We start from the raw sequence: 141686 nt of genomic DNA, 5'->3' as shown, positions 1-141686 counted from the left end.
CCACTGATCATCCTTGAAATGTTTCTACAACTTTATTGCAGTCCACCTGTGGTAAATTCAATTGATTGGACATGATTTGGAAAGGCACACAGTTGGCAGTGCATGTCAGAGCAAAAACCAAGATATGAGGTCTAAGGAATTGTTGTGTCGCGGCACAGATCTAGGGAAGGGTACCAAAAAATGTCTGCAGAATTGAAGGTCCCCTAGAACTGTGGCCTCCATCATTCTTAAAATTAAGAAGTTTGGAACCACCAAGACTCTTCCTAGAGCTGGCTGCCCGGTCAAACAGCAATCGGGGGAGAAGTGCCTTGGTCAGGGAGGTGACCAAGAACCCGATGGTCACTCTGACAAAGCTCCAGAGTTCTTCTGTGGAAATGGGAGAACCTTCCAGAAGAACAACCAACTCTGCAGCATTCCACAAATCAGGCCTTTATGGTAGAGTGGCCAGACGGAAGCAACACCTCAGTGAAAGGCACATAACAGCCCGCTTGGAGATTTGCCTATAGGCACCTATTGGACTCAGACCATGAGAAACAAGATTCTCTGATATGATGAAACCAAGATGCAACTCTTTGGCTTGAATGCCAAGCATCACATCTGGAGGAAACATTGCACCATCTCTACGGTGAAACATGGTGGTGGCAGCATCATGCTGTGGGGATGTTTTTCAGTGGCAGGGACTGGGAGACTAGTCAGGATTGAGGGAAAGATGAACGGCGCAAAGTACAGCGAGATCCTTGATAAAAACCTGCTCCAGAGCACTCAGGACCTCAGACTGGGGTGAAGGTTCACCTTCCAACAGAACAGCGACCCTAGGCACACAGTCTCTGAATGTCCTTGAGTGGCACAGCCAGAGCACGGAATTGAACCCGTATTGTGTGTAGATTGATGAGGAGAAAAAATTACTTAATTCATAATGCTGTAATGTAAAAAAAATTGAAAAAAGTCAAGGGGTCTGAATACTTTCCATATGTGCTGGTGATTTGAATTGATTGTGGTCTACTGCAGTTAAATGTATGTTGTAATGAACATGATTTCCTTTCTGTGCCGAACACCCGTTATACCCCTAGACTGCTAAACGTATGCCTAAACTTAAATTCAGGCTTATTTTAGTTTTCAGGGATTTTTACGGTATAACCAAACTACAGACTTATAGCCAGATATTTACTTTGTGGCTGTGCTATCTAGTGGAAACCCCTCAACAGTCGCCTCAGAATGGAAAGGGAATGTGATCTACGCTTGGAAAGGGAAACTCAAACTCCCGCTTCTTTCCAGTGATGTGTATCCCATCATACCCAGGTCCCATACCTACAGTGGGGCAAAAAAGTATTTAGTCAGCCACCAATTGTGCAAGTTCTCCCACTTAAAAAGATGAGAGAGGCCTGTAATTTTCATCATAGTTACACTTCAACTATGACAGACAAAATGAGAAAAAAAATCCAGAAAATCACATTGTAGGATTTTTTATGAATTTATTTGCACATTATGGTGGAAAATAAGTATTTGGTCAATAACAAAAGTTTATCAACATACTTTGTTGTATTCCCTTTGTTGGCAATGACAGAGGTCAAACGTTTTCACAAGGTTTTCACACACTGTTGCTGGAATTTTGGCCCATTCCTCCATGCAGATCTCCTCTAGCGCATTGATGTTTTGGGGCTGTTGCTGGGCAACACGGACTTTCAACTCCCTCCAAAGATTTTCTATGGGGTTGAGATCTGGAGACTGGCTAGGCCACCCCTGGATCTTGAAATGCTTCTTACGAAGCCACTCCTTCGTTGCCCGGGCGGTGTGTTTGGGATCATTGTCATGCTGAAAGACCTAGCTACGTTTCATCTTCAGTGCTCTTGCTGATGGAAGGAGGTTTTCACTCAAAATCTCACAATACATGGCCCCATTCATTCTTTCCTTTACACGGATCAGTCGTCCTGGTCCCTTTGCAGAAAAACAGCCCCAAAGCATGATGTTTCCACCCCCATGCTTCACAGTAGGTATGGTGTTCTTTGGATGCAACTCAGCATTCTTTGTCCTCCAAACATGACGAGTTGAGTGTTTTCCAAAAAGTTATATTTTGGTTTCATCTGACCATATGACATTCTCCCAATCTTTTCTGGATCAACCAAATGCTCTCTAGCAAACTTCAGACGGGCCTGGACATGTACTGGCTTAAGCAGGGGGACATGTCTGGCATTGCAGGATTTGAGTCCCTGGCGGCGTAGTGTGTTACTGATGGCAGGCTTTTTAAAACTTTGGTCCCAGCTCTCTGCAGGTCATTAACTAGGTCCCCCCGTGTGGTTCTGGGAGTTTTTCTCACCATTCTTGTGATCATTTTGACCCCACGAGGTGAGATCTTGCATGGAGCCCCAGATTGAGGGAGATTATCAGTGGTCTTGTATGTCTTCCATTTCCTAATAATTGCTCCCACAGTTGATTTCTTCAAACCAAGCTGCTTACCTATTGCAGATTCAGTCTTCCCAGCCTGGTGCAGGTCTACAATTTTGTTTCTGGTGTCCTTTGACAGCTCTTTGGTCTTGGCCATAGTGGAGTTTGGAGTGTGACTGTTTGAGGTTGTGGACAGGTGTCTTTTATACTGATAACAAGTTCAAACAGGTGCCATTAATACAAGTAACAAGTGGAGGACAGAGGAGCCTCTTAAAGAAGAAGTTACAGGTCTGTGAGAGCCAGAAATCTTGCTTGTTTGTAGGTGACCAAATACTTATTTTCCACCATAATTTTCAAATAAATTCATAAAAAATCCTACAATGTGATTTTCTGGATTTTTTCCCCTCATTTTGTCTGTCATAGTTGAAGTGTACCTATGATGAAAATGACAGGCCTCACTCATCTTTTTAAGTGGGAGAACTTGCACAATTGGTGGCTGACTAAATACTTTTTTGCCCCACTGTATCATTGATAGATTTATAAACACTGTGTCTTTCCCTTGGCCTTGACCCAAATGTGTGTGGGGGTGTGTTCCCTTGACTCAAATGTGTGGTTGATATTTTAAGGCTCCTGCTGTTATTTTCAATTTTATATTTATCTCAGCTTTTTCAGGGACCCCAAAAGCTCTCGAGGGCCTGCCCCGTTTGAGACTGTAATTATGCAATTATGTCAAATGGCCACACGATGTCATTACACTTCTTCAAGGTTTTTCCCACTACATTTGCTTTATCTTCGTTGTGATTCTGTTAATTGATTTATTATGTGTTTTTTTAATATGCTGTAATGGAAATTGTCATCAGTGTTAAAACCTTTATTAAAATTGGGTACCAGGGGGTATCTTGGCCCGTGGAGCTAACTGCCCCACCCCTTGTAATTCACATTAAGACCACAAGATGTCACCAAATTATTTTCCAAACACTTTCCTGGCTGCCGCTGCTCTTGCTCAACACATTGTTTTTATTTATTTTATTTAACTAGGCAAGTCCCTGTGTGATTCTCTCTGTGTCATCAAAACTTTGGGAGATATTTCAACAAAATTATTTTGTGGTAAGTTTATATATTATTTTTTAATTTAGAAAAAGTTGTAGATATATTCTAATGAAGTTAGAACTATACTTTTTTAAATATACAAATAGGAACGGCTTAAGATAAATAATACACTAGTTTAGAGAGAAAAATGTAGAATTTTTTTTGTAAAGTAGTAATATGTTGGATGAGTGTGGGTAACTGACCCCTGGGGGCTAGTTACTCCTTTATGGTTATGAATGGGTTTCTACCTGTCTTTTAGATAATGACTAGCCTAGTTAGCGCTAGTTTATTTTAACTTGCTAACCAGCAACTTCACTATCAGTAAATGCTAGCCAGCTAGTTAGTTAGCATTAGCTGCTAGGAGTGGTAGCGAGCAACCTCACTACCAATTTCGCATTGTTTGTCACTTATTTTGTACATGTTGCTGCTACTGTCTCTTATGATCGAAAAGAGCTTCTGGATATCAGAACAGCGATTACTCACCTCGATTACTCACCTCATGAGTCCGACACAAAGGATATGCTGTTTCTCCGAGACCAGGTTCAAATCATTTGCGTGAGGAAAAGACAGAGGTACGGTGATGGCCATTGGGGTGCCTTGTGAGAATTCGTCGGCAATTGGGTAACCAGTCTCTAAATCAAATCAAGTTTTATTTGTCACATGCGCCGAATACAACAGGTGTAGACCTTACAGTGAAATGCTGAATACAACAGGTGTAGACCTTACAGTGAAATGCTTACCTCCAAGCCCTTAACCAACAATGGGGTTAAGAAAAATACATAAAAAATAAGAAATAAAGTAACATAATTAATGAGCAGTAGTAAATAACAATAGCAGGGCTATATACAGGGGGTACCGGTAATGAGTAAATGTGCGGTGGCACCGGTGTCGAGGTAATATGTACATGTAGGTAGAGTTATTAAAGTGACTATGCATAGATAATAACAGAAAGTAGCAGCAGAGTAGAAAGGGGGGGGGGGCAATGCAAATAGTCTGGGTAGCCATTTGATTAGCTGTTCAGGAGTCTTACGGTTTCAGGGTAGAAGCTGTTTAGAAGCCTCTTGGACCTAGACTTGGCGCTCTGGTATAGCTTGCCATGTGGTAGCAGGGAGAACAGTCTATGACTAGGGCTGAAATCCGGGATTGATATGACAACAGCCAGTGAAAGTGTAGAGCGCCAAATTCAAACAGCAGAAATCTCATAATTAAAATTCCTCAAACATACAGTACATGTATCTTATACCATTTTAAAGGTAATCTTGTTGTTAATCCCACCAAAGTGTCCGATTTCAAATAGGCTTTACAGCGAAAGCACCACAAACGATTATGTTAGGTCACCGCCAAGTCACAGAAAAATTCAGCCATTTTTCCAGCCAAAGAGAGGAGTCACAAAAATCACAAATAGAGATAAAATGAATCATTAACCTTTGATGATCTTCATCAGAAGACACTCATAGGACTTCATGTTACACAATACATGTATGTTTTGTTCGATAAATTGCATATTTATATTTTAAAAATCTCAGTGTACATTGGCGCGTTATGTTCACTAGTTCCAAAAACATCCGGTGATATTGCAGAGAGCCACATCAGTTTACAGAAATACTCATTATAAATGTTGGTGAAAATACAAGTTTTAGTCATGGAAATATTGATATACTTCTCCTTAATGCAACCGCTGTGTCAGATTTCAAAAAAGCATTACAGAAAAAGCAAACCATGCAATAATCTGAGAACGGCGCTCAGAAAACAAATAGATATATCCGCCATGTTGGAGTCAACAGAAATCAGAAATAACATTATAAATATTCACTTACCTTTGATGATCTTCATCAGAAAGCACTCCCAGGAATCCCAGTTCCACGTGAAATGTTTGATTTGTTCGATAATGTCCATCATTTATGTCCAAATTGCAACTTTTGTTAGCGCATTTGGTAAACAAATCCGAAGTCACGAAGGGCGTTCACTAGGAGCAGACGAAATGTCAAAAAGTTCCGTTACTGTCCGTAGAAACATGTCAAACGATGTATGGAATCAATCTTTAGGAATCAATCTTTTTAACATAAAACTTCAATAATATTCCAACTGGAGAATTCCTTTGTCTTCAGAAAAACAAAGGAGCACGAGCTACCTCTCATGTGAAATGTGCATGACCAGCGCGGGACTGCTGGCAGACCTTTGACTCAATCTTCTCTCATTCTTTCCCCCTTCACAGACGGTTGACATCTAGTGGAAGGAAACCTTAGGAAGTGCAAAATAACCAATATCCCTATGTGCATTCAATAGGGGCTGAGATGAAAATCGACCAACCTCAGATTTCGCACTTCCTGTTTAGATTTCTTCTCAGGTTTTTGCCTGCCATATGAGTTATGTTATACTCACAGACATAATTCAAACCGTTTTAGAAACATCAGAGTGTTTTCTATCCAATACTAATAATAATATGCATATATTAGCAACTGGGACTGAGGAGCAGGCAGTTTACTCTGGGCACCTTTTCATCCAAGCTACTCAATACTGCCCCTGCAGCCATAAGAAGTTATTAACACCGCCCTGGATGGCAGGAAGCTTGGCCTGGTGATGTACTGGGCCGTACACACCTCTGTAGTGCCTTGCGGTCAGAGGCCGAGCAGTTTCCATACCAGGCAGTGACGCAACCTGTCGGGATGCTCTCGATGGTGGATCTGTTAAACCTTTTGAGGATCTGAGGACCCATGCCAAATCTTTTCAGTCTCTTGAAGGGGAATAGGTTTTGTCATGCCCTCTTCATGACTGTCTTCGTGTGCTTGGACCATGTTAGTTTGTTGGTGATGTGGACGCCAAGGAACTTGAAGCTCTCAACTTGCTCCACTACAGCCCTGTTGATGAGAATGGGGGCGTGCTCGGTCCTCCTTTTCCTGTAGTCCACGATCATCTCCTTTGTCTTATTCATGTTGAGGGAGAGGTTGTTGTCCTTGCACCACACGATCAGGTCTCTGACCTCCTCCCTATAGGCTGTCTCATCATTGTCAGTGATCAGGCCTACCACTGTTGTGAAAACTTAATGATGGTGTTGGAGTCGTGCCTGGCCGTGCAGTCATGAGTGAACAGGGATTACAGGAGGGGACTGAGCACGCACCACTGAGGGGCCCCCGTGTTGAGGATCAGCGTGGCAGAAATGTTGTTACCTGCCCTTACCACCTGGGAGCGGCCCGTCAGGAAGTCCTGGATCCAGTTTGAGAGGGAGGTGTTTAGTCCCAGGGTACTTAGTTTAGTGATGAGCTTTGAGGGCACTATGGTGTTGAACGCTGAGCTGTAGTCAATGAATAGCATTCTCACATAGGTGTTTATTTTGTCCAGGTGTGAAAGGGCAGTGTGGAGTGCAATACAGACTGCAAAATCTGTGGATCTGTTGGTGCAGAATGCAAATTGGAGTGTGTTACGGACTCCTCTTGGAGGAGGGAATGCAACACGCTGCTACATCTCAACTCCCTGTGGAGTGAAAAAGTATGTGATCGTAGGTGCGGGGAAAGACGACAGAGGCAGAGAAAAATACAGTTTACAGGGAATTTATTATTCCTTAACACAGTAATGTGGGGAAAAGGGGCTGGATGAAACCAAAGCACAGAAAGTACAAATTTAAAAGAATCCCCTCTCCTACCTTACCTGGCTTCCCACTTCTTACCTAACCTTTAGCACCACCTGGCGTGCTACCAAAATACAGGGAGTGGTCCGCCCATGTCTTACCTAGTGTGCATAGACAGATTAAATACTATGGGTTATGTATGCCCACAGGCCTCTTGCCTAAACAGGTGCATACATTAAACAGAATAATTTACCAATAATGTAAGTGAACAATTTCAATAACCAAAAACACTAAGTCCTATTGGCATACACATACCTCTGAAGGAGCGGCTACAAAATAATATCAACAAAAACTTTCACTGACCAACAACCAACACAGGACATAAAAAGAAGCTCTCCTTCCTGACAAAGGAACACTGGCTTTTATCAAGCTGGAGAAGGAGTTGGTAAGCCAGCGGTTTCCCCTGACAAGAGGGAGGGGTCAGCGCTCCAATCAGAGATGGGGCCGACCAATCAGCTGCTTTTGGAATACAGGAAGCCATTTCCTGAAATACACACACATACAATCCCACAACGACACAGAAACTGGGGAACATAACACGACCACCCCAAAACCTGCAAACACCCAGTTTGCAACGACAAAATCCAACACGCATCCCCAGTTACTAAACCCGTGGTAGAGCATCGTGGTAGAGCATCGGATCACGTTTGGCGAACCCTTCACATAGTGAATCTGTATATTGTATCCCTGTACAATCAGAGCCCACCGCCTAAGGCGGCGGTTCTGATTGTACATTTGCCTAAGAAACACTAAAGGATTATGGTCTGTGAAGACCAGAACAGGAAAGGCACTGGAGCCCACATATACCTCAAAAAACTGCCAGCAATAAAGCCAGCGTCTCTTGTTCAATGGTGGAGTACCTTGACTGACACGAGTTGAAATTACAGGAGAAGAAACTGACGGGCCGATCCACTCCCTCCTCCTCTTCCTGCACCAACCCCCACTATACTAGCATCTACCTCTAAATTAAAAGGTTTGTCAAAGTTGGGGGTGGCAAGGGGAGCTACTACCGTCAAAAAATTTGAACAGAGCGTACGATAGTACCCTACAATCCACAGGAATATGCGCAAGTGAAAAACAACTGAAAAAAAAGCTAGAAGCTTCCCACCTGCTTCCCTAAATAAGTCACAGTAGCCTTCCCAAACTCACACTTGGCCAAATTGAGGGTTAAAGAAGTATTCTCCAACTGCTGAAACACAATTTTCAGAGATGATCAGTCCAAGTAGACGAATGAATTACCACATTGTCAAGGCAAGTAGTACAATTTGGCACATCCGCGAACACAATGTTAACAAGGCAATGAAAAGTAGCAGGTGAATTACACATTCCAAAGGGCAACACAGTATATTGTACGAAGTTATCAGGCGTAACAAAAGCCGAGATGTCAGAAGCTCGAGAGGTCAGAGGCACCTGCCAATAACCTTTTAGCAAATCTAACTTACTAACGTAAGCAGCAGAATCAACTATCAATGCAATAATCTAAGCGAGGTAGGGGAAAATAATCAGATTTTGTAACGGAATTTACGTGACAATACATACATAAGCGGGACGTACATAAGCGGGACGTACCGTCAGGCTTAGGAACGAGAATACATTGGAAACTCCAGGAGCTGTTACTGGGTTTTGCCATGTCATTCTGTAATAAATAAGCTACCTCACTTTTCATTACCTCCCTTTTCTTAGCATTAACCCGGTACGGATGCTGACGAATAGGAGCAGCGTTCCCCAACATCCAGGTCATGTTCCAAGATGGACGTGTGACTTGGAACGTCCTGAAACACATTGAGAAAACTATATACCAAATCGGATAAGATCATTAGTTTGATCATTATCCAAATGTTCCCTTTGAGAGGGTAACTTCTTCAGCATCTCTGAAATACATAAGTGTTCACACAGCTGTAACGTATGGCGTAACTCCAACCCGTCCTCCTTATCCTCCTCTAGGTCCCAGCCAGGCTTCAGCACCACCGCAGCCACACTGGAGATGGCGGGCTGGACCGGCTTACCTGAGTAACTGTTGGGAGAATCACGCACATAATATGCTTTCAGCATGTTAACATGACACACAAGGGAAGAACGCCTTCGATCTGGGGTCTTTATCACATAATTGGTGTCACTTAGTTTCTTTTCCACAAAACATGCGTTTTTGAGACGAGGAGAGCGACTTTTGGGCTAACGCACAGGCGGCTTGCAGTCTCTTACTGCTGACATCTTACATCTTACTGACATAATCCAACACATTTTTAGGGGCGCTACTGGGTGTAGGAGATAAGATATGCTCCTTCAAAACTTTCAGCGGACCCCGTGGGGTGTGTCCAAACACAAGGTCAGCAGGGCTGAACCCTAAGGACTCTTGTATTGTTTCCCTTATAGCAAATTGGACAAAGGGCACCCACTCATCCCAATCGGTACTGGTATACATGCAATACTTGCGTAGCATCGCCTTTAGTGTCTGATGCCAGCGTCTGAGGGCCCCTTGACTCTCCAGATGATATGGACTGGAGACCTGATGGGAAATACACAGTGTCTTTAACACATTTTACATAAAGTTGGTTCCCTGATCAGTTTGGATTACTTTAGGGAGTCCAAATGTAGAGAAGAATTTGACTAGTACCTTCACCACAGTCTTAGCCGTTATAGTACGGAGAGGGATAGCTTCTGGGCATTGAGTAGCACGTCACATAATTGTTAGTAAGAACTGGTTACCTGACCTGGTTTTCGGCAACAGACCTACACAATCGATTATCACTCGTTCAAATGGTTCCTCCACCACAGGAATCGGCAGAGCGGCACACGAGGAACTGTTTGATTTGCTTTCCCAGTGAGTTGACAAACATGTTTTACAAAATTGGACAACGTCAGACATCAAACCTGGCCAGAAAAAATGTTGAAGGACTTGGTTATAAGTCTTCGTGATCCCTAAATGTCCAGACCACACCTGGTCATGGGTGACTGACAGCACCTGCTGTTTGAACGTGTAGGAACAACCACTGACTGTGTTATGAGCTGCGCATTTACGCATCAAAACTCCTGCTTCCATAAAGTTGCCGCTCTCCCTAGTTTTAGCTTCCTCAATGGAAATTACCGAAGCAAAACACTTGCGAAGACTGGTGTCTCCCTTTTGACATTCGATCACCTTCTCAGGGGTGACAGACAAAAGAATGTCATGTAGTTGGGGCGTGATTTCGCTTTCCCCTGCCTTAGTTTTTACGGGGGTAGAAACCATCGGCCTTGCAGAAGGAATACTCGGTGCATTGTCTTCTACCTCAATATGCTCAAAAATGGAACTAGACCAATCCACCACATCTCCCAGCTTGCGAGATTGTGTCCTCGTTAATACACAAGCAGGAAAAACATGAGGAAATGCTTGAACCAATTTATCATCTACAGTTTTGAGTTCTGGGTTGTCTACTACTTCTAACACAGGAGTCACATTACCACCAGCGATATTGTTCTCTAGTAGCAATGTGACTCCTTTTACTGGCAGTGTAGACATGACACCTACACGTCCTGATACCAAGTCTGACAGTAAGTGGACCCAGTGTAATGGTACAGGTATGTTTTTGTCTCTATACCCTGTAATATGACATGCGAACCACAATACGTTTCAGGGGACCAGGGTAAAGCATCAGTAACGATTACCGTGCGGCCCCGGTGTCTCGTAAGATTTGTATGGGCTTTTGATCAGCTCGTTCTCCAGTTAAGGAAACACAACTGGTAGAGATAAACGGAGCATAGATAGGATCCGGTTTCCCAAATGCTGAATCAATAAGTTGATCCGAGCCAAATCAATAACGGACGAGCCACGAACTGGACTAAACCCACAAGTTTTAATTTAGGGGATGGTGAACTGGGACTGTTTCGGTTTATTTTTCAAAACCAGGCAGTCCGAAATCACTTGACCCTTTTGGTGACAGTTAAAACATTCACAGATTTTGTGCGAAGGGTCGTCGTCGGAAGAACGACCCGAACGAGGCACTGATGACGTAATCGTTCGTCCTGCAAAACGAGGCGCACCAAACAGTCTTGTGTGTCAGAGCGTACACATCTGAAGATGCTGGTGGTGATGGAGGCAGACCAACAGTGGATAAAGTACAGGAGTTTTGTGGTATCTGGAAGGACGCCAGCCTTTTCACCCCTCCTGGCCCTGCTGTTTGCTTTGATGAGTCCCAGTCTGGAGTGCAACGCCCCTTGCCATTTTCATCTGAGGCAGAGTGCTTAAAGTGGTTTCTGACAGAGGAGCTGGTGGGAGACATAGTAAAGGAGAACAATTGCTATGCCTTGGAGCTACAATAGAAGAGAGCCAGGAGTGAGGGGGAAACTTGCTAAATGGGTGACAACCACAATTAGTGAAATGTATACCTTCCTGGTGACAGTCCTTCTCATGGGGATAGTAAAGAAGAACTCCCTAAGGGAATACTGGAGCACAAATCCTATGTTTGCAACTCTTCTTTGCCACCCTCTTTTCCCTAGACCGCTTCCTAGTTCTGCTGCAATGCCTGCATTTTGTCAACAATGCTACTGCCATCCTAAATGACCCGTTATACAAATAAGAAATGTTCTTACCAGCCTGACATCAGCATTTGGTCTGTTTTTTTGTGCCATAAAAGGACCTATGCATTGATGAGTACCTGATGTTAGGGAAAGATAGGCTGGCATTCTGTCAATATATTCCCTCCAAAAGACATGGGTTTTGGGTCAAGTTATTTGTCATGTGCGATGTGAAGACAGGATTTGTCAAGGACATTATGGTTTACACAAGGTCCACCACTGACATCCAACATTATGAGGGGCTTGGGGTGTCCGGCTCCGTGGTGATGACCATGCTGGCTCCTCATCTCAGCAAGGGACACACTTTGTATGTGGACAATTGTTACAGCAGTCTCACACTCTTCCAGCATCTGCGCTCCAACAGCACAGGGGCCTGTGACACAGTCAGGTTGAACAGGAAGGGGAGCCGGCATTCAGATGCAGGAAGATGCAAAGAGGGGAGGTGAAGTTCAAGGAGAACGGTCGACAGCTGGCGGTAAAGTGGCATGATAAACGAGACGTCCATGTCCTCTCCACTGTCCATACAGCAACCATGTCAGCCACAGGGAAGGTGGACCACCTTACGGAACAGAGAAAAATCAAACCAGACTGCGTGCTTGACTAGAACCTCAAAATGGGGGCAGTGGATAAGGCAGACATGGTAAACAGCTTTGTGGAATGCACTCGGAAAATGACTAAGTGGTATTAGAAGATATTTTTCCATTGGATCGTCGCTGCCCTCAATGACCACATAGTTCACCGCCAACTAACAGGTGAGATGATTACTGAACAAGGTATTTTTTGTAATTGGGTGTACAGTTCACATGCAAAATCACATCAAAACTATTAACGTAGTAAGGCACTTTGATTTTTGATTTATTTTATTTTATTTCACCTTTATTTAACCAGGTAGGCTAGTTGAGAACAAGTTCTCCTTTACAACTGCGACCTGGCCAAGATAAAGCATAGCAGTGTGAACAGACAACAACACAGTTACACATGGAGTAAACAATAAACAAGTCAATAACACAGTGGAAAAAAATAAAAAAGAGTCTATATACATTGTGTGCAAAAGGCATGAGGAGGTAGGCCAATAATTACAATTTTGCAGATTAACAATGGAGTGATAAATGATAAGATGGTCATGTGCAGGTAGAGATACTGGTGGGCAAAAGAGAAGAAAAGTAAATAAATAAAAACAGTATAGGGATGAGGTAGGTAAATTGGGTGAGCTATTTACCGATGGACTATGTACAGCTGCAGCGATCGGTTAGCTGCTCAGATAGCAGATGTTTAAAGTTGGTGAGGGAGATAAAAGTCTCCAACTTCAGCGATTTTTGCAATTCGTTCCAGTCACAGGCAGCAGAGAACTGGAAGGAAAGGCGGCCAAATGAGGTGTTGGCTTTAGAGATGATGAGTGAGATACACCTGCTGGAGCGCATGCTACGGGTGGGTGTTGCCATCGTGACCAGTGAACTGAAATAAGGCAGAGTTTTACCTAGCATGGACTTGTAGATGACCTGGAGCCAGTGGGTCTGGCGACGAATATGACTCTAGATTTTATTTTAAATCGGAGATGTTTGATATGAGTCTGGAAGGAGAGTTTACAGTCTAGCCAGACACCTAGGTACTTATAGATGTCCACATATTCTAGGTCGGAACCATCCAGGGTGGTGATGCTAGTCGGGCGTGCAGGTGCAGGCAGCGAACAGTTGAAAAGCATGCATTTGGTTTTACTAGTGTTTAAGAGCAGTTGGAGGCCACGGAAGGAGTGTTGTATGGCATTGAAGCTCGTTTGGAGGTTAGATAGCACAGTGTCCAAGGAAGGGCCAGAAGTAGGTCGATGAAGACGGCTGCACAGTACTGTCTTTTATCGATGGCGGTTATGATATCGTTTAGTACCTTGAGCGTGGCTGAGGTGCACCCGTGACCGGCTCGGAAACCAGATTGCACAGCGGAGAAGGTACGGTGGGATTCGAGATGGTCAGTGATCTGTTTGTTGACTTTGCTTTCAAAGACCTTAGATAGGCAGGGCAGGATGGATATAGGTCTGTAACAGTTTGGGTCCAGGGTGTCTCCCCCTTTGAAGAGGGGGATGACTGCGGAAGCTTTCCAATCCCTGGGGATCTCAGACGATATGAAAGAGAGGTTGAACAGGCTGGTAATAGGGGTTGCGACAATGGCGGCAGATAGTTTCAGAAATAGAGGGTCCAGATTGTCTAGCCCAGCTGATTTGTACGGGTCCAGGTTTTGCAGCTCTTTCAGAACATCTGCAATCTGGATTTGGGTAAATGAGAAGCTGGGGATGCTTGGGCGAGTAGCTGCGGGGAGGGGGGGGGCAGAGCTGTAGGCCGAGGTTGGAGTAGCCAGGAGGAAGGCATGGACAGCCGTTGAGAAATGCTTGTTGAAGTTTTCGATTATCATGGATTTATCGGTGGTGACCGTGTTACCTAGCCTCAATGCAGTGGGCAGCTGGGAGGAGGTGCTCTTGTTCTCCATGGACTTTACAGTGTCCCAGAACTTTTTGTAGTTAGAGCTACAGGATGCAAATTTCTGCTTGAAAAAGCTGGCCTTTGCTTTCCTGACTGATTGCGTGTATTGGTTCCTGACCTCCCTGAACAGTTGCATGTCGCGGGGACTATTCGATGCTATTGCAGTCCGCCACAGGATGTTTTTGTGCTGGTTGAGGGCAGTCAGGTCTGGAGTGAACCAAGGGCTATATCTGTTCTTAGTTCTGCATTTTTTGAACGGAGCATGCTTATCTAAGATGGTGAGGAAGTTACTTTTAAAGAGTGACCAGGCATCCTCAACTGACGGGACGAGGTCAATATCCTTCCAGGATACCCGGGCCAGGTCGATTAGAAAGGCCTGCTCGCAGAAGTGTTTTAGGGAGCGTTTGACAGTGATGAGGGTTTGTCGTTTGACTGCGGACCCGTAGCGGATACAGGCAATGAGGCAGTGATCGCTGAGATCCTGGTTGAAGACAGTGGAGGTGTATTTGGAGGACCAGTTGGTCAGGATAACGTCTATGAGGGTGCCCTTGTTTACAGATTTAGGGTTGTACCTGGTGGGTTCCTTGATGATTTGTGTAAGACTGAGGGCATCTAGCTTAGATTGTAGGCCTGCCGGGGTGTTAAGTATATCCCAGTTTAGGTCACCTAACAGAACAAACTCTGAAGCTAGATGGGGGGCGATCAATTCACAAATGGTGTCCAGGGCACAGCTGGGAGCTGAGGGGGGTCGGTACTAGGCGGCAACAGTGAGAGACTTATTTCTGGAGAGAGTAATTTTTAAAATTAGTAGTTCAAACTGTTTGGGTATGGACCTGGAAAGTATGACATTACTTTGCAGGATATCTCTGCAGTAGGCTGCAACTCCTCCCCCTTTGGCAGTTCTATCTTGACGGAAAATGTTATAGTTGGGTATGGAAATCTCAGAATTATTGGTGGCCTTCCTAAGCCAGGATTCAGACACGGCAAGGACATCAGGGTTGGCAGAGTGTGCTAAAGCAGTGAGTAAAACAAACTTAGGGAGGAGGCTTCTGATGTTGACATGCATGAAACCAAGGCTTTTTCAATCACAGAAGTCAACAAATGAGGGTGCCTGGGGACATGCAGGGCCTGGGTTTACCTCCACATCACCCGCGGAACAGAGGAGGAGTAGTATGAGGGTGCGGCTAAAGGCTATCAAAACTGGTCGCCTAGAGTGTTGGGGACAAAGAATAAAAGTAGCAGTTTTCTGGGCATGGTAGAATATATTCAGGCCATAATGCGCAGACAGGGGTATGGTGGGGTGCGGGTACAGCGGAGGTAAGCCCAGGCACTGGGTGATGATAAGAGAGGTTGAATCTCTGAACATGTTGGTTGTAATGGGTGAGGTCACCGCATGTGTGGGAGGTGGGACAAAGGAGGTATCAGAGGTATGAAGAGTGGAACTAGGGGCTCCATTGTAAACTAAAACAATGATAACTAACCTGAACAACAGTATACAAGGCATATTGACATTTGAGAGAGACATACAGCGAGGCATAAAGTAATCGCAGGTGTTGATTGGGAGAGCTAGCTAAAACAACAGGTGAGACAACAACAGCTAATCAGCTAACACAACAACAGCAGGTAAAATGGCGATGACTAGGCAGAGAGGGTCGGATTAACTACACACAGAGCCTGAGTTCGCGGCTGAGGCCGACAGATAAATAAATAAACAGAATGGAGTACCGTGATTAATGGACAGCCCAGCAGGCATCAGCTACTGTATGTAGCCAAGTGATCATAGTGTCCATGGGGCAGCAGTAGATGGAACAGGGAACCCGCCTCTACGTTAGCAGGCGACAAGGCGTTTAAAGTTAGTAGCCCTCCGACGGAGGCCGGTTGAAGGCACAGCGGATGGAGTATTCGTCAGACCAGTAGTGGTGGTGCGGCGGGGCGCCGTGTCGACAGAGAATCCAAGCCAGATGGCGAAAGAGGTATTGTAGAATTTTGTTTGCTGGCCGGGAGATGCGCCTGGCTCACGGCTAACTGGTGCTAGCTTCGTGGCAGTGGCGTTAGCCACTATAGCCAATCGGTAGCAGCGGTGATCCGGTGCCAAGGTCCAGAGTTTACAGCAAGGATCCGGTGCCAAGGTCCAGAGTTTACAGCAAGGATCCGGTGGAGTATTGGGCTCTAGCCGTGTATGAGTGGGGTTCGGGTGAACAGCTGAGTAGGCCGGGAGGTTGGCCTCAGGGATAGCTTCGGTACTGTGTGCCACGGTGAGCTAGCTAGCTGCAAGCTGTGAGCTAGCTAGCTGCAAGCTAGCTGTGAAGATCACAAGTAGTGGTCCAGGGATTACGGCAGGAATCCGGATTTGTTCATATCAAATCAAATCAAATGTATTTAAATAGCCCTTCGTACATCAGCTGATATCTCAAAAGTGCTGTACAGAAACGCTGCCTAAAACCCCAAACAGCAAGCAATGCAGGTGTAGAAGCACGGTGGCTAGGAAAAACTCCCTAGAAAGGCAAAACCTAGGAAGAAACCTAGAGAGGAACCATGCTATGTGGTTGGCCAGTCCTCTTCTGGCTGTGCCGGGTGGAGATTATAACAGAACATGGCCAAGATGTTCAAATGTTCATAAATGACCAGCATGGTGGAATAATAATAAGGCAGAACAGTTGAAACTGGAGCACCAGCACGGCCAGGTGGACTGGGGACAGCAAGGAGTCATCATGTCAGGTAGTCCTGGGGCATGGTCCTAGGGCTCAGGTCCTCCGAGAGAGAGAAAGAAAGAGAGAAGGAGAGAATTAGAGAACGCACACTTAGATTCACACAGGACACCGAATAGGACAGGAGAAGTACTCCAGATATAACAAACTGACCCTAGCCCCCCGACACATAAACTACTGCAGCATAAATACTGGAGGCTGAGACAGGAGGGGTCAGGAGACACTGTGGCCCCATCCGAGGACACCCCGGACAGGGCCAAACAGGAAGGATATAACCCCACCCACTTTGCCAAAGCACAGCCCCCACACCACTAGAGGGATATCTTCAACCACCAACTTACCATCCTGAGACAAGGCTGAGTATAGCCCACAAAGATCTCCACCATGGCACAACCCGAGGGGGGGAGCCAACCCAGACAGGATGACCACATCAGTGAATCAACCCACTCAGGTGACGCACCCCTTCCAGGGACGGCATGAGAGAGCCCCAGTAAGCCAGTGACTCAGCCCCTGTAATAGGGTTAGAGGCAGAGAATCCCAGTGGAAAGAGGGGAACCGGCCAGGCAGAGACAGCAAGGGCGGTTCGTTGCTCCAGAGCCTTTCCGTTCACCTTCCCACTCCTGGGCCAGACTACACTCAATCATATGACCCACTGAAGAGATAAGTCTTCGGTAAAGACTTAAAGGTTGAGACCGAGTTTGCGTCTCTGACATGGGTAGGCAGAAAATGGAGCTCTATAGGAGAAAGCCCTGCCTCCAGCTGTTTGCTTAGAAATTCTAGGGACAATTAGGAGGCCTGCGTCTTGTGACCGTAGCGTACGTGTAGGTATGTACGGCAGGACCAAATCAGAGAGATAGGTAGGAGCAAGCCCATGTAATGCTTTGTAGGTTAGCAGTAAAACCTTGAAATCAGCCCTTGCTTTGACAGGAAGCCAGTGTAGAGAGGCTAGCACTGGAGTAATATGATCACATTTTTTGGTTCTAGTCAGGATTCTAGCAGCCGTATTTAGCACCAACTGAAGTTTATTTAGTGCTTTATCCGGGTAGCCGGAAAGTAGAGCATTGCAGTAGTCTAACCTAGAAGTGACAAAAGCATGGATTAATTTTTCTGCATCATTTTTGGACAGAAAGTTTCTGATTTTTGCAATGTTACGTAGATGGAAAAAAGCTGTCCTTGAAATGGTCTTGATATGTTCTACAAAAGAGAGATCAGGGTCCAGAGTAAGGTCCTTCACAGTTTTATTTGATACGACTGTACAACCATTAAGATTAATTGTCAGATTCAACAGAAGATCTCTTTGTTTCTTGGGACCTAGAACAAGCATCTCTGTTTTGTCCGAGTTTAAAAGTAGAAAGTTTGCAGCCATCCACTTCCTTATGTCTGAAACACATGCTTCTAGCAAGGGCAATTTTGGGGCTTCACCATGTTTCATTGAAATGTACAGCTGTGTGTCATCCGCATAGCAGTGAAAGTTAACATTATGTTTTCGAATAACATCCCCAAGAGGTAAAATATATAGTGAAAACAATAGTGGTCCTAAAACGGAACCTTGAGGAACACCGAAATTTACAGTTGATTTGTCAGAGGACAAACCATTCACAGAGACAAACTGATATCTTTCCGACAGATAAGATCTAAACCAGGCCAGAACTTGTCCGTGTAGACCAATTTGGGTTTCCAATCTCTCCAAAAGAATGTGGTGATCGATGGTATCAAAAGCAGCACTAAGGTCTAGGAGCACGAGGACAGCTGCAGAGCCTCGGTCCGATGCCATTAAAATGTAATTTACCACCTTCACAAGTGCCGTCTCAGTGCTATGATGGGGTCTAAAACCAGACTGAAGCATTTCGTGTACATTGTTTGTCTTCAGGAAGGCAGTAAGTTGGTGCGCAACAGCCTTTTCTAAAATTTTTGAGAGGAATGGATGATTCGATATAGGCCGATAGTTTTTTATATTTTCTGGGTCAAGGTTTGGCTTTTTCAAGAGATGCTTTATTACTGCCACTTTTAGTGAGTTTGGTACACATCCGGTGGATAGAGAGCCGTTTATTATGTTCAACATAGGAGGGCCAAGCACAGGACGCAGCTCTTTCAGTAGTTTAGTTGGAATAGGGTCCAGTATGCAGCTTGAAGGTTTAGAGGCCATGATTATTTTCATCATTGTGTCAAGAGATATAGTACTAAAACACTTGAGCGTCTCTCTTGATCCTAGGTCCTGGGAGAGTTGTGCAGACTCAGGACAACTGAGCTTTGAAGGAATACGCAGATTTAAAGAGGAGTCCGTAATTTGCTTTCTAATAATCATAATCTTTTCCTCAAAGAAGTTCATGAATTTATCACTGCTAAAGTGAAAGTCATCCTCTCTTGGGGAATGCTGCTTTTTAGTTAGCTTTGCGACAGTATCAAAAAGGAATTTCAGATTGTTCTTATTTTCCTCAATTAAGTTAGCTAACCAAGGTTGCCAGGTGCACGGTGTACCCTCCGACACATTGGTGCGGCTGGCTTCCGGGTTGGATGCGCGCAGTACGGCTGGTTGGGTTGTGTATCGGAGGATGCATGACTTTCAACCTTTGTCTCTCCTGTACGGGAGTTGTAGCGATGAGACAAGATAGTAGCTACTACAACAATTGGATACCATGAAATTGGGGAGAAAAAGGGGTAAAAAAAAAAAAAGAAAAAAAAGAACAGGAGGTAAAAGCCACTAGCAGTGGCTAACAATGACTGAATAGCTAATTAGCTGGTTAGCTTCTGGAGGTTCTTGAATGTGTTCTAAAATTAAAAAATAATAGCGATACCGTATCACATTGGTTGAGGCAGGTTACCGGAAGGTATAATCAAATTAAAAATCGAAAAGAGATTGAAAATAAAATTGAAGTATATATACAAAAAATATGAAAAATACAGAAGTACACGAGACACGAACAAAACACGTCTTCACTGCTACGCCATCTTGGTCACCAGAAACATAGCCTGGATTTGAACCAGGGTGTCTATAGTGACACCTTTAACACTGAGATGTAGTGCCATAGACCGCTGCGCCACTTGGGAGCCATAAGGCCACGGTAGCTTCAAAATAATACACAAGCTAACACTTCTGAGGCAATTAACATTGTTTTACAGAACTAATAGAAGAATGTAGCTAGCTACATAAGCACGATTGAATATAACACCATAAAGGTTATGAAATGAGTAACGTTACCTCATATGTCCACAGTTATAAGGAATATACACAAATATATTATGCTTCATACATAGTGAGCTACAGTAGAAATGATGTCCAGAAACTATTATAACGTAATAAGGCACTTACATTGATAGAAACACACACATTTCCAAAGTAATTACTGGTAACAAAAACAATGACTGCGATGCAGGCAACAGACAGGATGTGAACACGTGTGTGCAGATCCTATTCTGACGAGACATGCGCAAATGTCTGCAGACTTGAACTGCACAAACAATTGTGAAGTGCTTGGGGAATTTTGTCCGGGTCAGAAATTTTTATAAAATGTATTGTAAAAAAGTAAAAATGACTACTTATGTGAATGAATGAGGCGGAACACACCTCAAGTCAAACTATTCTTAGAAATTAAAAACTTGTTAGAAAATCATTTGAAATGAACCTTTCTAGTGCAGGGGTTCCGCTAGCGGAACACCTCGACAACATTCCGCTGAAAAGGCAGTGCGCGAAATTCAAAAATACTTTTTAGAAATATGTAACTTTCACAAATGAACAAGTGCTACTTCCTGGGCCTTCCCAGACAATTTACATTGCAATAGGAGCGGCCAAACCCTGAGTGGCCAATGCAGAGCAGCGGCCACACGCTCAAACGCAGAGAAATAGGAATCAACTTCCGACTCCCGAAATGGAGGGGCTAAAGCAAAATTTGGAGCAGAAGTGACAGTACCCCTCCCTCTTGGGACGTCACCCGGTGTCCACCTGGGCAAACTGGATGAGACATGGGCGCTGGGCAAGCCGGTTGGGGCGTGAAAACCCGACGAACCGGCAGGAGCGTGAGAGCCTGGCGAGCCGGCCGAGGCATGGGAGCCTGCCGATCTGGCTGAGGCAAGACGCCTGTTGATCCCGCTGAAGAAGCCCTGAGATCCAGCTCAGCGTGGCGTGGGATGGAAACCTGCCGAGCCAACCGAGGCAACGAAACCTCTCGAGCCAGCCAGGGCGTGGAAGCCCGACGGGCTGGCTGAGGTACCCCTGAGTTACATCGGCGGCAGAATCCACCCTGACGTCACAAACAAAACGCTCCTGGACCGGTTGGGCGCACAAAAACTAACGATACGGCTGAGGCCCGATGTGGGATGGGCACCCTCCGAGCCAACCGGGGCAAGGAAACCTCTCGAACCAGCTAAGGCATGGAAGCCCGACGAGCTGGCTAGGCATCCCCGGGTCCATCGATGGCGACCCAGAGCCACTGCCACCATTCCAACCGGAACGCCAGTACTCCCCAATGCTTCATATGTTGGCTGCTGCATTCTGTCATGCGGAATGACGCTGGAGAGACGAAGCAGGTACGGGGAGTAATATTTAATAAATGACGGAATTATAACGAGACAGGCACAGCGTCAGCAAACAGAAACTAAGACAAGAAACAATCAATGCAGCAGCAGGGAACAGAGCAAGGGAACAGACAAATATAGGGGAGGAAATGAACATGTGATAAGTGAGTCCGGGTGAGGCCAATCACGCTGATGCTAGTGACATGGGAAGGCAGGTGTGCGTGATGGATGGCAGGAGTGCGTGATGCAGGGTAATCTGGCGCCCTCAAGCTCCAGGGGAAGGGAAGAGCTGGAGCAGACGTGACACTATTCACATTGACGGGGCTGTAGTGGAGTGGGTTGAGTTTCAAGTTTCTTGGTGTCAACATCACCAACAAACTAATCATGGTTCAAACACACCAAGAATGTCGTGAAGCCCGTTTCCCCCTCAGAAAACTGATAAGATTTGGCATGTGTCCCTAGATCCTCAAAAAGTTCTACAGCTGCACCATCGAGAGAATCCTGACCGGTTGCATCACCGCCTGGTATAGCAACTGCTCAGTATCTGACCGTAAGGCGCGACATAGGGTAATGCATAAAGCCCAGTATATCACTGGGGCCTACATGTACAAATTTCCTTGAATAACCTGTACCCCCGTACATTGACTCGGTACTGGTACCCCCCTGTATATAGCCTCATTATTGTTATTTTGTGTTACTTTTTTTTACATTTTTTTACTTTAGTTTATTTAGTAAATATTTTCTTAACTTTATTTCTGAACTGCATTTTTAGTTAGGGCTAGGCATCCTGCTAGTGGGACAACTTCCAGTGAAACTGGAGGGCGAACATTTAAAATAAATAATCATAAAAATTATGGATATTAAACATTTAGGTACATACCAGTGTCTTATATCGGTTGAAAGGTTAAATTGTTTTTAATCTAACTGTGCTGTCCGAGTTACAGTAGCCATTACAGCGAAAGCATGCCATGCAATTGTTTGAGGATGGCGCCCCACATCAAAATAATTTTCCACTGGCACAGGTTTCATAAATTCACAAATAGCGATTAAATATTCACTTACTTTTTGAAAATCTTCCTCTGATTTGTCATCCAAAGGGTCCCAGCTATAACATGTAGTGTCGGTTTGTTAGATAAAATCCTTCTTTATATGCCAAAAAGTCAGTTAAGTTGGCAACATCGATTTGAGTAATCCACTCGTTCAACATGCAGAGAAAGCAATCTGAAGTCATAATACGTTTCTATTTACTTCTCAGATAATCAAAATGTAATCAAACTGTAATATGTCTTACGGAATGAAGTATGTTCAATACATTCATTTCCAAGACTGTGTTCCTGTACTAAAACGGATCTTTCTTATTCGTTTTTGAAGTTACAAGCCTGAAAACTTGAACATAGACTGCTGACATCCTGTGGAAGCCATAGGAATTGCATCCTGGGAGCTAGGATTCAGTATGCCCCTATACTTTCCATTGTAAGAGCATGGGCTCTCAAAAACAAATCTGGTTGGCTTTTCTTTGGATTTTCTCCTACCATATCTATTGTATTATATTCTCCTACATTATTTTAAAAATGTCTACTAACTTCAAAGTGTTTTCTTTCCAATAGTACCAATTATATGCATATCCTGGCTTTAGGGCCTGAGCAACAGGCAGTTTACTTTGGGCACATCACATGTCAGGCGGAAATTGAGAAAAAAGGGCCTAGCCCTAAGAAGATTAAAGGATTTAAGTAAGCATTGCACGGTAAGGTTGTATACCTGTTGTATTCGGGACAAGTGAGAAATATGATTTGATTTGATATAGCCATATAGCTAGCTACGTTTTTAAGAGAGATCATTTCAATTGGCATCTCTCGCCCTGTTTTTTGTCACAGGTGGGCTTATGAGTTGTGTTCCACTTTTACTGGGGATAGTTTTATTTGTGACCTATGTACAAATTAGAATTGTGCAATAGCAGAGCATAAGAGATTTGCCACATCAATGTTACACTGAATGAATTAGTTAAGTTATGAGTTATTGTTATTGAATGTTATATTCCAATGTTATTACTTATATTCCATTCCAATATTATATTCCAATTATTATTATTTTTCTGAATTAAAAACTATTGAAACCCTTTTTATCCTGAATGTCATTTTAAAAACTGTTGTGATTTAAAATATTGTATTATTCAATTAATATGTAGTGTAATTGTACATAATGGATTGTATGGAAAAGGAACAACAGAGAAAATGTATGTGCAGGTGAATTAAAAATCTCCTCATACTACGGATAATAATGGTGACATGCAATGTCGTGCGAATGTTGCTGTTTTGAATCAGCAATTAGACATTGTTCTGAGGGGGGCTAGTTACCCCCCGAGTACCCTAACGGTCATAAACTCCATCATCTAGTGCAAACCCGCAGATCATGAGTGGGTGGAAACTGCGATATTAATCCGCTGATCCCTGTGCCATTGAAAAAACAATACCGGTAATCTCCCTAAATAGATCCATTATGAACTCATAAAGCAATATGGCAAAAATCGGAATTATTTGTCGTTGCTTTCTAGCTGCAATTTATGTATGCCGTTCATTGAATGCATCGACCTAATTTGAGTGGTTCTCAGAATCCACATCCAGAATTAAAAGACGTCCCGCCCCTTTTCCTGCTCATGTAACGTGCAAACCCACTGTCACTCAGTTTGGTTGCCTAGTACCCTCCTGGCATCCAACTAGAGTGTGCCATACCCACGGTTTTCAACAGAAACCCAACGATCTTCTAATAAATGGAACTGCTAGTTGCTAGCGAGGCCATCAATACGCATTTTGTTTTCTGTTTATTTAACTAGCGGCTGTGTTTTCATGGGAAATGTATTAGCAAGCTAACGTCAGATAGCGCGATAACTGCGCCAAAAATGATGCGAGATTCAATCGAATGCTGCACTGCTAGCTAGTCAGCCAAATCTGACTGGGGAATGGTCATTTCTCAGTTTGCCAGCATCACAGCTCTGACACATCACGAAGCCGTTCAGCTATCGAGACATAACGCTGGAAACTAGCTAGCGTTTAGTTGGATAGAAAAAGGAGGACGAGCATTTGCTGGGAAGTGGTGACTGTGCCATTGCAAGACTGGCCATATGGATGCGTTGCCTTTGTGTGCATTTTATTGACAATTGTGGCTTGTCTCTAGCTAGGGGGCGGACGGCGCTGAGAAGGCGGACAGTTGGCTACGTTAGCTAACTAGCTTGTTGGATGTCGCGACAGTGCAGTTAGCCCCGTTCGTTGTGTCAGGCCAAGGACCAGGGGACGCACGAACCCAAGTCAGTGAACAGGGGGTATCGCAATCAAGGCGGGTAATAGGGATAGTTAGCTAGCTAGCTAGTTGTCCAACTAGCTAGCTAACGTGAGAAATCTAAACAAGGCTTGAAGCGCGCATCAACGGAGAGAGGCCCTCAACACACCCCCTCGCACCGACACTGCCCCCTCTTCGCCGATCCTCCCGTGATTTGCTGAGATCTGTACACGGGTGAAGTCGGACAGTTCTCGGTTGGGGACAACTTGACAGCGAGGCCCCTAGCTCCCCTCCCCCATTCCCATCCAAGACCCCTCAGTCCACCTCCTCGCCAGACATTAGAAGCGAGGATCGGGATATTAGATACCTAGCTAAAGTTAACCCAACCAGCTAGTCCATTCTAACCCACGGGCTGCCAAAACCAGGAGGGATGACTTTGGAGTCGATGATGGCTTGCTGCCTGAGCGAAGAGGCGAAGGAATCGAAACGAATCAATGCGGAGATAGACAAACAACTCCGGCGAGACAAGCGGGACTCGAGGAGAGAACTGAAATTGCTCCTTCTCGGTAACGCAAACTGTCATCCATATTTTGGTGTTTCTTTGAACCATAGGTAGCTAGTTGCCGTTTTGTGAAATATCAATTTAGTTAACTAGATAGGTTAGCTAGCTAGCTTCAGGCCTCCATCCCCCCCCCAAGTGAACTAGCTAGATGTCTAATGTTAGCTAACCAGTCAATATGTATTAGTTAGTTCACGTTAGCTAGCTAGATATGTGTTTGGTTAGCAAACGAGTTTTTTAGCTAGTCAGATGGGTAGGTAGCTAGCTACCTTCTGTTGCTAGCTAAATCACCAAGCCACTTGGCCAACATCTTGTCACTTTAGCTGTTGGTGCTACTAGTGTTTGCTAACCAACTAGCTACTTAACGTTGGCATCTAGCTATTTGCTGTCATTGCTTGCTTGCTTGCTAACTAACTAACTGTATCTTGCTTACCATCCACTCACCCCTGGTTTAACTCGTCAATTAGTCTATGAACGGTTAGTTAGCTAAGTGCTAGGCTTCAATTTAATTCTTAGAACGGGGGAATGGTCCATAATCAAATCAAGTGGTTATGCTAACTATGTATTATTAGATGAGCAACGTTAGTGTCGCCATATTGTTATATCTGCTGACTAGTACTGAATCCAAGTTCTACTACCACTAATACTATTACTTCAAGGACTGGAGAGGTCCATTTCAGAATGAATCTGATGGTGAAAAGAATTTAAGCATATATGGTCATGTTAATGGTACTGTATTGCAGAAAACAGATCCCTCCCTGCTGTTTTTATGTTAACCCCAGCCCCAATAAATGATCCATTGGAAGGTAATAGATTGTAACAGTTGCACTGCTAAATAAAGAATACAGATGAGCTGAAAAGGATGTCTTGCACATCCTATAGCTTGATCTAGGCTCTATTTATTTTACTTTTATTTAACTAGTCAAGTCAGTTAAGAACACATTTTTATTTTCAACGACAGCCTAGGAACAGTGCAGGTTAACTGCCTGTTCAGGGACTGGTTAACTACCTGTTCAGGGGCAGAACAACAGATTTGTACCTTGTCAGCTCGGGGATATGAACTTGCAAGCTTTTGGTTACCAGTCCAACGCTCTAACCACTAGGCTACCCTGCCTAGGAAAGAGTTCTGGTGTGCTCTCTGAATTAAATGTATATATGAAACATTGGGTGCAGCTTCTCAACATCAGTCAGAATCATGTAGATACTTGTGTGTGTCTGTATATGTGTGTCTGTGCTTTTACAGACCACCACGAAGGAGACGCTCCTGGCAGTAGAAGTTGTCCTAAGACACAGGTCTCTAGGATCAGTTTGGCATTCCTAAATCCTAACCTTAGCCAAAGGAGAAAAATAACTGGCCTTAGATTGCCAGTGTCTACCAGTCTTTTAGACATAAAAAATAGCATTGTGTTTCTATTGGACAAGTTCATTTTGGGTAGTAGACTAGCTCTGTTTCAGAAACGTTTGCTCCCGTTTCACACTTACAAAACATATCCCAGGTTGTCTGACACGTGTGATTGCCCCTCTCTCCAGTCATTTCCCTGTGGACCCTGGCTCAGTTCTGAGAAGTAGGCCAAACCACACATAGACACACTATTCTATTGTAGGCTATTTAGACATTTTTAAAAATTGTATCACACTCTATCCTACTGTATTGTATTCTTGACTTGAACCTGTGGGGAGCATATTAGGCCTAGGTCACAGAGAAAAAAATTATATCTTTCACACGGAACAAAAAATATTAACACAACATGTAAAGTGTTTGTCCCATGTTTCATGAGCTGAAATAAAAGATCCCCGAAATGTTTCATACGCACAAAAAGCTTATTTCTCATTCTGTGCACAAATTTGTTTGCATCTCTGTTAGTGACTATTTCTCCTTTTGCCAAGATAATCCATCCACCTGACAGGTGTGGCATATCAAGAAGCTAATTAAACAGCATGATCATTACACAGGTGCACCTTGTGCTGGGGGCAATAAAAGGCCACTAAGATGTGCAGTTTTCTCACACAATGCCACAGATGTCTCAAGTTTTGAGGGAGTGTGCAGTTGGCATGCTGACTGAAGGAATGTCCACCAGAGCTATTGCTAGAGAATTTAATGTTAATTTCTATACCATAAGCCACCTTTAATGTCGTTTTGGAGAATTTGGCATTACATCCAACCAGCCTCACAACTGCAGACCATGTGTAACCATGCCGGTCGAGGACCTCCTCATCCGGCTTCTTCAGCCACCTGGACAGCTGATGAAACTGGGTTTGCACAACCGAAGAATTTCTGCACAAACTGTCAGAAACCATCTCAGGGAAGCTCATCTGGGTTCTCGTCATCCTCACCAGGGTCTTGACCTAACTGCGGTTCGGCATCGTAACTTACTTCAGTGGGCAAATGCTTACCTTTGATGGCCACTGATATGCTGGAGAAGTGTGCTCTTCATGGATGAATCCTGGTTTCAACTGTACCGGGCAGATGGCAGACAGTGGTATATGGTGTAGTGGGGAGAGCGGTTTTCTGATGTCAACGTTGTGATCAGAGTGCTCCATGGTAGCAGTGGGGTTATGGTATAGGCAGGCATAAGCTATGGACAACGAACACAATTGCATTTAAGCGATGGCAATTTGATTGCACAGAGATACCATGACGAGATCCTGAGACCCATTGCCGACCCATTCATCCGCCGCCATCACTTCATGTTTCAGCATGATAATGCACGTCCCCATGTTGCAAGGATCTATGCACAATTCCTGGAAGCTGAAAATGTCCCAGTTCTTCCATGGCCTGCGTACTCACCAGACATGTCACCCATTGAGCATGTTTGGTATGCTCTGGATCGGCGTGTACGACAGCGTGTTCCAGTTCCTGCCAATGTCCAACAACTTCACACAGCCATTGAAGAGGCCACAATCAACAGCCTGATCAACTCTGTGTGAAGGAGATGTCACGCTGCATGAGGCAAATGGTGCTGAAACCAGATACTGACTGGTTTTCTGACCCCCCTACTTTTTTAAAGGTATCTGTGACCAACAGATGCATATCTGTATTCACAGTCATGTGAATTCCATAGATTAGGGCCTCATTAATTTAATTCCATTGATTGATTTCCTTTGAACAGTAACTCAGTAAAATCTTTGAAATTCTTGCAATGTTGCGTTTTATATTTTTGTTGTGTGTGTGTATACACACACACACACACACACACTATCTGTTTGCAGTAGGCTCAGATGGATTACTGTTCCCCACTTCCATTTCTCAATTCTACTGCTTCAGAGTGGAGCACAGAGATGATGGATGTGTGGGTTGGGACTGTTCACTTCATCATCAATATATCTCTGTTTATACCTACTGACTATTCCTGCTCTTGTGTTGCAATGCTGTGTGAGTCTAGTACCAGGGCTGGAACTAAAACCAGTACTAGTTCTGCAGGATCAGCTAGCCCTGATCAGTGGAGAAGTCTACTTCCTGTATCAGATTTTCAGATTTTAGTCAGTCAGTGGGACTTCTGTGAGAGGCAGTGTGTGCCTGTGCCTCTATGTGACCAGTCGTGCAGTAAACAGACTATTCTAAGTGAGTTTAGGCTGTGTATTTGTGTCTGAGCAGGGATAAGGAGGTGTAAAGCAGGATTAGGCCAGGTCTATAATAGGCTTTGTTAAACATGGATAAAGCTTAGACTGATATGTCACTGACTCCTATTAGTCACACCAGGGCTATGCGTGGTTTTCCGGGTCAATTACCTTGTTTTTAAATGCTCCATAGTTCTACACTCGCCTGTTCAATGCATGATGTTACAAGTACCACAGTCCCAGGCAGTTGCATTTATCAGGAGTTGATTGTACATGCAAATACTGTGGTTTCCTATGGCTCGGTTGGTTGAAGTGCTTGTATGACCAAAGTGGAATTTTGATGCCCGAAGATGGGACAGGCCATGGAGACCTCACTCACTCTACCTCCCCCCATCTCCCCTATAACATGTGCTGCTGAGGGCCATATCAGGCCATGGGACCAGCCATGCTCCACAGCTCTGGTGGCGTTTTCCTCTACTTGGTCAAAACACAGAGAGGGCTCTAGGCTGGCTCGGCTGGGGGCTGCTGTAGCTTGACTAGGGACTGGCTGGCTCGGCTGGGGGCTGCTGTAGCTTGACTAGGGACTGGCTGGCTGGGCTGGGGGCTGCTGTAGCTTGACTAGGGACTGGCTGGCTCGGCTGGGGGCTGCTGTAGTTTGACTAGGGACTGGCTGGCTGGGCTGGGGGCTGCTGTAGCTTGACTAGGGACTGGCTGGCTCGACTGGGGGCTGCTGTAGCTTGACTAGGGACTGGCTGGCTGGGCTGGGGGCTGCTGTAGCTTGACTAGGGACTGGCTGGCTGGGCTGGGGGCTGCTGTAGCTTGACTAGGGACTGGCTGGCTGAGCTGGGGGCTGCTGTAGCTTGATTAGGGACTGGCTGGCTGGGCTGGGGGCTGCTGTAGCTTGACTAGGGACTGGCTGGCTGGGCTGGGGGCTGCTGTAGCTTGACTAGGGACTGGCTGGCTGGGCTGGGGGCTGCTGTAGCTTGACTAGGGATTGGCTGGCTGGGCTGGGGGCTGCTGTAGCTTGACTAGGGACTGGCTGGCTGGGCTGGGGGCTGCTGTAGCTTGACTAGGGACTGGCTGGCTGGGCTGGGGGCTGCTGTAGCTTGACTAGGGACTGGCTGGCTGGGCTGGGGGCTGCTGTAGCTTGACTAGGGACTGGCTGGCTGGGCTGCTGTAGCTTGACTAGGGACTGGCTGGCTGGGCTGCTGTAGCTTGACTAGGGACTGGCTGGCTGGGCTGGGGGCTGCTGTAGCTTGACTAGGGACTGGCTGGCTGGGCTGGGGGCTGCTGTAGCTTGACTAGGGACTGGCTGGGCTGGGGGCTGCTGTAGCTTGACTAGGGACTGGCTGGCTGGGCTGGGGGCTGCTGTTGCTTGACTTGGGACTGGCTGGCTGGGCTGGGGGCAGCTGTTGCTTGACTAGGGACTGGCTGGCTGGGCTGGGGGCTGCTGTAGCTTGACTAGGGACTGGCTGGCTGGGCTGGGGGCTGCTGTTGCTTGACTAGGGACTGGCTGGCTGGGCTGGGGGCTGCTGTTGCTTGACTTGGGACTGGCTGGCTGGGCTGGGGGCAGCTGTTGCCTGAATTGGGGCTGGGTTGGGGGCTGCTGCAGCATGACTTGGAGCTGTGTATCTGTGACCTGGGCTGTTGGCTAAGTGAACTGCTGCCTACTCAGTCACTTTCTTGCCCTGCTGCTTCGCTCCAAATGGGAGGGGTTTTCATGTTGGGCTAGCAGGGCTCAGACTCTCCGAATGGAGGAGAAACTAGCTCAGATTAAGTTCATTTTGGGTGGTCACTCACTAGCCAGGGGCAGGTTGAGGGGTTTAGTTCTAAACCCTGGTGACGGTCAGAGCAGAAATAGCCTGGAGGAGAGAGAACTCAGGTGTTCTCTCATTATTTTGGTCATATAAGGGAATGTTGTCATGCTTCTTGAGCTAGATTTGACAGCCTTGTGTGTGTGTGTGTGTGTGTGTGTGTGTGTTAAATCCCTCCATGCCAAGGGTCAGGTTTAGGGATAATTATCTGACTTGCATTACATAAATACTATTATTAAAAAAATGGCATAATTCTATATTCCATTTTTTTTTTGCCTCCTAGGCCATCAACATGGTGTTCAGGTTCACCAAACTTTTTCTATGATTCTGACCCACTGTGACTGACTGACTGGCTGGTTCACAGTCCGACACACCCACACACACACACTCAGAAGCCAGCCTATAAATACTTTCCCAGGTGCTCGCCTTGTTAATGAAGAGCATTTTAATCGAGTGTGTCCCACAGCCGCCAATCCTCATGGAACACCACGCACACACAGCCCAAACGGGGTCATGCATTCCTCTCTGGAGATGTAGGGGGGTTATGAGGTAGAGTTCTAGACTAACTTTTATTCTGGTGGTGCTGGTGCTCCCAACGTTTTCAGTTGATGGCACCAGCACCTGGTTTTACACCACTGCTCAGCGATAATGACCTGACCTGTGTCTCGTATTGTGCCTGCATTCCATACAGAACCTAATAATGACTAGCTGTCTTTTATATTCGCATGCCCTTGCAGAGCTTGACATTCAGGTACATTTGCCAATGGCACACAGGGCCAGTGCCAACTGGAAGCTACTGGCCCAAATTAAAATAATACTGACCAGGGAAAGAGGATGATGCATGCATCATTTCAATGTTATCTTTCGCTTGCGGGCTGAGCAAGTAGCCTATAGTCTATAATGACCTACCCTCCATACACAAAGAAATTACATTTTAACTTGACAATATCATTTATATTGATTGTTTGGAGGGAAAAAAATTGTGCAACGATTTTATTTGATCTCAAAAGGGTGTTAAAGATTTAAAGTCACTTTGTAGGGTTCTATAAAATCAGTTTTTATCTTTTGGTAAATTCAGTTCCCGCTGTTTTATTTTTCCAGGCTTCTGAGTTATCCCAGGTTTTTTTTCAGGTTTTCACTCTCAAAAGCACCTTTTTATAGAAAAGAACATTCCATTTCTGTATTTAAGTCCACGACAATGCTTAAACCACATCGGGAGAACAAAAGCAACGTTGGAGGGTGTGTAAACTAGCAAGAGACCATTGGTTGGCTAATTGTGTTTTTACTGTAGGCTACATCTGATGGCAGTTTGCTAAACAAATGTCCTGCGATTGATACAAATCATCATGAAATCATTCTGCCAGGTAGGCCTACTTTGCAGTTATTTAATTGGGAAGGTTCTTTGGGGAATGCCTTTAGAGATGTTCATTCAGCCTCCCAAGTGGCACTGCAGTGCAGTGTTGCGAAGTCACTACAGCCTGGGGTTCAATCCCAAACGGCAGTGACTGGGAGTTCCATAGGGCGGTGCATAATTTCCCAGCACCGTCCGGGTTTGGGCGGGTGGCTTTACTTGGCTCATCGTGCTCTAGCGACTCCTTTTGGTGGGCCGGGCGCCTGCAGGCTCACTTCAGTTGTCAGTTGAACGGTGTTTCCTCTGACACATTGCTGCTGGCTTCAGGGTTAAGAGAACAGGTGTTAAGAAGCGCAGTTTGGTGTGTCTTGTTTTGGAAGAGGCACGACTCGACCTTCGCCTCTCACTCTCGAGCCCATTGGGGAGTTTCAGGAATGAGACAAAATCGTAATCACAAAAATTGGGGAGAAAAAGGGGGTAAAAATTACAACAAAGTTAATTCAAAAAGTGCATGATGACTGAGTTGCGCGTCGCAAAGATTCAACCAAGACTTCGGACCAACATTTTTGGATACCTGGTTTACTTACCCATTGCTGTTTTGAAAAGCTAATTGTGAACCAAAGACTAACGTGACCAGCTACATTTTCTTTTTTCACTTGCATCCTAGCGACCAATAAAAAAATTCTGTCTTACTGCCAAGTCAAATGGTTGCAAATGCAAGTGTTTGTTTTTTTTGTTGCCGTTTTGAGCCTTGTGAGGGTAGAGGTGAAAGTGGTCACATTTACAACCCCCTTGTCAGTCCCAAGAGGCCACGGTTCCGTTCTAGAAGCACGGTTTTGACTGCTCCTACAGTTTTGCTTCGGTACTGCAGATTAACTGACACCCAGCCCAGAAAGATAATTGCCACATAGAGAAATCAGATTGGTAAATTCCTAAAAAGCAGCTCTAATTTCCCGGCGGCATCGACGGCCATGGCCTTATTGCCCCCGAAAAAAAATGAATGCCTTGCACCCAAAGTGGCCATTGTGCACTTGTGCCTAATACAATAATTATTCTTCCCTTCTCCCAGCTGCCAATCACCATGCTCCGAAGCACCTCTCGCTCACATGTCTTTCTCAGATAATTAAATTCTTATTAACCAATGCCTGTCACGTGATTGGGTCCTTCTCACTGGCATCGCAGCTCCAAAGGGAGGCAACAAGTGAAGACTGACTCATCAGGGATGTAACCACGGGCCATTCTTATCCGAATTCCGATGTGCATATAACCTGTTATCAGCAGTCTGCTTTACCACAATGCAAATGTCTACCTCTGGATTTGCATACACACACACACACACACAAATCACTAGTTAGGGCCCTATAAAAACGGAATCCAGACATAAAAGCAGAATAAAAAAACTAACCAATTTTAGTTCAATTATTCCGAGGCGCATCAACAAGATGAGTATGCCTAATGAACAGCAATAGCCTATGTCAATCTACTATGCTCCATAGTACAAAAGGTGAGACATTCTATTGTGCATTAAATAAATGTCACAAACACTCTGGGACAGTTGTGGGATGCGACGGAACCACTGTACATACTTTATTTTTTAAGCAATGAGGCTGATGCAATAGATCAGAAAGTTAAGCTGAAAATGTTGATAAACTATTAGGCTATTTCTTCACATTTATAAAGCACAGCAATGCGCACACGGCAGTAGGCTATAAGCATGAATGTTCCAAAATGCATTTAGCAGCAAAAGTGCACCACACATGCGAGTGGTTTCATATGACAGAGATGAAAATACCCTTCAGAAATGTATACCTCCATTACACCTAAATTGTCATTGTGCAAAATGGTACGCATCATCACCTCGATGTGTGCAACAAAAGTTCAACATTCACCTTCTGCTACCATTTCTGTCAGGCAGTTAACGCATACAGTTTGATGCCTACGTCGGATAAATCCAACCTATGAACCAAACAGAACGCACTGCAACTGCCTCTGCAACGTGATGCTGCAAGGCAAACGCAGCGTTCCATTGGAAATGAATGTACTGCCGGTGTACCAGAATGCAATGATGCTGTCGGTGTGATCGGGGAGTTAGCAAGAGGGAAAACATAAAGATGCATGGGTTGTTAATGACTAGAATTGTGTCTTTGGCTGCTGGACAACAAAAGTTGAGAACATGAGACACTGGTTTCAATGGCATATGAGGAAGTGTTTATAAAAGAATCCCCTTAACATTCCTATGGTCAGAACATGGTAAGACATGCCTCATAAAAGGATCAACTTCCAGGTTTTAACCTATTGCGTTTATGGTTAAGTAGTTTCAAAATGTTGACTGCCTCCATTCAGATTGCAAGGTGGGTGATGTTTAAGTGCACAGCAGACACTGGCCTTTCTTTCCTATCGGAACGAACAGTCCCTCAGGTATGTGGACAGAATCAAGCCTTTAGATAGTAGTAATGATCCTACTTTATACATATCAAACATGACTGGCGTTTAGCCTATATCTATGTAATTAAAAGTCTCATTTAAAGTTTGGCTACATTTTCAGGCGCCTCCCTCATGTCAGCATCGGCCTAGACATGATATGCTCTTGCCAATACGCGTAGGCTATCACCTGCACTTTGACATGTAGGCTAATTATTTCTGTACTACATAAATTATGTTACGAAAAACATGTGTTTCAGTTTTCAAATTGATTTAAATGGACTATTTTGGTTAATGGCCTTGGTGCCCTGGCAGATGGCCTTGGTGCCCTGGCACATTGGGCTCCTCTTGAAGGCCAAATGGCCTTGCCCCTAAGAAATTCCAGGCCTGCTAATAAGACCCTTTAGTCATCACATTTGTGCCAAAAAATGTTCAATTAATTAGTCAAATAATTGTAGCAGATGCCGAAAATTCCCCGAAAATAAACCTAACTTAATTTGTCACTCACAGCCAAATATATTAACATTTTTATATTCATCCGATGTCTGCCATATTATTGGATAAGGTGATGATGTTGTTGTGGCTTCCCCTGCTGCTCCCTGTGCGCACTGAGTGGTAGTGCACATGTGATGCTGGTCTGTATAAACCCGGGTGCAACCCTGATATAGACAGTCCATGAATTGGCGAACGTGAGTAGAGTACCTTGAAAACAATAGAGTGGTCATCTTGGACACAGTATCCAGTTCTTATACCCCAGTGGTCAGACCCCCCACGCCTCTTTCTCCCCTCTTTCTGTATCCCTATTTCTCTGCAACCCCCCATTCACTCCTTTTTTCCCTTCGCGCTGGTGATGTCAAAATGGAACTGATACACTGGTACATACGTTTGTTCCCCCTTCTTACACTAAGCTTGGGGATAAGGGGGGTGTGTGTGTGTGTTCTTTTTTTTTTAGGTAGGCCAACTAAGGGAAGTGGGGCTTCACAGCGTAGGTAACATTGACTGGCCTGGGGCTGACCACAGGATCTCTATAACCACAGTTAGTAGGCAGCTGGTGTGTGTTGTATGCCTTAGGGCTGCCTTGGCTGCTACTCGTGTGTGTGTGTGTGTGTGTTTGTCTCCTAAATGCTGCCAGAGAGATACGTATACTTTGAGTCGCCCAGCAGGCTCCTGTCTCTTCGCTCCAAATGTCTCCGTGTTAACTATGATTAGCTGAATAGTCCTTTTATTTCTTCTCTTTTCTAAAGTAGTACACACACATCTACGTTTCCACAACAGGTTCAGGGTACAACAAAACTATCATGGGGAAAAACAAATTGGAAAATACCCAGACGCTAAGTAGTAGTTGTGTTTTTTGTTAGGTGCGAGGCATTGCAGACGAAGCTTGGGCAGCATCGACACAGTCTATGATCACGTTCCCATCCCACAGTGGGGAAGTCCAGAAATGAACTACACAGATAATCAACCACAGCTCACCACTGGTTAACCTCACCTAACCTGTTATCAGCAGTCTGCTTTACCACAATGCAAATGTCTACCTCTGGATTTGCATACACACTTGTGTATATATACACACACATAAATCACTAGGTATGGCCCTATAAAAACGGAATCCAGACATAGAAACAGAATTTAAAAAATGATTGAACTTATTAGAAAAGTATTTAAATTGCACTGAACTGTCAGCAGAGGAAATCCATTCTGAGATATTACAGGTTGTGTCTGCATGTGCAGACTTTGGTCTGGTTGGTTGGGATTCGGGGTTTTTTATTTTTTTCTAAATCGGAAATCTACTATGTACAGTACCAGTCAAAGGTTTGGACACACCTACTCATTCAAGGGTTTTTCTTTGTTTTTACTATTTTCTGCATTGTAGAATAATAATGAAGACATCAAAACTATGAAATAACACATATGGAATCATGTAGTAACCAAAAGTTTTAAACAGATCAAAATATATTTTAGATTCTAGAAAGTAGCCACCCGTTGCCTTGATGACAGCTTTGCACACACTTGCCATTCTCTCAACCAGCTTCACCTGGAATGCTTTTCCAACAGTCTTGAAGGAGTTCCCACACATGCTGAGCTCTTGTTGGCTGCTTTTCCTTCACTCTGTGGTCCAACTCATCCCAAACCATCTCAACTGGGTTGAGGTCACATGGTTGTGGATACCAGGTCATCTGATGCAGCACTCCATCACTCTCCTTCTTGGTCAAATAGTTATTACACAGCCTATTGGTGTGTTGAGCCATTGTCCTGTCGAAAAACAAATGATAGTCCCACTAATCGCAAACCAGAAGGGATGGCGTATCGCTGCTGAATGCTGTGTGCCTTGATTTTTTAAATAAAACAGTGTCACCAGCAAAGCACCCCCACACCACCACCTCAATGCTTCACTGTGGGAACCTCACATGCAGAGATCATCCGTTCACCTACTCTGCGTCGCACAAAGACTAGGCGGTTGGAACCAAAAATCTCCAATTTGTACTGATCAGACCAAAGGACAGATTTCCACCGGTCTAATGTCCATTGCTTGTGTTTCTAGGCCCAAGCAAGTCTCTTCTTATTGGTGTCCTTTAATAATGGTTTCTTTGCAGCAATTTGACCATGAAGGACTGATTCATGCAGTCTCCTCTGAACAGATGATGTTGAGATGTGTCTGTTACTTGAACTCTGTGAAGCATTTATTTGGGCTGCAATCTGAGATGCAGTTAACTCTAATGAACTTATCCTCTGCAGCAGAGGTAACTCTGGGTCTTCCTTTCCTGTGGCGGTCCTCATGAGAGCCAGTTTCATCAAAGCGCTTGATGGGTTTTTGCGACTGCACCCTACCTGCACCCTATCTTGTCACAACACAACTAATTGTCTCAAACGCATTAAGAAGGAAAGAAATTCCACAAATGAACTTTTAACAAGACACCCGTTGAAATGCATTCCAGATGATTACCTTGTGAAATTGGTTGAGAGAATGGCAAGAGTGTGCAAAGCTGTCATCAAGGCAAATGGTGGCTACTTTGAAGAATCTCAAATATAAAATATATTTTGATTTGAACAACTTTTGGTTATTACATGATTCCTTATGTGTTATATCATAGTTTTGATTTCTTCAATTATTCTACAACGTAGAAAATAATTAAAATAAAGAAAAACCCTTGAATGCGTAGGTGTGTCCAAACTTTTGACTGGTGTGTGTACACACACACACTACTCAAGTTCAACACAACCTCCAGATTCTTTTTGCTGACCGGTTCCTCTATTACTCTGCTCTCTTGCCACCATCATATCTGATACCACATACACCCCTCTTTTTACCAGACGTGTGTGTGTGTGTGTGTGTGTGTGTGGGCTGTGTGTTTCGCCCTGCGCTGTAGCCTCGTGGGCGTTTTTCTAAGCGCTGCTGTCTTTCTCGCGCTGCTGCCTGGAAAGACCCAAGTAGTGTCAGCTAGTAAAAGGTGTGTGAGTGTATATGTAAGCGTTGCTCTGGTTCGCTCTCTCTCTCTGTCTATCTCTGTCTCTCTCTCTATCTCTCTCTGTCTCTCTCTCTCTTTGTCTCTCTCTGTCTCTCTCTCTCGCGCTCTCTCTCTGCCGACTGGGAAGGAAAGCGTTATCAAACCCAGTAGTGTGATCTATTAAAAGGTGACCTCTGTTTTTCTAGGTTGCCACCAAAAAAGAATGGACAGATCCTAGTTCTGAATATCCCAAATGCTTGACAGGGAGGTGGATGAGAGAGTGAGGGATGGGAGAGGCGAAGGGAAGAGAGGAAGGGGGAGGTGGATGAGAGAGTGAGGGATGGGAGAGGCGAAGGGAAGAGAGGAAGGGGGAGGTGGATGAGAGAGTGAGGGACTGGGAGAGGGAAGAGAGGGGGAGGTGGATGAGAGAGTGAGGGACGGGGGGAGGTGGATGAGGCGAAGGGGAGAGGCGAGGGGAGGAAGGGGGGGGAGGTGGATGGTGGAGATGGTTTCCAGCCTCAGGGAGGAAGACAACGATTAGGGGCATGATAGGAGAGATGGAGTAAGGGTGAGGCTGGGTGAAGAGAAGTGGGGGTGGGCTGGGGGAGTGGAGGGAGACAGAGGCTGGTAGTGTGCTCTAGAGGAGAGATGGAGTAAGGGTGAGGCTGGGTGAAGAGAAGGGGAGGTGGGGGTGGGCTGGGGGAGAGGAGGGAGACAGAGGCTGGTAGTGTGCTCTAGAGGAGAGATGGAGTAAGGGTGAGGCTGGGTGAAGAGAAGGGGAGGTGGGGGTGGGCTGGGGGAGAGGAGGGAGACAGAGGCTGGTAGTGTGCTCTAGAGGAGAGATGGAGTAAGGGTGAGGCTGGGTGAAGAGAAGGGGAGGTGGGGGTGGGCTGGGGGAGAGGAGGGAGACAGAGGCTGGTAGTGTGCTCTAGAGGAGAGGAAGCGACAGAACAGAAGCGAGATGGAGGGAGAGATCTTATGACAGGGTCACGAGAAATAAATCAGACCTCAGACTGATCTTTCACTGAGGACACGGGCCGTGTTCCAGTACTGTAACACAGCCTCTTCTCTCCTTGGGCAATGTCCCAATACTGTTACATCCTCTTCTCTCTTTGGGCTGCATCCCAATACTGTGAAGAGGAAATACAAAACTGACCTTACATCAGCAGCGTCTTTTATATATTATACTGGACCAGTCAAAAATTTGGACACACCTACTCATTCCAGGGGTTTTCTTTATTTTTACTATTTTCTACATTGTAGAATAATAGTGAAGACATCAAAACTCTGAAATAACACATGAAATCATATATGAGATTGTTCAAAGTAGCCACCCTTTGCCTTGACAGCTTTGCACACTCTTGGTATTCTCTCAACCTGCTTCATGAGGTAATCACCTGGAATGCAATTAGCAAGTGTGCCTTGTTAAAAGTTTGTTTGTGGAATTTCTTTCCTTAATGCGTTTGAGCCAATCAGTTGTGTTGTGGCAAGGTAGGGGTGGTATACAGAAGATATCCCTATTTGGTAAAAGACCAAGTCCATATTATGGCAAGAACAGCTCAAAAAAAGCAAAGAGAAACAACAGTCCATCATTACCTTAAGACATGTTCAATCGGGAACATTTCAAGAACTTTGAAAGTTTCTTTAAGTGCAGTCACAAAAACCATCAAGCTCTATGATGAAACTGGCTCTCATGAGGACCTTCACAGGAAAGGAAGACCCAAATTTACCTCTGCAGGAGAGGCTAAGTTCATTAACTGCACCTCAGATTGCAGCCCAAATAAATGCTTCACAGAGTTCAAGTAACAGACACATCTCAACATCAACTGTTCAGAGGAGACTGCATGAATCAGGCCTTCATGGTCAAATTGCTGCAAAGAAACCACTACTAAAGGACACCAATAAGTAGAAGAGACTTGAGTGGGCTAAGAAACACGAGCAATGGACATTACACCAGTGGAAATCTGTCCTTTGGTCTGATGAGTCCAAACTGTCTTTGAGACGCAGAGTAGGTGAACGGATGATCTCCGCATGTGTGGTTCCCACCATGGAGGAGAAGGTGTGATGGTGTGGGGGTGCTCTGCTGTTGACACGGTCTGTGACTTGTTTAGAATTCAAGGCACACTTAACCAGCATGGCAACCACAGCATTCTGCAGCGATCCGCCATCCCATCTGGTTTGCGTTTAGTGGGACTATCATTTGTTTTTCAACAGGACAATGACCCAAAACACACCTCCAGGCTGTGTAAGGGCTATTTGAACAAGAAGGAGAGTGATGGAGTGCTGCATCAGATGACCTGGCCTCCACAACCACCCGACCTCAACCCAGTTGAGATGGTTTGAGATGAGTAGGGCTGCAGAGTTAAGGAAAAGCAGCCAACAAGCTGAGCAGCTTATGTGGGAAATCCTTCAAGACTGTTGGAAAAGGAAAGAAATTCCACCGGTTAACTTTTAACAAGGCACACCTGTTAGATGAAATGCATTCCAGGTGACTACCTCATGAAGCTGGTTGAGAGAATGCCAAGAGTTTGCAAAGCTGACATCAAGGCAAAGGGTGGCTACTTTGAAGAATCTAAATTATATTTTGATTTTAACACTTTTTTTTGGTGACTACATGATTTCATATGTGTTATTTCATAGTTTTGATGTCTTCACTATTATTCTACAATGTAGAAAATATTAAAAATAAAGAAAACCCTTAAATGAGTAGGCGTATCCAAACTTTTGACTGGTAATGTATATATTTTTTATTTAACCTTTTATTTAAGTAGGCAAGTCATTTAAGAACAAATTCTTATTCCCAATGATGGCCTACCAAAAGGCCTCCCACGGGGGCGAGGGCTGGGATTAAAAACATAATACAAAGCACACATCACGACAAGAGACACCACAACGCTACATGAAGAGAGGCAAAAGACAACACCATAGCATGGCAGCAACAGACAACACTGCATGGTAGCGACACCACATGACAACAACATGGTAGCATCACAACATGGCAGCAGCACAATGGTTGTCCAGGAACAACTTCATCCTCCTCCTCAGTGTTGTATCAGACTGAAGAGAGGAGCAGGGCCCTTCTACATAGCAGCAGAGAGAGATGGAGAGAGAGCCTGAGGCACAGTTATATTTACTATCCGCTAGGAAAGAAAGAGGAACAACTGCAGGGGGAGAGAAGAGGGGGTTTCCATGGCAACCGAGATATGGCTGCTCTTCACAAACCTTGAATGTAGGTGTTGGTGTTTCTTTCTCCAGCTCTTTCAGTTTGCAGATATAGCAGATCTCTGTTTAGGGATTGACATGGCAGTAGCCTGGTGGTAGCCTGCCTCAGGGTATATGTGTATATGAGAAATATGGGTTACCAGCAGCCCCCTTGGCTAGTGAGGGTTTAGCCAGCTAGCTGAAGTAAATCTAGCTAAAACGGTTACTTTGCCAAATGTGTTTGTTGTGAATTTTCATAAAACCACTGCATCAGAAAGTGAATTTCTGATTTGGACAAGTTCGGATGGTACCTCGCCGTTTCTTTCCGTCTCATGCGTGCTAGACACGACCCAGGTGAGGACAGTTGGTGACATAAATCAATGAATTACCAGGGAGAACAGAGAAGCAGCGGTATTATGGACCTGTAGGCCTGGAGGGGAACACCACTCCTTTAAAAGACAAGCGGCTCAAGTTGTTTAATCTCACTCAATGATATGGCTGTTATTGTCTTCCATACCCCCCCCATCTCACTCACAGATGGATGTAGTATCGGGACAAAGAACCTTTGACATATCTGAGAGCATAAACAGTTTAGCGTAATCAATTAGATCTGTTCCCAGTACTGTTTTGTAAGGCATGGTGTCTGGCTGGGCCCTGGAGAGGCTTGTGTTTGCTGAAGGAGATGAGGGTATGGCTGGGTCCTGAGTTTCTGCTGGAAAGACAAGGGTCTACTTCTGGCAGTCAGGTCATGTGACAGTTTTGTTTGAACCAATCCCCTGCCTCCCCTGGATTATATACGGAACAAAAATAGAAACGCAACATGCAAAAATTTCATTGATTTTTACTGAGTTACAGTTTTAGGAATTCAGTCAATTAAAATAAATAAAAGAGACCTTAATCTATGGATTTCACGACTTGGAATACAGATGTGCATCTGTTGGTCACAGATACCTTAAAAAAGAATGGGACTCGCAGTGGTCCACAGGATCTCGTCACTGTATTTTTGTGCATTCAAATTGCCATCAATTTGAAATGCATTCTCTAAAACGATGTTTGTAGAGAAATCAACATTCAATTCTGGCAACAGCTCTGGTGGACATTCCTGCAGTCAGCATGCCAATTGCACGCTCCTCAACCTGAGACATCTGTGGCATTGTGTTGTGACAAAACTTCACGTTATAGATTGGCCTTTTTTTATTGTCCCCAGCACAAGGTGCACCTGTTTAATGTTTAATCAGCTTCTTGATATGCCGCACCTGTCAGGTGGATGGATTATTTTGGCAAAGGAAAAAAACTCTCTAACAGGGATGGAAACAAATTTGTGCACAAAATTTGAGCGAGAGTTTTTGTGAGTATGGAACATTTCTGGGATATTTCAGCCCATGAAATATGGGACCAACACTTTACATGTTGTGTTTTCTTTTGTTGTTCAGTGTTTGTCATTGGTTGGATGGAGCCTCATTTCAACCCATTCCTCTGTTTACGATTGTTACTCTTCTCACGGAAGTGCACTCATTCATTCCTCTTCATGGATTGGAAAGGAAAGGACTGGTGAAAGGACTGTGAAGTCAGTGGAAACTCCCTGTAGCCCATGCCTACACCAAGCCAATGATTTTACATTCATGAGGTGGGAGTGAGCAAGTACTATTTTATGGAAACTGTGAGGGGAGTCTTAACTAGTTGGTCGTACAGTAGTAGGATTTCATAGAAACCCTAAACCGTCCTATGCTTTGTAGTTGACCATGGGGGTGAAACGAGCCACTGTGCGAATGGATACTGCAGTGCAGGCTGGGTTGAATGGAGCTCTGGGTGGTTCTGGTGGGGGTGTCGGTCTGAGGAGGAGGACATGGCTGTGGCGATCTGACAATCATCTGGTTCCTTCTGGTGGAAGCTGTCTGCTGTTGTCGTAGCTGTTTGTGTTAAAGAACAACACTGTTGAAACGGATCTCACTGGATTCACCTTCACCCTGGCACTCACAACTCTCGCTCTCACTCGCTCCGTCTCGCCCGCTCGCTCTCTCTCACCCGCTCGCTCTCTCTCACCCGCTCGCTCTCTGGCTCGCCCGCTCGCTCTCTGGCTCACCCGCTTGCTCTCTGGCTCGCCCGCTCGCTCTCTCTCACCCGCTCGCTCTCTCTCACCCGCTCGCTCTCTGGCTCACCCGCTCGCTCTCTGGCTCGCCCACTCGCTCTCTGGCTCGCCCACTCGCTCTCTGGCTCGCCCACTCGCTCTCTGGCTCGCCCGCTCGCTCTCTCTCACCCGCTCGCTCTCTGGCCCGCTCGCCCGCTCGCTCTCTGGCTCACCCGCTCGCTCTCTGGCTCGCTCTGTCTCGCCCGCTCACTCTCTGTCTCGCTCTGTCTGGCTCGCTCGCTCTGTCTCGCTCTGTCTGGCTCGCTCGCTCTGTCTCGCTCTGTCTGGCTCGCTCGCTCTGTCTCGCTCTGTCTGGCTCGCTCGCTCTGTCTCGCTCTGTCTGGCTCGCTCGCTCTGTCTCGCTCACTCTGTCTCTCTCTCTGGCTCGCTCGCTGTCTCTGGCTCGCTCGCTGTCTCACTCTGTCTGGCTTTGTATACTATCCTCTCCAGTGATGTATTGAAGGTTTGATGTAATTTACACACTTTTAAAATGTAATTTTATGAATAGCATTTACACACCTATCCAGCTAAATTAGCGCACCTGTTGCACAGCACAGGGTGTCGGATGCATTTGCTGTTTTGTTTTGTTTGTGTTTCGGATTATTTTGTGCCAAATAGAAATGAATGGTACAAAATGTGTCATTTTAGAGTCACTATTTTAGAAAATAATGTTTCTTCTACATTAAATGTGGATGCTACCATGATTACTGATAGTCCTGAATTAATTGTGAATAATGATAAATTAGAGGCATAAATATCATACCCCCCCCTAAAACATGCTAATCTCTCACCATTCCAATAACAGGGGGGATTAGCATGTTTTAGGGGTATGATATTTATGCCTCTAACTTTCTCACTTATCATTATTCACAATTCATTCAGGACTATCAGTAATCATGGTAGCATCCACATTTAATGTAGAAGTGTAAGAAACATTATTTTCTAAAAAAGTGACTCTAAAATGACACATTATTTTGTGCCCAATAAAAATGAATGGTAAATAATCTGAAACACAACCAAAACAAACAACAAATGCATCAAACACATTTGTAGAGTCACAAGCTTCATGTGATCGTTGCATTCTAGGGTTATGGGACCAAATGCAAAAATGTTGACTACTTTAATACACAGGTGAATTTGTCCCACTACTTTTGTTCCCCTAAAATGGGGGGACTATGTACAAAAATAGTTGTAATTTCTAAACCGTTAATTAACACAATATGGATGAAAATACCCTCAAAGTTGACAGTCTGCACTTTAACGTAGTAGTCATTGTGTCATTTCAAATCCAAAGTGCTGAACTACAGAGTCAAAACAAGTACTTCTAGAGCTCAATGTAGGTGTGTGTGACCAGGTACAGGAGAGAGTGGTGCTAACAGTGGTTGTTCTATGTGTGTGTGACCAGGTACAGGAGAGAGTGGTGCTAACAGTGGTTGTTCTATGTGTGTGTGACCAGGTACAGGAGAGAGTGGTGCTAACAGTGGTTGTTCTATGTGTGTGTGACCAGGTACAGGAGAGAGTGGTGCTAACAGTGGTTGTTCTATGTGTGTGTGACCAGGTACAGGAGAGAGTGGTGCTAACAGTGGTTGTTCTATGTGTGTGTGACCAGGTACAGGAGAGAGTGGTGCTAACAGTGTGTGACCAGGTACAGGAGAGAGTGGTGCTAACAGTGTGTGACCAGGTACAGGAGAGAGTGGTGCTAACAGTGTGTGACCAGGTACAGGAGAGAGTGGTGCTAACAGTGGTTGTTCTATGTGTGTGTGACCAGGTACAGGAGAGAGTGGTGCTAACAGTGTGTGACCAGGTACAGGAGAGAGTGGTGCTAACAGTGTGTGACCAGGTACAGGAGAGAGTGGTGCTAACAGTGTGTGACCAGGTACAGGAGAGAGTGGTGCTAACAGTGTGTGACCAGGTACAGGAGAGAGTGGTGCTAACAGTGTGTGACCAGGTACAGGAGAGAGTGGTGCTAACAGTGGTTGTTCTATGTGTGTGTCCAGGTACAGGAGAGAGTGGTGCTAACAGTAGTTGTTCTGTGTGTGTGTCCAGGTACAGGAGAGAGTGGTGCTAACAGTGGTTGTTCTGTGTGTGTGACCAGGTACAGGAGAGAGTGGTGCTAACAGTGGTTGTTCTATGTGTGTGTCCAGGTACAGGAGAGAGTGGTGCTAACAGTGGTTGTTCTATGTGTGTGTCCAGGTACAGGAGAGAGTGGTGCTAACAGTGGTTGTTCTATGTGTGTGACCAGGTACAGGAGAGAGTGGTGCTAACAGTGGTTGTTCTATGTGTGTGACCAGGTATAGGAGAGAGTGGTGCTAACAGTGGGTGTTCTGTGTGTGTGACCAGGTACAGTAGAGAGTGGGGCTAACAGTGGTTGTTCAGGTACAGGAGAGAGTGATGCTAACAGTGGGTGTTCTGTGTGTGTGACCAGGTACAGTAGAGAGTGGGGCTAACAGTGGTTGTTCAGGTACAGGAGAGAGTGGTGCTAACAGTGGGTGTTCTGTGTGTGTGACCAGGTACAGGAGAGAGTGGTGCTAACAGTGTGTGTGTGTGACCAGGTACAGGAGAGAGTGATGCTAACAGTGGGTGTTCTGTGTGTGTGACCAGGTACAGTAGAGAGTGGGGCTAACAGTGGTTGTTCAGGTACAGGAGAGAGTGATGCTAACAGTGGGTGTTCTGTGTGTGTGACCAGGTACAGTAGAGAGTGGGGCTAACAGTGGTTGTTCAGGTACAGGAGAGAGTGGTGCTAACAGTGGGTGTTCTGTGTGTGTGACCAGGTACAGGAGAGAGTGGTGCTAACAGTGGTTGTTCTATGTGTGTGACCAGGTACAGGAGAGAGTGGTGCTAACAGTGGTTGTTCTATGTGTGTGTGACCAGGTACAGGAGAGAGTGGTGCTAACAGTGGTTGTTCTATGTGTGTGTGACCAGGTACAGGAGAGAGTGGTGCTAACAGTGGTTGTTCTATGTGTGTGTGACCAGGTACAGGAGAGAGTGGTGCTAACAGTGGTTGTTCTATGTGTGTGTGACCAGGTACAGGAGAGAGTGGTGCTAACAGTGTGTGACCAGGTACAGGAGAGAGTGGTGCTAACAGTGTGTGACCAGGTACAGGAGAGAGTGGTGCTAACAGTGTGTGACCAGGTACAGGAGAGAGTGGTGCTAACAGTGGTTGTTCTATGTGTGTGTGACCAGGTACAGGAGAGAGTGGTGCTAACAGTGTGTGACCAGGTACAGGAGAGAGTGGTGCTAACAGTGTGTGACCAGGTACAGGAGAGAGTGGTGCTAACAGTGTGTGACCAGGTACAGGAGAGAGTGGTGCTAACAGTGTGTGACCAGGTACAGGAGAGAGTGGTGCTAACAGTGTGTGACCAGGTACAGGAGAGAGTGGTGCTAACAGTGGTTGTTCTATGTGTGTGTCCAGGTACAGGAGAGAGTGGTGCTAACAGTAGTTGTTCTGTGTGTGTGTCCAGGTACAGGAGAGAGTGGTGCTAACAGTGGTTGTTCTGTGTGTGTGACCAGGTACAGGAGAGAGTGGTGCTAACAGTGGTTGTTCTATGTGTGTGTCCAGGTACAGGAGAGAGTGGTGCTAACAGTGGTTGTTCTATGTGTGTGTCCAGGTACAGGAGAGAGTGGTGCTAACAGTGGTTGTTCTATGTGTGTGACCAGGTACAGGAGAGAGTGGTGCTAACAGTGGTTGTTCTATGTGTGTGACCAGGTATAGGAGAGAGTGGTGCTAACAGTGGGTGTTCTGTGTGTGTGACCAGGTACAGTAGAGAGTGGGGCTAACAGTGGTTGTTCAGGTACAGGAGAGAGTGATGCTAACAGTGGGTGTTCTGTGTGTGTGACCAGGTACAGTAGAGAGTGGGGCTAACAGTGGTTGTTCAGGTACAGGAGAGAGTGGTGCTAACAGTGGGTGTTCTGTGTGTGTGACCAGGTACAGGAGAGAGTGGTGCTAACAGTGTGTGTGTGTGACCAGGTACAGGAGAGAGTGATGCTAACAGTGGGTGTTCTGTGTGTGTGACCAGGTACAGTAGAGAGTGGGGCTAACAGTGGTTGTTCAGGTACAGGAGAGAGTGATGCTAACAGTGGGTGTTCTGTGTGTGTGACCAGGTACAGTAGAGAGTGGGGCTAACAGTGGTTGTTCAGGTACAGGAGAGAGTGGTGCTAACAGTGGGTGTTCTGTGTGTGTGACCAGGTACAGGAGAGAGTGGTGCTAACAGTGGTTGTTCTATGTGTGTGACCAGGTACAGGAGAGAGTGGGGCTAACAGTGGTTGTTCTATGTGTGTGACCAGGTATAGGAGAGAGTGGTGCTAACAGTGTGTGTGTGTGACCAGGTACAGGAGAGAGTGATGCTAACAGTGGGTGTTCTGTGTGTGTGACCAGGTACAGTAGAGAGTGGGGCTAACAGTGGTTGTTCAGGTACAGGAGAGAGTGATGCTAACAGTGGGTGTTCTGTGTGTGTGACCAGGTACAGTAGAGAGTGGGGCTAACAGTGGTTGTTCAGGTACAGGAGAGAGTGGTGCTAACAGTGGGTGTTCTGTGTGTGTGACCAGGTACAGGAGAGAGTGGTGCTAACAGTGGTTGTTCTATGTGTGTGACCAGGTACAGGAGAGAGTGGGGCTAACAGTGGTTGTTCTATGTGTGTGTCCAGGTACAGGAGAGAGTGTTGCTAACAGTGTGTGTGTGTGTGACCAGGTACAGGAGAGAGTGATGCTAACTGTGTGTGTGTGTGTGACCAGGTACAGGAGAGAGTGGTGCTAACAGTGTGTGTTCTGTGTGTGTGTCCAGGTACAGGAGAGAGTGATGCTAACAGTGTGTGTTCTATGTGTGTGTCCAGGTACAGGAGAGAGTGATGCTAACAGTGTGTGTTCTATGTGTGTGTCCAGGTACAGGAGAGAGTGATCTATGTGTGTGACCAGGTACAGGAGAGAGTGATCTATGTGTGTGACCAGGTACAGGAGAGAGTGATCTATGTGTGTGTCCAGGTACAGGAGAGAGTGATCTATGTGTGTGTCCAGGTACAGGAGAGAGTGATGCTAACAGTGTGTGTTCTATGTGTGTGTTCAGGTACAGGAGAGAGTGATCTATGTGTGTGACCAGGTACAGGAGAGAGTGATCTATGTGTGTGTCCAGGTACTGGAGAGAGTGATGCTAACAGTGTGTGTTCTATGTGTGTGTTCAGGTACAGGAGAGAGTGATCTATGTGTGTGACCAGGTACAGGAGAGAGTGATCTATGTGTGTGTCCAGGTACAGGAGAGAGTGGTGCTAACAGTGTGTGTTCTATGTGTGTGTTCAGGTACAGGAGAGAGTGATCTATGTGTGTGTCCAGGTACAGGAGAGAGTGGTGCTAACAGTGTGTGTTCTATGTGTGTGTTCAGGTACAGGAGAGAGTCGTGCTAACAGTGGTTGTTCAGGTACAGGAGAGAGTGATGCTAACAGTGTGTGTTCTATGTGTGTGTCCAGGTACAGGAGAGAGTGATGCTAACAGTGGGTGTTCTATGTGTGTGTTCAGGTACAGGAGAGAGTGATGCCAACAGTGGGTGTTCTATGTGTGTGTTCAGGTACAGGAGAGAGTGATGCTAACAGTGGGTGTTCTATGTGTGTGACCAGGTACAGGAGAGAGTGATGCTAACAGTGGGTGTTCTATGTGTGTGTTCAGGTACAGGAGAGAGTGATGCTAACAGTGGGTGTTCTATGTGTGTGACCAGGTACAGGAGAGAGTGGGAAGAGTACATTCATCAAGCAGATGAGGATCATCCATGGGGCGGGCTACACAGAGGAGGACAAGAGGGGTTTCATCAGGCTGGTGTACCAGAACATCTTCACCTCCATGCAGTCTATGATCAAAGCCACAGAGAACCTCAAGATCCCCTTCAAATACGAACAGAACCGGGTAGGATGTACTAACACAATCACAAAAAACCAATACCTTCTACACACAACCAGAATTAGCTTGGTCAGAACGCATCCACAGTCTCTCACTCTTCCCTCCTCTCTCTTTCTCTCTATCGCTCTCTCTTTCTTTCTGTCTCTCTGTCTGTTTCTCCCCTCCCTCCCCAGTCTAATGCCATGTTAGTGAAGGAGGTGGACATAGAGAAGATCTGTGGTTTCGACCAGCCCTACATTAGCGCCATCAAGACCCTGTGGGCCGACCCTGGGATACAGGAGGCCTACGACAGACGCAGGGAATACCAGCTATCAGACTCCACTAAATAGTATGTCCTGGTGTGTCTCTGTGTGTAAGAGGTTGTTCGGGTCGGGGAGGGGTGGGTGTGAGCGCACTTGGATGTGTGTGTTGGGGTTAAGGCATTTTGCGTGTGGGTTTTTGTGTGTGTGTGTGGTTCACTGCAGTGCCTCTCGACAGGTTGCCACCACTCCAGAGAGCTGATGGATAGAAATAGAGTGAGAGACTGGCTCTCACTCACACACACACACAGTGCTTTTGGAAAGTATTCAGACCCCTTCACTTTTTCCACGTATAGTTACGTTATAAGCCTTATTTTAAAATACAAATGTATACCTGTATTTGGAGTTTCTCCCCATTCTTTTCTGCAGATCCTTTCAAGCTCTGTCAGGTTGGATGGGGAGCGTCGCTGCACAGATATTTTCAGGAGAACATCTCCAGAGATGTTCGATCAGGTTCAAGTCCGGGCTCTGGCTGGGCCACTCAAGGACATTGAGATTTGTCCCGAAGCCATGTGTCTTCGGGACACTCTTGGCTCTGTGCTTAGGGTCGTTATCCTGTTGGAAGGTGAACCTTTGCCCCAGTCTGAGGTCCTGAGCGCTCTGGAGCAGGTTTTCTTCAAGGATCTCTCTGTACTTTGCTCCGTTCATCTTTCCCTTGATCCTTACTAGTCTCCTAGTCCCTGCCGCATAAAAACATCCCCACAGCATGATGCTGCCACCACCATGCTTCACTGTATGTATGGTATTGGCCAGGTGTGAGCAGTACCTGGTTTCCTCCAGATGTGAAGCTTGGCATATAGGCCAATGTGTTCAATCTTGGTTTCATCAGACCAGAGAATCTTGTTTCTCATGGTCTGAGAGTTCTTTAGGTGCCTTTTGGCCAACTCCATGCGGGCTGTTATGTGCCTTTTTACTTAGGCGTGGCTTCCGTCTGGCCACTTTAACATACAGGCCTGATTGGTGGAGTGCTGCAGAGATGGTGTCCTTCTGGAAGGTTCTCCCATCTCCACAGAGGAACTCTATAGCTCTGTCAGAGTGACCATTGGGTTCTTGGTCACCTCCCTGACCAAGGCTCTTCTCCCCCGATTACTCAGTTTGGCCAGGTGGCCAGCTCTAGGAAGAGTTGGTGGTTCCAAACTTCTTCCATTCAAGAATGATGGAGGCCACTGTGTTCTTGGACCTTCAATGCTGCAGACATTTGTTGGTACCCTTCCCCAGATCTGTGCCTCGACACTTTCCTGAGCTCAATTTTGAGTCTCATAGCAAAGGGTCTGAATACTTATGTAAATAAGGTATTTCTGTTTTTTTAAAAGCCTGTTTTCGCTTTGTCATTATGGGGTGTTGTGTGTAGATTGATTGAGGATTTTTTTCCCATTTGAGAATAAGGCTGTAACGTAACAAAATGTGGAAAAGATCAATGGGTCTGAATACTTTCTGAATGCACTGCACACACACACACACACACACACACACACACACACACACACACACACACACACACACACACACTACAGTTCATACACTCCTCTCTCCACCCCTCACACTCAGCTAATTGAAAGCTAATATTGAACTTACACCATTGCTTTACCTTCTAAAGGTTCTGGAAATAATTCTCCAGTACTTATTCTTCAATAAAATGACTACTACACACACATTTACCATTTGCACAATCTATTGCTGACATTTAAGTCAAGTCAAACCTTGGAATATAGTGAATCGTGTGTGTGAGCGTAATGTTGATCTTTGATTCATGGTTGATTGCCTGTTAATGTTATGAGAGGACACCATCTCTGCTGACACCCAGCTAATTGGACGTGAGGACCTTGATAAGCTGAAATGGGGGTGTTTGAGTTGGACTGGGATGAGAAAACAAACGCCTGCACACCCCAGGGCATCTCCAGGACCAGGGCTGAAGAATCGCTCCCAACGCTGCCCCCTGTCAAAAACCCTGTTGTATTACAGCTAATCAGTCTCTTCTGCCCTTTGTGTGTGTGCGTGTGTGTATGCGTGTGTGTGTGCGTGTGTGTGTTACATGCTGACCACAGTGCTCACGTTGCGAGCATTGCAAAATAAATGTACACATACAGTCGTGGCCAAAAGTTTTGAGAATGACACAAATATACATTTTCACAAAGTCTGCTGCCTCAGTTTGTATGATGGCAATTTGCATATACTCCAGAATGTTATGAAAAGTGATCAGATGAATTGCAATTAATTGCAAAGTCCCTCTTTGCCATGCAAATGAACTGAATCCCCAAAAAACATTTCCACTGCATTTCAGCCCTGCCACAAAAGGACCAGCTGACATGTCAGTGATTCTCTCGTTAACACAGGTGTGAATGTTGACGAGGACAAGGCTGGAGATCAGGTCATGCTGATTGAGTTTGAATAACAGACTGGAAGCTTCAAAAGGAGGATGGTGCTTGGAATCATTGTTCTTCCTCTGTCAACCATGGTTACCTGCAAGGAAACACGTGCCATCCTCATTGCTTTGCACAAAAAGGGCTTCACAGGCAAGGATATTGCTGCCTGTAAGATTGCACCTAAATCAACCATTTATCGGATCATCAAGAACTGCAAGGAGAGTGGTTCAATTGTTGTGAAGAAGGTTTCAGGGCGCCCAAGAGTCCAGCAAGCACCAGGACAGTCTCCTAAAGTTGATTCAGCTGTGGGATTGGGGCACCACCATACAGAGCTTGCTCAGGAATGGCAGCAGGCAGGTGTGAGTGCATCTGCACGCACAGTGAGGAGAAGACTTTTGGAGGATGGCCTGGTGTCAAGAAGAGCAGCAAAGAAGCCACTTCTCTCCAGAAAAAAACATCAGGGACAGACTGATATTCTGCAAAAGGTACAGGGATTGGCCTGCTGAGGACTGGGGTAAAGTCATTTTCTCTGAATCCCCTTTCCGATTGTTTGGGGCATCTGGGGAAAAAAGCTTGTCCGGAGAAGACAAGGTGAGCGCTACCATCAGTCCTGTGTCATGCCAACAGTAAAGCATCCTGAGACCATTCATGTTTGGGGTTGCTTCTCAGCCAAGGGAGTGGGCTCACTCACAATTTTGCCTAAGAACACAGCCATGAATAAAGAATGGTTCCAACACATCCTCAGAGAGCAACTTCTCCCAACCATCCAGGAATAGTTTGGTGACGAACAATTCCTTTTCCAGCATGATGGAGCACCTTGCCATAAGGCAAAGTGATAACTAAGTGGCTCGGGGAACAAAATATCTGTATTTTGGGTCCATGGCCAGGATACTCCCCAGACCTTAATCCCATTGAGAACTTGTGGTCAATCCTCAAGAGGCGGGTGGACAAACACAAACCCACACATTCTGACAAAGTCCAAGCATTAATTATGCAAGAATGGGCTGCCATCAGTCAGGATGTGGCCCAGAAGTTAATTGACAGCAATGCCAGGGCGGATTGCAGAGGTCTTGAAAAAGAAGGGTCAACACTGCAAATATTGACTCTCTGCATCAACTTCATGTAATTGTCAATAAAAGTCTTTGTGACTTATGAAATGCTTGTACTTATACTTCAGTTTTCCATAGTAACATCTGACAAAAATATCTAAAGACACTGAAGCAGCAAACTTTGGAAATTAATATTTGTGTCATTCTCAAAACTTTTGGCAACGACTGTACATGTTAGTCAATGATTGCACCCACACTGCTTGCGGGCGTCAACGAGCGTCTGCTTAGCCAGGCGCTAAAATAGAACTTGGTTCTATTTGTGACGCTTGACGCGCTGCAAGACCCGCCTCTCCCAGCTCCTCATTGGTTTTTAGGAGCATATACCCACGTGGGCGATTGAAGGATGAACTGAGGTCCACAGTCCAGTTGGTGGTGGTAATGCACCTTTAAAGTTGGTTGCCAACCGCCATATAAAGTCAAAGGAGAAGAAGAAACTTGAAGGAGGAGAGATTACCAGAATCAAACTCTGTTTACCCTTTTATCTGTGGATTCATTGTTGGAGTAGAGGACCTTGTGCATTTCAGGTCAAATAACAACCCGATGTTTATATAATGCTTATCGACCTGTGCCCAAATTAATATAGTTGGTTCAGAGTTTGTTTTGATATTTCAACCTGCGTGTCCTGATCGCGTCTGGTGTGGGTGGACAAAATCAACAAGCACGTGATGGCGCACAAACGAGCAGTCTGGTCAGCATGTTGGTGTGTATGTGCAGCCATCCAGTTACTTTAGTGATAGACTGTGTGTCTGTGTGTGTCTGCAGTTACCTTAGTGATATAGACCGCGTCACCGCGGAGGGATATGTTCCTACTCAGCAGGATGTGCTTCGTGTCCGGGTCCCCACCACGGGAATCATAGAGTACCCGTTTGACCTGGAGAACTGCATCTTCAGGTACCGTCACGGTACTGCAGCGAGGGACTGCTGCCTCTGCTGCTGCCACCGACGTCCTCACTATGTCACTGTCCTGCAACACACTGACACACACACACACACACACCCAGGTCCCCACATAGCACCTCTCTGAGACTGGGCCCACTCAGGACAACCCAACTGTTATGCAATCGTTGCAGAACCCCAAACTAGAAATTATGCGAAATAGCATCAAAATGGCTTGTTGTGTTGATGCAAAAATGGCTACAACTAAACTAAAGCCTTTTATTGTGAAGGTAAAGACCTGAAACGGCCGTTCTCAGAGTTGCTTTGGGGGGTGAGTGGGTCTGTGTATGGGGCTCGGGGTGGTGGTAGAAGCCTAATATGGACCAACACTACTGTTCTAGACTTGGTACGGTCGCCCAAGCCTTCCACACTGGACTGATCCACCTTCTCTGGATTGGTAGGGGGGTGTGGCGGTAATGCTTACTGTCTACCGTGCTTTATATGATTGTGGTCTGTCTCTTTCTGTCTCTCTTTCTTTCTCCCTCGGTTTGTAGCTATCTAACTGATCTGGACCGTATCTCAGACAACAACTATCTGCCCACACAGCAAGATGTTCTGAGGGTGCGAATCCCCACCACCGGCATCATAGAGTACCCCTTCGACTTGTCAAGCATCATTTTCAGGTAGACAATGCTAGCGTGCTAACTTTAGCCTAGCAGACACGTCATAGTCAGGTGGAGTTGCTAACATTAGCCTAGCAAATACATCATTTTCAGATGGACAATGCTAACGTGCTAACATGAGCCTAGCAAAAGCATCAGTCAGGTGGCGCAACTAACGTCAGCTTAGAAAAAGCATCCTTTTCAAGTAGAAGAGGCTAAGGTGCTAACATTAGCCTAGCAAATGCATCATTCAGGAAGGGGATGCTAGCACCCGCATCAGTGCCCTTGTGCAGTCATGTTAACCAGTGAATCATCCCTTGGTCCTGCTCCATTACTTCTTAAAATGCATCCTCCTTTTCTCAAAGTAATCACCGCTTTGGCATGAGAGCATCGGTGAAAGTTTGAGTCCCACATTAAGCTTTCACCAATCCAGTCATGTCATTAATTAGTGGTTACTTTAAATTAAGGAAGGATACATTTATCAGTATTTGGACAGGGCATACCGATGTGTGCGTGTACATCTCGCATGTCATGCGCTCTGGTTGTTCCATAACTATCATCTAACTCTTCAATCAGCAGTGGACAGAGCTGTGTTTTATTGTAGGCTTGATCTCCACCATTGATCTCTCTCTCTCTCTCTCTCTCACACACACACACACCCAACCTCTTCCACTCCTACACTCACACACATCCTCGTGAGTCCAAAGTCCTACATTCTGGCGCCCGTCTTTTTAAAATGGGTCACCCTCTTTCTCCTCTCCTCCCCTCTGTTCATCCTGGCAGAGGAAAGGAGGTCGTCCTCTCTCTCTCTCCCAGTGAAGGATGTTATTTCGGGCCTGGGGTCCTGCAGGGCTCTGATTGGCTCTTGGTCTCTGTGGACTGCAGTACCCCATGCTACAGCAGGAGGGCGTTTCATCACAAATTAAATCACATACATTCACTTCTGGAAAAACGGAGAAAAAACCCCCAATTTGTTTAATTCAAAGACAGGACTATGCAAATCTAGGCCTCGAAGACCATAGTACTGCTGGTTGCCTTTTCCCTGGATGTTAAATCATTGATTAAGATCACTGATCACTGAGGTGAACAAGTCTCACCTGGTCTGATTCAGTTCCTGGTACATAATGTAACTTGATCAGACAGAGTAACATTTTACATGACTTAACTTTACTTCTACTTGAAATGTTTAACACAGAAGAACGCTTAACAAAACCTAAAAGACAACCTAGGAGGACAGTGGCAAAGAGAAACGGAAGGAAGAAACCTTGACATGCACACACTCTCACACACACACACACACTCCAGTCAGAACTACTCGGAGGACACACTCCTGTCGTTCACCCAGCAAAGGAATCCCGCCATCAGAGGTGCCTTCTGTATCCTTCCATCTTCTTCCCTTTTTTATTCTCATCCCTTCCTCAGTCTTCATCTGCTCCTCTTTCTCTGTTCCTAGTCCTCTCTCTATCTCCTCTCCCGTTCTCCTCTTTCTCTGTTCCTAGTCCTCTCGCTATCTCCTCTCCCGTTCTCCTCTTTCTCTGTTCCTAGTCCTCTCTCTATCTCCTCTCCCGTTCTCCTCTTTCTCTGTTCCTAGTCCTCTCTCTATCTCCTCTCCCGTTCTCCTCTTTCTCTGTTCCTAGTCCTCTCTCTACCTCCTCTCCCGTTCTCCTCTTTCTCTGTTCCTAGTCCTCTCTCTACCTCCTCTCCCGTTCTCCTCTTTCTCTGTTCCTAGTCCTCTCTCTACCTCCTCTCCCGTTCTCCTCTTTCTCTGTTCCTAGTCCTCTCTCTACCTCCTCTCCCGTTCTCCTCTTTCTCTGTTCCTAGTCCTCTCTCTACCTCCTCTCCCGTTCTCCTCTTTCTCTGTTCCTAGTCCTCTCTCTACCTCCTCTCCCGTTCTCCTCTTTCTCTGTTCCTAGTCCTCTCTCTACCTCCTCTCCCGTTCTCCTCTTTCTCTGTTCCTAGTCCTCTCTCTCTCTCCTCTTTCTCTGTTCCTAGTCCTCTCTCTACCTCCTCTCCCGTTCTCCTCTTTCTCTGTTCCTAGTCCTCTCTCTACCTCCTCTCCCGTTCTCCTCTTTCTCTGTTCCTAGTCCTCTCTCTACCTCCTCTCCTGTTCTCTTTGTTTTGTCTCACCTCCACCAGGGTTGCACAATTGCGCTTGGCTAATGCTTCAGGAACACAGACACACACACTAGGGAACGGTGGGAGAGCTGGTTTGCTTTTTTTGCCCTCCCATCTTGCCACTGGGTGGACTAGGTAGAATTTTCCTCCATCCACTGATCCAAGATCTGATATACCTTCATCCCCCTTATGGTTAATGTTTGGAATTGGGCTAAGGTTTTCTGATCCTAGATCTGAGGTTAGGGGCAACTTGTGGATGGTGATGGGCACCACTCACTCTTTACTGATGATCCATTCACTGGGTAACACTTTATGCATAGATAAGGTTATAAACTGCCTATAACATAGGCCTACATAAACTAAATTATGTAATGATAATAAGCAGTTTAAAGTCAGATCTTCAAGAAGTAAAGTGTTACCTACATTTGTTTCCACACTGTATGTTACTTACAGTACCAGTCAAAAGTTTGGACACAATCATGTAGTAACCAAATCAAAATATATTATATATTTGAGATTCTTCTAAGTAACCACCCTTTTGCCTTGATGACAGCTTTGCAAACTCTTGGCATTGGAATGCTTTTCCAAACGTCTTGGACTTCCCACATATGCTGAGCACTTGTTGGCTGCTTTTCCTTCAATCTGCAGTCCAACTCATCCCCCGAGTGATTGTGGAGGCCAGGTCATCTGATGCAGCACTCCATCACTCTCCTTTGTCAAATAGACTTAGACAGCCTAGAGGTGTTTTTGGGGTCATTTCCTGTTGAAAAACAAATGATAGTCCCACTAAACCCAAACAAGATGGGATGGTGTATTTATGCAGAATGGTGTGGTAGCCATGCTGGTTAAATGTGCCTTGAATTGTAAATAAATCACCGACAGTGTCACCAGCAAAGCAACCCCACACCATCTTGCTTTCCTGTTCTTGAAATGTTCTGCATTGACTGACCTGACCATGTCTTAGAGTAATTATGGACTGTTGTTTCTCTTTGCTTATTTGAGCTGTTCTTGCCATAATATGGATTTGGTCTTTTACGAAATATAGCTATCTTGAGTATACCACCCCTACCTTGTCACACACAACTGATTGGCTCAAACGCATTAAGAAGGAAAGAAATTCCACAGATTAACTTTTAACAAGGCACACTTGTTAGATGAAATGCATTCCAGGTGACTACCTCATGAATCTGGTTGAGAGAATGCCAAGAGTGTGCAAAGCTGTCATTAAGGCAAAGGGAGGCTACATTGAAGAATCTCAAATATAAAATATATTTTGATTTGTTTAACACTTTTTTGGTTACCACACTATTCCATATGTGTTATATCATAGTGTTGATGTCTTCACTATTATTTTACAATGTAGAAAATAGTCAAAATAAAGAACCCTGGAATGAGTAGGTGTGTCCAAACCTTTGACTGGTACTGTATGTCAGTTTATGATCTGGGTGTGTTTTCCACCGTAGGCTTTCCTAACTGGGACCTCTCAGGGCCGTAGATGAGACAGTGAACAAACTGTCCTCCATGTTGCCACCAAACGTTCTCGTTTAGAGTCTCAGTTGAATGGGATTGTCTTGGAACGTTAGGTGCCAAAATGGCGGTCATTAGGATTCTACATCTCAAGTTCACTTTGAACCATCTCAAATTTTCCACCACTCTCTGTATATGTGTGTGGTTTTGGGCTAGGTCTTCATGTGGCTGTTGAATCCATCCATACACTAACTGTAAGTGGAGTTAAATCACAGACATAGAAAATCAATGAGGACTGATTGATACCAACCCTTCTGCATGGGTGGATTCAGGAAGTCATTTTAGAGTTTTTAGACAGTCTTATTAGTTGTTCTACAAACACAGCAACACTTTAACATCTCTTCTCTCTCATCCTCCGTGTCCTGGCACCTCTCCTCCCGCCGTCCATGCCACAGGATGGTGGATGTAGGGGGTCAAAGGTCAGAGAGGAGGAAGTGGATCCACTGTTTTGAGAACGTCACTTCCATCATGTTCCTGGTAGCCCTCAGCGAGTACGACCAAGTCCTGGTGGAGTCTGACAACGAGGTGTGTACACACACACTAGGGAAAGGTGGGAGAGATGTTTCGCCTTTTTGTCTTCCCGGTTTCCCATAGTGAAACATTGGTGAACTAGGTAGAATTTGACTCTTTCCAGTGATCCAGGGTCTGATATGCCTTTATCCCCTAATGGTTTGTTTTTGGAGTTGGGGTTAGGTAATCTGATCCTAGATCTGTGGTTATCATGTCAAAGATACCACACACTCGCCGCACACATCACGGCACACACACATCAAACACCCTTACTAACTGTCCTCTGTCCCTCTGTCAGAACCGTATGGAGGAGAGTAAGGCGTTGTTTAGGACCATCATCACCTACCCCTGGTTCCAGAACTCCTCAGTCATCCTGTTCCTCAACAAGAAGGATCTGCTGGAGGAGAAGATCTCATACTCCCACCTGGTCGACTACTTCCCTGAGTTTGATGGTGTGTGTGTGTGTGTCTGTCTACAGTTACCTTAGTGATATACCGTGTCTCTGATGGTTTCTGACTACCGTGATGCGGGATTGACTGTGTGTGTGCCCCAGGTCCCCAGCGAGATGCCCAGGCGGGCCGGGAGTTTATCCTGAAGATGTTTGTGGACCTGAACCCGGATAGCGACAAGATCATCTACTCCCACTTCACCTGCGCCACGGACACCGAGAACATCCGCTTCGTCTTCGCTGCCGTCAAAGACACCATCCTGCAGCTCAACCTCAAAGAATACAACCTGGTCTGAGAGACTCTTGCACGCAAACACACCTACTTCCCAGTTGCACAGCTTAGCCTACATACACACACTTATGAAGCTTACTCACACCTACAAATCTAGTTGATCTTTCCCCCTCCTGCTTTTCACTCCAGCGATTTAAGACCCCCTCTTCCTATATCTCTCCTCCCATTCGCTCTCTCATTCCTTCCCTATTTTCTATCCTTTTGCCATAAGCCTGTCCTCTCCCTCGTTCTCAGCAGCTTGTCAGTCTCCTCTTCTCCACACACATGCCATGACTACGGGAGGGGACAATTGTGTGTGTGTGCGTGTGTGTGAAGGTGAGGAAGAGGACCAGTGCGGTCAGTGAACTGTGGGTCTTTAACCCTTAAACCCTCAGTCAACTGACCTGAGATCACATCCTCTGATTGGTGGAAGGAGTGACCCAACCGCACTCTATAAGGGAGGGGCTATAGACTGGTAGGGGGGTGGAGACGATGAGGTAACTGAAGGAAGCCACCAGGACGCGAGCAGGAAGTGATGTCACACAGAAGTGAGGGGGCAGACCAAGGATTCTGTTTCCACCTCGCATCGATGAATGTATACTCTAAGTGAGCATCGCAAACGCAAAAAAATATAATTAAGTATGTTATAAAGTAATTACGTATGTAGACAAATTACACTAAGACTGAAAGCACCAGAGGGAGAGGAAAAAGCAAATCGATTAAATCTGTGTATCGCTGAGCTTTTTTACAAGTAGTTTTTAATAATAGTAACTTGTTGCTATGTCAACTTCTATCCGACGACTAAGAAGTCGTTTGAAAAGTTATAGAAGCAGTTAACAAAACAAGATCTTGTATTTAAAAAATTTGCAAAATAGCCAAAATATCACAAAAACAAGGTGGTAATCAGAAACGGACTAATTTTATCCTTTACAGACGGTTGTGGTTGTTCATGTTTAGGTTTGATCACATCGCTTCCCTCCTTCACTGGTTTACTAACTGATAGATCGAAACCTTCCGTTTGACATCCGCAGTACCACGTTCTGTTTGATACACGCCACATTAAGATTACCGAACATCCGATACTTGCTACTATGTTCTGATTGGACAGTCGCTGAGGGGGAGGGAGTCACGTATGGATATGATGTCATCACTGTACGGTACATCAGTCTGTGAAAGAATGACATCACGTGTTAAGTCGCCCAGCGACCCAATTAGATGTGCTCTGGAGATTCTGGGCAATCCATCCCCACAAATGACACGGTGGCATCCATTATCCAAGACACACAGGAAGCTTTATGTTGTTTACCTTTTTTTTTACTGTATAGACACTTTTGTTTGTTGATGAGAGGTGGTTGTTGATTGGTGGGAGCAGGAGACATAAGATCCTGTCTCCCAGATAGACAGGCAAGCATACTCTGAAGTCAAAAAGTTATTGTTTATGTATATTTCTGTTTGTAAATACATGTACACAGAAACGCTCCTGTACAAAAACACTCTGTGGTACAGTACACCATCTTTGGCAACAAAAAAAAAAATAGAAGAAAATCCCATTTTTTTCCTTTTCAATAGTGTACTGTTTTTGTTTTCCTATGAATTTACTAGTATTTATACTGTGATTCTGGATTTTTTTTATTATTGATAATCAGTTGATTATAAGAGGACTACACACACAGAGGGCTGCAGTGAGAGGAAAGGAACGGTCTCAGAACGGAGGTTCTAAACCATCAGGAGCCTTCTATTCTAGAACATTCTAGATTCTCGGCTCTCCTCTGCAGCTTCTCCCTACTAACACTAGAGCAGATTAGTTATTCACAATATGTTGACAAAATACATGATATTAAAAGAGTAACTAAATAAAGTTTTAATTTTTTTTTTTTAATTTATCTAATAATTTATGGAACCAGGTTTGAAGGTGTTGATAATTTGACTGCTTTTGTTTCTATCATGTTGAAATGCGGTCGGGGCTAGACTTGAGTCTAATCTGCTGTAACAAAACAAACGTCTACTATAGTATGTACTAAATCTCTGCTTTCTTTTTTCTCTTAAGACAATTCCAGATGTACTTTGCCATTCTATCTATATCCATGTAAAATGCTATGGTTTTCTTCTCACATTAAGTCACTTTGTTTCGTTTCATTGATGAAAACTTGTATTTCTCCTCTTGGGTTTCTAATAGGCACAGCTCTGTAACTGCATACATAGGAAATGTACCATATGAACGTAGGTGAATTTTTATAACCAGTGATTGGAGACCAGTACGGTCTATGCTTGCTCTGTCGTTGTAATTTAAACACAGTTTGCGTTGTCGTTGGTTTGAGTTGTTTTAGTTCAAGTTCCGAGGCTTGCTTTGATAGAACCAGTGACGTTGCAGATCTACTTTTGAACCTCTTTCTACAGGCAACTTTTTCTTCATTATTCTCATTAAGGGCTATCGCCATGCATCAGACAGGCAGGCAGATGGGGGAGAGAACTAGTAAAGGACAGGGCTCAATTCGGTTTTCAATTCATGAGGTGACTGGAAATTCAATGAGTGAATTGTTAGAAAGCGATGGGCAGGAGAGGACAAGAGGACAGAACGCAACCGTGTACCCAAGGGCTGCAGTCTTGCTGTTTGTTTTCTGTTGCCTTCTAACCAAAAAACGGATTTCTACCTGTGAAATCAGGTGTTTGCAATCTCCAGCCGATTGGTAACATTCATTGATCAAGTAAATGCCGGGGAGAAATGAAAACCAGCAGGAATGCAGACTTCGAAGCACTTGGTTGTGCACCCCTGGTTTTAGGTTCACAGTCAACTAAGCCATTCACTCGAGTGTTTGTGGGGATCATTTTGTTCAACAAAGACCGTGTGTGAATGCAGCTGTGGTAGGATACATGACCAACACTACCATTCATTTTTTACTTTCTCTTTCTCTGGATCAACAGTGGACCACACAAGCTTCCAGCTCCGAATGAGGGAATCTGTCAAACCCCAAGTTCCCTACTTCACTGTTTGATGCGTGATCGTGGATCAGCTTTACCCTCCCTCAATGCTAACCTTAAAGGCCCAGTGCAGTCAAATGTGAATTTCCTGTGTTTTGTATAGATTTCCACACTGAGGTTGGAATAATACTGTGAAAATGGTGATAATGCTATTTTAGTGTAAGAGCTGTTTGAAAAGACCACCTGAAATTTCTGCCTGTTTTGGTGGGTTTGAGTTTTGGTTTGTCTGTTTGATATCACCATGCGGTAAATTAGTTAATAAACCACTTTTTTTAAACGTTTCAAACCTCTACCAATAACAGCTAGTTTTCAGTTTTCCCCTCGCCATTCAGACCACCACTTCCAGACAGTCCTAGCAAAATTCTTGCTTGAGAAATTACTCTTGCTAAGAAGCTGTTTAAAAAATATATATATATATTTTGAGTAAAAACAATCACATTAGGGTACTTAATTGTTACCCAGAAATTACTTGATTTTGAGGTAAAAACGTCTGCATTGGGCCTTTTATCCATTTAAGGGGGGACGCAAAACTGACCTTAGATCAGTGTTAAGGGGAACTGTCCTACTGCTAGTTTTACCATCCGGGGGTGTGCTTTGTGCCTGTTGAGGAGATTTTGCACATTGTCATTAGACACTCCTGCAGTAGAGGCGGGGTGTTAAACCAGGTGTTAAAATTATATTCCAAGTTAAAGCATAGCTGCGCAACACACAGCTCTAGCACACCTGTGCAGACTTTTGTTCCATACCAGCACTAACACCCCAGTCAACTGATTGAGAACTAATCATGGTCTTGAATTTAGACCGCAACTAGTTGAACCAAGTGTGTTAGTGTTGTACTGGAACTAAAGCCTGCACACTGCAGCCAGTATTCGAGGATGTTCTCCAAGTATGACATGCAGTATTTAATTCAGTGTTGACCTGCCCACAAACAATGTGTTGAATACAACTCGCATACCAAACAGACAAGCACTTGGGCTCCTGTACTGCCTCCACAATGAAGGGTGAAAACAGCCCTAACTACAATCATCTGACTTGGTGATTAATCAGTCATATTTATAGGAAACACTACTAATCTCTTGTTTTCCACTTCCTGTGGGTTATAATTGGTTGGCTCTCCTGAAGTGTCTGCACATTAGGGCCCAGAGTTGTTCCTAGGCTGTAACTAGGACCCAGAGTTTTACCTGGTCAGATTAACATGGACATGGTGCATATTGAGAACTTAGCTTGACTTCTTTCCTTTAAATATTTTTTGTAAGATAAAAAAAATATTACCGGAACACTATTGTATTTAGGACCACTTGATTTATTTTTTAATCTAAGGAAACCTGAGGGTTAAATGTTTTAGTTGGTGTATAAAATATACAATGCTGTTTTTGTTTTTCTTTATTTTGTATGTAAACCAAATGTAAATGATGTATTATACTGTGTGCCAACCCAACTTTCTCTAGAGCCAGGCTCTCTCTCTCTCTCTTAAGTGCCAACGCTGACATCATCATCAGGGGACAGCCACTTGGATGGTCCCATTTTTAAGAACACCAGAGACCTAAACACCTGGCATGTTTAACTACGCCACCCCTAACAAAAACTATAAGTACACTTTTTTTTAAATTGTGTAATTATACAATTGCATGTATTTAGTGTTGGGAGGAGGTGAAGGCTCAGAAAAATGTATTGGCTGATGCAGAGACCTTGATGAAAGGGTGGAATCGGTTATTGATTGATCGGTTGGTTATTATGGATTATTGATTTGCATTACTCTCGCCATATTTCTTTTCTTATTTTATGTGTGTTTTCATGCATTTGTTTCAACCACTGTTGCCTGATCCTCATTCAAACATGAACATGATTTATTACGATCATCGTCGCCTTCTAAGAGAGAACATAATGACAAGGTATCTGTTTTAAATTGAAATAAATTTGTTCGTATACTTGCTGATTGTGTGTGTGTGGTTAATGACTAGTCTGGCATATGCCATGTCTAGAAATGACCCAAGCCCTTCTCTTCTAGCCACTATGCACTTGTGTAGTTCTCATAGGATTTGATAAGTAGGCCTTCAAGTGCCTATGGTTCGGAACAACAGGGGTTGTTTCTGGACCTGGCCATTGTTCCATCAAAGAGGGTCTATACAATATGGCTTTTGGGTCTATATAGAGGTTTTCCATCCTCTTGGTGTTATTGAAATGCTGTCATTTCTCAGAATTGTCAGTTGTCATTCTGTGACTTCTGCTAGTGAAATAGATGGGAGTGTCACAGAATAGAAATAATCAGTGATGGATTTATTTCGTCTACATTATGAGGATCATGATTACGAAGTTATGGGATTGGGGTTATTATACATTAAATGAGAAGGCTATTGTTATGAGTGTTAGGGAACCACCACATCTCACACTTGCGTGCATCATTAGGGGACAGTTCTGCACACCTTCCACCGGGGGCACACGGCAGCAGCAACACTTCCGCAAACTGTAATTTTATACATTTGACATCTAAAATGGGCCTTCGGAGCGCCACCTCATTCTCTCATCACATGCAACGCCCGCTCATCGATGACTCGTACATTTTGTAGCGCAAGGGGTGGTTTCAGCTAGTAGTGAAGGCTTGTGTGTGGACATTAGCTAGCCAGCTAATGGTAGCTAGCTAACACATTGTGGAATTGAAGACGCTTTTCAAGAACAGATTTTCGACACGATTGCCCCACTTGACAGCTATAATATCTACGAGGAATTGGACAATATACAAATCTGCAACCTAAACTTACGTTGGCTCGCTTCTCTGCTAAGATTTGCTAGCTAACAAGAAAGGATATTGCTGTGACTTAGTCAACATCTACCTAGCCCAGGTTTATTTTAAGATTCTTCAATCGGTGCCATATTATCTAACGTTGCACGTCTTGGTGTTCAGCCTCTTTTGGTGCCATTTGTTCATTTTTTGACAAGGGACCAAATCAAAACCAACGCTAGCTAGCCAACAACGTTGGAGAAAAAACAATCACGACGTGAGACCGGGTAACTGGTGTCCTAGATAACGTTAAGATAAATAGCTAGCCAGCTAACGTTAACGTAGCTGTCTGGGAAAAAAAACAAGGGAAGACGCTATAGTTGTCCAAAAACGGGGTCTAGATATTTTTATCCTGGTTGCTGAGGAACACCGATAAATCCATTGACATGATGTTTCCACAATCAAGACACTCGGTAAGTAGCTAACGTTAGCATAACTAGCTAGATGATAGCTAAATTCCAGCTATTCTAGCTAGCTACATAAGCAATTAAGCTTTTATCCATGTAAGAATAAAGGGGGATATATACGATGGCCGTGGTATGTTTTCATTTGTGTTGTTGATGATGATGGATTCAATCGCTTGTCTGTCACGCGCCCCCGGCATTTGTTTACATTCCAGGCTAGCTCCCACTTAGCTAGCTAACGTTAGCTAACCAATATTACTAACTACAGCGATTTTCATTAAGCTTTGGAAATGGATGTTTACCTTTTAGCCAGTCTATAATATTACACTAAACGTTTGCCACTCATTAGTAACGTAATGTGAAATATTTAAACATGGATATCTCAGCTATCTAGGTAAAGTGACATGTGCTAATAAAACGTAGCTAACTAGATTGCGGAGACAAATTCGATAACTTTTTTTCTTGACAGTGTTTTAGTCAAACCTAACACGTAAGGGCATGTGGAATTTAAGTCAATTCGTACAATCATAATTAAAAGTTTACTATCAATTGAATCCTCAATCAAGGTGTCTTTTAATTTGGATCCTTGATTACATTAAGTCCCAAGGACTGCCAGCCACTATGCCATCACAACAGAAGTGGATGTAATATACAATAAAATATGCAATTTAGCAGACTCTTTTATTCAAAGCGACTTAATCATGCCCACATTTTATGTGTGTGGCCCAGGGAATCGAGCCTACAACCCTGGCGATGCAAGCACCATGCTCTACCAACTGAGCTATACAGGATGTTGTAGCTATATAACTTAGACCTAAAGGTTTTTTAATTTAATACTGGTGCGCTAATGATGATACCGGTTGGGAAATATGAATGTACACAGTTTGTTATGGTAGGGCCTATTTCTGTGTTTCTTCATTCTCTTTAGCGTCCTACTACCCCCTAGGCCGGGATCCTAGTTCACACAATCAGGGTTTGCCCCTGCATAAACCTGTCCTCTTTCAATTCCAAGGATGACCAGCCCCTCCTGGAGAGCTGTTTCTGTGTGTGCTACTGGGTGTGCAGGCTTTTGCTCTAGCCCTACTCATCACCTCATCAGGACTTTGCTTAGCCAAACCAAGTGTGTTTGTGTAGGGGCTGGAGCAAAAGCATTCACAGTCAGTAAGTCGACAGGATGGTAGTTGTTAGAGCCCTGGTGTAATCTGGGTGGTGGCATCCTTCTACCAGACTGAAGTAGTAAGGCCTTGGTGAGAATCTTAACACTGGATTATGGCTCTGACTCAGCCTGGGGTCATTCTTGTCAGTTGGTCACCTCTGGAAACTCATCTAACCCTGACCATACTCACAGACACACACATCCTCTCAGCCTGCGCTAATACCCCCCCCAGTAAAAGCCCAGAAAAACCCCTGCTGTAAGGTTAATCTCAAATCCCTCTGTTACTGAACATTCAATATCACCCCCATGTATCTCACACACATACACACAGTCCCAAACTGTGCCTGTCCCCTTTCTATCACACACCCATACAGTCCCACATACAGGGGGAGTGAAGAAATGCACACTTCAGTGAGAAGGGTAGGGGATGGAAACGCAGCTTCTCACTGATTGTTGTTATCTTGTTGATTGTCTAACTGTTTTGTTGTTGTTTTGGGGATTCTGACTGTTGTATGTCTGTTATTGTGTTGTCCCCCAGGCTTCCTCCCAGTCCTCCCAGCCTCTCAAGTTCACCACCTCCGACTCCTGCGACCGCATTAAGGACGAGTTTCAGTTCCTACAAGCACAATACCATAGGTAACACTTAAACAAACACGTGCTCAGTCACACACTCAAATACCCACCCACAAACACTCAAGTCACGCACACTGCATGCACTCAGATTCCAACATGCACTCACTCATATACACAGACATGTCCGTAACCAAATGTTGTCATATATCCAATCAGCTTGAAGATGGAGTGTGACAAGCTAGCTAGTGAGAAGTCAGAGATGCAGCGTCATTACATAATGGTGAGTGACATCATCACCTCTTCTTTTACTTTTTGCCTACCTAGGATACACGTTGGCCATTACTGCAATTCTCTCAGATATACAGTACCAGTCAAAGGTTTGGACACACCTACTCATTCCAGGGTTTTTCTTTTATTTATACTATTTTCTACATTGTAGAATAATAGGGAAGACATCAGAACTATGAAAGAACACATATGGAATCATATTAACCAAAAAACGTGTTTTAACAAATCAAAATATATTTTATATTTGAGATTCTTCAAAGTAGCCACCCTTTGCCTTGACAGCTTTGCACACTCTTGGTAGTCACCTGGAATGCATTTCAATTAACAGATGTACCTTGTTAAATGTACATTTTTATGGAATTTCTTTCCTTAATGCGTTTGAGCCAATCAGTTGTGTTGTGACAAGGTGGGGGTGGTATACAGAAGATGGCCCTATTTGGTAAAAGATCTAGTCCATGTTATGGCAAGAATAGCTCAAATAAGCAAAGAGAAACGACAGTCCATTATTTTAAGACATGAAGGTCAGTCAATGCGGAAAATTTCAAGGACTTTGAAAGTTTCTTCAAGTGCAGTCGCAAAAACCATCAAGCGCTATGATGAAACTGGCTCTCATGAGGACCGCCACGGGAAAGGAAGACCCAGAGTTACCTCTGCTGCAGAGGATAAGTTCATTAGAGTTAACTGCACCTCAGACTGCAGCCCAAATAAATGCTTCACAGAGTTCAAGTAACAGACACATCTCAACATCAACTGTTCAGAGGAGACTGCGGGAATCAGGCCTTCATGGTTGAATTTCTGCAAAGAAACCACTACTAAAGGACACCAACAAGAAGAGACTTGCTTGGGCCAAGAAACATTAGCAATGGACATTAGATCGGTGGAAATCTGTCCTTTGGTCTGACTGGCGATTTTTGGTTCCAACTGCCGTGTTTTTGTGAGACGCAGAGTAGGTAAACGGATGATCTCCGCCTGTGTGGTTCCCACAGTGAAGCATGGAGGTGGTGTGATGGTATGGGGGTGCTTTGCTGGTGACACTGTGATTTATTTACAATTCAATGCACACTTAACCAGCATGGCTACCACAGCATTCTGCAGCGATACGCCATCCCATCTGGTTTGTGCTTAGTGAGACTCATTTGTTTTTCAACAGGACAATGGCTCAACACACCACTAGGCTGTGTAAGAACTATTTGACCAATAAGGAGAGTGATGGACTGCTGCATCAGATGACCTGGCATCCACAATCACCCGACCTCAACCCAATTATGATGGTTTGGGATGAGTTGGACCGCAGAGTGAAGGAAAAGCATCCAACATGTGCTCAGCATATGTAGGAACTCCTTCAAGATTGTTGGAAAAGCATTCCTCATGAAGCTGGTTGAGAAAATGCCAAGTGTGCAAATCTGTCAAGGCAAAGAGTGGCTACTTTGAAGAATCTAAAATATACAATATATTTTGATTCAACACTTTTTTTGGGGGTACTACATGATTCCATATGGGTTATTTCATAGTTTGTCTTCACTATTCTACAATGTAGAGAATTGTAAAAATAAAGAACCCCTTGAATGAGTAGGTGTGTCCAAACTTTTGACTGGTACTGTACACAAGTGTATTGGGGGCTAGGGATTGATTGGAATTCTGCAGTATGTTAGTGTTACGTCACAAACTCCCAAATCTTCTTTTTGCAGTACTACGAGATGTCTTATGGACTGAACATTGAAATGCACAAACAGGTAGCTGATTTTCTCTCTCTTTCCCCCTCTTCTCTCTCTGTCTGATACTGTGTTGTATGGTAAAGCCAGTGTTTTATTCGGACCATAGAGATCTTTAGAGGACGCAACGTTGCATCTTTCCCATTATGGCATCTGTGAGAGCATTGGCACCATTGAGGCCATCTCCATTTTGAAGTAGTACATTCTTCTACTACTCCTGAGTTGGTTAACAAACTGAAAGGGTGCACACGGCCACCTAAAGTGTTGTTTTCAACTGGTATACAGCCAAGGTCGGCGATTTACTGCCATCTGCAGTTGAGGAATGTTTCCTCACGAGTATAAATTATTGGCTGATCCCTACCGATAATCTGGATGGAATTATGTGATTCTTCCTTAACCCATAGGAAGTACCACTCAGTTAACTACTTCAAAATGGTGAGTGACCTCAATGGTGCTGCCCATGCTAAAATGTGCTTTGGGCACTAGAAACCTCTATCTCTATGATTCTGACTGTCTGTCTGTCTCTTCTCCCCAGGCTGAGATCGTGAAGAGACTAAATGGGATCTGTGCTCAGGTGCTCCCCTACCTATCTCAAGAGGTATTACACTCTCCTCTCTACACATACTTTTCCTTAGGATAACATAATCCCATATCAACGTGCTGTACAATCTCAATCTATTTAATTCTGTACAATAGCTAAATGTGTTTGGATGTGTGTGTTGCAGCATCAGCAGCAGGTCCTAGGGGCCATAGAGAGAGCCAAGCAGGTCACTCCTCCTGAGATGAACTCTATCATACGGGTAGGCTGGTGTGTGTGTGTGTTAACCGTGCATATGTGACTTGTGTATAAATATGTGTGTATATAACCATGTGTATCTGTCTGTGCGTTTAGCAGCAGCTCCAGGTGCACCAGTTGTCTCAGCTCCAGGGCTTGGGCCTCCCCACGATGGCCCCTCTCCCCATGGGCCTGTCTGCTCCCAGCCTCCCTCCAACCTCCAGCGCCGGACTGATGTCCCTGTCCTCCATCCTGGCCTCGCACTCTCACTCACAGGCAGCACATGCACAGGTAACACACACACCTCACACAGGCAACACACACCTCCAGGGCTCTACAGTGTGACCATTTCACTTGCATATGTGACTAAAAATAAATGTGCGCTAATGGCAAAAGTGAAATATCCAAGTGGGGACTTGTACCCCCAGAACCTATACTGCCGTAGTTGTAGTATTTCTGCTTTTTTTATGGTTGGTAATCGCACGAAGAACTACCAATACCATAATGCAACAGCAGCTCAACGAGCCAATCGTAGCCTAATGTTGTCAGAGGCTGGAACTACCTCAGTAGGCTGGAAACGCAAGCCTTTGAATAGCTACCTTGAGAGGATCTGCATTCGCTTCTGTCAGGAGAAGGATGAAGAGGATCACATTTTATTTTAAAGGTGTACTATGAAGAAATTGCTCCGCTTGGTTGCAAAAATGTTAACCGTTCGCCTCATTTCAGTTTGTGACAAAACAAGCAGGTAGTGTACAGAATCATTGTACAATCTAAACCGCTGTGAAATATATTTTCCATAACCAAACATATTGTATTTTCACTGTTTTGAAGCTGGTGTACAAAACTGAACGTAAAAGACGCAAAAAATAAACTTCAGAACGAGAAGCATAGAAATAGTGGACATAGAACGTATCTACCTCTTCTTAGACTTGCTTTCAATGAGAATTTCAGATCTATAATTCCGCTTTTCTATGTTCATTTGGTGGGCCAGACAAAAAGTTGCATATTGCAGCTTTAAGCGACAAGATCAACAACAGGAGGCCGATGTTTATGCCAGTGATACTGATGTGGCTGAGTCCATGGTCGTCGAGTCACCAGCAACACAAGAAGACAAAGCTTTCACTAGCACTAATAGTGACGTTGGCGCCAACGTTGCTCTGCTAGCCAGTGTCACTGCCAGCGGGAAGCATACAAGAACGTCCTACAATGAGGAAAAAGCTTTCTTCTGGTTAGAGTTTGAATGTGAATGAAAGCTTATGTTTTGCAAGTATTGTAAGGCCGAACCAATACTTGCAAGGCAGCATTCTAGCTTTGTGGTGGGGAATCCTTACTTAAAGGGAAATGTCATAAATCTTTACTTCATATTCAGCACTTTTCTATGTTTTGCAGTCAAAAAGACAGAGGAAGATAAGTGTTTCCAATGACATCATTAACCAATTCTTAGACATTTTAGTATGGAATGCCTACTTGTAATTTTAACCAATTAGGAGTAGGCATTCCATACTAAATTGTCTAAGAATTGGTTGATGTCATTGGAAACACTTATCTTCCTGTCTTTTTGACTACAAAACATAGAAATTCACTGTTTTCACATGTAGTGCTGGAGATGTTGAAACATTGTGAAATAGACACTGTTAACAGATCATTGTGCCAGCCCTAGAGACAATTCAAACACTACCTCAGGCTACCTTTCAATGTGCGCCTGCATTTATGTGTGTGTGCACCTACATTTTTCTATTTAGGCGCACATGTTTTCCTTGTATAAAATGCCAGCGTAGAGCCCTGACATTCAACACCCCCCCACACACACACACACCCCCTAGCAGGTAACACACACAAATGATAGTTCACGGCTCTCTTCCACTCCTTGTGTTTTGTTCTCTGGTCTCTTCCCCACCAGGCTCAGGCCCAGCTGGCTAAAGAAGACAAGGCCAGAGACGCAGCAGAGAGAGAACAGAGGGAAGAGGACGGAGACAAGTCCGACTGATGGTGGAGCGTGGATGGGAAGGAGTGGAGAGAGGGGTGAGACAAGTTGGACTGATGGACAACCAGGCGTGGATCTACTGTGGGAGGGCTAAGGGGAGGGGGGTGGTGAGTTGAGTGTTCATACAGTAGGTGTCACACTGTGGTTCATCTCAGTAACTCTCTGGGCCTCCACTCCATCGCTTCCTTATCCTTCTTTTTCATCTTCTATTATCATCAAATCAGTTCATCACCAAGCCTGTTGGACAGGTCTCCTCTGTCTGACCCCTTCCTCTTTTCCTTTCCTCCTCTGTTCACTATTGCCGCTGACAACCCATTGCCAACAGATACTACCCTGACCTCTAACCCAGAGATGTGGACTCGAGTCACGTGACTTGGACATTTCATGACTTGATACTTGACTTGGCAAAAAGAAACAAACACTTGCCAATTGACATTGACTTGAGCATTTATGACTGGTGACTTTACTTGGACAAGCTATGTGAGTCGAGACTCGGTTTGTCATCTTGCTCACAAGGTAGGCTTCTCTGTCCTTCATATCGGAGTGCTGCAGGTTTTTTGACTTTTGTTCTGTCTTCACCAATCATATTCACGGAAATCACAACTCTCGCAGGCCGGGCACAAAGCACGTCATCTAGCAAAGCGCGCCACTCTCCACTGTCCTGCGGTATTTATTTAGCAAACGTGATAACACATCATTCCCAACAAACAAAAGCAAGAACTCTTAACAGAAATGTTTCAGCAGCCTACACCTAAACTGTATGGGAGGAAAACGAGATGACTTCTCAGTCTGATCAGCTAGTGATTGATAACAACCAGGTGGTAATGTTATGTAGCCTATTTTATAGACCATTTATTTGTGTTAGGAGAAAATGTGACTGATTAAATTTGGTGTCAATTGAATTCAAACTTGGACTGGCTAGGCTGCCTTGACCTTTTCAATCCAAAACTATTAACTGAAATGAATCAAACACTACTGATTTACATGGACTGTGTGAGTTACTTTTGAATTAAAGTTGCAGAGGCCTACACGATGCAAACCTGCATAAAGGAAGCCTAGCCCTGTGAGTTGTATTGTCCAATTGCAATTGTTGTGTCTGTAGAGGAAACCGCTGTTAGTCAGTTTGTAAAACACGTTGGTCCAAAATCATTGCAATGAAATTGGCAAAAGAAACACTTAGCCTTTGACTTGAGGACCCGAAACCCAAAATTAGGGACTTGTGACTTGACTCGACCTGAGCTGTGGGACTTGACTTGGGACTTGCCCGTTATTTCTTGGGACTTGACTCAAAGCTTAAACTTGAGACTTGCAAAATTGTGACTTGGTCCCATCTCAGCTCTAACCCTTTAACCCCTGACCTCTGTTCCTCTTCTCCTAGTAGAAGTTGCCCTTAAGCTCAGATTTAAACAATCAAAACATTACTGACCTTTGATCAGTGTCTAGGGACGACTTCTTCCTGTAGGTCTCTGCTGATTGGCTGCAGAGTTACTGCTAACTCTGCTCACTGATCTCACAGACAGTGTTCTGAAAGGGCCACTTGACTAAGACAGTCAAGTGTAAAAGTCAGGAGCTAGGGTGGGTGTGTGTGTGTGTGTCTGTGTGCAAACTTACGTTTTATTCTTATGAACCACCTTTTCCTATTCTCCCTCCCGCCCCTGTCTGTCCACTCTCTTAACTGACCAAGTCTATGGTCCAGTCCCAAATCAACACCTAGCCCCTAGGCACTTCCCCCCCCCTAGACAGAGGAAGTGTCCAAGGGGTAAGGGTTGATTCTGGATGGGGCCTACATTTTAACGGGAACAAATCTTCACATCAATCATGTTCTCATTCAGATCAGATTCTATTGGTGGAAAGGGAGAGGAATACATTTGCATATGTCGTTCTGTTGGTTAGCATAGCACTTGGAGCTAGAACACAGCTGTAGCGCACTAACCTATAACCTACCCGCAGATGCATAATTGTCTTTCTAATTCGAGGCGATAAGGTTTAGTTCTTCTCCAGGACAGTAGGTGGCAGCAAAGCCAAACCAGACCCATGGCTGTATTCAATCAAACCCCCATTACAGTATTTACAGACTTTATCCCCCCCAATGGGTTAATTAAAATCACAGGACCCTAAAAACCTACTACTGCTGCCAGGTAGACTCCCCTCACAGGTAGATGTCTAAATGTTCAGAATGAGAAGAGCGTTTTTTGGGCTGTAGTTTGTAAACCAAGACACTGTAAACTTTGCTATGGCAGGTTTGATTGAATGTAGAGAGAAACTTGGACATGAATGGTTTGTGTTTCTGTTGTGAAGGGCCCATTTATATATCAATATACATATACTTTTTTAAGCATTTTTGTATGTTTCAAAGCTGCTTTTAGTGTGTATGCGTGTGATGGAAGATGACGTGTCAGTGCAGCGTGTGTATTATGTGATGTGCTATGGAAAGAGGTACTACCCAATATTCCCCCCCTCCTCTCCTGCCCCCTTGACAATGCTGAGGAAATGTCGCCTCCTTGTTGAGCTTTGTAAATGTAATTTTTAAAACTCTTCATTTTTGTCATTGTATGTGAAACTTCATAGGTGTGTACTTGGCGATAATGTATGTCATTTGTGTTATGAAAAACCAATACTTATAGCTTCATTTAACAGACGTGGCGGGGAAATGTCACGTCTAATGTAAACCAACCAAACCGAAACATTGACTACACAACATGACTGAAAGCGCTCGGCAGTAAGGAAATGTCTATGGTGCCTTACAAATAAATGACTCAACGGAGAGACTGTTTCTAGTGGTTTTTGTATTTGTGTGTCTGTATTTGCTTGCATGTGGGTATACTCCAAAGCAGTATCGATGAGTTAGCCAGGTAACTTTGATGAACAACCAGAAATAATTTCTGATTTTCTGGTTTATTAAGAAAGCTTAAATTAATTTACAGATGTATTAACCACATGCATTTCTTCACATGTAATTGTTCAAAATAAAAAGACAAATCAATTTGTCAACAATCTACACAATACTTTGTCAAAGTGGAAGATATATTTTTTTAAAGATTCATAAAAATGTAGTGACAAATAGTTATTACATAAGTATTCAGCTGCCTGAGTCAATACATTTTATAACACCTTTGGCAGTGATTACAGCTGTGAGTCTTCTTGGGTAAGTCTAAGAGCTTTACTCACCTGACTTTACATGTAGGCCTTTGCTGTGTTTCTTTGTATTACATTAGTGCCTTGTTGCATACAAGATGCATGCATTTGTGTTCTGTATGTTTGTGTTCTTTTCACTCAATGTTTTTCTCCCAGCACAGCCATTGAAGCGGTTTTAAAATCACCAATGGCCTCATGGTGACATCCCTGAGCAGTTTCATTCCTGTCCTGCATCTTTGTGTCTGGGTGGTTTCATACATTGTCCACAGCATAATTATGAACTTGACCATGCTTAAAGAGAGATTCTATGTCTGATTTGTTATTGTTACCCATCTGTCAAGCACTGCCCTTCTTGAGGAGGCTTTCAAAGCTCCCTGGTCTTTTGTAGTTTAATCTTTGCTTGAAATTCAAAACTTGACTGTGGGACCTTACAGAGGAAGGGTTAGTCATTAAAAAATCATGACAACCCTTATTTAACACAGAGTCCATGTAACAAGTGATTTGTTAAGCCAAATTTGACTCCTGAACTAATTTAGGCTTGCCTAAACAAAGGTGCTGAATACTTATGAAAGCACTATATTTCAGTTAATAATTTATCCACTTTGACATTAGTCTTATGTAGACTGACAACAAATGACATCTTAATCCCACTTTGTAACACAATGTCAAAAACAATCCAAGGGGTGAGAATACTTTTGCAAGGCACTGTGTTTTTGGTTGTGGAGTCAATTATAGTGCCTTCAGAAACGATTCATACCCCTTGGCTTATTCCATATTGTTTCAGCCTGAATTCAAAATAGATTTTATTTCTCACCCATCTACCCACAATACCTCATAACGACAAAGGGAAAACATATTTTTTGAACTTTTCCGAAATGTATTCAAATAAAATACATATCTAATTTACACAAGTATTCACACCCCTCAGGTGCATCCAATTTCCTTTGAGCATCCTTGCGATGTTGCTACAACTTAGTCCACCTGTGGCCAATTCATTTTTTTGGGGCATGAGTTAGAAAGAAACACACCTGTCTATATAAGGTCCCACATGTGACAGCACATGTCAGAGTGGAAATTGAAAAAATATGGAACTACCCAGACTCTGTTTAGAGCTGGCTGTCCCAATGACCACTCTAACAGAACTACAGAGTCCCTTGGCTGAGATGGGAGAACCTGCCAGAAGGACAACAGTCTCTGCAGCACTTCACACATCTGGGCTTCATGGGAGAGTGGCCAGATGGAAAGCCACTCCTGAGAAAAATGCACGTGAAAGACCCATCATAAGCCAAACGATTCTGTGGTGTGATGAGACATAAATGTAACTATTTGGCCTGAATGCAAAATGTTATGTCTGGAGAAAACCAGGCACAGCTCATTACCCATCTAACACCATCCCTACTGTGAAGCATGGTGGTGGCAGCATCAGGCTATTGGGATGTTTTTCAGAGGGAGGGATTGGGAGACTGGTAAGGATAGAGAGAACAATAAATGGAGCCAAATACAGGCAAATCCTTGATAACCTGTTTCAGAGTGCAAATGACAGACTGGGGGTGAAGATTTACATTAACAGGACAATGACCCAAAGCAATGCTGGAATGGCTTCAGTCTGTGGAAAGTCTTGATTGCTGTTCACCATCGCGCCCCATCTAACTTAACAGAACTTGAGAAAATCCCCAAATCCAGATGTGCAAAGCTGATAGACATACCCAAGAGGACTCAGAGATGTAATCTCCACCAAAGGTGCTTGCTTCTACAAAGTCTTGACTTAGGTGTGTGAATACTTATGTAATTTAGATATTTCTGTACTTCATTTTTCAATACATTTGCAAACATTTCTAAAAGCATGCTTTTACTTAGTCACAAAGGTTTGTGTGTAGATGGGTGAGAAACTATTGAATCCATATTGAATCCAGGCTGTAACAAAGTGGAATAAGTCAAGGTGTATGAATATTTTCTGAAGGCACCATTCCCATTTCAAACCTTTTCTTTAAAATAAAAAAAAATAAAAAAATAAACCTCAGGATATTTAGGCAAATTAGCTGGCTAACTCATTGACTCTGCTTGTAGTATATCCCTATGGAGTTTGTTTTCCAACTGACAAGAGTTATCCCACAACTCAGACAAGTCTGGACAGGCCTGCAGCATCCTGGGACTTCCACTGTTGTCAACAGGATAGTGTTTCACCTGAGTACATCCAAGAACATGTCGCTGTGGCAATACTGATGTTTTTTAACATGCAGGTTAGAATACCTGACATAGCAGGTTAGGAGAATTAACTAGGCAGGTTAGGAGAATTAGGTTAAGGTTAGGCCTAGCTAAAATGCTATAGTTGTCAACAACTGTTATCCCCAACGTGACAACTAGAAGGTGCTGCACTGGTAGCCACAAACGTACAAACCATCAGTAACATAACATTGTCTGTTCTTACAAGGAAGCGCATAGAGTATACAGCGAAATGGTTTGCAAAGAGGGTCTTTGTCTGCAAGGACCACCCAAACTAAATAAATGGAATCATGCCCAGAGCTTTATATCAACTGTGGATGAGGTACAGGGAATTTATACCTGCACCCTTTTCAGTAACTATTCCCTCATTAGGCTACAGAATCAACTAACACACACACACGCTTTAATAAATATTTTCAAAAATCAGTCAGATGCACAATGGACATATTAGTTTATCTTTATGCATAAACTACAAAAAAAAGCAACACAGAGAAATAAAACAAAACAAACTGAAATAAAGACATGACAACATGTGCAAGTGTCTTCATCACTGGGTCTGGTGTGCCCTCACTCCAACCAACATTGGGAAAGTCCTAGTGAATGACATGGATGAATCCATGAAGTTGAAGACATCCTATCCATCCGTTTATCCATCCCTCCACAGCAGTAACTCTATGGTTCTGCATGCACTTTTGTCTCAGCATGAGTTGTCAGATTATAAAGGAAAAATACTTCCATAAACTCAAGTTCTCTTTTCCATCAAGAAGAAATACACACATTTGATTGCAGCTACAGTTTGTTACAGACAAGCTTATTAAGGAATACAGTGTGGATACAAACACAATAAAATACACTACATGGCCAAAAGTAGGTTGAAACCCCTTCAAATTAGTGGATTCTGCGATTTCAGCCACACCCGTGCTGACAGGTGTATAAATTGAACACCCAGCCATGCAATCTCCATAGACAAACAATGGCCTGTACTGAAAAGCTCAGTGACTTTCAACGTGGCACCGTAATAGGATGCCACCATTTCAACAAGTCAGTTCGTCAAATTTCTGCCCTGCTAGAGATGCCCCAGTCAACTGTAAGTGCTGTTATTGTGAGTGGAAATGTCTAGGAGAAACAATGGCTCAGCTACAAAGTGGTAGGCCACACAAGCTCACAGAACGGGACTGCTTGTCCTCGGTTGCAACACTCACTACAGAGTTCCAAACCACCTCTGGAAGCAACGTCAACACAAGAACTGTTTATCTGGAGCTTCATGAAATGTGTTTCCATGGCCGAGCAGCAGCACACAAGCCTAAGATCACCATGTGCAATGCCAAGCGTCAGCTGGAGTGGTGTAAAGCTCGCAATTGGACTCTGGCACGCTTCACCATCTGACAGTCCGACGGACGAATCTGGGTTTGGCAGATGCCAGGAGAACGCTCCCTGCCCCAATGCATAGTGCCAACTGTAAAGTTTGGTGGAGGAGGAATAATGGTCTGGGGCTGACATTCTAGACAATTGTGCTTCCAACATTGTGGCAACAGTTTGGGGAAGGCCCTTTCCTGTTTCAGCATGACAATGCCCCCATGCACAAGGCGAGGCCCATACAGAAATGGTTTGTCGAGATTGGTGTGGAAGAAATTGACTGGCCTGCACAGAGCCCTGACCTCAACCCCATCGGACATCTTTGAGATTAATTGTAACACCGACTGTAAACCGGGCATAATCGCCTAACATCAGTGCCCAACCTCACTAATGCTGGTGGCTGAATGGAAGCAAGTCCCCGTAGCAATGTTCCAACATCTAGTGGAAAGCCTTCCCAGAAGATTGGAGGCTGTTATAGCAGCAAAGGGAGGACCAACTCCATATTAATGCCCATGATTTCAGAATGAGATATTCGGCGAGCAGGTGTCCACATACTTTTGGTCATATAGTGTATATATTAACCCTTTGCAGAACTGTAATGTGTTTTTCAGAGAACATCTCAGTGAGCGACTCAATCATTGACACACTGACGATTATCAGTAACATTTCAAAGGCAGCACATGGAATCATGATCTCACAGGACCTACTGTGTGTACATGCAGGTAGGCAGGTTATACACAGCTTTATATATAATAAACTGGAGTAACTAATACAAGTTGCGTCAATAACATAAGAAAAACATCACAGTGGGCTAGTAGTGGTATTACAATCTTAGAGATACGACAGAAATAAACAGTTAGAAAGTAATTATCTATGCAACACTGTTTTACATTCCATATACTGTACATGCATGTCTTCTACAGACATGTTAGGTATCAGTAGGCCTAACATGGAACTCCAGACCATTGGCCTTCCCCCCTCCTGGAGAACTACAGGATGAGCACACTAACCCACCCGATTCAGCTAATCAAGGTCTTAACAACTAGTTAAATCAGGTAGGTTGGTGGTGGGCGGGAACAACAACAAAAAAGGACACTCAAAAAAACTACAAACACCAGGAAGACCTGGTTGATGCTGCTGCACAAAGGAAATATAAATGAATCTTAACTAAATGTAAAACTGTTGTTTCAGTGTTTCCTGTTAGCATAATTGAAATCTAGGGAACTACACAGTACGTCTTTCTCTCTGCTAAAACGGTTTCATCCGCCGTACTTTTAGTACGTTGTATTAAAATAAAATACAAAGTTAAAATGCATGTGAGTGGTTATACACATCCTCTCATACACACCAGTGGCGGCTGGTGGGAGAAGCTATCGGAGGACGGGATCATTGTAATGGCTGGACTGGAATAAATGGAACAGAGTCAAACATGTTTGATACCGTTCCATTTATTCCATTCCAGCCAATACAATGAGCCTACACTGATATACACACTTCTCTCACACAGACAGCTCCATGGGTGGGCGTAGGCATGGGTGGGCGTAGGCATGGGTGGGCGTAGGCATGGGTGGGCGTAGGCATGGGTGGGAAACTTAGCTACCTAGCTAGCAATCTGTGCTACGTATGTGCCAACACTGGACTGGCGCCAAAGTGAACACTCGTCCTTGATACAAAAAGAAGACCGATACTGTCAGGGCCTATTATGTTAGCTAGTGGGCTAATTTAGTTTGTTTTCTGAAATATGCAATCTGCAAAAAACAAGACAGTTGGCGCAGGTCTATCATTCAGGCCATGTGCTTGCATTCATTATGAGATAAGTAGCTAATGTTAGCTAGCTCGCGATGTTGGGAACGTGTGACAAAAACCAGCGCAGCAAGAATTTGCACGCATAAACATTTTCAGTCATCAGCGCGTGCCATTTGTAGTTGACATGTATAGCCAATGCATTTTGTATTGAATAACAGTGTTATGTAAATATGGTTTCTGTAAGAAAACATTGTCATAATGAACAGCTAGCTTGTGCTTGTCATTACGTACTCTCATTGCAAGGTTGCCATAAAGTGTTTGTTTCCATGACCTTTGACTGCTGTAAAACACGAGTAAATCTACTCACCCTTATGGTGGTTTAGCACAAACACTTTTTCATACCTCTTTTCCACTGCCATAGACATTTTTTAAGTTGCACCTAAGAAAGTCAACTAAACAAGCTTTGTATTCACTGGATCTCCTGTAAACCACAAATAAAATGTTCTTAAATAATGTTAACTATAATATTTAGTTAAGAAATCATCATTTAGAGTATCTGTTGATCCTATGAAGCACAATTTGGTCTGTTTTTCATTCAACCTCAAAAAAAAAAACAATATATCGACAGATATCAGTAATCTGTGAGTTTTCCCTCCCCCAAAATCGGTATCGGACCCAAAAATCCAATACGGGTCGGGCTCTATTTATTTGTTGTCTTTTCACTTAAGCATGCAAACATCATCAGATAGAATTCATAAACAGCTATAAAACTGTACATTTCTCTCTTGGCCCAATGGCAACATTGCAGGAAGTTAACTCCTTTCCCCAACAACAAAACATTTTAATTAAAAATAATTGCCCACCCAAATTTCTGCAGGCCCACCCACCAACAAATTACTGTCTACGCCACTTCCCCACGGTTACCGTGATTGTTGTGTAGAGGTTGTTGTGTAGTTGCAGTGGTTGTTGTGTAGTTGTTAGTCTGTGTTCGGGCTGAAGTAGTTGTGTAGTCGTAGTGGTTGTTGTGTAGTTGTGTGTCTGGGTCCAGGCCAGGTTTGGCCTCTAGGTGTTCGTCTTCAGCCGCCTCGGATCGTGGGCGGCGAGGAGGGGGGCGGAGCTTAAAGAAATCAGAGACGTAGCAAACCTGAGAGAAAAGGATCATTTATAGTCAGTAGTGCTGAGAGATTAGTGCTTTTTGAGGTCGGTTCTGTTTCAGTTCGATTATGAAGAAAAAAAATGTGTTTTAGATTTCGGTCACAACTTTGTATTTATTTACATTAAATGCATTATGCATTGTGGGTTAAATGTTATTACACAGAATAAAACAATAAAAGTCCCATGATGGTAGTGACTGTCCATTACTGCTCATCACTTATTAACCATCATTTATTCACATTACTTTAATCAAATATCTCGGTTGTTGTGTATATTACATTTGTTTTATTTGTGAACTTTATTATTTTATGCCAAGTCCCTATGCTTTCTAACAAAATCACTATTTTAGTAGTTCATCAAAGTTAAGAAGGCATACTTTTATGACTGCTGAATACCAACTATCAGTCACTTAGATAATGTATTTTCTGGAAACTACAACTCCCTACTACATCGCACAGTTCGGTCTTGATCTGATTTATCTGTATAGAAACTGTGCAATGTGCACATTGAGCTCACAGAAAACCCCCCGAAATGGAATTAAAATAATTGAACTGACATCGGTCAATTAGTTGTTCCAAAACCAAAATATTACAAACATTTTGTGTTAATTGCTCATCATTAATAGTCAGACATGTACAAACACACACCTCCTACAACCCCCTACACACACATCTCTTACAACCCCCTACACACACACCTCCTACACACACACCTCCTACACACACACCTCCTACAACCCCTACACACACACCTCCTACAACCCCTAGACACACACCTCCTACAACCCCTACACACACACCTCCTACAACCCCCTAGACACACACCTCCTACAACCCCTAGACACACACCTCCTACAACCCCTAGACACACACCTCCTACAACCCCTAGACACACACCTCCTACAACCCCTAGACACACACCTCCTACAACCCCCTACACACACACCTCCTACAACCCCTACACACACACCTCCTACAACCCCTACACACACCCTCCTACAACCCCTACACACACACCTCCTACAACCCCCTACCACACACCTCCTACAACCCCTACACACACACCTCCTACAACCCCCTAGACACACACCTCCTACAACCCCCTAGACACACACCTCCTACAACCCCCTAGACACACACCTCCTACAACCCCCTAGACACACACCTCCTACAACCCCCTAGACACACACCTCCTACAACCCCCTAGACACACACCTCCTACAACCCCCTACACACACACCTCCTACAACCCCCTACACACACACCTCCTACAACCCCCTAGACACACACCTCCTACAACCCCTAGACACACACCTCCTACAACCCCTAGAGACACACCTCCTACAACCCCTAGACACACACCTCCTACAACCCCCTAGACACACACCTCCTACAACCCCCTAGACACACACCTCCTACAACCCCCTACACACACACCTCCTACAACCCCCTACACACACACCTCCTACAACCCCCACACACACCCTCCTACAACCCCTACACACACACCTCCTACAACCCCCTACACACACACCTCCTACAACCCCCTACACACACACCTCCTACAACCCCCTACACACACACCTCCTACAACCCCTAGACACACACCTCCTACAACCCCCTAGACACACACCTCCTACAACCCCCTAGACACACACCTCCTACACACACACCTCCTACAACCCCCTAGACACACACCTCCTACAACCCCTACACACACACCTCCTACAACCCCCTACACACACACCTCCTACAACCCCTACACACACACCTCCTACACACACCTCCTACAACCCCTAGACACACACCTCCTACAACCCCCTACACACACACCTCCTACAACCCCTAGACACACACCTCCTACAACCCCTACACACACACCTCCTACAACCCCCTACACACACACCTCCTACAACCCCCTACACACACACCTCCTACAACCCCCTACACACCTCCTACAACCCCTACACACACACCTCCTACACACACACCTCCTACAACCCCCTAGACACACACCTCCTACAACCCCTACACACACACACCTCCTACAACCCCTACACACACACACCTCCTAAAAACACACACCTCCTACAACCCCCTACACACACACTTCTACAACCCCCTACACACACCTCCTAGACACACACCTCCTACAACCCCCTACACACACACCTCCTACACACACACCTCCTACAACCCCCTAGACACACACCTCCTACAACCCCCTACACACACACCTCCTACAACCCCCTACACACACACCTCCTACAACCCCCTACACACACACCTCCTACAACCCCCTACACACACACCTCCTACAACCCCCTACACACACACTCACGTTGAGCACAGCGATGAGAGTTCCCTGCAGCAGTCCCACCAGTACGTCGCTCCAGTGGTGTTTGTAGTCGCTAACCCGTGTGTATCCAACATACAACGCAAACGCCACGAGGAAGAACTGCACTGTGGGTCTGACCAGACGAGTCCACTTCCCCTGCATACGTGCTTGCACATACAACTATACACACACACACACACACACACATTAATCGTCATCTCACATGTGTATGAAACTCACACAAATAAAAAACACTCACTGCTAGAAACAGCATGCTGTACATCCCGAAGGCAGAGTGTCCGGAGTAAAAAGACAATCTGGAACACAGAGGAGAGAAACATGTTGACATTGCATCACATAGCAAGAGAAGAAAGACGGACAGACAGACAGACACACACAGACACACACACCTGGACTCAGTGACGTTTCGAGGGTTGCCGGTACAGTTGAGTTGCAGCATGTACCCAGAACACACCGTGGGATTACACACAGACAGGAAGTTAGGGCGTGGCCTGCCAATGGTGAACTTGGCCAGGTCAGTCAGTGATTGGCTCACAGCTGCTCCAAACAGAAAGGTCCCCACCACCTAGTAGAGGCACAGCACAGGCCAATTTAACCCCTTTCCCGAACCAATGAAATTGGGAAGAGGCAGCTAGCCAATCTGAGCTAAGACCACATATTGTCAGCCCAAAACTATGACGCGTGTTCCAACTGACCTTGTAGAGAGCTGACATGTACTGGTTAAAGTTAGAGTTGGAGTGGAGACGCTTGGAGTAGACCAGGTACGCTTCTCCTGTAGTTATCTATAGAGAGAGAGAGGCAAACTCATAGCATAGCAGAGGTAAACTCGTACCATAGCAGAGGTAAACTCGTACCATAGCAGAGGTAAACTCGTACCATAGCAGAGGTAAACTCGTACCATAGCAGAGGTAAACTCGTACCATAGCAGAGGTAAACTCGTACCATAGCAGAGGTAAACTCGTACCATAGCAGAGGTAAACTCGTACCATAGCAGAGGTAAACTCGTACCATAGCAGAGGTAAACTCGTACCATAGCAGAGGTAAACTCGTACCATAGCAGAGGTAAACTCGTACCATAGCAGAGGTAAACTCGTACCATAGCAGAGGTAAACTCGTACCATAGCAGAGGTAAACTCGTACCATAGCAGAGGTAAACTCGTACCATAGCAGAGGTAAACTCGTACCATAGCAGAGGTAAACTCGTACCATAGCGTGCCATAACCATCAAGTTGTTCATCAAACTTACTATGACTATGGAGGAGGGGATGGTGACTGCAGCCATTGCCCTGTGCGAGATGGTGTCTCTTCTGTAAGGATATCTGATGCTCTCGTCATCACAGTAGATACCCCTCTGGTACGGGCTGAACATTAACGTCAAGACCGCTGACGGAAGGGCCGCTGGGAAGAGGGGAGAGCGATAGGAAGGGTAGAGGGAGAGAGAGGAGGATGTGTCGGAGTGGGTCAAGGGAGACAGTATCAACATGGTGCTGAACTTGTCTCTGCCTAGGTGAGATTGAGGTTCAAGAAGCAGCTCAACAGGCTCTGATAGACATGTTTAAATCTATCAGCTGGACAGGAACTGTGAACAATACATGGGCATGTGAAGGCACATGAGGCACTTATTGGTCAGCAGTATATCAGTGACCTCCGTCCCCTGGGGAGGAAGCTGCTCGCTATCGCCACACACACGCGCGCGCGCTCCAAAGATTGTATAGTTGACCATGTCTAGAAACGGCTTCTCCAATAGAAATCCCCAATCACGCTTGTAGGCGATGTCATGGCAACGTTGGCTAGCTAAACTCAGAAACTTCATCGGGTCTAACGATCGTCTCGCTCCGAACTGCGCATGAACAGGCCGTCAAATCAAACGCCCTCCTTAGATTTAAAGTTATTTTACACCAAAATGAAAACATGTCAGTTTGTCACTTTCACACAAGATTGGAGTAACATCTTCAGCTACTTAAGACATCTAGGTTGTGCCTTTCGATTTAGAGAATATTAACGGCAAAGGAAGAATTTCTCAATTCTCCCATTGACTTCCCAAACCCCTGTCTGGTCTGTCGAGTCTGCTTCACGAAGCGTTCCTGGAAGTTTTGCATCGTTGGGCCTCTGGGTTTAGATATTGTGTGCGCTCTGATGCTCATGCACGCACACACATCCATCACCATAGATATGCCTAACAGCGTAACAGCCTTAAACATTCACCACTGAGCCCTGCTGACAAGGGCATGGGAGCGGACTACCGGACGGGACACACACACGAGACAGAGAGAGACAGACAGAGAGAGAGAGAGATGAATGTCCCAAAGTTACCATGAGAAATTCCCTTAAACTGATCTCTCACAGAAGAGACCATGGACTTTTCTTTGAACCTTTCTCATCTCTTTACCACATTCAAACCTCACCCCCTCTTTCTTTCCCTCCCTCGCTCTCCCCCCATAGTTCAGTGACTCACAGACCAGAGCAGAGAGACTGGCACCAGGATAGACTATAAAACTGTCTCAACTGACAACACAATGGTGTACAAACACACACACTCAAATCTGACAGGACAATGGTTTTACACACCCTGATGTTTTTTTCTCCTGTTTTCATGAACCCTGTCACTAGACTACATGCTCCCCTGATGCAGACTGAACTTCCACCAGTCATATACTGAACAAAAATATAAAAAGCAACATGCAACAATTTCAAAGATTTTACTGAGTAAACAGTTCATAGAAGGAAATCAGTCAATTGAAATAAATAAATTAGGCTCTAAATCTATGGATTTCACATGAGTGGGCAATGGAACAGTCATGGGTGGGCCTGAGAGGGCATAGGCCCACCAACTTGGGAGCCAGGCCCTCCCATTCCCAAATTAGTTTTCCCCCACAAAATGGCTTCATTACAGACAGAAATACAGCTGTTCGGTCATGGAAACCCATTTCAGGAAGCTCCTGACAAACAGTTCTTGTGCTGGCAGTTTGGAACTCAATAGTGAGTATTGCAAATAGAGGACAGACAATTTTTTATGTGCTTTAGCACTCAGCAGTCCCGTTCTGTGTGCTTGTGTGGCCTACCACTTTGCGGCTGAGCCGTTGTTGCTCCCAGACGTTTCCACTTCACAATAACAGCACTTACAGTTGACCGGGGCAGCTCTAGCAGCACCGAAATTTGACAAACGGACTTTTTGGAACCACATTGAAAGTCACTGAGCTCTTCAGTAAGGCCGTTTAACTGCCAATGTTTGTCTATGGAGATTGCATGGCTGTGTTTCTATGGGTATAATAAAGTGCATTCGAAAATTATTCAGACCCCTTGGCTTTTTCCACATTTTGTTACATTACAGCTGTATTCTAAAATGGATTAAATAGTTTTTTCCCTCATCAATCAACACACAATATACCCCATATTGACAAAGCATAAAACAGTTTTTTTCTTCTTTTTTTGCAAATGTATTAAATATTTTTCTCGCTGTACTATGCTCCATTCATCTTTCCCTCGATCCTGTCTAGTCTCCCAGTCCCTGCCACTGAAAAACATCCTCACAGCAGGATGCTGCCACCACCATTCATCACTGTAGGGATGGTGCCAGGTTTCCTCCAGACGTGACGTTTGGCATTCAGGCCAAAGACTTCAATCTTGGTTTCATCAGACCAGAGATTCTGACCCCAAGTGGGCTGTCATGTGCCTTTCACTGAGGAGTGGCTTCCCTCTGGCCACTCTACCATAACGGCCTGATTGGTGGAGTGCTGCAGCTGATTGGTGGAGTGCTGATGGTTGTCCTTCTGGAGGGTTCTCCCACCTCCACAGAGGAACCCTAGAGCTCTGTCAGAGTGACCATTGGGTACTTGGTCACCTCCCTGACCAAGGCCCTTTTTCCCTGTTTGCTCAGTTTGGCCTTGGCGGCCAGCTCTAGGAAGAGTCTTGGTGGATCCAAACTTCTTCCATTCAAGAATGATGGGGCCACTGTGTTCCTGTGGATCTTCAATGCTGCAGACATTTTTTAGTACCCTTCCTCAGGTCGGTGCTTCGACACAATCGTGTCTCGGGACTCTACGGACAATTCCTTCAACCTCATGGCTTGGTTTTTTCTCTGACATGCATTGTCAACTGTGGGACCTTATATAGACAGGTGTGTGCCTTCGCAAATCATGTCCAAATCAATTGCATTTACCATAGGTGGACTCCAATCAAGTTGTAGAAACATCTCAAGGATGATCAATGGGAACAGGATGCACCTGAGATCAATTTGGAGTTTCATAGCGAAGGGTCTGAATACTTGTGTACATTTTAAAAAAAAATGTTTTTATTAAATTTGCAAAAAATTAAAAAAAAAAAAAAGTTTTCGCTTTGTCATTATGGGGTGTTGTGTGTAGATTGATGAGGAAAAACATTAAATGTAATCCAATTTAGAATAAGGCTGTAACCTAACAATATGTGGAGAAAGGGAAGGGCTCTGGTTACTTTCTGTATCATGCAGACCTAGCTTGTGCCTGCATTCCTGCCTTTGGGACAACGACTCAAATTGTTAGGAGGGAGACATGAGCATCTCGTCATTATATCCAGATCTGGTTTCATCCACTTGCGAACTAGAAAGGGAAATTGGCGGGTGCACAGCGCACTGCTCAGATTCTGGCTTCCCCTAAAGTAAAATTATAATTATTCTGTCTAAATAAAATAATTCAAAGTACTTTACCAGACAGCTTGACTTAGCCATAGATGATGATCATTTTTTATTTTATTTTTAAACAACAGTGTATTGTTTCACATCACAAGTGCATAGGCCTATGCCTATTTCTGAAGCAAGCAATTTGGGCAGCGAGTGTGGCAATAGGCATAGCGTAAAGCATCTAGAATGTGTCTTGAGTATCATTTAAAATGTTGAGACAAGAAGAAGGGGAGGAGTGTGTGACGGAGATATGAGCTTCTCTCTCCAGAATGCATGCAATGAGCTCTCCAGAATAGTTTGCCCTTCAATTGTTTATTTGTAGCAATTTACCATTACATATAAACTCAGCAAAAAAAGAAATGTCCTCTCACTGTCAACTGTTCATTTTCATCATACTTAACATGTGTAAATATTTGTATGAACATAACAAGATTCAACAACTGAGACATAAACTTCACAAGTTCCACAGACATGTGACTAACAGAAATGGAATAATGTGTCCCTGAACAGGGGGGGGTAAAAAATCAAAAGTAACAGTCAGTACTTGGTACTGCAGTACTTCCCCTCCTCATGGACTGCACCAGATTTGCCAGTTATTGCTGTGAGATGTTACCCCACTCTTCCACCAAGACAGTGAGAAACAAGTTTTGGTTTATTTCATTACCATATTTTTAGGATTAAAAAAAAAAAAAATCGCTGTCTTTTGTTTTGAGTGCTCTATGTGAGCAATGATGATTTTCTGTCCAGATAATGTTAATGGAGGGAGCGCGCACGCCTGAGCACACCAACATGCTGAGTTGATACAATGTTACACTTCATTACCCATAGCGCAAAACAAGACAGATTGAGAGGCAGACAGGCAGATTATAGATTAATGCAATTGAAATAACCTGAATTTTCATCAGGATATTTTATACTGTTTTTATTTGTCAGATTTAGCCTTATGTATTTTACTTAGTTGATGGTGGAAGTTATAGGGGCTCCCGAGAGGCGTCACTGCAGTACCTGGTTCGAATCCAGGCTGCATCACATCCGGACGTGAGCACAATTGGCCCAGTGTCGTTCGGTTTTGGCCGGGGTAGGCCGTGATTGTTCTTAAATAATTTGCCTAGTTAAATAAAATGTTAAATAAAATAAGCCTACTGTAGCATTGGCCTATAGGTTCTCTCTTAGTTCCATGTGCTCATTTCTTCCAATGGATCACGGTGTAGGCTGTGCCCATATGGCAAAGGCTGGTGCTCTTGCATTAGTTTAATTTAAACTTCTAGATTTGTCTTATTTAAATTAATATTAACCGTGTGACAATAATTTTGAGAAACGAAAAACATTATTGAAATGAAAAGTATTAAAATAATCAGAATAGGTAGAAATTGTAGGATAACTTGTAAGCTTCCCCAAACTTGAAACTCACAAGCTGTCTTTATCATAAAATACATTAACATGTGTGAAGGCGCAAGTGCCAGCACACAGAAGGTCCCTTGAAAAAAACGTGCCCGCCTATAAAAATCGAACGCCAGTCCAACTGATTCCTTCTGGCGCCCGCCCTGCTCACATTGTCACGAGTGATGCATTCCGGCTCTTTTCAGTGAGCCGGCTCTTTAAAAAAATATGTTTTGTATTTTTTCAAGTCAAACAGTTTGCGATAGTTTGACTATGATTGGTGTTAAAACAATTCTAATTAAATCACACTCTACCTTAATTAACCACAATGTATTTAAAAATGCATTGGTTTGTTATGGAAAATAATGTTATTAAAACATTTGCATTTAAAGTATAACTGTTTTAATGTATATAAACAAAGTGCATATAAATGTAACAATTCAAAACAAATACAATCTGAACAACATAATAGAATATTGCACCATATCAATGAAAAATAAAGTACAATGTGCAAAACTGCAGCATCCCACTTAAAACATTAAACTGGTCCCTCTTTTCTCGCTCTTCTTTATTGCCATGTTATAACCAGCAGCACACAGCAATGCAGACGATATTTTGCTTTCATGAGAGATTTACATTCAGAAATGCAAGCTGCCTCACTTTCGAGGAGCTGATGCAGTTTCTTCTCTCAGTAATTATTTGTCCCATTTTCGAGAAGACCCTCTCAGAGGGAACGGATGTGGCCACTATGCAGTCTCCCTGCCATGACTTTAGTAAGTTGTGGGTAGACAGAGGCCTTGTTCTTCCACCAGCTCAGAGGATCGGCAGAGGGGCTCCTCCAAATAGGATCAGACCTCCATTATGGCTTCTGCTGAGGGATTCCTTCGTGCTGCATCCCCAGTTGCTGTCTCTTCAAACAGCATCCAAACAGCAGAAGTTTGTGGCACTACTGCTGGTGCTTATGCTCCCTCTTCTTCCCGTTGCCCAGTTGACTGCTGGGGCTGTCCCTCCCTGTTGCCCAGTTGACTGCTGGGGCTGTCTCTCCCTGTTGCCCAGTTGACTGCTGGGGCTGTCCCTCCCTGTTGCCCAGTTGACTGCTGGGGCTGTCCCTCCCTGTTGCCCAGCTGACTGCTGGGGTTGTCCCTCCCTGTTGCCCAGCTGACTGCTGGGGCTGTCCCTCTCTGCTGCTGAGGTTATTCTTTGAAGAGCCTCATCAATCGGTCTGGCATCACTGAAGGCTAACTTCTTAAACCTGGGGTCAAGTGCAGCGGTTTCTGATAGCACGTGATTATATTATATTCTGTGGAACTTCCTGTCCATTGATGAACATAGGGTGTCCATCAACTCTGTCACATGTCCTGTGGTTACATTTGCTTCTCTCTGGCGCCTGGCTGTGATTCGCTGCAGACCCTGACACAGGAGTATCATTTTTGAGGCTGTCACATAGCTGAAAAGAGAGAACAGTAACTTATTAGTTCAGGTTCATGTTTTGTCTACTGATACTTCATTCTCATCACTGCTCATATACATATATAATACTTGATTAAATAATGATGTAGTAATAACTACTTACTGTACCTCTCTCCACTGATCTCCACAGTGACCTGTTCAAAGGGTTCCAGGACTCTGCACACCTCCTCCACCACCTCCCATTCCTCTTGGGTCAGAGCATCAACAGGTGCATTTACAATGGCCAGGGTAGAGATGATGGCATCCTTTGACTCAAGAAACCACTTCAACATGTAAAATGTTGAATTCCACCTTGTAGTGCAGTCTTGTTTAGGCCTCAGCTCAGGCATCCCCATCTGGCGTTGTGTAGACTTTAGTTTTTCAGCACCTACTGTGTATCCTGTGGAAGTATTCCACAGCTGCTTTCATTTTGTCCACAGTGGGCTTCATCACCTTCAGAGCATCTCTTACAATCAGGTTGATTGTGTGGGAAAGACATGGATGATGGGTCCATTTTAAAATGTTCATGGCTTTGGTTATGTTAGCTGCATTGTCACTAACACCACAGACCACTTTTCCATCTACTTGCCATTCTCTGACCACTCAGTTCCTCTGCCAAGTTCTCTGAGCTGTGTCTGTCGCTGAACTCAAAGCAGTCCAGAAGACAGCTAGACATCAAACCATCTTCAATGAAGTGACATGTAACTGACATGTAAGAAGTGGTTACCCTTGATGTCCAGCAGTCAGTGGTAAGGCAAACTGCAGTAGCTTTTTGGACTCTTTCCCACACTGAAGCCTGTGTGCTCTCATACAGTTGTGAAATAAGTGATTTTGAAAAGGGTTTTCCTGATTGGAATTGGGTACATTGGATTTAGACTATTGCTATAATTTCTAAAAACCTCTTTCCTCCACGATCGAAAATAGCTGGAAATCGGTGGCAATCATTTTAGCCAATACAATATCAATTTGGCCTTGTTTTGCTACAGACATAGACTTTGGCATAAACTGGTCCATAGAAGACTGCATTGCTGTGTTTCACAGAGTAGGCCTATTTGACTGAGTGGATACATCTCCACGTGTGGAGGTTCTGGCTCCACCACTATCACAGGCCCGCTAGTTTCTCGAAGCTCCGCTACAGCTAGCTTCACATTTGGGTGCACAGTTCACATACGCCGGTGTAGGTTGTGCGTAGAACCGGCTTTGTATGAGATTTTGTTTAAGCAAATACTACACTGTGCTCTAACATTGTCTACATTATTAAAATGCATCCAAATGCTACTGTGCTTCCGACTCATTTTCCAGCTGTTGTTTTCACAGCTGTCCTTCCTCTCTCTCCTCGGCTGCTAAGTGTGTGACTGCGAGTGAGTTGGCTCGGCCCCCCCTCACACATTGGTTGACACTACGTGTCTGATTGACAGGAAGAACAGGTGAGGCTGTTAGTCTGAGCAGACAGTCAGAGCGAATGTGTGCGCTTCAGCATTTAGGCCTATATTATGTTTATTTTTCCTTCTTTGAATTAGTTAATTATATTCATTTAAATCTTTTGATTATTCATTTCTTAAATTTTTGTATATTTTTATAAATAGATTCAGCTCTTCTGATATGCGAGCCGGCTCCCAACGTTCACCTACAAGAGCCGGCTCTACTCGTTCGCGAACGACCCACCACTAATTGTCACTCATCAGCGGCTTATGAACAGCGTGACTATTTGGTCAACCTTAATTCGCTAGGTCAAGCACGCAGTCAGACACTTTGAAGTGTACTAACTGGTATTTACTTTAAAGTCATGTCGACTTTGTATGGTGCTAGGATAACAGATACGACAGCTCTCTGGAGAGTAGTGGTTAGGGTGAGGATGATGTGTACTAACTGGTATTTACTTTGAAGTCATGTCGACTTTGTAGGGTGCTAGGATAACAGTTAGATAAGACAGCTCTCTGGAGAGTAGTGGTTAGGGTGAGGATGAAGTGCGCATGTGTGTAGCACTCTGCTGCAGTGCCAGAGAAATAAACACACAAACATAGAATTTTAGTCATCTCCAGTTTTATTCCAGTAAGGTTTCTGCTACATTGTTATTGTAGTCAAGGGTTGAGTTGAACCAAGATCATTATTGTTCCTCTCTCCAGAGAGTGGGCTGAGCTGGATTTGATTTTTAAAAAAGGAAGGAGAAAGGGGAGTGTGTGAATAAATAGATGAAAGATTGAAAACCAACACTATTAAGACAATGTGGTAACAGTGAATCTGGAACCTTGCGGAATGGCATATATTGTAACAGAACTGGCGACGACCCGTACCTGGGATCCAGTGGTACTGGAGATGTTTTAATGAACCCAAAGGAAAACGGATTCAAGCATTATCTTCGGGAAGAGGTTAGTTTGTAGCACACATCTTGACCTTCCTCAGAGATGTAGAAAGAACAGCGATGTGGCACAGAATCAGAGGGCTGGGCGTTTGTGTGTCCAGTGGCAGATTCAGGAAGCAGAGTCCATAGTCTGTCTTCTTTAACCCCCCACAGTTATCTGGGCCGAGGGGGGGAGTCTTCAGTAACAGAATGGACAGCACGGTCAGAGAGAAAGAAGAACATTGGATAACATTGTTTCTCATCTGGTTGATAGAAAGTTCCAGATTCCTCCCAGAGAAAACAAACATGGAGGAATGTCTGGTGAGATATGACACATGATCAACTTCCTCTTGACCTCTGACCTCACAGGAAGGAGGGACCTGAGAAGTGTTCCTGTTATTCTCCAGACTGTCCTACTAGTCACATCCAAAAGCTACAACACACACACACACTGATTAAATCTAGACAATAGAGAGATTCCAATAGGGAGACAGTGCAGGAAGAGGATCAGTACTCTATAGCTGTAGTAATCCTGCTGTACTGTCAGAATCCTGGTTATTTTCCACACAGGAAAGGTCAACCCCCCCCCTCCCCTCTCTCTCTCACACACACACACACACATAGTTGGCACAGAGAGATGGTGTGTGTGTGTGTGTGTGTGTGTGTGTGTGTGTGTGTGTGTGAGAGAGAGTCAGTAAAACAGCAGCAGAGTATCTTCTCTAACTGTGTGCAAAACCCAGAAAATCAAACCGATAAATAGCAAACTAACACAACAACAGTTGGTATCAGTCTATAGTTTGATGCAGATGCTCTTCAAACCCCAAGTCACATAAATAACAGTAATAACTTAGAGCAACGGCAGCTGCCTTAGAATGACCCTTAGAATGAACATGATCATTGTCTGCCAATCAGATTCTTCCAGAGGGTGTGAACAGGTCTTACAACAGTAATCTGTCCCATTCACACAATTACCAGTCAATATTGAACAATCTAAAGGTCCAAATGAAATTATGGATACGTTAGGCCTTATGGATACGTTAGGCCTTATGGATACGTTAGGCCTTATGGATACGTTAGGCCTTATGGATACGTTAGGCCTTATGGATACGTTAGGCCTTATGGATACGTTAGGCCTTATGGATACGTTAGGCCTTATGGATACGTTAGGCCTTATGGATACGTTAGGCCTTATGGATACGTTAGGCCTTATGGATACGTTAGGCCTTATGGATACGTTAGGCCTTATGGATACGTTAGGCCTTTGTGTTACGCATATAACAGCAGAGTGCTTGGTGCTGGTGGCGTTTGGTTAGTATTTTTGTTAGAGTGTGTTGCAGAAATAACTCAGTGTGCCTCTCTCTGTGTGTGTGTGTAATGTTTCTTTGTATGCAGTGATAACAAGGCAAAGGACAAGAGGCAAAGGAGAGGAGAAAGAGTAAAACAGAGAAAGAGGATAGAGAGAGAGCGTAAAAGAGGGTGGGAAAAGAGAGGGGTGGGAGAAAGAGAGGGGTGGGAGAAAGAGAGAGGGGTGGGAGAAAGAGAGAGGGGGATGGGAGAAAGAGAGGGGGGATGGGAGAAAGAGAGAGGGGGATGGGAGAAAGAGAGAGGGGATGGGAGAAAGAGAGAGGGGGTGGGAGAAAGAGAGAGGGGATGGGAGAAAGGGATGGGAGAGAGGGGGGATGGGAGAAAGAGAGAGGATGGGAGAAAGAGAGAGGGGATGGGAGAAAGAGAGGGATGGGAGGGGATGGGAGAAAGAGAGAGGGGATGGGAGAAAGAGAGGGGGGATGGGAGAAAGAGAGGGGGGATGGGAGAAAGAGAGGGGGATGGGAGAAAGAGAGGAGGATGGGAGAAAGAGGGATGGGAGAAAGAGAGGGGATGGGAGAAAGAGAGGGGGGGATGGGAGAAAGAGAGAGGGGATGGGAGAAAGAGAGAGGGGTGGGAGAAAGAGAGGGGGATGGGAGAAAGAGAGGTGGGAGAAAGAGAGAGGGGTGGGAGAAAGAGAGGGATGGGAGAAAGAGAGGGGGGTGGGAGAAAGAGAGGGGGATGGGAGAAAGAGAGGGGGTGGGAGAAAGAGGGGGGGTGGGAGAAAGAGAGAGGGGGTGGGAGAAAGAGAGAGGGGTGGGAGAAAGAGAGAGGGGTGGGAGAAAGAGAGAGGGGTGGGAGAAAGAGAGAGGGGTGGGAGAAAGAGAGGGGGTGGGAGAAAGAGAGAGGGATGGGAGAAAGAGAGAGGGATGGGAGAAAGAGAGAGGGGTGGGAGAAAGAGAGAGGGGTGGGAGAAAGAGAGAGGGGTGGGAGAAAGAGAGAGTGGGAGAAAAGAGAGAGGGGTGGGAGAAAGAGAGAGGGGGTGGGAGAAAGAGAGAGGGGTGGGAGAAAGAGAAGGGGTGGGAGAAAGAGAGAGGGGTGGGAGAAAGAGAGAGGGGTGGGAGAAAGAGAGAGGGGTGGGAGAAAGAGAGGGGTGGGAGAAAGAGAGAGGGTGGGAGAGAAAGAGAGAGGGGTGGGAGAGAAAGAGAGAGGGGTGGGAGAGAAAGAGAGAGGGTGGGAGAGAAAGAGAGAGGGGTGGGAGAGAAAGAGAGAGGGGTGGGAGAGAAAGAGAGAGGGATGGGAGAAAGAGAGAGGGGATGGGAGAAAGAGAGGGATGGGAGAAAGAGAGAGGGGTGGGAGAAAGAGAGAGGGGTGGGAGAAAGAGAGAGGGGTGGGAGGAAAGAGGGGTGGGAGAAAGAGAGAGGGGGATGGGAGAAAGAGAGAGGGGGATGGGAGAAAGAGAGAGGGGATGGGAGAAAGAGGGGGATGGGAGAAAGAGGGGGGATGGGAGAAAGAGGGGGATGGGAGAAAGAGGGGGGATGGGAGAAAGAGGGGGATGGGAGAAAGAGGGGGGATGGGAGAAAGAGAGGGATGGGAGAAAGAGAGGGATGGGAGAAAGAGAGATGGGAGAAAGAGAGGGGATGGGAGAAAGAGAGGGGATGGGAGAAAGAGGGGGATGGGAAAAGAGGGGGATGGGAGAAAGAGAGGGGGATGGGAGAAAGAGGGGGATGGGAAAGAGAGGGAGAAAGAGAGAGGGGTGGGAGAAAGAGAGGGGATGGGAGAAAGAGAGGGGGGTGGGAGAAAGAGAGGGGGTGGGAGAAAGAGAGAGGGGAGGGAGAAAGAGAGGAGAAAGAGGGATGGGAGAAAGAGAGAGGGGTGGGAGAAAGAGAGTGAGTAAAAGAGGGATGGGAGAAAGAAGAGGGGATGGGAGAAAGAGAGAGGGGTGGGAGAAAGAGAGAGGGGTGGGAGAAAGAGAGAGGGGTGGGAGAAAGAGAGAGGGTGGGAGAAAGAGGGGGGTGGGAGAAAGAGAGAGGTGGGAGAAAGAGAGAGGTGGGAGAAAAGAGAGGGGGTGGGAGAAAGAGAGAGGGGTGGGAGAAAGAGAGGGGGTGGGAGAAAGAGAGGGGGGTGGGAGAAAGAGAGTGAGAAAAGAGGGATGGGAGAAAGAGAGAGGGATGGGAGAAAGAGAGAGGGGTGGGAGAAAGAGAGAGGGGTGGGAGAAAGAGAGGGGGTGGGAGAAAGAGAGGGATGGGAGAAAGAGAGGAGTAAAAGAGGGATGGGAGAAAGAGAGAGGGGTGGGAGAAAGAGAGAGGGGTGGGAGAAAGAGAGAGGGGTGGGAGAAAGAGAGGGATGGGAGAAAGAGAGGGATGGGAGAAAGAGAGTGAGAAAAGAGGGATGGGAGAAAGAGAGAGGGATGGGAGAAAGAGAGGGGGTGGGAGAAAGAGAGAGGGGTGGGAGAAAGAGAGAGGGGTGGGAGAAAGAGAGAGGGGTGGGAGAAAGAGAGAGGGGTGGGAGAAAGAGAGGGGGTGGGAGAAAGAGAGAGGGGTGGGAGAAAGAGAGGGGGATGGGAGAAAGAGAGAGGGGTGGGAGAAAGAGAGTAAAAGAGGGATGGGAGAAAGAGAGAGGGGTGGGAGAAAGAGAGAGGGGTGGGAGAAAGAGAGAGGGATGGGAGAAAGAGAGTGAGGGGGATGGGAGAAAGAGAGAGGGTGGGAGAAAGAGAGAGGGGTGGGAGAAAGAGAGAGGGATGGGAGAAAGAGAGGGATGGGAGAAAGAGAGGGATGGGAGAAAGAGAGGGGATGGGAGAAAGAGAGAGGGATGGGAGAAAGAGAGAGGGGTGGGAGAAAGAGAGAGGGGTGGGAGAAAGAGAGAGGGGTGGGAGAAAGAGAGAGGGGTGGGAGAAAGAGAGAGGGGTGGGAGAAAGAGAGAGGGGTGGGAGAAAGAGAGGGGGTGGGAGAAAGAGAGATGGACGGGAGAAAGAGAGATGGATGGGAGAAAGAGAGAGGGATGGGAGAAAGAGAGAGGGATGGGAGAAAGAGAGGGGGATGGGAGAAAGAGAGGGGGATGGGAGAAAGAGAGGGGATGGGAGAAAGAGGGGGATGGGAGAAAGAGAGGGATGGGAGAAAGAGAGAGGGGTGGGAGAAAGAGAGAGGGATGGGAGAAAGAGAGAGGGATGGGAGAAAGAGAGGGGGGGGAGAAAGACAGAGGGTGGGAGAAAGACAGGGGTGGGAGAAAGAGAGGGGTGGGAGAAAGAGAGGGGGATGGGAGAAAGAGGGGGATGGATGGGAGAAAGAGAGGGATGGGAGAAAGAGAGGGATGGGAGAAAGAGAGGGATGGGAGAAAGAGAGATGGATGGAAGAAAGAGAGATGGACGGGAGAAAGAGATGGATGGGAGAAAGAGAGGATGGGAGAAAGAGAGATGGACGGGAGAAAGAGAGATGGACGGGAGAAAGAGAGATGGACGGGAGAAAGAGAGATGGACGGGAGAAAGAGAGATGGACGGGAGAAAGAGAGATGGACGGGAGAAAGAGAGATGGACGGGAGAAAGAGGGGGACGGGAGAAAGAGAGATGGACGGGAGAAAGAGGGGGACGGAGAAAGAGAGGGGGACGGGAGAAAGAGAGGGGGATGGGAGAAAGAGAGAGGGATAGAAAGAGGGATAGGAGAATGAGAGTGAGTAAAAAGAGGGATTGGAGAATGAGAGAGGGATAGAAAGAGGGATAGGAGAATGAGAGTGAGTAAAAGAGGGATGGGAGAATGAGAGAGGGAGAGAAAGAAAGAGGAGTGAGGAAAAGCTTTGTCAGATCAGATCCAGTTTGTCGACTCGGCACATTCCTACTATATTAATGACACAGTGAGGAAGCTGGGCTAACACACACACGCTAACAAAACACACAAGTATGCACACGCACACACACAACCCTGTATCACTCTTATCTGGACTGGGACAAATCCCAATAGTTTTCTTGTCACTAATTACTTCTATCCCCAGAGACCACTATCTATCAATCTATCTAGCGAGAGAGGAGAGAGAGGGTGGAGGCAGGAGAGATGAAAGAAAAAAGAACCAACTGGAGAGATTGAGGGAGGAAATAATGAAAGAAGAAAGTGATTTTACTGTCGTCAGACCCCAGGCCCAGACACACAGCCCTCTGAGACTGTCAACAAACCTGGTTATGCCACAAGGTGATGTCGTCTGTTAACAAGGACCAGCTTACCTCCACTTAACTGTTAAACAACCCTACTCTCTCACTCACTAAATACCATGAGAGAAAGAGAGCAAGGGAGTGGGGGAGGAAGACAAAGAGTGGGGGAGGAAGACAAAGAGTGGGGGATAGGGGGAAGAAAGAAAGGGATGAAGATGGAAAGAGGTGGAGAGAGTGGGAGATAAAGGGGGAAGGAGACTGCCCACCCAAATGTCTATTCTAAAATACAGATCCTGTAGTACTGAGAGTCCAGTACAAGTCCGAACATGCAAACCCAGGCTCCACACACACAAATGCTGCAACCACACTGGAAGCTACAGGGCAAAGCCCAACAAGCAGGACACTTTCCATGGAATGCCAGTCAAAAGAACAGGTGTTCTGTTACAAGTGCACACACACACAGATTTAAAAAAAAAAATGGTCATCATAAATTGTAACTGTGATATAATGAACTTAAAATCATAGTAATTGTGACTATGCATTTTGTGTTACTAACCCATGCTGATTGATGACTAGCCTACAATCTATAGTACTTGAATCAATACAGATCAGTGTTACACCACTCCACCAGGCACTGTGCCCACCTGTAATGTGTTGACAGACAATGAAAGAATCCATTAAACAAGCTATAACACGAGCAATGCTGACTCTCTTCCTATTACAATACTATTGCGGTGTGTCTGTCTGTATGACTGGCCTTCCATGGAAAGCGTCCTGCATGTTGGCCTGTGGCTTGTGTGTGTGTGTAGCCTGCATATCATTGTTTACAAAGTCCCCACCATCTCAGTCTTATCCAGCATTTACCCAATAAACAATTATACATAAACAACTATTTTATTGATTTATCGGTGGCTAGTGCTACCCTATTGCATTGAGCATGTATAGACGGCAGAGAGAGCGAGTTGTGTCCTTGGTTATTACAACAAATAGTGTTATATCAGCCATGTTGCTGGAGAGAGAGAGAGAAATAGGGCACTTACCGAAAAACACACAGAGAACATCAACTAGAATCAGCATATTTTTCTTGTGAACTGGTAGTTCCGTCATCTTCACACTTCTACTCTCTCCGAAGAATTATCAAAACTGCATAAACGTTATTGGGAGAAGTTCAGTTGCAAAGGTAAGAGAAAAATAGTGGGAACAATCAGATGTGCTTGTTCTTCCGGATTTCGCTCCCGTAGCCTACCTGGTCTACCTGTTTAGGCCTACGCTCTATAGGTGAGTCAGGGAAAACCACAACTGTAGTATACACCAAACACACGGAGTGTCCTGCGCTGTCAACACACGGACATGTGTGGGTCGCACATTGTCCCCTCGCAAGCAGAGATGCCGGAAGAAAAAAACGTCTGAAATCGTTTCCTTTGCGGAAAATTGAGAGTGGGCAACTTTTTCCAACTAAAGGCGTGTGTGCGTTTACACTCGCCACTATCCAGAGCTGACGTCAGAGCTTTTGTGAAAATAAAAGTGAACCAGACCGCAGGGAGGAGTCAGAGGATGAAGAGATTATTTTTGTTGAAGAGAGAAGCGGTGTTGCAGCAACATCCAGAAAACAATTAAAAAAGATGCAAGGTAAATGAGATGGGTCATGGAAGATGTAGGCTTTCTGATAATATATAAATAAACGACTTTTAGCCCCCCACACCCATATCAATCACATTAATTTATAAAGCCCTTTTTACATCAGCCGATGTCACAAAGTGCTGTACAGAAACCCAGCCTAAAACCCCAAACAGCAAGCAATGCAGATGTAGAAGCATGGTGGCTAGGAAAAACTCCCTAAAGGAAGGAACCTAGGAAGAAACCTAGAGAGGAACCAGGCTCTGACAGGAGGACTGGGTGGAGATTATAACAGTACCTTGGCAAGATGTTCAAATGTTCATAGATGACCAGCAGGGTCAAATAATACTCATCACAGTGGTTGTAGAGGGTGCAACAGGTCAGCACCTCAGGAGTAAATGTCAGTTGGCTTTTCATAGCCGATCATTTAAAGTTAGACAGCAGGTGCGGTAGAGAGAGTCGAAAACAGCAGGTCCGGAACAAGGTAGCATGTCCGGTGAACAGGTCAGGGTTCCATAGCCGCAGGCAGAACAGTTCAAACTGGAACAGCAGCACGACCAGGTGGACTGGGGACAACAAGGAGTCATCAGGCCAGGTAGTCCTGAGGCATGGTCCTAGGGCTCAGGTCCTCCGAGAGAAGAGAGAGAAAGAATTAGAGGGAGCATACTAAAATTCACAAAGGACACCGGATAAGACAGGAGAAATACTCCAGATATAACAGACTGACCCTAGCCCCCCGACACATAAACTACTGCAGCATGAATTAATCATTGTTTTTGTTGCCTCAGGGCAACGCTGTGCCATAAAGGTAGGCTAAAACACAAAGGAAAATCAGAAACAGAACATGTATTAAGTGAAATATAGTAGAAACAAGCACTCTTTTCCTAAGAAAATACAAGTTGGGCATAACCTAGTATTTCACTGCCTATCCAATCAGATTCTGGGGTCCACTCTTCTTCGCTGTCACTGTCCTCAAGCTGACTGTCCTCACTATCAGAGGGTATGATCCAACTGCTCCATTAGGCTCCCTTTGCTCATAGAATGTCCCTGTGTGAGTCTGTATGGGCGTTGCAGCGATGAGACAAGACTGTAACAGCCAATTGGATACCATGAAAAAGGGGTAAAAAAAAAAGATCAAATGTTTCTTACCATGTGCTCACATGTTTTTGTTGTTTCCTGGAAGAAGTTCCCTGCCAAAATTGATACATCATACCAACCTCTGCACCTCATTGGATTGTTCAATTTAAAACAATTCACATGGGAGGTTGTGGGGTCAAAATGGCTTCTGTTGCCTTAGTGCAACTATGTGCAGTAGCGGGTTAACAGGAGAGGGAATATTCGTAAAGGATATTACATCCCTTTTCAGGTTTCGTACATCTGTCACAATCTACAATTGCACACTAAAAGATATAAAGTACACTTTTACATTCAGGTGGTTCTCTTTATGTTTAATGTGCGTTGTAATATTCTAGGTCCGTGACAACTCCCATTTGGTGATAGTAAAAGTCACTTCAGTTCAGTTGAATGATCAGCCCGCTGTTGAACGTCGCAGCACTAAACAATCCACCTTCTAAAGCCAGTGGTCCCGTTGGACCAGAACAAAGACCCAGCAACATGCCTCAATGAGATCATAGAGGGCCTTTATTATGGAGCAGTGGTGATCAGGGACATGCTGTACAGGAGATAGAGTATCTGAAGAAGAGGCGGCTGGAGGTACTGTAGAGGTGTGAGATGAGATGCATTCGTCTATTTGCCCTTGCATTTCCGCGGCAGGGGCAGACAAAGCTCCTGTAATAAACAAACAGACAAACGAATGACATTTTTATTAAATGATTTAAATGAATGAGTTAATGAGAGAAACACAGCTCACCTGTAGGCGCGTCGAGGCGCTAGCGGAGCATGCAGCTAGGGTAACCGTGTACGGGTCGTAGCCTTGGAACAGCGCCTTCCGCTGGTTGGGCTGTGAAAGGACCTGCACCCTCTCACTGGCTACTGCCTTCCTCACTGGCCCCGGCACTGGCCAGATGACTGGATGGTCCTGGGCATACTGGGGGTGGTCAGACTTAGGGACTGGGAGAGGGGAGGTGGGAGGAAGGAAGGAGACGGAGAGAGTAATGGAAAAAGAGAGAGTGTGTGCGAGACAGGTAGAGTAGCGACAATTTTCAGGCTAAAAATGAACACCACATTTACTTTGCAATGTAGTTGGATGGCCGTTACTAAACGTTACTTTCTGAGGTAAATACGAGGTATCCTAAGTGTCTTACGGGCAAGGAGCTGTAGTCGGGAGGAGGTTGCAGCTGGGTGGGGGGGTGCCAGTGAGGTCTTGGATGAATGGGGCGAATAGAGACCCTGCCTCCGCTTGGGACAGGCCAACTGGCAGACCCTAGGACTGGCTACTGCAGTCTGCACCGCTCTGCTCAGCTAGAGAGAGACACATACAAAGAGAGGAAACAAGAGAGATAGCTAGATATAGAGAGACACAGATAGAGAGGGTTATACATTGAGGTGTGTGTGTTGCTCACGGAGGCCAGTAGGGGGCGGTCAGATACCCAGCCTGCGGAGGGGAGGCGGGGCAAAGCCAGAGAACACACTCTATTGGATGGATAGGCACTCAGTGCTGCTACATTGACCTCCCATTGGGGAGATGATCTGGAGAGGGAGGAGGAGAGTCATCAATAGTCATCATAGACATCATGCATTATGCACATCATTAACATACTGTACAACATTATGACACAATATGAAGTCGCACCTGCTCTGTTCGAACCCAGAATTAAGCCGCTTCCTGCCACACAGCTGGGACCAGTGGGGCGTCAACTCTACAACAAAAACAGTAACATTAAAAAGGTCATTATAAAGTCAATTATAAACAAAACAAACATCATAGAGACAGAAAGAGAGTGAAAAGGGGATAAGGACAGAGAGAGTGGGGTGATCTTACCAAACGTGGTGGTGGAGCCATTTCTTTCAGGTGGGAGTTCATCTAGCCAGTAGACTGACCGTCTGGAAGGAAAAGAATCAGTCAGTCTGTCAGTGTGCATGTGTGTGTGTGTTTGTGTGGCAGTACCGGTCAGGGAATCGGAGCAGGTTGGGTTTGGGCTGAGCGAGTTGCACCATCCGGGTAGTCATGGATACGCGAGCTGCTGAAGCATAACAAAAAGATGACTGTTTATTGCACAGGAGGTTGGTGGCACCTTAATTGGGGATGACGGGCTCGTGGTAATGGCTGGAAAGGAATTGGTGGAATGGTATCAAATACATCAAACACATGGTTTCCACGTGTAAGATGCCATTCCATGAACTCCTTTCCAGCCATTATTATGTGCCTTGCTCCCCTCAGCAGCCTCCACTGGTTTATTGTACTTTCCTTTAAATGTCTCTGAACACAGTACACACACACCTTTTCTTCAATGGGAGACAAGTACAAAGTCAAAGGGGTGACAATAACACCTCATTATGACATGTAAATAGCCTAACAATGACACCTCATTATGACATGTAAATAGCCTAACATTGACACCTCAGCCTAACAATAACACCTCATTATGACATGTAAATAGCCTAACAATGACACCTCATTATGACATGTAAATAGCCTAACAATGACACCTCATTATGACATGTAAATAGCCTAACAATGACACCTCATTATGACATGTAAATAGCCTAACAATAACACCTCATTATGACATGTAAATAGCCTAACAATGGCATAAACATGACCACTAGTAAGAAAATATTTTCAACTTTCTCTCAAATATGCCGTCAACTATGCACTGGATTCTAAGTTGCCACCGACTTTATTTACTACTACAGTAGGAATAATTCACCTTGAACAATGATAACATAGGCTAGTGAGTCAGTTCATGAGTACACTGTATTAACCAGATATGTTTTTAATAAAGTAAACGCAATATCCACGATTAGCGGCCTAAAATATTTGCACACATCATCACGTTATTTTATCACGTCGCCTACCTGCCGCTGCCTCGCGATCAACTTGGGGTGTGTTCGTAAATTCGCTCTGGAGTGCCAGAGTGTGCTCTGTGCGTTCGTAAATTTAGAAAAATGTCAGATTGCCCGTTCGTAAATTCAGAGCGCACAGTTGACGCTCTGGCCGAGGAGTAGGGTTGATCCGAGCATTCTGACCACACAACGGCAGTCGAGCACCCAATATAACTGGCTAAAGTTGGCTTGCTTGCTACTTCCAGACATAAATGAGAGAACACCTCACTCTGACCATTTTACTTGGCCAAGCAGAGCAGGCTAGGCTCATGTCATGTAGAGTTGGTGGACTGTAACTGTGTTGCTGGCAACAATTTCATAACGTTTTTTGCCGACATTTCCTGATTACGTGTAGTATTCAACAGGTGTTGTGCGTTCATACATTCATTAGCTAGTTATTCTGCGCTCTGATACACACAGGCTAGAATGCACTGAAATCTGAGTAGGGGTGCGTTCGTAAATGCACTCTGGCTATCTACTCCAATTTCAGAGCACTCTCGTTTGTGCCAGAGCACTGAATAACTGATGAATTTACGAACGCGCAACACCCATTGAATATTACCAGTTGGTAGACGATGGCAAAAAAAAACGATGAAATTATTGCCACCAGCAGTTCGTCACAAACGCTCTAGATAACATCTAAAAAAACTGATCTGCTCATGTGTCTGGAAGTAGCTAGCAATCTAGCCAAATTCAGCCTGTGAGTAGTCAAGCACCCAATCTAGCCACCTTTAGCCAGTTAGCGTGGGTGCTTGACTGCTAGCCAAAGCGTCCAGTGTACGCTCCGAGAGCGAAACAAATTTATGAATGCCCAGAACGCAGTCTGAGCGCACAATGGCACTCCAGATTGAATTTACAACCACACCCTAAATAGCCAGTCAAAGTGAATTTACGAACGCACCCTTGATGTTTATCGTTGTTTGCGCTGATACTGACCCCTGGTGGTTGCTATGGTGACGCCGGAATCTATATCATCGGTCATGTCACTCACTCACTGTGACGTGAAACCCGTTCATAATGAGGACGTCATTGAACGCACATGCGGGTATTGTTTCGATTTCTCTTGCAATTCCAATTTAAACACTAGCATACCAATTAGAACGAAGCAATTATATTAGTATGGACAATGGAAAGTAGGAAATATATTTATCTGAACAACCCTTATCCCTTCGCTCTACCTGTGCATATGGGGTTAGACAAAGTTTTTTAAAACAAAATCACACTTTATTTTCATAGAACACAAGAAAACCTTACAAACAGCACCACAGTAACAAACCTACCCATTATTCTTTAGCTTTCATGATCAAAGTCCAAAAAACATTCACACTTTAACACACTACACTGAGTGCACAGAACATTAGGAACACCTGCTCTTCCCATTACATTCCGACTAGGCGAACGCTATGATCCCTTATTGATGTCATCTGTGTCTATGAAGTGGAGGAGACAGGTTAAAGGAGGATAATTTAAGCCTTGAGACAATTCAGACATGGATTGTGTATATTTGCCATTCAGAGGGTGAATGGGCAAGACAAAATATTTAAATGCCTTTGAACAGGATACGGTAGTAGGCACTCCGATTTGAGTGTGTCAAGAACTGCAACACTGCTGGGTTTTTTACACTCAACAGTTTGTGTGTATCAAGAATGGTCCACCACTCAAAGGACATCCAACTTGGGAAGCATTGGAGTCAACATGGGCCAGTATCCCTGTGGAGCGCTTTCAACACCTTGTAGTCCATGCCCCGGCGAACTGAGGCTGTACAGAGGGCAAAAGGGGGTGCAACTCAATATCAGGAAGGTGTTCCTAATATTTTGTACACTCGGGGTATAATACCAGCATTCATACATATAAGTACTGAAATAGCTTTCAAGCACACATTTCTATAATAGCGATGTAGCGTTCTACTGTATAGCACTAATGGATGAAACTCCCACCCTGGTACAGCTAGCTAATCAATGTGCCAGACAGATGATCAATAACACTATTGACATACAGTAACCTGCTCTGTTACAGCATTTGCCTTTGGCCATATACAGTTTAACCATTGTGGTTTCTACCAGAACCATGTTGACGCTCTAAGAATAACGTCACACAGTTCCACAGCAGCCATGTTAGCATCTCCGCAGACGACAGCACCTTCTGTAATAGTATCACATATAGCCGTGTCCCACTCTATTGCCTATATAGTGCACTACTTTTGATCAGAGTGCACTAAAGTAGTGCACTACGTAGGGATTAGGGTGCCAGTTGGGATGCTGATAATGAGTGGAGAAGGGTCAGAGGGTCTGTACTATGACAGGGTAGAGCAGAGACAGGTGTTCAGCTCCTCTGATAGGTAGTTTGTGCATGGTGTAGTAGTGGATGACCTCTGGTACAGAGGAGAATGGAGGACTGTTCTCTCCCAGGACGTAACAACTCTCTGAACTCCGAGTGAACTTCATATGCATGAAGCCCTGACAACTCCTGAAAGAGAGGAGAGAGAAAAAGAGAGAGCAGCGTTACAAGAGCACCTCCTCCCAGCTGCCCACTGCACTGAGGCTAGGTAACACGGTCACCACTGATAAATCAACGATAATTGACAATTTCAATAAGCATTTCTCAACGGCTGGCCATGCCTTCCTCCTGGCTACTCCTACCCCGGCCAACAGCTCCGCCTCCCCCGCAGCTACTCGCCCGAGCCTCCCCAGCTTCTCCTTCACCCAAATCCAGATTGCAGATGTTCTGAAAGAGCTGCAAAACCTGGACCCATACAAATCAGCTGGGCTAGACAATCTGGACCCTCTATTTCTAAAACTATCCGCCGCCATTGTTGCAACCCCTATTACCAGCCTGTTCAACCTCTCATATCGTCCGAGATCCCTAAAGATTGGAAAGCTGCCGCAGTCATCCCCCTCTTCAAAGGGGGTGACACCATAGACCCAAACTGTTACAGACCTATATTCATTCTGCCCTGTCTAAAGTCTTCGAAAGCGAAGTTAATAAACAGATCACTGACCATTTCGAATCCCACCGCACCTTCTCCGCTGTGCAATCCGGCTTCCAAGCTGGTCACGGGTGCACCTCAGCCACGCTCAAGGTAGTAAACGATATCATAACCGCCATCGAGAAAAGACAGTACTGTGCAGCCGTCTTCATCGACCTGGCCAAGGCTTTCGACTCTGTCAATCACCTTATTCTTATCGGCAGACTTGGTTTTTCTAATGACTGCCTCACCTGGTTCACCAACTACTTTGCAGACAGAGTTCAGTGTGTCAAATCGGAGGGAATGTTGTCCGGACCTCTGGCAGTCTCTATGGGGGTGCCACGGGGTTCAATTCTCGGGCTGACTCTTTTTTCTGTATACATCAATGATGTCGCTCTTGCTGCGGGCGATTCCCTGATCCACCTCTACGCAGACGACAACATTCTGTATACTTCTGGCCCTTCCTTGGACACTGTGCTAACTAACTTCCAAACGAGCTTCAATGCCATACAACACTCTTTCCGTGGCCTCCAACCGCTCTTAAACTCTAGTAAAACCAAATGTATGCTTTTCAACCGTTCGCTGCCCGCACCCGCCCCCCCGACTAGCATCACCACCCTGGACGGTTCCGACCTAGAATATGTGGACAACTATAAATACCTAGGTGTCTGGCTAGACTGTAAACTCTCCTTCCAGACTCATATTAAACATCTCCAATCCAAAATCAAATCTAGAGTCTGCTTTCTATTTCGCAACAAAGCCTCCTGCACTCACGCCACTAAACTTACCCTAGTAAAACTGACTATCCTACCGATCCTCGACTTCGGTGATGTCATCTACAAAATAGCTTCCAACACTCTACTCAGCAAACTGGATGCAGTCTATCACAGTGCCATCTGTTTTGTTACCAAATCACCTTATACCACCCACCACTGCGACCTGTATGCTCTAGTCGGCTGGCCCTCGCTACATATTCGTTGCCTGGCTCCAGGTCATCTATAAGTCTATGCTAGGTAAAGCTCCGCCTTATCTCAGTTCACTGGTCACGATAACACCCACCCGTAGCACATGTTCCAGCAGGTATATCTCATTGATCATCCCCAAAGCCAACACCTCATTTGGCCGCCTTTCCTTCCAGATCTCTGCTGCCAGTGACTGGAACGAATTGCAAAAATCGCTGAAGTTGACCTTAGATTTCCCTCACCAACTTTAAACATCAACTATCTGAGCAGCTAACCGATCGCTGCAGCTGTACATAGTCCATCTGTAAATAGCCCACCCAATCTACCTACCTCATCCCCATACTGTTTTCATTTGATTTACTTTTCTGCTTTACTTGCACATCAACTGCTCATTTATCACTCCAGTGTTAATCTGCTAAATTGTAATTATTCGCTACTATGGCCTATTTATTGCCTACCTCCTCATGCCTTTTGCACACACTGTATAGAGACTTTCTTTTTTCTACTGTCTCATTGACTTGTTTATTGTTAACTCCATGTGTAACTCTGTTGTTGTCTGTGTCACACTGCTTTGCTTTATCTTGGCCAGGTCGCAGTTGCAAATGAGAACTTGTTCTCAACTGGCCTACCTGTTTAAATAAAAGTGAAAAAAATAAAAATAAAAAAAATAAAAAACCTTAACACCTTATTAGGGCCTAGATAAATATGGAAAACCCATGGAAAACACATTTACGATGATGTGATTGGCATAATGTAGAACATCAGGAAGGCTTCCTGAGTGGTCCAGTGGTATAAGGCACTAGAGATCCTGGGTCAAGTCCAGGCTCTGTCGCAGCTGGCCACGCCCGGACCCATGGGGCGGCGCACAATTGGCCCAGCATCGTCCGTTTTAGGGGAGGGTTTGGCCGGCAGGGATGTCCTTGTCCCATCGCGCATTAGCGACTCCTGTGGCGGGCCAGGCGCAATGCAAGCTGACATGGTCGCCAGGTGTTTCTTCCGACACATTGGTGTGGTTGGCTTCCGGGTTAAGAGGGCGTTGTGTCAAGAAGCAATGCGGCTTGGCTGGGTTGTGTTTCGGGGGAAGCACGGCTCTCGATCTTCGCCGCTCCCGAGTCCATACGGGAGTTGCAGCGATGGGACAAGACTAACTACCAATTGGATACCACAAAATTGTGGAGAAAAACAAATTAACAAAAAAAATAACACCAGGAGAATGAGAGAGGGAGAGTGTGTAAAGGTACCTGAGGGAGAGAGAGTAGTCTTGTGGGCAGGTCTGGCTCTTCCTCACCAGGTAGGAACTCTCTTTGCACAACGTCAGTAGAGCCTCTGCCTCCGCACGACTCACAGCACCGTGGTACCACCTGCAAGGGGGACATATTACCGTGTGACGCATAGCAAGGGACACAAAATTGTGACACACGGCCAGGGGGAGCTTCTTAAATTATACTGAGAGTCAGCGGTTGAGGGGAGGAACTTACACCTGTCTCTCCAGGGGCAGGCAGGGGTCCACTCTCTCACCCAGGATAGGGGGGGTGTCACCAGGCCTCCGAAGGTTGGCTGTGCCCCCTGGGGCTGTGGGGCTGGTCCTGGGTAGTTTGGCCTGGTCTGACTGGCCGAACGACTTCTCCCACTCTGCCCCCTCAAACTTAACTACAAATGGAGAGTTTTATTAGCCAACTACTTAAATAGCTGGGCAACAGGTAGTCTAGCGGTTAAGAGATTTGAGCCAGTTACCGAAAGGTCGCTGGTTCGAATCCCGGCGCAGACTAGGTGACAAATGTGCCCTTGAGCAAGGCACTGAACTCTGATTGGTCCTGTAAATCACTCTGGATAAGAGTGTCGGCTAAATGACTAAAATGTAAAACTGCAGCATCTACTGAGTGCTTCCTACACCAGAATAGAGCATAGCACTGGTCTACTTGCTAGAACTTTAGAGATTATGTATTTAGAGCCCAACAATTCAGTGATGCTTTCCTCTATTAGATATCCACCTGCTAGAGCTTTGGAGATGTTGTCCTTCTTCCATTCCCAGGGCTGGTCGTACTCCTCTGCTGGTCTCTCATCGTCCTGGGGCAGCCTGCTCTCTCTGACCTCTCTCTGGAAGAGGAAGAGGAGAGGATGTAGGACGAAGATGAAATCAAAACAGAGAAGAAGAAGAAGATTGTTACCGGTTCGTCCCTGAGGAATTCTCTCCCCTGCTGCGGTGGCGCTTCCCGGTGGCGATGTCGAGTTCTCTCATCGTAGGGGTCATCATAGAGTTGATCTCCGATCCCAACCCTTCCACTGCCCACTCCTGGTCGGCCCCGCTCTGGGCCCTGCTGGAGCTCTACACACACAATCAATTGATTAACTGTGAGTCTATGCATCTCAGTAGTATGTCAGTCATTTTAGACAGCCAGGCGTGAAGTCCAATGTGTGGGGGTGTAGGCAACAGCTAAAAGTAACCAACCTGTGATGACCCTCTGGGCTTCAAAGGGTTCCATGTAGCTGCTGCTGTCCCCTGGACGGAGACTGAGACCTAGGATAGGGTTAGGGCTGAAGGCTACCAGGGTAGGACTGGTGATGGGGCTGAGGCCAAAGGAAAGGTGTGGGTTAGGGTTAGGCTCCCAATCTGCTCTAAGCCGTGGAACTGGTCTGGCATCAAACGGGTCCGAATAGACAGTGTCGGAGTCCCCTACTACTGTCGGAGCAGAGGGAAGCACCTGAAGAGAGTGATGGAGGGTGGGTGGGATAGTGAGGAAAAAAATATTTAAAAAATACTGAAGAGTCAGCCATAAATGAGGAGAATCATGTGGATACAAAGAACATGAAAGAGGGAGATCAACAATAAAAACACCAACTGTCATGCCATACCGGTTCCTGGTGGATGGTGACGGGGCTCAGGGGGATCTTACTGCGACTGAACTCCTGAGAATCCACCTTGATCAGCCTGTGTTTGGGAGACACCACCTTCACCTGGAATACATTATAACAACCTTTAAAGACCTGTAATAACATGGTCATAACACCTGTAAAGCCATGTGTTTGATACTGTTAAATCCACCCCATTCCAACAATTACATTGAGCCAGTCCTCCTATATATCTGCCAATCAGCCTCCTCTGCTGAAATAACAGCAGAAGATATAACATTTCCCACCTCTGCATCGTTGGGAAGGACAGAAGCGAAGGCAGGAAATGCATGCAGGCTTACTGTCCCCCTGCAGCCACCATTTTGTGGTTTCTCTGCGCTCTGGTAGGGGTCTTCAAAGTCCAGGTCTTTCTGGGCTCTGTAGGCCCTCAGGATCTCACTCTCTGTGTAGTCAGGACGCGGAAGCTGGGGGGCGTCACGACGGCTGCCGAAGTTCAGGTAGTCCTTTAACCACTTTGCCATGGGTCTGAGGGAAGGAGAATAAATCAGAATATTACATCGTATCTAACAAACACTGTCAACACTTCCAATAATGTGCTTACCGTGACAATGGAATCAGTAAAAACAGAGGGAATAATACACTGGGTCTGGCAGTCAGTCATTGGACAATGCAAGTGATCAGGGTAGGTCAGACAATTTATCTAAGAGGAATATTAACGTTCTAATGTAACGAATTACATAACTTGCTTGGTATGGGGGCAGTGGGCATGATAGACCTGAGCAGGAAAAACTCTGGGCCCTAGTTGTTTAAAGGCCCATATATATATATATATATATATATATATATATATATAATCATATTGAGCAAAAGAAAGGACTCTTTCAATCACACTAGCTACCTATGTATCCTTTGCTTTGTGACAGGAGGATCGGAGCTAGATAAGGCTAGATAGCTGAACTGGAATGCATTCATCAAACTAACGTTTGAGAGAGTAGTAACTGTTATCTGGTTAGATATAGTACTGTATTTCCATATTTTTATATTTACAAGAAGGCTATATTTCGTTTGAATCTGGAAAGCGACTGACAAGCTACTCAGTCATGGATTTAACGTTACCTACTACGAATGTTTGGCTAGCTATAATCAGCTGATGTTAGCTAGCTAGCTAACGTTAGTCATGTTTGGTGCAACATTGAAGACATAACGTTAACTAGCTAACGTTAGCTATGCAGCTTATATTTGCATAATATAAAAACGATACTTACGTTTTGATGGAAATCGGGGCCGTCAGCCAATTACGTATTTAATTGTGTGTCCACCCCCCATGAATTCACAGAAATGTCATTGTAGCTTGCTAACGTTAGCTTGTTAACTTCCCTCGACTTGAGCTGAAGAAAACAAGTTTGCCTGCCACCAACGTAAATTAACTACGCTACGTCAGTTTAAAACAAAGATTAAATGCATTTTGTAGAATATTATTTCAGTTAGCAAGCTAGCTAGCTAGTTGGCTAAAGTTACAATTTCTATCTAGCTAACTAATTCGACTATTTTAGTCCGAAATGGTTATCTCACTGAGCTATAATAAAAAAGGGTTAGCTAGCTACAAGAAAGTATTATTCGGTGGGGTTTAACGGCGGTTGGCATCCAATATTAATGGCCCATTACCGCCACCAAATGGACTGGAGTATAAATCCATTATACTTCGTAATACAAAAAAAGTATTGCCAACCAACCCTTCACTCATTAAAAAAAGCCACCACTCCATTCCACTATTTTGAACCTATCTGATCCTATACCAGGCAGAGGGTCTGGGAGGACGGGACACCGTCCTGCTTTAAAATCTTGTAAACCCAAGTACTTCTCTGCAGCTGCCACCACAACACCTATTTTCTGTGATTTTACATTCTATTCCTGCAGGACAGTTGACAGCAATAGCAATAAACACTAAAAAGCCAACCTTACTGAAGCACACTGCATTCATAGGCCTATCACTCTGTACTGGCAAAATTCTACAACTCACCTGGAGCCTCTTAGGATCCCTTACCCTTGACACATCTTCCTCTACTTTCTTCACTGCCTCAGCATACGACACCTTCTGTACAACTCTGATCATGGCAACTTCAACCTGTCTCTCTGGCACTGGAGACTTCTGATCCCCAGGAACATGAGCACCCCTACAGTTAGCCCAATATTGGACTAAAGAAGCCTAACGTTACTCATTAGTCCAAGGACCTTACATGTTCTGTTTAATTGGTGAATTGGCTCTGGAAGCCAAAACAGACAAATACTCCATCTAAATGTGAATCAATTCTCAATTGCAGTATTGTTCTAGAAACATAAATACTTCTACTTTCATATCACATCAAAATAATATCACAAATGCAAAATATACACTTACTGTCCACTGTCTTACCAGTTAGATTAGATTGTTTTTTTGTCACATGCACAGTAGCATTTGTAATTGCAGGGTACAGTGAAATGCTCACTTTTGTGTCTAAGTATACAGACGAGGCATACAAAGATATGTCAATTGGTATTGGTATGTTATGCAGATAACATTTACCATCCTCCTCCCTTACTTCTTCAAATATCCCATACGCCTCTACATTATGGACAAGGTATGTATATGAAAAGCATTATCAAAAGTTTTTATTTAGCATATTCTTATAGCCTACATATTCTTACCTCTGTTGATTGATATCCATTGAATTGTGTCCATTTTCTGTTTTAGAAAGATTTGCACAAATATGTAAAGATAGATGGTATCATGATAAACAATATCAATTTAGATCATACAAGGGACAAACCTTACCTAAAAATGTAGGAAATCTTTAAAAATTCTCAGTTATGTACCTGTCTTTTCAAATCGAAATGTTTCAGTTGGGCAGTTAGTTGGTGGGGGTTATTGCAGGAACCTAAGGAGGTTCCACCATGAACCCGACCTCCTATGGGGTTCTTGGAAGAACCTATTGGGGGCCATTTTGAGTTCCAAGAACCCTAAGGTTCTTCTAAGAACTTTGAGGATCTTAAAAGAACACTTGATGAACCCCAAATTTTTAGAGTGTAGGCCGTATTTGTACTGTTTAACCATACAATTGTCCCCGGTCACCTTGCTGTGTTTAAAAGCAGTACCTCTAACACAGTTGCAGCTGACAGTATTTTTCTGTGAAAACACATTTGTGGCGTCTGTCTTCTGTTGGCACACAGGTGTTCGGAGACACAAATAGCTAATTAGCACAGGTAGTCCACTCTGTCATATGTCTGTTTTCTGTAAACAAGAGCTATAACATGGAAATATGGCCATGTGGGAATCTTAACCCTAGCACTATAAAGTTGTATCAATTAAAACTCTTGTTTTTATATGAAAGATAAGGTCCTTATGCTTCTAAAACCATACATGTTAATGTTCAGACCGAGCTTTGTAGTTCTTAACAAAACTCCCCCCTACAGAAAACTCCTTCGTCTAATGACTCTTATGTGTAATGGAACTGATAGTCATGACCAAGGGCTACCCTACAGTTAACACATACTGCTTTACTGATGCTACAAAGTCATTTGTCCCATGCCCTCCTGCACACTTCTCACATATAGGAATCTCCCTTCTACACTGCCGCAACATGACCATAAGCTTGGCACCTGAAACACAGTAGTGGGTTCGGCACAAAAGCTCTTACGGGATAACTGATAAAGCCTAAAATGATTTTGTCAGGTAACGACTCAGAATTAAAACTCAAAAGGACAGACAGTGACTCTTCTGTTTCACCATGCTCGCCACCGGGTCTGCGCTGCACCAAATGGCAGGCATCACAGACACCGGGAATCATCTATTTCAGTTGCTCCACCTCCACCCTTACCCCAGTAATCACTCCTTTCAACGGCACCCTGTTTCTGAGAGCAAAGCAAGTAACAGGTCTTGTCCTCAGTTCCATCTGGGTGGAAGAAACACAAAAAAAGAACCACAAGTCCACTTCAGGTTACCTTCTCTGATTCAACCCAATTCAATTTTCACCCAACCAGAAACCACATATGGGTCAGCCAAAAGGCAGAGGTCCACTTTCTTCAAAAATGTCACTCCTACTGGATCTGAATCATCTTTATCATGACAATCAGTGTGAGACAAGGGCTCAGAGATCTTCACCACATAGTGACATCTGAGCGAATCTGAGAATGAATGGCCAACATTTCAGAATTGTTTTGACAAAAAAACAAAAACTTTGGCTTATATTTATACTATTTAACACAGGCGGTCTTTGAATGTTTTGGCTAAATGTATACATTTTATTCTATTCACTTAAAAAAAGTGTTTTTTAACAATAAACAAAAACTCCACCTACAGGGCACGTGCCAGCCTGCCAGGAGAGCTCAGCAGCTCAAATAAAGAACATGCCAAACCCCTTTCGAAAACATACCCTACCACACCGGCAGATGGTAATGTTGATCAGGCATCGAGTGTCATCTTTCATTCCAAACGCATTAGTAGCCAGCAATACATTTGAACCGCCTTAACCACATCTGTTTCAACAGAGCCACAACACTATGCAAGCGTGTCACAATGAATGTGCAGGCAGAGAGTTGACATGTTGTACAGCATTGGAGACGGGGGCCAATTCTCCTTTTCCATGCCAGATGAGGTGGAAGAGAACACCTGAATGTTCTAGTTCCCCAGGACAAGTGGGGAGTATGACTGTGTGAGAGAGCAGTTTTTTGTTGTTGCCATTGTTACAATCACTTGATTGTTGAGTCAAGTACACACCAGTGCCTGTTCAGTAGCCAATTTAGTGTGATAACTTTTCTTAAAATGCTCCTTGATTGAACTTCAAGTTATCTGCTTCTGTCAAATTGATTTTATGTTCTAAACGTACAAAAGCAGCCTACTACAGCTGAGAATTGAGGTCTTTGGGTAAAGTCGTGTGTAGAGGAAATGATCAAGTAAACTCTATTCTTTGTGGCAGGTAGCCTAGTGGTTAGAGCATTGGGCCAGTAACCGAAAGGTTGCTAGATTGAATCCCAATTGACAAGGTAAAAATCTGTTGTTCTGCCCTTGAACAAGGCAGTTAACCCACTGTTCCTAGGCTGTCATTGTAAATAAGAATTTGTTCTTAACTGACATGCCTAGTTAAATAAAAGGTTAGAAATACAAATGTTATTTTTGTTTATCTGCAACACAGGCCTACATTTACAACCTCCACACCCAGTGCCTCTCCAGGACCAGTTCAGAGACCCCTGCCCAATAACACAAAACTGTATAAAAAAATTAAAAAAAATAAAAAAAATAAAAAAAATAAAAAAAATAAAAAAAATAAAAAACACTTAGGTAGGACCTAAAGTACATTTTAATGTCTCCAGAAAAGTCACATTGTATTCAGATTGGGTAGGGCACAAGAGAAAATAAGTATTTAATGAAAAGTCAAAACATGACTTACACCTTTACAAAGTTGGAGGGTAGTTGGTAGATGAACATTTCAAAATATATTTTCTAAAATCACAGGTGAAAACTAATTACATTGGGGGTAAGGGTCACAAAGCAGGATGATAAAATTCAGGCCGCTAACTATTGACTCCAAAACAACTACAGCAATTTTAAATCATCACAGGCATTAAACTGCTTACCCCTTTGTTACACCTAATAACCATCCTTGTGTTGTGATCTTGAAAATCCAAAACCGTTCTGGGTTGTGTGGAACAGGTGAATGGCCCAACATCATATCAACACATTTCCATATCACAAAGTTCAGACAGACTGAGCCTTTTGATTAGCCAAAGCGTCGCCAGCCTTTCTCTCATTCACTGTTGTTGCTGTCATCACTATCGGAATACGCCCCCAGGAGGCTGAGCGACGACGACCCATTCTGTGCTGTGATTGGCTTAGTAGCCGCCGTTGGTACAATAGCAGCTGCCTTTGAAACTGCAAAGCAGAAAGTACAGAGGTTAGAATGACAGAAATAGCAGTAAAAGTATCTTCAGCCCTACAACATGTAGAGCAGAGTGACTTCCTGAGGTGCTAACAGACAAAATACTGCTACAATTGTCTCCTCTCAGGCTGCACTGTCCATTGAGGCATTGGTAAGAGCAGCGTTGACAGTCTTGAATCCTGTTGTTATTGACTGCTGTAAAGGCGTCCGCATGCTTCACAGCTGGAAGACTTCTTGCATATATTATGGCTGTTTTGGTCTGTTTTCAGTGAGGGGTTTTCAGGCTTGCCTCCAGAAAAAATAATTGTGTGTGCCCGAACAGCTGAAGTTCAGAGCCTAAGTCTACGCCCCTTCGTCAGTGATTGGTCAACAGTAGAGATTCTTCAATAAAGTCTGTTGTTATTCAACGAGAGACCACTCATTTTTTTAATGCAAATGTTTTCATTGAGAAATACTGCACCAAACATCTTAGTTAGATGTAAAATTGCACGACTAAGATCTCCTGGTCAAAATGACTTCGGTTGCCAGCTGTACGGTGTTTCCTCCGACACATTGGTGCGGCTGGATTACGGGTTAAGCCAGCAGTGAGGCTTGGTGGGGGTCGTGTTTCGGAGGACGCGTGACTCTCGACCTTTGCCTCTTCCGAGTCTATACGGGAGTTGCAGTGACGGGACAAGACTGACTACCAATTGGATTCATCACGAAATTGGGGAGGAAAAAGTACAACAAAATAATAATAATAAATGTATGCCAGATTTCCTGCGTTCTATTTAGGGGAAGTGTACGCTGGCTACAATGTCTCAAAATGCAAAATACTATTACTGGTTTTTTTCTCATTTTTCGAGCGAAGGTCTTTTAAAGGAGCACAAGCACACTAGTTTGGCTAGGCGCCTGACGAACTGAAGCATGCTGACGCCTTAAGCAGGAAATCACCTCGGTGTATACGAAGTCATTTCGATATTGCAGTTCCTGCCATAAAGCTTATGTTAAAGCCTCCATAGCTCACCTGTCTGTGTGTTAGAGCCTGCAGGAGTTACTGTGGTATCAGGGTTAGGGACAGAGGTCGCTGGTTTCTTTCTCACCACCAGTGATCCCAGTGCCCCTCCACCTCCCAGCCCCCCCACACTTCTCTCCCAGCTCTCCACCTTGGCCTTCTTCACCCCCCCCACTGACAGGCTCTGTAGAAACAACACACAGGACATAAGTAGGCATGTTGGTTAACATGTATTGTGAGGCCTGTGTGTGTTTGGTGTGTGTGTTACCTGTGGGTCAGTGAGTCTGTCTGTGGTGAGGATGTCAGTAGGTCTGTCTGTGCTGGGTTTCTTTGGTCTGCTGCTGCTCTCGCCCTCCTGGTCTGAGTCAGAGTCGGAGTCTCTTAACCTCTTCACTAGAGCTCTCTCTAGCATCTCCCTGTAACACATACATAACCATTTTGTTATGCTTATGCATTTTGTTATGCTTTGCTTAACAATTTCCCTCTTCATCATTCCTCTCTATACTCACCGTGTCTCCCTCTCGTCCTCCGTCTGTACTCACCGTGTCTCCCTCTCGTCCTCCGTCTGTACTCACCGTGTCTCCCTCTCGTCCTCCGTCTGTACTCACCGTGTCTCCCTCTCGTCCTCCGTCTGTACTCACCGTGTCTCCCTCTCGTCCTCCGTCTGTACTCACCGTGTCTCCCTCTCGTCCTCCGTCTGTACTCACCGTGTCTCCCTCTCGTCCTCCGTCTGTACTCACCGTGTCTCCCTCTCGTCCTCCGTCTGTACTCACCGTGTCTCCCTCTCGTCCTCCGTCTGTACTCACCGTGTCTCCCTCTCGTCCTCCGTCTGTACTCACCGTCTCCCTCTCGTCCTCCGTCTGTACTCACCGTGTCTCCCTCTCGTCCTCCGTCTGTACTCACCGTGTCTCCCTCTCGTCCTCCGTCTGTACTCACCGTGTCTCCCTCTCGTCCTCTGTCTGTACTCACCGTGTCTCCCTCTCGTCCTCCGTCTGTACTCACCGTGTCTCCCTCTCGTCCTCACCGTGTCTCCCTCTCGTCCTCCGTCTGTACTCACCGTGTCTCCCTCTCGTCCTCCTCCTTCTCCTGCTCTTTGGTCCTCTGCTCCAGCTCTTTGTATGTTCCCAGCATTCCTTCGAAGTCCACCGAAGCCTGTCTCTGGTTCAACTCCTTGAGCTCCTGAAGATTCTCCAGAACCTCCATCTCCATCTTAGAGTCCCGCGTACGGTTCTCCAACACCTAGAAAGAATCATCATCAGCACGGCTCTCCAACACACATCGGTACGGTTCTCCAAAAACCTGGTAGAGAACATATCATCAGTCTGTCAGATTCTCCAGCATTGTTTATAGAAGTGTACCTTCATAGGGTTGTTCAACTCTTCCTCCTCTCTGTCCTTAGTTATCTTCTTCTCTTCCTCCTCTAGAAGTTTCTCCGCTTGGAAGTTCCTTGTGGCACCGTGTTCCATGGCATAGTCTGTGTTCTCTGGATCAGTCTGTAGACAACACACACTGGGCGAGTACACAAACTGTTCTAAGACGTAGTTGATGTTTTATGTCTCAGTCTACAGACACACACGCAGAAACAGATTTACCTTAAAGGTGATCTCAGCCAGGCATCTTGTACACTTGATGTAGAAGCGGAAGATGGGCAGTCCCATGTAGAGCTCATTCATCACAGTCTCCTTACGGGCGTTGAACTTCTTCCCCTTGTAAATGTACTCCCCACAAGTCTTACACCTGCAAGAAACACACGCAGGGGCAGGGTCAGAGCACACGCACGCATTCATGCACTCACAACTCATGGTACCTTTTTCTGGGAAGGGTTGTAGAGTGTTGACATACCTCATATTGAAGGGAGCCATCAGCCGGACCACATACTGCCTGTCTTTAGGGAGCTTGAGTTTGGGTATTTTAGCCGGGTCGAAGTCTGGCGGGTAGTATTTCTACATGAGAACAAACACAGTCAGCAGTGCAATTTAACTACGAAATATCTGATTTGCATTGCCTTTATCAGTCATTAGCTACAACAACGAGAGGAAAACATACAATAATTAGACAAACACAATTCAAATAAAGAGATTAAAACATTCAACGTTTACAGCAAGAGCATGCTCTATATCAGTATATCCTCATAAGGAAAGATAGGCAAGAAACAGCTAGTTTGCTAGTACAATGAGTACGACTACCAGCTATATAGCTAGCTAAGCGTATTGATCTAACTACTACTAGTGTAACTTGGTGTCATGAGCATAGAAAAGTGTTTGCCTCAATGGCCAAGCCTGATTAGCAACACGCAGCTTGCTGCTAGCTAGCAAACATTACATTCGCAAAACAACTGCCCGTTTTCAGCGAATTGAAAATAAATCAAGACATAGTAAATAAGAATTGTACTTACGTTTAAAACTTTTCTTTCTGACATTCTTAATGTGAAATAAAAACCTAACTTTAGCGACGAAATGGAAGGATAAACTGTGATAATGTTAGCTAAATATAGCTAACATACAGCTAGCTTGCTGTAATGCGATCTCTGAGAAGAGCAGAAAATCACTTCCGCTTCCGGGGTAGGTCCAGCCTTCATATTAAAAGTCGCTCATGTAGAAAAACACGCATTTGATTTTACTCAATCTATAAATATTGTTTTATGATTTATATTTTAATTGAAAACAATTATTGTATACATGAACGTGGGGTTGAGTCCCTACTACGTTATCTAAGGAATCGAGTGTCAACATGGATCTGCATCACAGCAATATTATAAATTATGGATTACATTTGCCATCATAAGAGAGAGGATTTCAGAATGACATCCATTAATAAGAAAAACGTAATAAAATATTTTTGTCAACTGAGGGAACGGGAATAGAACCTGAGTTGCTGGCGTGAAAGGCAATCACGCTACTGCATTTTCCCAACAGGGTTAACCTATTTGGTGGGAATTGTAAGGTGGCTCATTAGCTAGGATTGCGACAATATAAATGTTGTTTATAGCGTGAATAAAAACAGACCTGAAGATCTTTTAAATGGCTCATTGTGATAAGGCTTTTATTTCATACAGGATACCTGAAAGCTAATGAGCAACTGAAACATTTGCCAGAGTGTTTTTTTTTTTTTTTACAGCAATACAATTCATTTCCTGTATTTAACATGAAATGCTTGGTCAATTTTATTTACATTTTTTAAATGTAAACTTCAGTTATGAACAATTTATTATTTACAATGACAGCATACACTTGCCAAATCTGGGACTCACAATCACAGCCAGTCGTGATAAAGCCTGGAATCAAACCAGTGTCTGTAGTGACACCTCAAGCATGAGATGCAGGGCCTTAGACCACTGCACCACTCAGGAGCCCACTGTGATTCAAGCATTATCCACAGACTATGCAGCCATATGATTTCACCCCTGTGTGAGATACTGTACAGTCAGTCAAGTGACCCTTACAGCTAAAACATTTTCTCTACTTGCTGTGACAACCTTTAATATGTCTTCCCAGAGTTGCTGTCTGTCTGAAGCATTTGCCACAGTCATTACAGCGAAATGATTTCTCCCCTCTGTGTATCATGGTATGCATTATCAAGCCTGTCTTATAAGGAAAACATTTGTCAGTCTCTGCACTGATATGATTTCTCCCCTGTGTGAGATCTCATGTGCACGGTCAAATTTCTCATCTTGTTGAAGCACTTGCCGTATTCATTACAACTGTCAGACTTCTCCCGTGTGAGATATTGTATGGAGGGTCAAGTTTTCCTTACGGTTGAAACATTGGCCACAGTCTTTACAGTGATAAGGATTTTCTCCTGAGTGTAGCTTTGTATGTCTGATTAAGTAAACCTTTGTGCTGAAACATTTGCCACAGTCTTTACACCGATTAATTTTCGCTGCATGTCATCTCTTATGTCTAGTAAATTTTGCCTTCTTGTTGAAGTATTTGCCACAGTCTTTGCACTGATAAGACTTCTCCTCTCCAGACCCATGTGTATTTTTTATATCCATGGTCAAGTTTCCTTTGTTGCCAAACGATTTGCTACAGTCTTTGCACCAATAAGATTTCTCCCCTGTGTGAGATCTTGCATGCCAATTTAAGATTCCTTTGTTATTGAAACATTTGCCAGTCTTCACAGCTAAATGTTTTTTCCCTTGTGTGTATCCTCATATGATTAGTCAAGCCTATATTATTGTGGAAGCCTCTACCACAGTCTTTACATTGACATGGTTTCTCCCTTGCAGAACAGTCTGGATTTATAGACAGGCTGTGAGCCACTAGTTGGTTCTGGTACTCTGTAGCCCTCTCCATCAGTTTCTGTTTTGATCTCTTCAGTTGTAAGGATAGGTAGAGTGTGCCTCTCTCTGTACTCCACAGTTTGGGTTTGGTAAAGATGTGAGGGCTGGGGTGAGTCTGCCTGATCCAAGTCACTATTTACACAGGGAGGACAGAATATAGAGTCTTTGGTATCAAACTCCAGCTGTGAAGCCAGACCCCCCGTGAATGTGACCTTGCAAGCCGTACCAGGGAAGCTGAAGATGTTAGTGAAGTGGGACCCTCCCCCTTCCTGGTCCGACCACACCCTCTTCCCCCTGAAGTACCAAGTCAGATACCACTGGGACAACAAGGGTACCCCACATGAGATCACTGTGAGTGCAGACTCTTATAGTGTGTGTGTGTGTCTGTGAGTGTGTGTGTGTGTGTGTGAGACACTCTCCTCCCCCCTCTCTCTCTCTCTCTCGAGCTCTCTGGCTCCCTTTCTCTCTCTCCTTCTCTCTGTAGTTGGATCCGTTTGAGGACACCAAGAAAGTTCTGTCTCCTGAGAGGTATTATCGAGCTCAGGTGTGTTCCATGGAACTGATGTGGCTGGGACAGAGCAGTGACGGGAGCCTACCTATTACTGTCACCATGCTTGCACACTGAACACACACATGTACACACTGAGATAACAAACAAACACACACACACACACACACACACACACACACACACACACACACACACACACACACACACACACACACACACACACACACACACACACACACACACACACACACACACACACATCAACACAGGTCACACCCATAGATCCACAACTTGGCTTAACAATGATAATAAAAACACTCTATTTGTGACTCACTTTTCCAACATTGTGCTAAATGTTCTCATTAAAACATCACAGTGGTATTTAACTCAGGACTGACTCCAGCATTTCCACAAACTCCGTGTGAAACTCCAATAAAAATCAGTCGGAAACAACCACCACCAGAGGAGTAATGAACTCTGAGTGTCTGATGCCCAGGGAGAAGGCAGGAGGTCTGGGGAGGTGGAGCAGGACCTTCTCCGGGCTGTGGGTCCCTGGCCCAGGCTTCTGAGACTGATCACTGGCCCGGGTAGTCCGGCTCTGGATCAAAATTAAAATCACATCCAACTTTATTTTAAAGGAAACATCCCGATACTCTAATTTAGAGGAAGAGATATGCAAGAAAATACTATACAAAATGTTAAATTGTAAATAAATAAATAGCTAAAAAGCGAATTAAATACCTACATAAATATAAGATAAAGCTATAAACCTGCATAGAGAAGGACGGCTGTCGTGTGAGGTAGACGCTGGGATCAGTACTGTTGTAGCGTCCTGGTCCAGGGGTCATGGACAGGTCTTCTGATGGAGCGCCTACCTGTCTGCGCCCCGCCAAGCTGTAGCTGGCACTGGACGGCTTGTGGGGCACCTGGGAACCCAGCAGGTTAGGGAGGGTGTACCTGGGAGGATGATTAGAATGATATGAATGATATAGGGTCCCTCTTTACCCGCTCTCCCTCTCTCTCTCTCTCTCTCTCTCTCACTGTCTCTCTCTCTTTCATTTGTACCGGTTAGGGGCGGGCACAGAATCCATTATACGGTAGCGTGACCGAGAGCCAATAGTGTAGGAGGGAGTTCTGAGATGAGGTTTCTCTGGGCTGTAGGCACCTGGACCTGGAGTCTGGAAGAGTTCAGCTAGAATTGAGAGTGATGGAGAGAGATACGGGGGAGGGGGAGGGGGAGAGGGGGGTGAGAGAGACAGATAGAGAGAGAATGTAAAGAATGTCCAGCAGCCCACTGGGGTAATAAAGTTTGATTGAACAATTTATCTGATTCAGGGAGTAGCTAGTGTCACCGGAGTGTCTTGCCCTGCCGAGCATGGAGTAAGAAGGGGTACCGACGCGGCCGAACCGGGTCATCTTGTCATCGATGTGGTACTGGGGTCCTGGACTGCAATCCACAGAGACCACTGTGGAGAAGAACCCACAATAATGAATAATAACAAAGGTCAAAGGGTAATTTAAAGGTCAAACTTGAGGAAAATGTCAGCAGTACTTTCCATAGACTTCTGCTTCCTGCCCTACTAGCCTGGAGTGTGAATCCTTATGGCAACGGTGTGAATAAGGTCTACTCACCATACAAGAGAAATAGAGATTGACCTCAGAGACTTACTGCTGCTGCTCATACGTCTGTGGAAGGTGTAGGCGGGGCTACTGGGCTTGGTGAGGTCATGGTTGATGTAGCCAATGGTTGGAGGGAGAGCATAGCGCCCGGGGCCTGGCCCTAGCAACAAGTAATGATGGTGATGATAATGATCATGTTTATTTTCCAGTCATGTAAAACAAAAATAAATACAAATTCCATATTCCTGCTCCTCCAGTTTCTAGAGCTTCTACATTTCACTTTTCCATTGATGTTAAAACAGAAATATGACCGTGTTGAATACTGTCCCTGTCAATTAAATTAAAGTTGTAATGTAAACATGTTACATAATAGATGTCTTCAACAAACCTTTCTCTCTGCCAGCGATTATCGGACGTCTCTTAACCTCCATGATTTGTCGATCCCTCTCTCTCTATTTTCCAAACCCTCCTCTCTTCCTCTTTTACACGTTGTTCTTCTGTCACTCCCAGCTAGGGTTGCCAACCCTCAGAGAATGCTGAGGGACCTTCTCCCAGAGCAGTCAGTTGTGTCTGTGTGGGCAGCCCTGTGATTCGCTGGCAGCTAGAAATTCAATCACCAATCAGCACAACAATAACAAGCAGGAGAAAAGATTCGGTCTGGTTTGATCCCGTTAGTCAAAACATATCCTCTGTACGGGTCCTTCCTGCTTCACGTCTGTCGACAAAACTTTGTTAGACCACTCGAAAGGTATCCCAGAATAAGTTGACAACTCTACTCCGTGCACACAGATCTCTCTCTCTTTCCTCTCTTCTTCCTTCCCTTTACTCTTTGCTGTTCTGTCACTGATTCACTCCAGCCTCTTCAGGAAAAACACAGCCTAATAGGCTGAATTATAGATGGTCTTTACAAGCTGAGGAAACGTTATCTCCATTCTGCAGCCCTGGGAACACCTGAATCACCATCTCACTTCTCTTCTTAGAGTTCATGTGTCATAGAGGCGACTCGATGTCCATGTGATGAGTACACTTCCCTGGCGACTGAAGACAGGCTTTAGCTCAGCTGGTTAATAATGTTGTGGCACGCAGATGACCGAGGTTTAAACCCATTTAGTCACGCATAGACAATTAGCTACACTTTGCCCACCTGCAGCAATCGTTAGATGCCCCCTCTGTCTCTCTGGTACAGTCTGACCCTTCAAAGGGAGACTCAGCAATAGGATATCATCGCACATATTGGGGCAACTTCCTGCTTAACATACATACATAAACAACCACAGAATTCAGATTTACCAAGACCTTCACTATTGTCTCTCCCTAATGTGCATTGCTGCTGATTCTGTAAGGAGAAATCTGACCGGCATAATGATGTCATATTGCTGAGTGTAGCTTTAAGTTACTGTATAGGATATCTTTACATAAAGGGTGTTGGGAGGCAGAGAGATGTAACTAAAGACTGTGAGCAGAGCCCTGACCAACAAACACGGGTTAATTATTAACAGGCAACCGCAGGCCGCAGTAACGGGACACTGCAGCCATGTCATCAACATCAGACAGACAACACGGCCGTTGACCCTAAACATGCTGGATAAACAGAGTCGGGTTGCTACCGATTATGTATCACCATAAACTGGGTTAATGGAGTCATGTATAGATTACACATAGAGAACATCATTCCTGTTCCCCCAGTGTAACATCAGTAACAGAAACATGACAGGCTATAAGTGCATAGAGGAACACAGCTGTGTGTCTGGGGGTGTGTGTGTCTGGGGATGTGTGTCTGGGGGTGTGTGTGTCTGGGGGTGTGTGTGTCTGGGGGTGTGTGTGTCTGGGGGTGTGTGCGAGTGTGTGTCTGGGGGTGTGTGTCTGGGGGTGTGTGCGAGTGTGTGTCTGGGGGTGTGTGTCTGTGGGTGTGTGTGTCCGGGGTGTGTGTGTCTGTGGGTGTGTGTGTCTGTGGGTGTGTGTGTCCGGGGGTGTGTGCAAGTGTGTGTGAATAGAATGACTTCCAAACTCTTTCAAACCAAACTATAATTCATAATTAAGTCAATAACATTATCAGTAACCAAACATAACTTAGTAACACAAAATAATAGTTTAAATATGATAGTACAATTCTGTAGAAAAATACATTAGCATTATGGTCAGGAGGTGTTCCTGGGCAGGGCCATATGATCAGGAAAAACTCCTGACCCTACTTATTATTAAGACAGATCTCCACACCGACACAGACAACAATGTCAGTTAATAGTCCTGTAACACAATGTCAGTTAATAGTCCTTAATAGTCCCCCCCCCCCACCCTCCCAGACCAGGGTTCACAAATAGTGGGTCACAGACAGTTCTGATTGGGTCGTCATGGTTTAAGACTGGGATGTGACTAGAAACATTACTCTGGCCCTCTGTCTCCACTGTTCCTCCCAGTTTGTTAACTTCCACTAGAGGGTGCTGTGGATCGCTAGCTTTTCAGAGCTGCCAGTATTCCCACAGTAAGAAGAAAATCACTATTCCTCAATGTCTTATTCCTCCACGTCTTGTTAAATAATTACAGCACACACACCCTGCGGATGGGGCAGGTCTAGAGACACTGTCCCCAAAATTGTATTTCTGCCCCCTTCTTCCGTCGCTGAATGGTGTATGCAAAACCACAGCATTTAGGGGACACCATTTTTCACACACATGTTGTCTTGACTTTGTTGCTGGTTGTTTAAAGGCAGGGGTGATGCGTACTATGACTTATCCCCTTGTAGGACCTGAGAGAGAGAAAAACTTATGAGGATTTCCCTGCACAACAAAAAGCTGAACGATTCAAACATGATGATACAAATGATTCAATAAGACCTGTGTGCATGCCTGTGTGCATGCCTGTGTGCATGCCTGTGTGCATGCCTGTGTGCATGCCTGTGTGCATGCCTGTGTGCATGCCTGTGTGCATGCCTGTGTGCATGCCTGTGTGTGTGGTTGTTGTACGCGAGTGCAGGTGAGTTCTACTTAGATCCTTACCTACCTGGTTGCGTGTTTTGTGGGACTTCTGCATCCAGACTCTCCATTGGTCGTAGAGTTTGATTGACATGCCGCCGCAGCCATACGCATTATTCCGTACCCAGCCGAAGAACTGCTTCAGCTCACGACGTAACGTAGAATTGGAGTCTCCAGACTTGGAGTCACACGAACCTGATAACACACGATCTGTAGGAGGGGAGAGAGGGGGTTAGAGTGTGTGTGTTTGGGTGTGTGTGTGTGTGTGTGTGCGTCCTCACCACTATGAGGTGTAGAAGCAGCAGTAGGATGGCTCCATTCACTCCAGATACCAGCCCTACGAGACCCATAGATCCCTACTGGGTTACAGCGCACCTGCATAGAACACACTGGGATTACCACACACACACACACACACACACACACACACACACACACACACACACACACACACACACACACCACACACATACACGCCGTACCTGGACAAAATACACAGTACCCGGTCTCAGGCCTGCCAGGCGACATGATGTCAGGTTCCCAACGTCATCCATGACCTTCCAGTCTGAGTTGTCCTCCAGCCGGTAGCGTATCTGGTACTTGGCCTGGAACAGGAAGTCTTTGAGAGCTGGGGGAGACTCCCATCGAACACTCAGATGGTCCTCCAGGTTACCCACACGACTCACACTCACACCTGTCGGCGGGTCCGTCGTTACTGTGGACGGGGAGGGGAAAGAGGTAGCGTAACTCAGAACTACTTTAAAACAGAAAGATCCGTGTAAAAGAATGGTTATTTCTTTCTTCTCTGAGTGAATTGGATCTGACCGTAACAGTAAGTCATACAGCACAGGTACTGTTAGTGTGTGTTATTAGTTTCAGTGTGGAGGGAAATGAGGGAGCAGCGAGTAGTAACTCGAGTGGTGTAACGCATCAATCGTCCACCTTCCTAGCCCTGCCCCATCCGCAGGGTGTGTGTGTGTGTGTGTGTGTGTGTGTGTGTGTGTGTGTGTGTGACCACCCAGCGTGAGTAAAAGGAAAATGAGCTCATCAAAAGGCAGGGTGTGTCTGGTCTTCCATTCTACAAAATGCCCGTCCTCCCCCATTTGTGTGTGTGTGTGTGTGTGTTCCCCCTCACCCCCAAAATCCTGGGTCGGGATCTAAGTAGTAGGATGAAGTTGGTCCTAGATGTTTATCTTAGGTCAGTTTTACGATTCTCCACTTATGGTTACTGTTAGGTCTTGGGCTAGGTAAGCTGATCCTGGATATGTGCCCCAGGGCAACTTTTAACTGGGGCAGATGTAAAGCTCTAAAGCCAGAGGGTCAAAGTTCAGGCACTTACTCTCTCTCTGTCTCTCTGTCTCTGTCTCTCTCACACGCACACACTCACCCACGTCTAGGATATCCAGGGTGATGACATCAGAGGTGGCTGAGCCGAGCTGATTGGTGGCTTCCACCCAGATCTCGTAGGGCGTGAAGAGGGCGAGGTCACGAGGTATGTAGCAAGAGTATGGCTGGGCGGCACTGTACTCCTCACATTCTCTCTCTCTGCCATACCACCTACACACACACACACACACATATAATAGAATCAGACTGTATTAGAATGTATGTGTATGCATGTGTATTAAGTGTGTGTAAGGAGTGTGTACCTGAGTTTGTATTTGAGTGTGTATTTGGTCTTGATGAAGGTCTCTCCCTGTCCTCCCGGTGCCCATCGACAGGTCAGGTCTTTGGTGTTTCTGGACCAGCAGGTTAAGTTGACTGGCTTCACTGGAGGCACTGAGGGAGAAGGTGGATGGAGGGAGAGAGGATATATTTTGGTCCAGAATGTTCTTCTGTCTGTTTGGGGTTCAAATTCTGGTCAGACCTGTATGTGTGTGTGTGTCAGACTCCATGTCCAGGGAGTAGTAAAGGGAGTAATGCATCACAACATGGTGTAATAACACAGGAGTTAACAGGACTAAAGACCCTACAGTTACTCATCCACCACAGGTTGGTACTCTGATATAAGACTGGTATAACACTGTTAACTTTTAACTATGTGTGCGCTAGGTGCTGCTGCTAGATGTGTGTGTGTGTGTGTGTGTGCTCCACTTACTCCCAATGTAGAGGCAGGACCCGGCCAGAACATGTCCTCCATGGTTGTGACACACCAGGTTGTCCCCTGACCTCTGCCTAGAGGCTGGCAGGCCCGGCAGGGTGACACTGAGGGCCGTAGGGCTCAACACGCTGTAAGAAGAGCTGGGCAGCCGGCGGCCATTCAGGCTCCAGAACAGAGAGCTGGCGTGGAGGCCCAGATCAGGGCTGACTGAACATGTGGCAGTGAGGGTGGAGCCGATGGGCAGGGCTGGGTCCTGGGGGAAGATCCCAGCCATCTCTGGAGGGGAGAGAGATGGGATGAGTGAATACATGGATTAAAGAATGGTTGATTGAACTATTGATTCACAGTAAGCAGAGGGAAAGAGACAGACGAGAGGGGAAAGAGAGAGACGGGTTTTTACTGATTCAATTATTCAGAAGAGAATATCCGACAAATAGGCTACTGTATTCTAGAACACAGCAGTAATTCCCAGGTCAGTAGTGAACCCAGATTTCCATTTCCATAGACGCAGAGTGTTTATCACATTGTCAGACCTCTACAAGTCTCATCCTCAAGCCACGAGTGTTGAACAGACAAAAAGGCTGTGTTGTGCTTTGAGGAAGCTCATATGAAGACGTTCATTTCACCAAAACTCCTCCTCGACAACACACACACACACACACACACACACACACTATTTACACCAAAACACTGTCAACGCTGATGCTGTAAATGTATCATCGTGGAGAGGAAGCCAGGCCGTGATTAGCCAATCAAACAACGATCCAGCTCCATAACAATCATGGTCTCACCACCACAGTATTACAGGCCAGGCAGAGGGAATGGCCCTGAATTAAGCAGCAGAACATTCATTCTAAAGACCTCAACGACAGATGCAATTACACTTGTGTATTTACTCTCCTGATGGGTTCTGAAGAAGTAACTATGGGCTGTAAAATCGTATTTGTTTCTAGAAAGGAGGTCCCCTGAGGTAAGGCTGCTCATACAGATGAAGGTTTAAAGGTGCAACAGTGTTTTCTTCTGGTGAGAGTGTTCTGTGCACTGATTATACGGCTTGTAAAGAATGTTTGTTTTCGTTCATGTCTGAGACTGAGCATTGATCATTTCTGCAGGGTTTTCTTTCCATCCAGGCACAGAGCCAAGATGGTGGTCAGTTAGATCAGATGTGTTAAGTGCTTGGATGGAACAAATGTCTGCAACACCCTGTTTGTTTCTCAGGGGTGAAAAGCATTGCTTTAAATCTAAGTAAACACACAAGCTGTCGAGCTAAAGCCCTGTATTACAGCACTGGTGTTGTGAAGATGATAAATGGCCTCTGGTTTTAGACCCTCCTGGTTCTGGATGTCAGTCTTCAAGGATGCTTGGAAAGCGACTAATCCTCTGGTTTCTAAAACCCTGTTTACCTTTCGCTCCTGCACGGAACAGTTCAAAGGTAGTGTGTGTTTCTGTCCGTCTACGGGACAGAGGAGCCACACGTGGAACATTTGACGGAGGCCTTGTATGTGAGTGAATTGAAACAAGAAGTCATGCAACATTTAGCCATATCGAGCCATGTGATGTTTTCTGAATGGCAGTTACTTTGACTATGATGAGTGAGTGGGAGTTTTCACTGGAAACGTTGACAACAAGAAGATCAACTAGAGAGCATCAACATGACATGGAAAGGAAGGCGAGAGACCGTTCACAAGGCAGCCTAAAGGTCTTCAGTGGTGAGGAGAGTGCTGATGCACATCCAAACCAGGAAAAAATAACCTTTCAAAAAACGTGTATTGCTTTGTTATGAATCTATCACTGGAGTAATTGGGGGGATGGCAGCAGTGGGTCTTGCTCTTCAACCAGCAACTCTGTGGAAACAATCTCCTGTGCCATAAAAGTCCAAGCCTTCTTGCTATAGAGGCAGTAGCTCACTACTGTCGCAAACATTCATTTCTTCAATAACCCGAAACAACTGAAAATACATACAAAATTCATGGTTAGACAATAATAATCTAGGCCTCCGTAGTTTTATGACCTCACCTATACAAATAAACTGGACTCAGACACAAAATCTAGCCGACATACCGCAGCACATAACTGTGATTTATTTACTTTACTTTGTATTAAGCTGGCGGTTAATATTCCCTGAGACCCGACCATATGATGTCACCGTGGTGTTGCCTCGGTGACAGCCCAGTGCTACATGTGTTAAACGAATTAAGAGCCGACCTGTTGAAATCCATCCTCTTGGGACACGGATTTTCAATAGCATGGTCAAGAAAACCGAGATCTGTGTTTAGCTAGGACTATTATTTCACCATTTCATAAAATCTATAAGGGCTAGTGATTGTTCATGGAAATTACTTTTTAAAATTGTTTTAATATTGCAATATTTTACATAAAGCAATATTGCATTATTTTACCTAATGTTTGATGCTGGATACAGATCTCAAATGTTATTGTATTTCTTTATGAAATGCATTACAATTAAGTTTAGCCTGTTCATTTAATTTAATTTGAAAAATTGGAAAAATAAGGTAGCCTACTAAATCTGATTCCCTGCGTTCAAATCACTTAATATTTACCTCAAATTATTATTACAATATTATGGATAATCGTTTCAAAAGATGTAGGACTTTCCATTGTTAGAGCAATTATTTTGTACACTCATTCCCTATGAAACCCGCATAAACAATACCGTTCAGCCCATTAACAAGGTAGGCTATTATCTAACAGTAGGCTATATCCTACCAAACCAGCTTTACAGACAACGTGTGTTATCACATGGAAGAGCTGCTGCACTTACGTGACGATGAGGACACAACAGCAGGAATGTACAGAATCAAGAATAATAATGACAACATTTTATGGCAACTTTTATCTTCTTTCGTTCAGTCGGCAAACTCTCCACTTTTTACGCTTCTATTAATAGAGTATAATTTACACAGGTTAGGATGGGGAAAACCGCACAGGTTCAAGGTGAATTGCACCGCAGTCCCAAGATGCGAGAAGAGGAGTCTTTCATGTCCAAACTCGGTCCAAACCTATTATTTGATCAGTTGATTGCAAACCATCTCCGGTTCGAAAGAGACCATCGGTAGTCGTGAGCTTTTCCAAACTCCGTTAAGTAATTCTAGTGTTTCTCCTTCTGTCTGTCTGCGTCTTCACACAAAAGTTCATACTTTTTCAAGCTCCTCCTCCCTCTTCCCACACAGACGCCAGTCGTTTTTTCTTCCTCCCAGTCTTTTCCTCTCTTTTTAAACCCCCCCCCCAATCTCTTGGCCTGTGATGCGTCAACGAGTCAGAGCCATTCACTTTCACCGAATCACTCTTTCCCCCTCTTCTCTCTCTCCCTCCTTCTTTTCTGCCTGGGGGGCTGTTGAGTCACAGAGCATTATAGGAAACTTCCTCATGATGACTTTGACTCCCACACAGTGTGTGTGTGTGTGTGTATGTGCGTGCATGCGTGTGTCTGTGTGTCTATGCGTGCATGCGTGTGTCTGTGTGTCTATGTGTGCATGCGTGTGTCTATGCGTGCATGTGTGTGATATCTGAGATGGTTTGGTGCTTGGGTTTGTGTTTGTTTTGACGTTATGGTGACAGGTGGTGAAAGGGATGTATTGTGGTATCTTGCATAACCCATATACCCAATGCCTTGGGCTGCAGGGAACAATACATATTATGTCTTACAGTAGTACATTCTGAGTCTACACCCATCCCTCCCCCACCAACTAGCTGTGATTGGAACTTGTCACTTTTCCCAATTATATTAAATATTTCATCAATATTTTCATCGGTCATTCCTTCCTTCAGTTCTTCTTTCATTCCTACCTTCCTTCCCTTTGACGTAATCACTGATTTGACATTGTAGGATTGGTGAGAGTGGGTGTCATCTGATGCTTTGGATAACTCACTAGATGTCTTAATTCACATGAGAGAGACGGTGATGTAAGGTAGACTACAGTCACGCCATCCAGTCTACTCAATCATACTGCATTGTCTTGTAGGATATAAAAAAACACTGTTCAAGTTGAACATCTCAATGGGCACTATGACTAATGTCTGAAGTTGGCATCCCCCTCTCTTTCAGTCGTTCTCTCTCTCTCTCTTCCCCCCTCATCCTCTCTCTCTCTTTCTTTCTCTCAGCCGTTCTCTCGGTCTCTCTCTTCCCCCCTCATCCTCTCTCTCTCTTTCTTTCTCTCTCTCAGCTGTTCTCTCGGTCTCTCTCTTCCCCCCTCATCCTCTCTCTCTTTTTCTTTCTCTCAGTCGTTCTCTCGGTCTCTCTCTTCCCCCCTCATCCTCTCTCTCTCTTGCTTTCTCTCCTTCTCCCCCTCTCTTCTTTGAGTCAGTTAGTGTAACAGAGACTAAGAATGTTAACTGATTCAGAGGCAAATGTTCCACAATGCCATGCTTTCTCTCGACTCCGGGAGGCGACTGTTGTTCCCGAGGTGATTCCCGCTCGTGGTGCGGCGACTGTGTCTGGGCATCCCGTAAGTGTGATTTTTTTGTTGTTGAATGAATAAGAACCCCGTGTTGTGTCATTTATAAGCCCCTCTAAGACTGCTGGAATGAAACTGATTTGCTAAAGGGGGTGTTGATTGAACGGAAAGGACTGAAAGGAGAATGTTTCTCATCAATGCAAAAAAATATATGTTAGTTGGCACACATGCGCGCGCACACACACACACACACACACACACACACTGAGGGTAAGCTGGTTCAACATTGAGGAGGACAGGATGGAGATAGTTCAATCCAGTACTACTGTAACAGACATGGGAAGACAGGCTTATTCCCTTTAAACCAGACCACGCTGATGGGAACATGGGCCTATGGCAAAACCATGTGGCATGGGGTCGAAAAAAAGAATTGCAACATGTACAGGTCCTAAAGAAAAAAATGATGTCAAACACTACCTAGTGCATCTCCTTAGACCCAGATTCATCTCTTACTAGTATTTGTTGTGTCAGTAGCATCGTTGTGGCATCAGTAGCCTCTGAAACATTAGAAACCTGTCCATTCGACTGAGACCCCACTGGTCCCATACACAATTACTTGAAATATTGTTTTCTGTGTTCTGATTCTGTAAATAAATCAAGAAACAAACATTCTGAGCCAGAGCTAAAGGTAGTTTTGCAAGTGATGCAACATTGGGCTTAAAGGGTTTGCAAACCTGAGACATAGGGTTGCATTCATATAGTTACAGAAACGTCTAAGAGATTGTTTCTCTTCCAAATTCTACAGATATGGACAACCAAAGACTTCAATAGCTACTTGGATGTTCCTTCTACACATCAAAAGAACAGGCAAACAAAAAGGTGTGGTTTATGAGGTCAAAATACTGCAGTTGACAACCATTCATTTAGTTATAAAAGAGTAAGATAGGAGGTTATCCTCCAAGTTCAGCCAGAAAGGACAACTAAATAAAGCAGGTTAGATGTTCTTCGTACATACTAAAAACACAAAATAGTTGATCCTTTCAAAAATATATGTTCAAATTTGCTATTTTAGACAAAATGACTTCATTTCAGATTCATATATAATTTGACATTTTACATCACATGTTAATGTTTTGGATTCATTTTGATGTGATTTTTATAGATTTTCACAGTTTTCTTAACGTAAAGTTTTCATACATCGAAGCCCAATGTGGCTTTTTGCAAAGTTTCCAGAAAATTGTTCTATAAACTTGAAAAGCAAAAATTGGATTATTTTCATGTCGGGGGCCTATTACAAGTATTTCTGAAGGGGAATAACATGCTTTCCTCATTTGGTTCTATGCTTGTGTCTCACAGGGGAAGGATGCTTCCATTGAGGGGCACATCAAAATGAATCCAGTACTGTAGATTCCAGTACAATAGAATAGAATAGATTGTGATGATACGCGTATTATTCTCCTCTGTGTATAGACCCCGCAGGAGGTTTTAGGAGAAGTTGGAGTTAGAGCCCTCTAATCAGGACTGGGAACCACTCCAACTCTATCTGAGTACAAGATGATGTACCAAGGGAGAGATAGAAAGAACAAGAGGGAGGAAGAAAGAGCGATGGAGCAAGAAAGTGAAGGGGATAGAGAGACAAAGAGTTGGAGAGAGAAAGGGAGAGATAGAAAGTAAGAGAGAGAGGTAATCAGAGAAAAGCAGAGAGAGGTCCAATCCTGCCTGATTAGGAGAAGAATGTTGTTTGAAGACCGTCAGTACCTGGTTATGAACCAGTTCCATCCAGAGACACAAAGCAGGGCTACTCCTCCAGAGGGATTGTGCATATCAGGGATTAAACCCCTGACAAAGGAGAGAACCAATCAGACTGTCGTCATTATCTCTCTCTCTCTCTCTCTCTCTCTCTCTCTCTCTCTCTCTCTCTCTCTCTCTCTCTCTCTCTCTCTCTCTCTCTCTCTCTCTCTCTCCTGAAATAATGCATGACAGATGTATGTCAACCTCTTTCTTCTCCCTCTCTCTGTCTGTCTCTCTTATGGCAGGGCCTCTAAAACATGCCAATGTAACTTATGTTTCTCCTTCTCTGTCCCCCTACGTGTCTCTCTCTCTCTCAGCTTCTCTCCCTCTGTTCCCATCTGGACCCAATGTGTTGGTCTACTCTATGCCATCAACAATCAAAAAAAGCAAAACACTACATTGAGGAGACGGGGATCAAGGTTTTGTCTGTAAATCCCTCTGGTTTTATGGCCTGAATTACAAGTACATGTGAAGTGCATGTTTATTTGAACTAGCTGGGTTGGATAGATTGGATACTGGCTGCTTTCACCCGTAGGCTACTCCCCAACCCAATAATGTGGAGCTACAGTACGACTGAGAGGGCCTGCTGCTCCATTTCTATCCATTGGAGGGCAGTACCTACAAGCTTGTTCTGTATGTGTCAATGGCTGTATATGTAAGCAATAAGACCCGAGGCGGTGTGGTGTATGACCAACATACCACGGCTAAGGGTTGTTCTTATGCACGACACAACGCGGAGTGCCTGGACACAGCCCTTAGCCGTGGTATATTGGCCATATACCACAAACCCCCGAGGTGCCGTATTGCTTAAATATACAGCCATTGACACATACAGAACAAGCTTGTAGGTACTGCCCTCCGATGGATAGAAATGGAGCAACAGTAAAAGCAGTAAATAATACATGTTTTGTCAAACCCTTGGTATACGGTCCGATATACCACAGCTGTCAGCCAATCAGCATTCAGGGCTCGAACCACCCAGTTTATAACAGTGCATATCATACTCAGCGTAGTCCTCTGTCGCTCAGTTGATAGAGCATGGCGTTGGCGCCATTCTACTCACGTTAGGCTGTCAACCATGTCCAATCACCATCTCCATGTCCATGTTCAAAAAGCCAATCAATGTATAGCTTCTCATTCTTTGGGAGAAGGACACAGCCTATAGCGTCGCACACCTATGGAGGGGTGCAAAAGATGGAGGAGTTATAGGCTGACATAGCCAACCCCCTGGGGAAAAAGAGCGGCATCCAGAGAGTGCACGATTGAGACAGAACTGTAGCTAGCCAACCTTCTGAAACATCAACTTTTCATACCACAAGGCAAGATTAAAAACATGAATGGTACTGCAATTGTGATATTGATCAGAGCCAACTTGTTTTCCAACAGTATAATTTATGTAGCAACTGCAGACTTGTGGCTATCAATAGCTGCTGCGAAGCTTAGATGCCTGGCAAGCTAACTAGCCTGCATGATAATGTTAACGGTGACGTTTCAGTGAAGTTACAGTACAGTTGCTCTAGCATAGGTAAGAGAACTCTCAAAGTTTTTGAGATCTAAAATATAATGCAATCTGCTAACATTACCAAGGTTAAGTTATTGCCCATTTTAGTAAATGCTATTCAGCTAGCTAATTTCGTTAACTATCGAGCTAACATTTACTATCTATCATTAGACAAGATTTTACATCACATGTTAATGATTTGGATTCATTTTGATGTGATTTTTATAGTTTTTCACAGTTTTCTTACCATAAAGGTTTCATACATTGAATTCAGAGGCTACATATCGGACAACTGTCATTCATATTCCATTCACCCAGTTCAATGTTACAGCAATAGGTTTAGGCTACTACATGATTCTCAAATTTTCCCAATTACCCATCGTGAGTTTGTTACAACCTAGCCTATGAATGAAAGTTTACAACGTAGGTGCACACAGGTCGAGATACATTTTTTAGGTGGCAGACAGTAACACATTCAATAGCGCCTTGCACACCTTTTCCTGCATCTAGCCGATCTAGTGTGTAATCATTAGTCTAACATTTGCAAACGAGAGTTTCCATTGGACAAATTCTGGTATGTTTACGAATACACCCCTGATCACACGTAAACACGGCTGACTTTCACAACAGCCACGTTGTATTCCTTCTTGCATATATACCCTCCCCTCCTCTCACCTTTTCCATTCGCTTGTGGACTTCAATGCACAACACATCAGCTGTATGTGACCAAGCCAAACCATATCAACACCACTATACCCATCTGTCATGACTATCCTGTAGGGATCCAAATAGGTCAGATCAGCTTTGCAATAAATAACTTCAGCCAGACCCCCTCTCACCCGCAGAGGGGGGAGAAGGGAGCTGGTGGGGGTTGACAGTTCACACTCTGTTGTAAATCAAGGATTAGAACATTCAGCTATCTCCTTCTCCAAATTCACACAGGAATATGCCTTTGTTTCACAGACATTTTCCCGCCAAAACTCTAACATGTTCTAAAGCAAATACTGGAACAATTTTCCTAACATAGAATGTGATTTTTTCTTGTTGTTGCATTAAAATGTTATAAAGAAAATACTGTAATTTGAAAAGTACAGTGGGGAGAACAAGTATGTGATAACCTGCAAAATCGGCAGTGTTTCCTACTTACAAAGCATGTAGAGGTCTGTAATTTTTATCATAGGTACACTTCAACTGTGAGAGACGGAATCTAAAACAAAAATCCAGAAAATCACATTGTATGATTTTTAAGTATTTAATTAGCATTTTATTGCATGACATAAGTATTTGATACATCAGAAAAGCAGAACTTAATATTTGGTATAGAAACCTTTGTTTGCAATTACAGAGATCATACGTTTCCTGTAGTACTTGCCCAGATTTGCACACACTGCAGCAGGGATTTTGGCCCACTCCTCCATACAGACCTTCTCCAGATCCTTCAGGTTTCGGGGCTGTCACTGGGCAATACAGACTTTCAGCTCCCTCCAAAGATTTTCTATTGGGTTCAGGTCTGGAGACTGGCTAGGCCACTCCAGGACCTTGAGATGCTTCTTACGGAGCCACTCCTTAGTTGCCCTGGCTGTGTGTTTTGGGTCGTTGTCATGCTGGAAGACGCAGTCACGACCCATCTTCAATGCTCTTACTGAGGGAAGGAGGTTGTTGGCCAAGATCTCGTGATACATGGCCCCATCCATCCTCCCCTCAATACGGTACAGTCATCCTTTGCAGAAAAGCATCCCCAAAGAATGATGTTTCTACCTCCATGCTTCACGGTTGGGATGGTGTTCTTGGGGTTGTACTCATCCTTCTTCTTCCTCCAAACACGGCGAGTGGAGTTTAGACCAAAAAGCTCTATTTTTGTCTCATCAGACCACATGACCTTCTCCCATTCCTCCTCTGGATCATCCAGATGGTCATTGGCAAACTTCAGACGGGCCTGGACATGCGCTGGCTTGAGCAGGGGGACCTTGCGTGCGCTGCAGGATTTTAATCCATGACGACGTAGTGTGTTACTAATGGTTTTCTTTGAGACTGTGGTCCCAGCTCTCTTCAGGTCGTTGACCAGGTCCTGCCGTGTAGTTCTGGGCTGATCCCTCACCTTTCTCATGATCATTGATGCCCTATGAGGTGAGATCTTGCATGGAGCCCCAGACCGAGGGTGATTGACTGTCATCTTGAACTTCTTCCATTTTCTAATAATTGCACCAACAGTTGTTGCCTTCTCACCAAGCTGCTTGCCTATTGTCCTGTAGCCCATCCCTGCCTTGTGCAGGTCTACAATTTTACCCTGATGTCCTTACACAGCTCTCTGGTCTTGGCCATTGTGGTGAGGTTGGAGTCTGTTTGATTGAGTGTGTGCACAGGTGTATTTTATACAGGTAATGAGTTCAAACAGGTGCAGTTAATACAGGTAATGAGTGGAGAACAGGAGGGCTTCTTAAAGAAAAACTAACAGGTCTGTGAGAGCCAGAATTCATACTGGTTGGTAGGTGATCAAATACTTATGTCATGCAATAAAATGCAAATGAATTACTTAAAAATCATACAATGTGATTTTCTGGATTTTTGTTTTAGATTCCATCTCTCACAGTTGAAGTGTACCTATGATAAAAATTACAGACCTTTACACGCTTTGTAAGTAGGAAAACCTGCAAAATCGGCAGTGTATCAAATACTTGTTCTCCCCACTGTATATACAATATATGTACAAAGTTTCCATCTTCTATGTTGTGTATGAAATATGAAAAAATATGAAAGTGCTTTTGTTAAGAGAGGGATGTGATCTTAGAAAATATTAGAGGAAATAGTTTTGTATCTAGGAAATAGTAAAGTATCTAAATAAGCGAATTTAAGTGGGACTATTGTATTACTCTCTTCAAACCATCATATTCTACTCCTCTCATCACCCCACTGGGATCCATTGGCAAGGCTGGCTAGCCTATATTCAAATAACCATCTTCCAGAACGAATGGAAGAACAACAATAGAAGACGGATGGGGACCCCTTTTGGACAATCAGAGTCTTACAAGCATGCAGCAAAAAGGCCCAACACACTTTCCAAGAAGGCCTAGTTCTGACAGAAAACCACGACGAACCAAGACATTTACACCGAAATACATCATTTGATTTCTTACTTCATACGGGTGGTGGTTCATGTGCAAAGTATATGATTACTGTGAGAGCAGTTTCTAAATGTACCAAAGCATTATGTCTCTGTCCCCCTCTCTCTCTCTCTCTCTCTCTCTCTCTCTCTCTCTCTCTCTCCCTTTTTTGTCTTTTGTAACAAGCCACCATGTTTTGTCAGTCCACTAGGGACCTGTTTCTAATGTATTAAGTGTGTATGTTTATCCTGTGTTACCATGTAGTTAGCTACTAATAAATAATTAAACCAATTTGTGTAGTTCTGAATCATACGTAAGACTGGGTTTTTTGCAGATGCAGGAGGTTTTGACTGTTCAGAATGATGATATGATACGAGGTTAAGATTAATGAGTTGACTGTTTATGGATGTAATAGGTTAAGACCTTAGGAGTTTAATTCGGGAGATGGTAACTCTTTAATGAACCACTCTCTTGGTGCCCCAAATCCTAATGAGTTAATTGTTACATGATTAATTTAATCAGGTAACAATTAAACATAGTTAGTTGATTAGATAAATAACAGTCATCAGATTAATGAAAGTAAAGTCACGACACTGCCTACATCATTGTCAAGATTTTAGCTAAAGTAACATCATAGTCAACATAGCTGATAGAACTAACGCACTAGTAAACCCCCTACAATCATTCAGTAAAGTTTGTCTACAGTTAGTAAGCAGTTTAGCCCTTACACCGGCGGGCCCTGGTGGCAATAAATGAGTCAAACCAAAAGCTTACCTTGACATGGAAGAGTTCCAGTGTTGTGTTGGATAGCCAGCTAGCTAACATAGCATCCCACTGTTTGAGCAGGGTGTTTGAGTTGGCTAAACTAGCTAGCTGCATGTCCTAGCTAAGTAAGTGAAATTGAAAGTGAAAAAAAATACTCTCTCTCTTGCTTCTCCTTCATTTTGGAATAAATTAATTTGTTAAAAACTGTTCAACTATTGTCTTTCTCTCTATTTGAGTCAACTACTCACCACATTTTATGAACTGCAATGCTAGCTAGCTGTAGTTT

The 141686-nt window shown here is 44.7% G+C and overlaps 8 protein-coding genes across 14 annotated transcripts; 2 read left to right on the top strand and 6 right to left on the bottom strand.

Annotated features, from left to right (window-relative positions):
• Window positions 1–24035: 24035 nt before the first annotated feature.
• LOC112235116 (guanine nucleotide-binding protein subunit alpha-11) lies at window positions 24036–64059 on the top strand. 2 transcript variants are annotated; one of them, XM_042319493.1, is made up of 7 exons: window positions 24036–25177; window positions 48791–48975; window positions 49143–49297; window positions 53503–53631; window positions 58316–58445; window positions 58729–58882; window positions 58984–64059. In XM_042319493.1, exons 1-7 carry the CDS (start codon window positions 25042–25044, stop codon window positions 59172–59174), a joined length of 1080 nt encoding a protein of 359 aa, XP_042175427.1. In that variant the 5' UTR covers window positions 24036–25041; the 3' UTR covers window positions 59175–64059. The 2 variants fall into 2 exon arrangements, with proteins under 2 accessions (XP_042175427.1, XP_042175426.1); XM_042319492.1 differs by lacking the exon at window positions 53503–53631 and adding an exon at window positions 54171–54299 and having other exon boundaries at window positions 24037–25177.
• Window positions 64060–64572: 513 nt separating this feature from the next.
• On the top strand, window positions 64573–74565 carry LOC112235114 (TLE family member 5). 2 transcript variants are annotated; one of them, XM_024403504.2, is made up of 8 exons: window positions 64573–65320; window positions 67006–67103; window positions 67257–67320; window positions 69017–69061; window positions 69576–69638; window positions 69766–69840; window positions 69933–70106; window positions 71716–74565. In XM_024403504.2, the coding sequence occupies exons 1-8, from the start codon at window positions 65294–65296 to the stop codon at window positions 71800–71802; spliced, it is 633 nt and encodes a 210-aa protein (XP_024259272.1). In that variant the 5' UTR covers window positions 64573–65293; the 3' UTR covers window positions 71803–74565. The 2 variants fall into 2 exon arrangements, with proteins under 2 accessions (XP_024259272.1, XP_024259273.1); XM_024403505.2 differs by having other exon boundaries at window positions 64577–65320; window positions 69936–70106.
• A 5651-nt stretch (window positions 74566–80216) lies between these two features.
• LOC112235113 (phospholipid phosphatase 2-like) lies at window positions 80217–100559 on the bottom strand. 2 transcript variants are annotated; one of them, XM_042319509.1, is made up of 7 exons: window positions 100077–100553; window positions 85019–85170; window positions 84468–84554; window positions 84162–84337; window positions 84011–84068; window positions 83755–83931; window positions 80217–81403 (listed from the first exon to the last, which is right to left on the bottom strand). In XM_042319509.1, the coding sequence occupies exons 1-7, from the start codon at window positions 100141–100143 to the stop codon at window positions 81161–81163; spliced, it is 960 nt and encodes a 319-aa protein (XP_042175443.1). In that variant the 5' UTR covers window positions 100144–100553; the 3' UTR covers window positions 80217–81160. The 2 variants fall into 2 exon arrangements, with proteins under 2 accessions (XP_042175443.1, XP_042175444.1); XM_042319510.1 differs by lacking the exon at window positions 83755–83931 and having other exon boundaries at window positions 100077–100559.
• A 1527-nt stretch (window positions 100560–102086) lies between these two features.
• Window positions 102087–106181, bottom strand: LOC112235112. The gene is made up of 8 exons (XM_042319530.1): window positions 104632–106181; window positions 103721–103793; window positions 103595–103656; window positions 103406–103472; window positions 103176–103302; window positions 102918–103074; window positions 102524–102723; window positions 102087–102441 (listed from the first exon to the last, which is right to left on the bottom strand). The coding sequence occupies exons 2-8, from the start codon at window positions 103780–103782 to the stop codon at window positions 102400–102402; spliced, it is 717 nt and encodes a 238-aa protein (XP_042175464.1). The 5' UTR covers window positions 103783–103793; window positions 104632–106181; the 3' UTR covers window positions 102087–102399.
• A 490-nt stretch (window positions 106182–106671) lies between these two features.
• Window positions 106672–113474, bottom strand: LOC112235111 (SH2 domain-containing adapter protein F). 3 transcript variants are annotated; one of them, XM_042319528.1, is made up of 9 exons: window positions 113456–113474; window positions 111723–111960; window positions 111439–111540; window positions 111035–111287; window positions 110754–110911; window positions 110577–110682; window positions 110064–110235; window positions 109827–109946; window positions 106672–107124 (listed from the first exon to the last, which is right to left on the bottom strand). In XM_042319528.1, the coding sequence occupies exons 2-9, from the start codon at window positions 111954–111956 to the stop codon at window positions 106938–106940; spliced, it is 1332 nt and encodes a 443-aa protein (XP_042175462.1). In that variant the 5' UTR covers window positions 111957–111960; window positions 113456–113474; the 3' UTR covers window positions 106672–106937. The 3 variants fall into 3 exon arrangements, with proteins under 3 accessions (XP_042175462.1, XP_024259269.1, XP_024259270.1); XM_024403501.2 differs by lacking the exon at window positions 113456–113474 and adding an exon at window positions 112701–113066; XM_024403502.2 differs by lacking the exon at window positions 113456–113474 and adding an exon at window positions 112701–113066 and having other exon boundaries at window positions 111777–111960.
• Window positions 113475–116750: 3276 nt separating this feature from the next.
• LOC112235110 (splicing factor YJU2) lies at window positions 116751–120891 on the bottom strand. Its single transcript, XM_024403500.2, has 8 exons — window positions 120737–120891; window positions 120184–120284; window positions 119934–120078; window positions 119700–119834; window positions 119399–119580; window positions 118610–118757; window positions 118354–118525; window positions 116751–117340 (listed from the first exon to the last, which is right to left on the bottom strand). Exons 1-8 carry the CDS (start codon window positions 120758–120760, stop codon window positions 117216–117218), a joined length of 1032 nt encoding a protein of 343 aa, XP_024259268.1. The 5' UTR covers window positions 120761–120891; the 3' UTR covers window positions 116751–117215.
• A 2495-nt stretch (window positions 120892–123386) lies between these two features.
• LOC112235119 (outer dense fiber protein 3-like protein 2) lies at window positions 123387–125602 on the bottom strand. Its single transcript, XM_024403513.2, has 6 exons — window positions 125143–125602; window positions 124804–124914; window positions 124487–124600; window positions 124200–124326; window positions 123905–124091; window positions 123387–123732 (listed from the first exon to the last, which is right to left on the bottom strand). The coding sequence occupies exons 1-6, from the start codon at window positions 125183–125185 to the stop codon at window positions 123574–123576; spliced, it is 741 nt and encodes a 246-aa protein (XP_024259281.1). The 5' UTR covers window positions 125186–125602; the 3' UTR covers window positions 123387–123573.
• Window positions 125603–126761: 1159 nt separating this feature from the next.
• On the bottom strand, window positions 126762–133029 carry LOC112235121 (cytokine receptor-like factor 1). Of its 2 annotated transcripts, none has more exons than XM_042319550.1 (8): window positions 132610–133029; window positions 129825–130103; window positions 129376–129505; window positions 129114–129283; window positions 128209–128441; window positions 128008–128101; window positions 127751–127936; window positions 126762–127500 (listed from the first exon to the last, which is right to left on the bottom strand). In XM_042319550.1, the coding sequence occupies exons 1-8, from the start codon at window positions 132665–132667 to the stop codon at window positions 127484–127486; spliced, it is 1167 nt and encodes a 388-aa protein (XP_042175484.1). In that variant the 5' UTR covers window positions 132668–133029; the 3' UTR covers window positions 126762–127483. The 2 variants fall into 2 exon arrangements, with proteins under 2 accessions (XP_042175484.1, XP_042175483.1); XM_042319549.1 differs by having other exon boundaries at window positions 127755–127936.
• Between the last annotated feature and the right edge of the window lie 8657 nt (window positions 133030–141686).

Source organism: Oncorhynchus tshawytscha, unplaced genomic scaffold, assembly GCF_018296145.1.
Source record: "Oncorhynchus tshawytscha isolate Ot180627B unplaced genomic scaffold, Otsh_v2.0 Un_scaffold_1528_pilon_pilon, whole genome shotgun sequence".
Lineage (NCBI taxonomy): Eukaryota > Metazoa > Chordata > Actinopteri > Salmoniformes > Salmonidae > Oncorhynchus > Oncorhynchus tshawytscha.
Note: the sequence above shows the minus strand (reverse complement) of the source record. Positions and strands in the feature narration are given on the sequence as shown.

What these genes read in the sequence shown, in the direction of transcription:
- LOC112235116 (XM_042319493.1), top strand. Translation starts at nt 25,042, where the DNA reads ATGACTTTGGAGTCGATGATGGCTTGCTGCCTGAGCGAAGAGGCGAAG. An exon ending in CTATCAGACTCCACTAAATA is followed by an intron (nt 49,298 to 53,502) that starts GTATGTCCTGGT and finishes GTGTGTCTGCAG; the next exon opens with TTACCTTAGTGATATAGACC. An exon ending in TGGTGGAGTCTGACAACGAG is followed by an intron (nt 58,446 to 58,728) that starts GTGTGTACACAC and finishes TCCCTCTGTCAG; the next exon opens with AACCGTATGGAGGAGAGTAA.
- LOC112235114 (XM_024403504.2), top strand. Translation starts at nt 65,294, where the DNA reads ATGATGTTTCCACAATCAAGACACTCG. An exon ending in CTACAAGCACAATACCATAG is followed by an intron (nt 67,104 to 67,256) that starts GTAACACTTAAA and finishes ATATCCAATCAG; the next exon opens with CTTGAAGATGGAGTGTGACA. An exon ending in CACAGGCAGCACATGCACAG is followed by an intron (nt 70,107 to 71,715) that starts GTAACACACACA and finishes CTTCCCCACCAG; the next exon opens with GCTCAGGCCCAGCTGGCTAA.
- LOC112235113 (XM_042319509.1), bottom strand. Translation starts at nt 100,143, where the DNA reads ATGACGGAACTACCAGTTCACAAGAAAAATATGCTGATTCTAGTTGAT. An exon ending in ACATGTCAGCTCTCTACAAG is followed by an intron (nt 84,338 to 84,467) that starts GTCAGTTGGAAC and finishes TGCCTCTACTAG; the next exon opens with GTGGTGGGGACCTTTCTGTT. An exon ending in ACAGCATGCTGTTTCTAGCA is followed by an intron (nt 83,932 to 84,010) that starts GTGAGTGTTTTT and finishes GTGTGTGTATAG; the next exon opens with TTGTATGTGCAAGCACGTAT.
- LOC112235112 (XM_042319530.1), bottom strand. Translation starts at nt 103,782, where the DNA reads ATGACTACCCGGATGGTGCAACTCGCTCAGCCCAAACCCAACCTGCTC. An exon ending in CCGACTACAGCTCCTTGCCC is followed by an intron (nt 102,724 to 102,917) that starts GTAAGACACTTA and finishes CCCCTCTCCCAG; the next exon opens with TCCCTAAGTCTGACCACCCC. An exon ending in GCGCCTCGACGCGCCTACAG is followed by an intron (nt 102,442 to 102,523) that starts GTGAGCTGTGTT and finishes TGTTTATTACAG; the next exon opens with GAGCTTTGTCTGCCCCTGCC.
- LOC112235111 (XM_042319528.1), bottom strand. Translation starts at nt 111,956, where the DNA reads ATGGCAAAGTGGTTAAAGGACTACCTGAACTTCGGCAGCCGTCGTGAC. An exon ending in AGCCCAGAGGGTCATCACAG is followed by an intron (nt 110,912 to 111,034) that starts GTTGGTTACTTT and finishes TTGTGTGTGTAG; the next exon opens with AGCTCCAGCAGGGCCCAGAG. An exon ending in CATCTCCAAAGCTCTAGCAG is followed by an intron (nt 110,236 to 110,576) that starts GTGGATATCTAA and finishes CTCCATTTGTAG; the next exon opens with TTAAGTTTGAGGGGGCAGAG.
- LOC112235110 (XM_024403500.2), bottom strand. Translation starts at nt 120,760, where the DNA reads ATGTCAGAAAGAAAAGTTTTAAAC. An exon ending in CAGAAAGAAAAGTTTTAAAC is followed by an intron (nt 120,285 to 120,736) that starts GTAAGTACAATT and finishes GTTCTCATGTAG; the next exon opens with AAATACTACCCGCCAGACTT. An exon ending in AGTTGAACAACCCTATGAAG is followed by an intron (nt 119,581 to 119,699) that starts GTACACTTCTAT and finishes GATTCTTTCTAG; the next exon opens with GTGTTGGAGAACCGTACGCG.
- LOC112235119 (XM_024403513.2), bottom strand. Translation starts at nt 125,185, where the DNA reads ATGGAGGTTAAGAGACGTCCGATAATCGCTGGCAGAGAGAAAG. An exon ending in TCTGTGCCCGCCCCTAACCG is followed by an intron (nt 124,092 to 124,199) that starts GTACAAATGAAA and finishes TCATCCTCCCAG; the next exon opens with GTACACCCTCCCTAACCTGC. An exon ending in AGCCGTCCTTCTCTATGCAG is followed by an intron (nt 123,733 to 123,904) that starts GTTTATAGCTTT and finishes ATTTTGATCCAG; the next exon opens with AGCCGGACTACCCGGGCCAG.
- LOC112235121 (XM_042319549.1), bottom strand. Translation starts at nt 132,667, where the DNA reads ATGTTGTCATTATTATTCTTGATTCTGTACATTCCTGCTGTTGTGTCC. An exon ending in GTACTGTGTATTTTGTCCAG is followed by an intron (nt 128,102 to 128,208) that starts GTACGGCGTGTA and finishes TGTTCTATGCAG; the next exon opens with GTGCGCTGTAACCCAGTAGG. An exon ending in TGCTTCTACACCTCATAGTG is followed by an intron (nt 127,937 to 128,007) that starts GTGAGGACGCAC and finishes CCCCTCCTACAG; the next exon opens with ATCGTGTGTTATCAGGTTCG.